Raw genomic sequence first — 144,179 nt, forward strand, 5'->3', positions numbered from 1 at the left:
GCTTGTGAATCCTCCCACTGTCATCAGACATGCAAATACAAGCCTTAGGGCTTATTGGATATCACTCTATTTATGTGATGTGATGGTCTCTGTTAAACTCTACAGAACAGAGAGGATTCAGTACAAACAACACACACCATGTTCTCTACATCTCTACTGCTCCTGCTGGCAGCTGCTTCCAGTGAGTCATTTATCAAATTCATTATTTTACTACAATAATATTAAATGTGCTGCATATATTGCCTGAGATATCACAGTATGTTTTCCTCCACAGGTGTCTACAGTGAGGAACTGACTCAGCCTGCTGCCATGACAGTCCAGCCAGGCCAGAGTCTCTCCATCACCTGCAAGGTTTCATATTCAGTTACGAGCTATTATACAGGTTGGATCCGACAACCTGCAGGAAAAGCTCTGGAGTGGATTGGACATATAATTGGTGGGAGTGCAGCTTACAGCGACAAACTGAAAAATAAGTTCAGCATGTCAACAGACACTTCTACTAACACAATAACACTTCGAGGACAGAATCTGCAAACTGAAGACACAGCTGTGTATTACTGCGCAAGACACACAGTGACACAGAACAGTGGATTCCCCTTACAAAAACTTAATAACATGTGAAAGAAACATCCTCTCAATACAATGTATGAACATCTAAAACAAACTTTAACTGTCATCCACTGGAATGAATATTTATGGCTTGTGTCACTGAGAATAAGCAAACTGTAATATTGATTAAGGAATTGCATTGAAATTATATTTCGAGCTACTTTATGTGGTTCCTAATTTTACAGCATATGTAATGAACAGCAAGAAAAGATGTTTAATCAGGGAATTCAGTAACAAAACAGCATGTGTCCAACAGTGTGCTGTGTTTAACACATAGTCTGTTCTCTCACAGTGACAGCTAATAACAACAACAACAACAAAAATAGTAGGAGGCAAATAACTTGGAAGAGAATATGCCCAAAGTCGTAAGAATTGTTTTTAAAGTAATTTTTTTTGTCAATGAGAAAAAAAACTACTACAGTATCATAATAATATTATTATGTTAAATATTATGAATAAGGATCAGATGTGTCCTCTAGACAACTGCACAAACAAAATGAGTGAAGAATGAGTGATATTCTTTTTCTACCATTCTGAAGATTAATGTGAACATAATCTGAAGCTCTTCATCTATGTCAGGCGTAACTCAGTAGTCAAATCATTGGACTATACTGTAGTTTGGAAGGTTCTAGGTTCCAACCAAGTTACCACTTTTGGGACCTTGAGCAAGGAACTAAATCCTCAATTGCTCAGATTTGTAATGAAATAAAATGTACGTCACTCTGGATAAGGACGTCTGTCCAATGCCTAAATGTATATGTACAGTATGATTTTATTGCATTGTGTTAATGCTGCAAGAATAAATAATCAGATAACTGTATAAATAAGCAAGTGCTTAAAATAGACTCAACCATCATAACAAGTAATGATTACCTTTATTTATGTATTTCTGTACATATAAAAATATATTTAATTATTTAATGATAAACATAATATTAGTAATAATGACATAATAAATAAATAAAAACATTAAACCGATGGCAAGTAGAGAACTGTCACATGACAGATTCACAGAACACAGCTTTTCTGTAATATTTATGCAAATCTCCATCTTCTCCTGTGATAATATAATATACAGTATGATAAAATCTACTAGAGATTATTTTGCAGCTTTTATTTGTATTTAACAAGTGAGTGATAATTTACAGTATTAAATCTTGTTCAGTTTAGACATTTAATTAATAATTAGTTAAAAGCATTAAAAGCATTAGGATTGTAATTATTAAAACCGGAAAAACATTAAATGCTGTTTTGGATTAATCAGCATTCAGTATGCAAATAGTCCCCATTACAGCTACATATAGAGACATATCAGCGTGTGGGCTCTGGAGAATTCAGCACTGCTTTTAGTTAAACAATGTTCCTGTCATTTTTGCTGCTGCTGGCAGCTTCATCCTGTGAGTTTCACTTCAGTAATAAACTCAGAGTGATGTTGGTGAATTATTGTACTCATAACCTACTGTACTGTACATACATGTTTAACTGAAATTGTGACTTGTTTTCAGATGTGGAATGTGCAGTAGAACTCACTCAGGTCTCCTCAGTGATGTTAAAGCCAGGAGAATCTTTAACCCTCAGCTGTAAAGTATCCGGATACTCTGTTACTGATAGCAGCTACGCCACAGCTTGGATTCGACAACCTGCAGGAAAAACTCTGGAATGGATAAACAACATTTGGGGAGGTGGAAATGCTTATCATAAAGAGTCTCTAAAAAGCAAGTTCAGTATTTCTAAAGACGACTCCAGCAGCACGGTGACTCTGAGAGGACAGAATCTGCAGACAGAAGACACAGCTGTGTATTACTGCGCACGCTACACACACTGATACTTCTACTTAGATGTCAATACAAAAACATGTGTTGTTGTCATGAACTGAGCTCACATTTTCATCATCAGTGTAGAGCATTAGATCTATTGATCCAATATCGAATTATATAGTGATGATCCAAATGCTCCTACTTTGTTACATTATGTTTTAACTCCAGATGAGCAGTGTTTTTTGAGAGCAATACTTATTACAGCTAATAATAATAATAATAATAATAATGTTTTGTGCCACAGCTGGACAGTCTGTGCAAACGCATTCATATCATTCAGTTTCTACATTTAGCCTTTCTCTCTTCTTTGGCAAACTGCTGTGACTGCATACAGCTTTGTGCCATCATTTAGACTGATCACATTACATTTAGGAACCTGTGCTTAAAAACACAGGACCAAGAGGTTCATTTGCCTACATTTATATTAAAAGGTTAACAGATAGTTCATTGGATAATTAAGGGGGCTAAATGTCTTAAATGATTCAAATTTAAAATGTCTCTGATAGTAAAGCACACTGTCAGAGAAACTCCAAATAGAATTAGGTACTGTATAAACAGCATGTTTTTGGCTGTTCTAGTTTCCAATGACCTTTGTGATAAATAACACACCCATATACTGTATCTGGGTGAAGCAGAGCTCAGATAAGAATGATTCTACAACATTGTGTTTTATTTTTCCTAATTTCATTTACGTTTGTGTCCAAAAAAACATACACAAGCATGAGCTAAAAATAATCCCTCAGCATGAAACTTCATTTCAAATGTTGCTGCAATTGATTTTAGTTAGTTCTTGTAATAAAAATGTTTCATTCAGTGAAACAGTTCAACATCACTGTTTAATACAAAGTACAGTGAAACAGTGTACAGTCTCAGTCTGTTCCCGAATGTTCTATCATGGATCTTGTATGTTATTACTAATAAGTAATATTACTTATAATAATATTAGTGATTATATAATACTGTCTTTATCTAGTGCTGTACTGTATACAGTAAAGATCAGAATGTATATTTTTATTTATTTATACTTTATTTAATTAACCATTTTTATTTAGTGTTTATGCAATTTGAAAACCCAGAAACTTCACAAACTTCACTATCCTGATAATGTCTACAAAATGCTGACACTGAGGACTCTTTCCAGAAATGTTTCATAAACATCTCCTCCAGAAAGCTTCATTATTAGCTAATTATTTGTCCCGTATTAACTTAATATTTTCAGCTTATGCAAGATTTGTACACAATGTCCTAAAATTATCCTTACCTGGGTATGTTCCTCAGACAGGGTGCTTCACTATACCTGACCATATGTGATCCAACCACCAAACCACTATGCTTAGATTTCTAAAAACAAACAGTGCTGTGAAAAAGTATTCTGCAAAGAAGAGTGTCAAAGTTCCACCACAGGCAGCACAACCAGTTATTCAGTTTAGAAGCAAATACTTTTTCACATACGGCCAGCGAGTTTTGGAGAGGTTTTTTTTTCTTTTCTACTTAATAAATGAAATCATAATTTAAAATCTGCAATTTGTATTCACTCAGGTTATCTTTGTGTAAAAATAAAAAATATATGTTTGATAATCCCAACCATTTATGTGACAACAATGCAAAAAATGAAAATTAGGTAGGTGCAAATCCTTTTTTACACAGCACTGCATTTGTATTATGATCTGCTCAGAACATACATCTGTTCATATCAGATAATGTTTTCATGTCCCTAAATTCTGTCTCCTTATACAAACCATCGCTGTAGCAGCAGCCCTACACATTATTTAATTCATTTATTTATAGCATCTATTATATGAATTACTGCGTCACGTTCGGGGTGTAACAGGCTGATGTTGTTGCCAAGGGCATGAATAGGCATTCATAGGCACAGTGGGTTTTTTTTTCAAAGAAAGAGTTTTTAATGAAATAATAAAACAAGCACACTGATGAAAACAAACCAAAACGAACAGAGAAACTTAAACACAGCTAAGGCGAGACACCGGTGCTATGACGGCACTTACAAACATAGGCTCTAGGGTGAAACACAAGCTTTAAGACATTACATACAGGACGAATACAGGCTCTAATACCTGTTACATAGATAAGCCCTATGGCGAAACACAGGCTTACGGACATAACACATAATACACACAAACTAAGCATGGAGCTGAAAACGGGGGCTAGACAAGAGAGACATGTGCAGACTAGAGACATGCGCAGACTAGAGACTGGACTAGAGACATGTGCAGACTAGAGACTGGACTAGAGACATGTGCAGACTAGAGACTGGACTAGAGACATGGCAATCAGCTAAACATGGCTATTAGCTAAACATGCTCATTAGCTAACCATGGCAGTCAACTACACATACATCTAGCTAAGCATGTCTTTACCCTAACATACAACTAGCTACACTTACTGTACCAAATAGCTACCACAACACTAGGGACTCTGGACACGGACACACAGAGGCTAGGCTAAGGGACACACAGAGGCTAGGAACACAGAGGCTAACTACTTACCTATTATCTAATACACAACACAACTTGACAACACCGAATCAGCTCCACACACACTAAAACACAATGAACATATAACATTGACCACACTACAGCCTGACCGGACGACAGAATGAACAGAACTAAAATTCAAACATAAATGAAAGTACAAAGTAACCACAAAACAAAATTCCCAAATTATGACAGTGATTTCAAACCAACAATGCTCGACCCAGTTTCCCGGACTAATCAGCTTTTTATAGAGAATTTAATGATCTGCCTCGGATCAGTTGACCTCCCGCATCACCTGACCGAGGTGCCTTCTGGGAAACTGGATCTGGACCGAGGTGCCTTCTGGGTCTGCAAACAAAAAACTACAAACGAAACAGTGACCTCTAATGGAGATCCTTTACACACTGTGTAATATGTAAAGAAACAGTATTAAACCCAACGCCTCTCTGTGAACCTTGGAGCTGAAACTGTCAGAGTCACTGGTATAAAAATGTAACTTACTCACTCTGACCACAGCACCCGCTGCTTTAGTGCGAAATGTTTGTTTTTCATGATTATCCAGCTATTTAGCATTTTCTGAAAAATGTTATGTTATGCTCTATGCTCGTTGATCGAGACATTAGTGTTTTGATTATTTCTGGTAAATTGTAATAGAATTAACTGAGCTTTAAACAGAGAGCTGCAGCTAATAAATAAGTAAACCTGAGTGTTCAAGGTCAGATAGATGATGATATATTTGATGCAAATTCCCAGTCATGTATCATACAATAAGGAGGACTGTGTGTCAGTCTAAAAAAAACATTCCTGTTCATTTACATCGCTCTGCAGTACACTTGTCCACAGGGACACTTAATACAGGTATAAATGAAATAGCAGGACTAAAACCCTCTGCATTTAAATTTTAAAGAACATTAGTATAATGTTTCATCTTTAATCAGGATTATTACTTTTTGCTGTCCTGGGATGAATATACTATTGATCCAATAAGGTTGTTGGATCTGAGCTGTGTAAAATATATGCTGATATCAGTAATGGAAACTCCACACTCACTCAGAATAAGGAGTAGAAGTTTCCTCTAAATAATAACAGCAATAAAAAAAATAATATTTTAGTTCAGACATCCTGTACAAAAATCTTCCAATCCAAATTAAATGTCTATTTTCACATATTAAATAAAAATGAAGAAAGAAACAACAGTTAAAACTAATTAATTATAGAAAATAAATTTCTTAATAATTACATGCCATCACTAAAATAAAGTAAATTGCTAAAGACTAAGAACATTGAAGGTTACTTTAAAATGTGTTTTTTTTAACAGTTTTATTTTCCTGTTTTCTAATATACCCATGATGCACCGGTTAAACTTATATAGATCATATTCTTTTCCTGTCATTCCGAATTTTAATGTGAACATAACCTGAGGCTCTTGACGTGTATCTGTATGATTTTATTGCATTATCACGTTGCCTAAATGATCAGATAACTGCATAAATGAGCAAGTGCTCCTATATTCCTATTAAAATAGACTCAACCATAATAGAAATAAATAATTACCTACTTCATGCATATGTTCATGTACTGTAGATGTATGAATAACAGATATTTAATTGTTTAACACAAAATATTAATAATATTAATTACAACATAAAACATTTATTACACACATTAAATTGAGTAGGGAAATGTCACATGTCACATCTGATTCACAGAAAACAGTTTCTCTGTAATATTTATGCAAATCTCCTTCTTCTCCTGTAATATTATCATCGTGTTTATCTGGAGATGAAGCACTTCTCATTAGTCCTCCTTCAGCACAAACATGGTCACTTCAGCTCCACTGCTGCTGCTGGCTCTCACCCCCTGTGAGTGTTTGGGTTTAAGCTTCATTACTTCATCTGATCCTTTAACATTTCAACATGTAAACCTTTTCTTTTTCTATTTTTACAGATGTGTTTTGTGCTACTGAGCTCATTCAGCCAGACTCAGTGGTTATAAAGCCAGGAGAGACTTTAACCATCACCTGTAAAGTGTCTGGAGCTTCAATCACTGATAGCAGCAGACACTATGCAACAGCTTGGATTCGACAACCTGCAGGAAAGGATTTAGAATGGATCAACATCATTTATCATAATGGGGCTATTTATAACAAGGATCCCCTTAAAAACAAGTTTGCTGTCTCTCGAGATACTTCCAGTAACAGCGTGACTTTACGGGGACAGAACATACAGACTGAAGACACAGCTGTGTATTACTGCGCTCGTGAAGAGCACACACTGACACAACAAGCTGCGGCGCTGCACAAAAACATCATCTTCTTCACAACTCAGTTTTAAATTTAAATAATAACCACATATTCATCATTTCAATCATCATTTAAGAAAATATGTTACAAAGATTTACTCCATTAATATCTATTAATAATAGTTCTGAATAATATCTATCATTTTGAAATGAAATGCATCTAAAAACCCTGTTAACATTCTTCTCGCTTTGACTTTATGCCAAATATCTGATGTTAATTCAATATACAACACCTAGAGAGGTATTAAAGGAAAAAAAAAACATTATTTCACGTTACTGTAGCAAATCCATTAACTTAAAGGTGGTAACAGAAATACCACTTCAGGTGAGGGTGCATCACATCACTCTCCCCTTAATTACTTTCCCATAACAGCATGTCTCCAGGTGTTTTATTCCTCTGCCACTGAGCCCCTCCTTACTGTAATCCCATAAAGAGCCAATGTTTTCATAAGCGGTGTATTTATCAAGGTCAAAGAACCACAAGGTTTAGATAGTCAGTAACTAAAACATTACCACTTTCCAAGTTTATTCATGCAGCATGTTGGTGAATCTTACACGAATCATGTATATATGCCATATAGTATATTATATACAACAGTTTAACACCTATTAATTTGTAATAATTACATGATACAGTATGTGATAAAGTCTTAAATATGTGACTTTCCTCTTTGCTTACAAGATGTCTGTTTGATGAGCTCCAGACAATATAAAAGTTCTTCCTACAGTAAATGATGTTTTGAACACAGCAAAACTAACCAATGGCTACTATTGAAATAGTTAAAGTGTTTGCTGAGAACAAAGAAATATTTTGTGATATATTGAGAATTATGCGCTCCCAAAACACTGCTGTTGCTGTTGATAATTCCCTCCACACTCACCACCAAGCTGAAGCACTGGCAGCTTTTAACTGGCAGACCACAGGCAGTAAGAATAGGACAACAATGAGTCGGCCTACCTGGAGAAGATTGGGAATCTGGAGAACTGGTGCCTTAATGTCAGTAAGACAAAGGAGTTGATAGTGGACTTCAGTAATATACAGGAGAGGAACTACCAAACCTTTGTGATCAGCAAGAGCCCAGTAGAGAGAGTACAGCTTCCGATAGTTCAGTGTTCACATCCCACAGGACCTGTCATGGTCCTGTCACATCAACAACGTGTTGAAAAAGGCCCGGCAGTGTCTCTACCACCTCAGGCGCTTGAGAGACTTTAGACTGCCCTCCAAGGAACTCAGGAACTTTTACCCCTGCACCATAGACAGCATCCTGATGGGAAACATCATGACCTGGTTTGGGAACAGCACCATGCAGGACAGATGAGCTCTACAGAGGGTGGTGCGATCAGCTAAGCGCATCATCCACGCTGAGCTTCCTGACCTGCACTACACAGGACTAAACCATTTCTGCATTCTTGCACATTTTACAGTTATGGACACTTTATGGACATTACTCATCTGTACACTCATGCATATTTGCACATACCTAGGGCATTCATGGACATTGTACATTTGTACATTCAAGCACACTTGCACTCACCCTGAACTTTCCATTTCACTTTGCACATCGCGGAATATGGACATTTATGGACATTGTACATCTACACATTCATACACATTTGCACACTCCCAGGACATTTCCATTTAAGTCAGGGGTAGCTCAGCGGTTAAGGCATTGGACTACGGTTCGGAAGATCCCAGGTTCAAACCCCACAACCACCAAGCCACTGTTGGGCCCTTGAGCAAGGCCCTTAACCCTCAACTGCTCAGATGTATAATGAGATAAAAAAAAATGTAAGTTGCTCTGGATAAGAGCGTCTGCCAAATGCCTAAACGTAAATGTAAATTCTATTACATTCAGTTCTGTAGAACAAAGTTTACAATTAACCTTATATATAGCTATGTTTTCTATACTTAAACGTATTTTTATTTTATTTCATAATTTATTTATTGTTGGTAATTGTTTTTTATTTTATTTTAAGGTCACGACCGATCATATAAGCAGTTTACTGCATATTGTACTGTGTATGACTGTGTATGTGACAAATTTTTTTATTTTTTTTATTTGAGCGTACTGTATGAGATTTAAGAGACCAATACAGAGTAATACAATGACGATACATATGCTCTGAATTTGCAACTTATTTTTTTAGTTTCATGTGTAAAGTGTTTATTGGGACCAACACTTATTTTAGCTAAATATTTAAATACATTTTTGTCGACTTTTTGTGTGCCACTTATAGGGCAGTCTGAGCTCACCTGGCTCGACTGCAGTATGACTGCATCTAGCATCATGACATCAGGATTACAGATTTACATTTTGAAACATGATTCATGTGAATTTAAACAAGCAAGGTGAATAAATATTTTATTTACTCATCTATTTAAAGATCATTATTATATGGGCTTCATAGACAATTGGAAGACCTTTAAGGGGCAAAGCCGGCCTGTTAGGGCAGGACGGTGTCCATCCCACTCGGGAAGGTGCTGCTCTCATTTCTTGTAATATAGCTTATAGTCTCAGAAGAGGCCTAGTCGGTGACAATCCAGAGCCCAGGCCAGGGAGCAGACAGACAGGCTAAACCAACCGTCTGCTAGCTGCATAGAGTCGTCACTCAGGGTTCAATATATTGAGACTGTGTTTGTTCCCCGAGCTAAACAAATTTAGAAAGACTCAGAATGACTGTTTTAGTAACTTAATTAACATAGATACCACAAACTCGGATCACACTGAATGCGCAGCCGGCACCTCTGATCTGAAGCTAGGACTGTTAAATATTAGATCTCTCGCATCTAAAACAGTTATTGTTAATAAAATTATCATGGATCAGGTATTTGATATTCTCTGTTTAACTGAAACCTGGATTAAACAGGACGAGTACTGTATGTTGCTTTAAATAAAGCTAGTCCTCCTGGATACTATATACACCAGCATCGGTTAACTGGAGGAGGTGTTGCAGTTATTTACAATGATACAGTAATCTGACTATCGTACAAAAACACAGACAAATTAAACTAATTTAAAGTTCTCTATATTAACATAATAGCTACAAATATAAGTCAGCTCAGTCGATCCCGATAATCGTCATTTACAGACCTCCATTCTGAATTTCTCAGTAAATTTGCAGATTTCCTCTCAAACCTAGTCGTTTCCGTTAATTGCTGGAGATTTCAATTTTGAGAATCCAGAAGACCCTCTGCGTAGAGCATTTATGTCCATACTGGACTCAGTAGGAGTGAATCAGTGTGTAATAGGACCCACTCATAAAGCAGGTCACACTTTAGATTTAATAATATTATTCGGATTAAGCATAAGAAACTTATTCACAATTCCACTGTCTAATGTTATATCAGATCACTATCTTGTCCCTATTAAAGTGTGTTATAGTGATAATGTATGCGCAGCACCACGATACCGTACTAAACGTACATTTACATCAAATACCGCACAGAGTTTTAGCAGTAATCTCCCAGAGTTAACAACTTTGATTGGATCACCGTCTGACCCCACAGAACTTGATCTGCCGACTGAATATTTAGACTTGACGTTCCATTATACCTTAGATAATGTAGGTCCAGTTAAAATAAAAATTATTAGAGATAAGAAACTCGCTCCCTGGTATAACAACCACACACGCACTTGACCGCTCAGAAATTAGAACATAAATGGCATCAAACTAAATTGTTAGTATTTCAAATAGCATGGAAGGAGAGCATATTGAACTATAGAAAAGCTCTTAGTGTAGCTAGATCAACATATCTCTCCACTCTTATAGAAAATAACAAAAATAATCCTAAATTTTTATTTAATACTGTAACCAAATTAACTAGAAATAAGACTCAATTCAGCTATACTAATAATCAACAACAGGTGTGGCTCGAAGAACCGAATTAGCCGGATCGTCATAAGCACGATGATCTCATCTTAGATGTGTCAGTTCATCTCGGATATGTCAAGCGACGTATGAAGAACGAACCCCTGGTATATCTGGATTGAGTTGTCTAGGATTATTGCGCGTTCGTGCGTTGGTTTAAACGGCGATATGCATCGACAGTAGATATGTTGCTATGACAGCAAATGCGAGAAGCGCATCGAAGAACGGAACAATCCAAGATCAGGACAAATCCACAACAATCAAATCCAGCTAACTGAGTTAGCGACGTACAGTACGAAGAACGGACCCCTGGGTGGACCCAGGCCAAAATAAACAGAAGGGTACCTGCATTTTAGTAGCTAGATTACCTCCAAAAAAAATATGAATAAATAAAGACAAAACAAACAAAAATACAGGTACCTTCCCTGACTCTATAAACCAAAAACGGTGAATAAATTCCCTCTCCTGAACATACAGTACATGGCAGCCACACCACTATTACTGGTAAGTGCACAAACAAACAGTGAAAACGTCAACAAATACACACAGAGTCAAGCAACCAAACTGAAGCGAAAAAGCAATAATTAAAGTCAATGGGAGGCAAAAAGTCAAAACCAAAATACACAATCAAATGTCAAAACACCAACAATAATCTCTCTCCAATAAAACCAAGGCCCAATCTCTCCGGATTATATATGGTCGCGCTGATTGATGACGTCACTCTCAGGGCGGAAGCGACCGTGTGGAAAGTCAGGTAGATGCCGATGTAGGAACAGTCAGAAAACCTGGAGTGGAGTCTGGAGCAGCGCGAGACCAGGACATAATACACACACGCGAGCGCAACGAAGCATTTATACAAAGCAAAATATATTTATTAATTTTCATTTCCATTAATTTTTTTACTCAGTAGCAAATATGATTTAAAATGTAGCGAAGTACAATACTTCAAACAAAATATACTTAAGTAAAATTACAGATTTTAAATTTTATTCAATTACAGTAAGGTGAGTAAATGTAATTCGTTACTTTCCACCTCTGCTGTTTTACGTTTTTTCTTTAATATACAGCATGTATTTTAAAAGCTACATAAATGAATTTACTCTAAATTGGTGACTTACAATATTTTTTCTTGAAGACAAATTCCTAGTGTTGACTTAACATTAAGTTGCAAACTTAAATATTTCTTCCAGTCAGCTTTATCTTTAATTACAGTGGGTATTCAGGGTGACATTATTTGAACAATTTTATGCATGTCATTACATTTACTTTTGTCCAGAGATGAAATTATTTTTGCCTAAGTTCTTTTGTTCATGGTGGGAGAGTCGAACTACTATGTAAATTCTTCTCCAGCACGTACTGTATAAGGACTTTCAGTGGTGATTAATGCAGTTGTTTAATCCCAATTAATGTTAAAAGTTTTTAACATATTGCTCATGTAAAAATAATTGTCCTTTTACTATCTCCTACAATAGAGTTTTTTTTTTTTACAGCGCAACTTCACCAAGCATTTACTGTAAGTGATCCAATCACTCTAATTAATTTTTTCAACACATTTTTTTTCTTCAACCACAAGTTGCTAGTTCAGCACCATCCTGTCAGGTTTCAATAATGTGTTAGACAGTCATTGTAATGCCAAAAAGCATAGAACTATACTACACTAAATTACCATTCACTTCACTTTCCCATCAGTCCCAGCATGTCAAGTACCTTAATAGTCATTTTACATCTAGCTCATTATGTCTTATTAGCACCACTATATAATGTTCAATTTTAATTCAATATTCAATATTAAAATTCAATATTTAACTGTAAACATTTGTTTTACTTGTACTGTAGCGTGTGTGTGTGTGTGTGTGTGTGTGTGTGTGTGTGTGTGTTTAATTCATTACATCGTAAATTATCTGCCCATATGCCTCTTTTACAATTTCTAAAGATTCATTGTGCTTGAATCCTCCCACTGTGAACAGGTATGCAAATACAGGCATCAGGGCTGGATGTCACTCTATTTATGCAATAAAGTGGTCCCTGTTAAACTCTGGAAACCCCAGTACTGTACAAACAACACACACCATGGTCTCTACATCTCTACTGCTCCTGCTGGCAGCTGCTTCCTGTAAGTGTTACATTAAATTCATTAATTTACTACAATTTTAATAAATGTGCAGCATACTGTACAACTGTAAGATACCAATGTGTGTTTTCCCCCACAGATGTCTATGCTGAGGAACTGACTTAGCCTGATGCCATGACAGTTCAGCCAGGCCAGAGTCTCTCCATCCCCTGCAAGGTTTCTTATTCAGTTACGAGCTGGTCCACAGCTTGGATCCGACAACCTGCCGGAAAAGCTTTGGAGTGGATAGGAATTATCTGGAGTGGTGGGAGCACAGATTACAGTGATAAACTAAAAAATAAGTTCAGCATCTCCAGAGACACTTCTACTAACACAATAACAATTCAAGGACAGAATCTGCAAAATGAAGACACAGCTGTGTATTACTGCGCAAAGTACACACAGTGACACATAACATTGGATTCCCCTTACAAAAACCTTATGTGACATGAAATTAACATCTTCTGAATGTAACTAGTGAACACCTCACACAAAAATTTACTATGAGCCATTGGAATTACAATTTTACATCAATTAACAATTAAGATAATTTAACAATTAAGTATTTACAAGGATACACCCAATAGTGGGCTGTTTTTAACAAAAAGGCTGTTCAGCTCGCAGTTTAAACCTAAAAACATTAATATAATGTTTATGCAAAAACATAAGATGTAAATATTATAGCAGAAGTATCCTTTAAATAAAAACAGCAATAACAAATTTAACATTTCAGTTCAGATGACTTAATCATGTGTATTATAAACACTTACACAGACAGGGAGTACAAAACCTCTAAGCAAATTTAAACATGCCTTTTTCACATAATGAATAAACAAAAATAATGAAAGAACAGTTTAAGGTAAAATGTAGTTAATCATTCATTATATAAAATACATAATTATGAAAGCATAAGAACTTTAACAGCTTTAATGAGTTTCTCTTTTCTAAATTACCCACCATGTCAAGTTAAAATCGTATAGATTATTATTCCACATTTTTTAAAATTTGATATGAACATGACCTGAAGCTTTGGATATTTATCTGCACACTCTCAGAAACAAGGTTTTGTATTAATGAAGGTACAAACCCTTGTCACTGGGGCAGTACCTTTCAAGGGCACAAAATGGTACCTTAATATAGAGAAGCAAATTTGTACCAATTCTGTTTGTACTATCAAGGACATTATTTGTACCATGGACAACTAAAATGTACCTTTTGCTTTATAAACTTGATGGTACATTACTGTACCTTAATCAAAGATACAAATCTTGTCTTTTAAGGTACCACCACAATGACATGCCAATTTGTACCTTAATGGTGTCTAATGTGTTCCTTTGGGAACTATAAAATATAATTTTATAAAATGTACACTTGAACACTGCCTTAGATTACAGTAAAAAAATAAATAAATAAACAAAATAAAACACTTTTATTAGCTGAAGAACCTTTTTCACAAAATACAATCACACTAAAATCGCACAGTACAAATTATAAAAAAAATCCAATTCCAAAATTTTTTACAAACTGTTCACAATACAACTTTAATTTTTTAATTCATTTTTACCTACTGTTCACAAAATACCATTGCATTTACCAAACATTCTTTTAGAGCAGAAATTATATGAAAAGCATAAACATTACTATAACGAGATGTGCACAAACCCGGTGTCTATACTGTACATCTGGAAAACTCTTAAATGACTGCAGCTGTTGCTGTTCCCAGCTAAAACTTATCATGGGCAGTAGAAAATACACGATATATTTAAAATTATAGTCATTAATTGCTTTAAATAAATTTAAATGTGTGCAAATGGCTTACATAATTAAAGGAAAAGCTAAATAAGGTGGCTGATCATTTTCACTGTCACAACTGTTTATAGAAGAAAAAGAAAAAATCATGAGCATAATAACACAATAAATTAAATGAATGTATATCATCATCATCAATCACTAATGACCATGCATAAATACAACACAAGCTTTTGTAATGTCATACAATGACATACTTTTAAAAAAATCTGAATAAGACAAAAATGTGTAAGCTACATAAAGCAACATCTGTACACTACATAAGGCAAGTGCTAAAGTGTTTGTGCTAAATAACCTTATACAGTAGTTAGCAGTGTCATAAGCTAACCAAAATCTTAACCAAACAGCTACCATAAGCTAAAGTTATCCAAAACTGAGTAAAATACATTATGAACATTTACACCACAACTGATACTGACACCCATCTGTAATCTACATAAGGAATTGGCTTAGCCATCGGGAGTAAACCTGTTTGTGCTAAGCTACATAGGGTGGAATGTTAACATGATTAGCAGTGTTATCTACATGCTAATTAAACTATGTTAGTGACATTGAAAGACAATGCTTCATATAAACTGGCCAAAGCTTGCCAAAATATGGGAAAATAAAATAAGGTTTATATTATAAGAATAAGTATTATATAAGACTTAATAACTTACCCATGGTAACAGCTTGATGGATTCTCCTCCTCTGTTCTCTGTTGGAATCTCAGTGTTGTTCTGAGGTAAAGCTAAACCCCTCCGACTGTCCAGAACATGCTGTACCCTTTATGTTAGAACACTTAAGTACCTTCAATTCAGCTGTACCTTAAAATGTAAAAAAAAAATAATAATAATTACATCATCAGAGGTCTATACCATTAAGGGTACATTTATCCAAAAGGTACAAAACTGTTTTTCAAGGAACATTATTTGTACCACCGTGTACCTTTTTTTCTGAAAGCGCAGGCCTTCACATATTACAATACCTGTTAAGCTTAACCATTAACAAATGTTTTTAATCTTCTTATTTTTTAAAGTATAAACTCAAAGAGAAATACCCAACTCTTTAAATTTCCTTACAGTTAAGGATTGTCTCTATATATAACTATATATTTAAGCAACGAAGGGCAGGAGCTTTTATTCATTGTGCTTCAACACACCATGATCTCTACATCCCTACTGCTGCTGCTGGCAGCCATACATTGTAAGTGTTTTACAATTATAGATATATAATATAAATAAAGATTATATATAAAATACACCATTACAGTATTTTCTTTAACAGGTATTTACTGTGTTGAGATGACACAGTCTACAGTAAATCCTCAGTATTAATCCCTGATCAGTCGCTGACTCTGACCTGTAAAGTGTCTGGATATTCAGTACCTGATATTACCGCAGTGGATTAGACATATATATGGTAGTGATAACTCTGACTACATTAACAAAACGAAAAGCAGATTTTCGCTTTCCATAGACACGTCCAGTAAAACAGTAATATTAACAGGACAAAACATGCAGACTGAAGACTACAGGGGCCCAGAAAGGCAAATTATCTCTCCGTTGTAAGTGTATGTTTTTTCATGTGTGTCTAAGATTTTTCCTGTGTAATGTTTTTTTTTTCTTGTGTAATTATCTTGTTTTTTCCCATGAATTTGTATGTTTTTTTCCAGAGTAATGGTATTATGGTCACATTCACAGTGAAACCTCGGATTGCGAGTAATGTCCTTTGTGAGTGTTCTGCAAGACGAGCAAAGATTTTAAATAAATTTTGACTTATGATGTATGACGCTTAGCATCACATGATCACAACTGAGCCAACAGTTTTTCTATCTCCCCGTACAATCGTCTCCCCTGCTAGGTCTTAGTGCTCGTCTGGTATAATCAACATCCGTGCATGCGTGTACTGTTTACTATAACACTGTGACCAGTGTTGTGTGTTTGTGTGCGTAAAACAAATTTTATTTTGTGTTTGAAAGTATGTGTGTACAGCGCGCGTGTACTGTTCCTTATACCATACGTGTGTACGTGCATGTAAAGCAAAAGAAAGTCTCATTAGAGGTTAAAAATCCATTTTCTTCCTCTCTGTCTATGTGTGTGCCCGCGCGTAATTTGACACAGCGCCAGTTCACACCCCCTTTTTTCTCTCTCCCCCTCTCTCGCTTTTAGTGTGTGAGTGTGTTTGTGAGTGTGTGAAGCACCCCTCTCTGCTTCACACACACACACAAACACAAACACACACACTAAAGGCGAGAGAGAGAGAGAGAGAGAGAGAGAGAAAAATAGTGTCAAATTACGCGCACACACACACATAACGCACAGAGAGAGAGAGAGTGTGTGTGAACCAGCTGGTCAAAGTATGCGCGCACACACAACAACAGGCTGAGGGGCTAAAAGTAAGAATCTTCTCTTACTTTAGCTTCACACAAAAAACCCACAGAAATACACATGTGGGTGCCTGCGCACATAAACGGAAACACTTATCTGTCAGGATTTATTTAAACTTTTTTTTTTTTAAGGTAAAGTGCAGTTTAATTTGTTTTATTTTTACTTTATATGTTGTATTAATTATTTTTATGTATTTCTTTTTTTTTGGGCTGTGGAACGAATAATTTAAGTTTCCATTATTTCTAATGGGAAAATTTGCTTTGATTTACACCCTTCCAGAACAAATTATGAAAACTATCTGATGTCGGAAACTACAAATTACACAAAAATTTTCGGAATTTTTTTCTCACTAACAACAGAAATAGCAAACTAAACATTTTAGCACACACAACCTAATCATGTACAGTATATTAAAAACACTTACTGTATATAAACAGTACCTATGAAAGAAAACTAAAACACCTATTTTTATATGCTGAATAAAAAAAAAATTAAAGGAGAGTTTAGCATGTTTACAGCAGTGTGTTGTCTTTAACACACTGTTCTCATTAATAAAACAACTCAAGGGGGCAGCAAAATAAAAAAAAAACTGCTAAAAATAATTTTAGAAAGTGCATTCTTCTGATCAGCTGATCTTAGATTTGCCTTCTGCAGGCTTTCAGCTGAATGTCCTTCCTGACACAATTTTCCACATTGTATCTGGACTTCGGATCGTCACTGAGAGCGCACTGCCTTTTTCAGCGATATGATTGGAGTTATACGTTATTACTAGGACTCTCTTATCTTTTGTCTGTCCTGAAAATGCTCACTTACAGGTTTCTTATAAGCCTTTCAATTGTTGAATGTCAAAAACGTAGACCACAAAGAAACAGCCCTGTAGGAAAAAAAAAAAAAAATCATCAACAAAACTTTAACAGGTTCAACTGATGCACAAACAATTAGAATGTAACTCATTGTCCGTTTACATATCTGATACAGATACCTTTATATTTTAACACAATCATCAGACGATGATCATTCTATGCTGTTTTACTAAAGTCAGAAAACCCATGATATGTCAATGGAGTGACACAAATAATACCAAATAATACTTGAGTTCTTGAATAATACTTAAAATGCTTACCTCTTATCTTTATTCTTTTCTTCTCGTCTTAGTCTTACTCTTCTTCACTCTGTTTGTTTGTCTGTCTTGTTCTTCTGTCCCTTTAATTCTTTTAATTGTATGGATTTCTCCTGCTACTTGACTGCTTTCTTTTTCTCCTTCCAATTCTTTTAATGCATTTTACTGTTCCTCTTATTTTGTCTTTGCATCTCTCTCCTTCTCTTTTATTGATTTTTGTTTGATTTGGATCTCTCTCTCTCTCTCTCTCTCTCTCTCTTATTCTTTTTGCTTTCTCTTCCTCAGATGTTATTTCTTTCTTTTCTCCCCTTTTGGCACATTATTTATCTAGCTTTTATTCTCTCTTACTTTTTATTTATTTATTATTATTTAATTTTTTAAAATAGCTTAGTCTTCCTTCATCAAATGAGCTTTAGTGGGTGGAAAAAAAACAGATAAATATTGGGGTGTTGGATTAGGAATAATATGGAATCCAGTTCCGAGATGTTGAGATTTTCTTTAATCTTTTTTTTTTAGATGAGCAGCGTTTCTATGCAAATATCCTTCCATCATGTATATTTAAGCAATCAACACCAAGAGCTTTTACTTATTCTACTTCAACCCACCATGACATCACTACTGCTGCTGCTGGCAGCCACACACTGTAAGTGTTTACCATTAAATATATAATACATTGATTTGGTTAATTATAGCTTTTAATGTTTACTAAATTAAAATAGCTTTTCTTTAACAGGTGTTTACTGTGTTGAGCTGATTCAGACTAGATCTACAGTAGTAACCCCTGGTCAGTCACTGACTCTGACCTGTAAAGTGTCTGGATATTCAGTAACTGATAGCAGCTACTGTACAGACTGGACACGACAGACTGCAGGAAAAACTCTGGAGTGGATCGGAGGGATAAATCATATAGGTGGCACTGCGTACAGTGATAAACTGAAAAGCAGGTTTCAGTTGTCCGTAGACACGTCCAGCAACACAGTAACATTAACAGGACAGAACATGCAGACTGAAGACACAGCTGTGTATTACTGCGTTCGTAACCCACAGTGAGACAGATCAACAACATCCCTGTACAAAAACGGACTGACTGAACAATGCTTATCATGTTTTAAAATCCCTGGTCATTTTCTATTCCAGAAAACCATTAATAAGAAACTGAACAATAACCAAACACTTACAGTACAGCACTGCACAAGCACCAGCTTCCAACATTCTCCTTAATAGAAAACAACAACAACAATAACAACGACAAAAGATTCTGATAGCAGCAAAGGAGCATCCTACACATTTGACCTTTAATATCTTATTACAAACGGAATTAGTCTTATGTTTAGTTTACAATGAAGCATATATTTTGTAATAGGGGGGTGGGGGTTGGGGGATTGAATTGGTCTCACCGGCAGTTGTGAAAATGTGTATGTGGTATGCAAATACCATACTTTTCTCTCCTTCTGAGCTTCTTCCTGGATATTCTTTGAAGCCGGGTCAGGCTGCCTCATGCGTCACTGTATTTCGTCGCAAACTGGCAGTACAGTCTCACGAGAGTTGAGCCTGGAACCACACACAGTCATCAGGGCAAATAAAACATATCATCGTACATTCACGGGTCACAGCTGCTTTCTCTTAAGACGCTTAATCCATTTAGCCCCCCCAAAAAAACAAAAAAAAACACTTTATGTGGCTGCGCTCAATGTGTAACATTCACTGTGTGAGGAAATTATACTTATAGCAAGGTTTTAGATCTCTTCTGGCAAAGTGACATATTTATTTACTGTGTCTGTTAAACTTAATCCTTACACAACATCCTTAACCAGAATACAAAGTAAATTAGAACATTAACAATAAACGAAACATAATGAAACAATAAAATTTTGTTGTACATTGTATAATGACAATAAAGGCTTCTTATTCGCCTTTGGGCTGTCGTTCTATGTCTGCCTGGACCTGGAAAACTACAAAGCTAATTCGTGCGGCTGACACTAAAAGCGTGAGGATTGGCATGCAAGAGAAGCATTGCTACGTGCCCGGGACTTCAAAGGCGTGGATGGAATAAAGTCTTTGATTGCCGCACTGAGGACAGCCATGAGCACACTGCTGGAGCTCCCGCAGCATGTGAACTCTAAGATAGAGCCAAATTCTGTGACCCTGCCACAGAAGGAGATAAGGCCGCTGTGTAATCCATGACTAGGCTTCTGGTCCCAGCTGGGAAAGCTGCCCTGGTGAGGAGTGTCCGGGAGATAGCCGTCTATAACCCTAGGTCACGTGGTAGTTGTTAATATACTTTATGCAAATCCCCAGCACTTATAATAAGGAGCTCTGCATGGCAGTCTACAAAAGCATCCCTGTTCATTATCATCTCTCTGCAGGACACTTGTCACCAGGCCAGTAGACAGTGCCTACATATGAGGAAATTTAAACATAAACATTTTTATATGCTGAATAAAAAAAGAATGAAAGGACAGTTTAAGGTAAAAAGCAGTTATTTATTAAATATATAAAATGCATTCCAGCCAAAGTCTCTCCATCTCCTGTAAGTTTTCGGATCCAACAACCTATAGGGAAAGCTCTGGAGTGGATTGGATTTATCAGAGGAGTACAGATTACAGTGACAAACTAAAATATAAGTTCAGCATCTTCAGAGACACTCCTACTAATACAATAACAATTCAAGGACAGAATCTGCAAACTGAAGACACAGCTGTGCATTACTGAGCAAGATAGTGACAGTAACACAGAACAAAAACATGATGTGTAATAAACATCCTCTCAATGCAACTAATAATGTTTGCGATTATTAGATTATTTGATCTGTCATCCACTGAAATCAAGATTGAAGAGTCTGTGTCATTAAGAATGGCATAACATTAAGAATGTTATGCAAGGGATTGCATAACAAATAATATACATAAATTTTTGAAAATACATTTCTTAACATCACAGAGTATTTAATGACCAGTGAAAGCCTAATTAGTTGAACACATAGATTTATCGGTGTTTATTTCAGATTAATTTGACGAGGTTTTAAAAAGAAAGGGCTTCAGCTAATCAATAAGCACACCTGAGTGTTCAAGGTCACATGGTATTTAATGATGTTCTTTATGTGAATCGTCCTGTTGTGTCTTTTACAATAAGGAGCTCTGTGTGTCGGTCTACAAAAAACATCCCTGTTCATTTATTTGCTGTACATTTGTCCATAGGGACGCTTGTATACATGAACTTGCAGGCCAATGCCCCCTCTGTAAGAAAAAAAATCAACATAATGTTTCATCTCTGAATTTGATTTCATTATTTTTTTTTTGTTTATCCAATATACAGTTTATCCAATAAGGTTATTGAATCTGAGCTGTGTAAAGTGGATGTTGGTATCAGTAACGTGAACTCCACACACTCAGTACAAAACACACATCTGCAGGAAAAGAAACAAAGTTTAAATGCTGTTGCACCTGCAGAGGGCAGTAGCTCACTTATACTAAAATAAAAATCATGAAACTTGCTTTTAAAGAAAACATTTTCTGATGTTTTCTCTAAATAACAGCAGCAATAACAAAGTAAACATTTCAGCTCACACAACTTTATAATGTACATTATAAACACTTTCTGTATATAGACAGTACCTACTGTATGAAAACATCTAAGCAAATTGAAACATGCCTATTTTCATATGTTAAAAAAATAATAAATTGACCCTTTAAGGTAAAAAGCTATTTCTTATTCTTTATATAAAATTAGGTTACTTGATAATTATGAACTGTCTTGAGAATGAAGTCACAAAGATCATATTCTTCATAATCAGATTCATATTCTAAAGTTTTATGTGATCCTGAAGATCTTAACGTGTTTTTATTGTCTTGCTGCCACAAGATTAAATATTTATAACTGCATAAACGAGCCAAAGTCCCTAGTGTTCCTATTAAAATGTACTTAATCATAAGAGAAATAAATAATTACCTACTTTATTTGTGTATTTATTTAGATATCCAATGTACATTTATTTATTTAACACAGAATATAAATAATATTAATAACAGCATAATTAATTTATGACACACATGAAACTGATGCCAAGAAGAAAAGTGACATGATTGTGATTTACAGAAAACAGATTCTCTGTAATATTTATGCAAATCTCCATCTCCTCCTGCAATATTATCATCATGTTTATGTAGAGATGAAGTGGTTCTCATTAGTCCTCCTTCAGCACAAACATGTTCACTTCAGCTCCACTGCTGCTGCTGGCTCTCGCCCCCTGTGAGTGTTTGGGTTTAAGCTTCATTACTTCATCTGAACCTGTCAATTTATAAATATTTTTTTGTTTCGTTTTACAGATGTGTTCTGTGCTACTGAGTTCATCCAGCCAGACTCAGTAGTTATAAAGCCAGGAGAGACTTTAACCATCACCTGTAAAGTGTCTGGAGCTTCTATCACTGATAGCAGCAGCCACTATGGAACACATTGGATTCGACAACCTGCAGGAAAAGCTTTAGAATGGATCAACACCATTTATTATAACGGAGAAATTTATAGCAAAGATTCACTTAAAAACAAGTTTGCTGTCTCTCGAGACACTTCCAGTAACAGTGTGATCTTAAAGGGACAGAACATGCAGACTGAAGACACAGCTGTGTATTACTGTGCACGCCGCCCCCACAGTGATACTTCTATGTAGATGTCAATACAAAAACATGTGCTGTAGTGAAAAACTGAGTTCTCATTTTCATCATAAGTGTGTTAGATTTAAGAGATGAATATAGAGTAAAACAGTGATGATATAAACGCTCTTATTTTGTTACTTTTTATTTAAACTCCATGTCCAATGTAAGTGTTGAGAGTTCTCAATTTGTGAATTGAGAGCAAGGTGTAAACATTTAAAACATTTTTCTTGACATTTTGTGTGCCACTGGTGGGCAGTCTGTGCAAACTCAACCATGACTGCTATAACAGCATCCAGCATCATGTCATCATTTGCAATAAACATATTTGCATTTACAGTACTGTAGGAACATATGCTGTGCTGGTTTCATGGAAATACCCATGAATTTAAACCAGCAAGGTGATCAACTATTTAATTTAATTTATCTTCTTACAGAAAGCTTCATTTTATCACTGACCATATTTAAAAAAAAATATTTTTCTCATTAGCCTTATATTATGTGGACAGGCTCTTATACAAATCCCTGTAAAAAATAAAGACTTGTGTGAGGCCTTCAAAATCCTTATAGTCACTTAATTAAATACATTGGAGAAAGTTTATTAAATATTCACTTTATTATTGAAAAAAACTATAAGACTATAAGAAGCAATACTGTGTGATATAAATCAGTAAATCAGGTGTTTACACTGCTTTACATCACAGCAATGCCGAATTTACCAATCTGTTAGCTGTACTTCATATCACATATCATTGCTATAGTAACTTTCAGAGGGACCTGTGTCATGGATACTTCAGAGGAACAGGTGAAACAGGAAACCATTTTCTATGACGGCCTGTCCACATAATATAAGTCTGAGAGAAATTCCTTAGCTAAATAAAAAATAAAAATAAATCGAGAAAGTGTACTTTAATTTTGTTAAAGCCATGAGACCTGGAAACAAAACTGTATGATTTAAATCAGTTGGTGTTTCCATTGCATTACACCAGAGCACTGCTGAATTCACCAATCTGATTAATCAGTAATTTTGGTTGTAATTCATATCAAATATCACTTCTATAGTAACTTCTGTCATGGACACTTCACAAAAACAAGTTTAAAAACATGAAATTTTTGACATGGTGAAGTTTTATTTAGCATCATTTCAAAACAATACCCAATGTCTTTGCTTTGTAACAGTCAGAGAGAAAGCTGTATCTTAAAGCTATGTTCCATTTAAAAGCCACATTGCCTCAATACTGTACCTCATGATATTTCAAAGATCTTTGTAAAATGTTAAAATAATGTTTTAACAACCTCCGCTGAATTTGAGTGTTTCACTATAACAGCAAGTAGATTAACAAAATGTATTAAAAATATGATGTGATGACTGATCTCAGTGGACACTGACACAAACAAAATGACCATCTGCTATTTTAAACCAATGTTTACATTTAATTAAGATGAAAATGAGGACGTGTGATCAGATAGATCCTTGGAAATGTAAATTTACTGGTGACATCTGGTTCAGCTGAGACTGTAGATTCATGCAGCCAGTGGAGGTGTTGTCAGGTGATTAGACAGAGTGACACACTCCCTACTGTACAACTGATCTGTGTAAAATATCGTCAGTATTTACGGAGATTAACATGACATCAGCAATCCTCTATAATACTCTCAGTTAACCTCTAGAGGGCATTCTATACCAGAATCAAAATGACAAGACTTTTTGATTACAATGTGAAATTTTGTGCTCACTTTTAGTTGCATTAATAAAAGGTTTTAGCTGCTTGCTCTTCTGAAAGCACTACTTCACTGCTTCACAATGTTTCACTGTGAGGTGGCAGGTATAAAGGCACTTATTCACAGCAGTTAAAACTTTAACATTCACACACATTGAATCTTGATAACTCCATACTGTAAATGCGAACCAGGAATTTTATAGAGAGCAAAATGAGCTACTATGATAGAGCCGTGCTAAGGATATATAGATTGTTCACTGTAGTGAAGTTTGCTGATGACACCATGTGGAACTGATATCAGAAAATGACAAGACACACTACAGAGGAGGTTTAACATCTGATTGAGTGGTGTTCGGATTTTGACCTGGCTCTGAACACCACTAAAACAAATATTTTTTTGTAATGTGAAGGTTGAAATGGTTAATGACATCAAATTCCTGGGACTGCACATCTCAAAGCATGGGCCATAAACACGTCCTACTTAGTGAAGAAAGCTCAACAGAGGCTTTTCTTTCTGAATAGGTAAAACTGCTCCAAGGATTGTGGAAACCATGCTCCCGAGTCTAGACATAGTTTATGCTAGCCATCTAGAGGTAGCCAACAAGAGATCAAAGATTCAACCCAAACTGATGCCCTGCAGTTTGTGCTTCTCCTATCAGGCAAAAGATACAGTACAATCAGGACACAAACAAAGAAACAGCCCACACACATGGGCACACACATACCTGTACACAACTGCTAAAAACCGAAGATAGCAATAAACCAAGCTCTCATCCACCCACCTCTTTTTTTTTCTTCTTCCTGAAGTTGCTGCTAATGCACTTAACAATTCTCTTTCATGCTGCTGGACTCTACAGCTACAGGCTACTCTGGAGCTACAGACTTACTGTATAAAATCCTTTTGGGATTTTAATTTGAATAATACAATTTATTTAAATCTTTATCTAATTTATTGAAAACTAATTTGTTACAGATCTATTACTGTATTTCAGTGTTTTATTCCACAGGGATGTATATTCTGCACTGTTTGATAAATTTATAAATAAACAGGAGTAGATGTTATATTCGGTAAATGTGTATATGTTTATACATTTGCAGACATTGTAGTAAACCTTGAGTCAAAACAGAAAAAAAAAATCCTAATAAAAAAATACATAAAGTATACGGTTATGTAAGTAAGTAAGTAACCATATGTCTATGTGCATGTGTGTGTGTGTGTGTGTGTGTGCTTCTTTATCATATTAACAGTTCATGTAATTGGGTCTTGTTTCAATTAAGGGTTTGTTTTGTTTATACTTTACATAGTAAATCGTTTGCATTTACCTCTTTTACAATTCTTTAACATTGACTCTGCTTGTGCATCCCAGCATCATCACCAGATATGCAAATACAAGCATGGTGGGTTTATCACTCTATTTATGTGATGGTCTCTGTTAAGCATTAAAGAACAGTGGAGAACCCAGCATAAACAACACACACCATGTTCTCTACATTTCTACTGCTCCTGCTGGTAGCTGCTTTCTGTAAGTGCTTTATCAATTTCTTTCACTTATTACAATAATAATAAATGTGCAGAATACTGTATATTGTGTGTGAAATCACCATGTGTTTTCCTCTACAGATGTGCATGGCGAGGAACTGACTCAGCCTGCTGCCATGACAGTCCAGCCAGGCCAGAGTCTCTCCATCCCCTGTAAGGTTTCATATTCAGTTACAAGCCAGCATACAGCTTGGATCCGACAACCTGCAGGGAAAGCTCTGGAGTGGATTGGATTTATCACCAATGCTGGGAGTTTATATTACAGCGACAAACTAAAACATAAGTTCAGCATCTCCAGAGACACTTCTACTAACACAATAACAATTCAAGGACAGAATCTGCAAACTGAAGACACAGCTGTGTATTACTGCGCAAGAGACACACAGTGACACAGAACAGTGGATTTCCCTTACAAAAACTTTGAGACATGTAATAAACATCCTCGCCATGCAACTAATAAACATCATATTTTACTGTCTTTATTAAGTTTTAACAGCTTACAGTATGTCACTGAGAAATGAAAATCAGTAAAAAAACAACTGAATACAAAACATTCTTTAAAATTAATTAATTAATTTATTCATTTATTTATTAATTATTTTTTACAGAATATTTATTGAACAGTAAAACAAAATGTTAGTAAATTTAAGTATAATGCAAAATGTGTCTAACAATATGCATAACAGTCTGTTTTTACAGGTTGAGGACTAACACAAAAACCTAAAAACACAAAGTGAAAAAATAAAGTGAAAATAAACTTTTCCTGGAAGTAGACACTCGACAACCTTTAGCAGCACACGTGAATTGTGACTGTAACAGTTTCTCAACAAACTAATAGCCATCCCAGTCCCAATACAGACCTACAGTCTCATCCAGATTTCTGGCCTGATTTCTATTTAATTCAATTCAACTTAATTTTATTTGTATAGCACTTTTAACAATTGTCATTCTTACCAGGCCGCTTTACAGAATCAAAAGAAAATAATAGAAATCTGTATGAAATGCTACCATGTATATGAATCAAAATTGATGAGCAAGCCAAGGTTGACGGTGGCAAAGAAAAACTCCCTGAGATGGCAATATGAAGAAACCTTGGGACGAACCAGACTCAACAGGGAACCCATCCTCATTTGTGGGATAACAGATAGCAGGAATTGTTGTGCAGTCATACTGTGTGTTAGAAAGCTGGAGGTTCAATATAACAGTTGATGTCTTTAGTTAATGTGGAGTCCAGTTTGTTATTGGAGGCTCAAGTAGACTTTCCAGTCCTTAACTAATAAGCGACTGCAGTCACAAGTCCTCAGAGAACAGCTGTCTGCATCAGTCAAGGCCAGGACCGTCTTCATGGTAAAGTGGAACCGCCCCCAGTCACCACACGCATCCCAAGCAGATCACAAACGCTTACATGCATTGAGTTTGCCAACCAGAATAATTATAGAAGTGGGATAGGTCCACAGGACAGAGGGGGTCTGGATCACTGGCAGTTTAGGAGCGGCATGTAGAGCTTGACAGAAAGACAGGGAGAGGGAAAGGAGAGAGCAGAAAATAAGGAGAGATGGCAGTAAGGTATGGTCACTGTCACACAATGTATAATGTGAATGTATATTGCGTGCAGAGTGCAAGTAGGGACTCTGGCAGGACTAACCAAAATAGCATAACTAAAAGGGAGAGCCAGAAGGAAACACAGACATGAGGGCTCCCTGAGGTGTAAAGAAACCAATCTCTTCACCATCAACAAACCTGAGTAATCACTGAGAGTGGGGAAGACAACATCTACTGTAAACATACCAGTTCACCACAATACTCCACATCCATGAGTCCCCCTAATCTGTATGTAAACCTGAGTGTTCAAGGTGACATGAGAATTGATGATGCATTTTATGCAAATCTTTTTCCTATGTCTTTAACAATGAGGACCTCTGTATCTCAGTCTCAAAAAAACAATCCTGTTCATACACAGTACATCTCTGCAGTACTATTGTCTACAGGGACACCTGACATAAGGAGGCCTAAAAAAAACCTCTGTTTTAAAAAAAATAAAACTACATCAACATAATGGTTCATCTTTGACAGCACTATTAAATTTTTTATTGTACTGAGGTGAATATACAGTTAATCTATTACGGCTCAGTTAAAAACGTCTCGGGTTACTTTGCTGTAACCCTGTTCCCTGAAAAAGCGGGAACGAGATGCTACGTGAAAACGCTATGGGAACATCTTTTTGTGTTGCCAGTTGTGAAGCATGTGTGTATCAAACACGCCAAATTTTTGGATTATAAAACCTCGGTCAGGTGATGTCATCTGATGAAGTGCACCTGCAGGTTATAAATAGGAGTGAAACAGAAACATACCGCAGATAAATTTTGTCTGAAAGGACGTCCAGTCATGCAAGTAGTGCAGCATTGGACAGCAGCATCTCGTTCCTGCTTTTTCACGGAACAGGGTTACAGCAAAGTAACTCGAGACATTCCCTTTCAAAAGCTACACTCAATGCTGCGTAAAAACGCTATGGGAACGAAAATATCAGTGCCGCCGCACTTCAAGTGTCTGGACCCCCAGTGTTGTGTTGTGTGTGCGCACAATAACCAAGGAGGTCTCAGACCTAGCTCTGGGAGGCTGACTCGAGGACCTGTGAGCCTGGAGTAGCATGAACATCCAAACTGTAAAATATAACAAATGTGTGCGGAGAGGACCAGCCTGCTGCATCACACACTTGCTGCGAGGAGACTCCTCTTGCCAGCGCAATAGATGAGGCAATCCCCCTGATCGAATGAGCCCTGATTTATAAAGGCAAAGTGTAAGACCATGCGCCTCGTAGGCTAGGGCAATAGCATCTCTCACCCAATGTGAAGTTGTTTATCTAATGACGGCCGCCCCCCGGTTGCGGCTCCCGTAGCATATGAAAAGCTGCTATGACTTACGCCACTGGCTAGTGCGGTGGATGTAAATCTGAAGAGCACATACTGGACAGGGTAAGTGAAGTCTTTTCTGCTCCGGAGCTGTAAAAGGCAGAGGACAGAAAGCTTCGATAACAACTGGGTGTATGGTTAAGAATGGAACTTTCTGAAGATAGTTCGGGTGAGAATGCAGATTAGCTTTGACTAGCCCAGGGGCAAAGTCTAGGCAGAATAGGGAGACTGACAAAGCCTGCAGATCTCCAAATCTTTTTAAGAAAGTAATGACCATAAGGAAAAAAACATCTTGAGAGTCAGAAGCCCAGCGGGCGCTGACCCTAGTGGTTCGAAAGGGGTGTCGATTAGTCCCAAGAAGGGAGCGTTGCTCTGGTGGGTGGCTTCAACCGTTTAGCTCCACGAATAAAATGGGCAACCAAACAGTGCTTTCCTACAGAAACACTGTCAGTCAGAACATGACAAGCCGAAATAGTGGCTATGTACGTTTTGTTAGAACTAGGGCATAAGCCAGAGGAGAACTTTTTTTGCAGAAACTCCAGCACTGAAACAATTTGGCAGTAGACTGGGTCTACATGTTTTGCCATGCACCAATTTTCAAATACACTCTATTTGAGGGCATAAGTTATTCTAGTGGAGGGAGCCCTAGCACTTAAAATAATTTTGAATACACTGGCTGAAAGACCAGCATCTTTTAATTGGTTTCCCTCAGGGGCCAGATGTGAAGGTTCCAGAGCTCGGGTGGGGGATGAAATATTGTCCCCTGCGCCTGAGACAGAAGATTCCTCCTCACTGGAATTACCCACGGTGAGCCGTCGAAGGAAAGATATTAGATCCGAGAACCACACTCTGGCTGCCCAACGGGGCGCTATCAGTAAGAGGCGCAAACCCTGTTGACAGACCCTCGCCAGGACTCGCGGGAGCGATGGATGGGCCATAGCGTCCAGACCCAGGGGAGCTGGAGGAGTCAGAGAGTAGTAAAGGGGACATTGTGCTGTTTCTTGCGGGGCGAAGTGGTTCACCTCTGCTACATGAAATCTCATCCAGATTTGACAGAATACTTCAGGGTGGAGTTTCCATTCCCCGTGTGTCACAGCTTGTTTGAACAGCAGATCTGCTCCCACATTCATATGCCTTGAAAGGTAAATCGCCCTGAAGGACAAGAACTTGGGTCAGAGTCAGAAACCGGGGTCTGAACAACATAGAAAGGGTACGAGGCCCCTGGCGCGTAACCCTTATTTTCCTCTGGGGATTGGCCTTCGAGTAAAATCCCCTGGTTTTTAGCCACAACTGAAACGCTTTCATGTGCAGAAGGCCCAAAGGTACAGTATCACCGTGGATGCAGCTGCCATGAGACCTAAAGATCTCTGAAAGTGATGAACAGTCACTTTATGGTCTAGCTTAATTTCCTTGAGGGTGTTGAGAATGGATGAGACACCATATGACACCCAAATATATTGTCCTCTAAACCGGAAGGAGCATGCTTTTTGTGGCACTGAGTCTCAATCCTAATGAATGAAGATGAGCGATATCCCGATGTCAAAGCGCTAGCTCCTAAAACTGGGCCAGAACCAGCCAGTCTATGTAATTCAAAATATGTATGCTCTGGAGTCGTAAAGGAGCCAGAACTGCATCCATGTATTTTGTGTATGTGGAGGGTGAGAGAGCTAGACCAAATGGAAGTACCCGATACTGGTAAGCTTAGCCCCCGAAAGCGAACCTCAGGAACTTCCTGTGTCAATTTGTCTATATAAAACTATGCGTCCTTCAGATCAATTGTCAAAAACCAATCCCTTAGTTGGATTTGAGAAACAATCAGTTTGACAGTCAAGATTTTGAGGCTGTATTCTTTTTTCAGATAGCGGTTTAGCTCGCGAAGATCTAAAATTGGACGCAACTCCCCGTTCCTCTTGGGAACCAAAAGATACCGACTGTAGTATCCTGTCTCTCTGTCTGGTAGGGCAACATGTTCTTTGGCCCCTTTTCCCAGCAACTACTGTAACTTCAGAGTCAGCAGATGCGCCATTTCCGGTTTCACAGAAGTGGAGACCACGCTATTGAAACGCGGAGGGCGATGGGAGAACTGAATCCTGTAGCCTCTCTCTACAGTGCTTAGTACCCAAGGAGATATACTTGGCAGTAGCTTCCACGCTGCCAGTTTCTCCAAAAGGGTCTTGGGCGAATAAGACTAAGGACTTCTTTTTCGTGAAGAAAACAGTACATAGGTCCGACTTTTTGAGGCGGATTGCGAAGTGCGGCGCACTGCACCCCGTCTTACGAGGGGGTGCCCGGCTCATAACACTCTCTTTCGGTGCTTCATGCCTTGCGAGAGTCAGACCCGGTCGGGACTGGGTGGCCGACAGTCCCGACTCCTGAGCACGGTGGGAAAGAAATTTCCCGAATTCTTGTTCATATAATTTCGCCTCCAGAAATCTAGTGGCGACGGAGTTAACAGCATCGCCAAACAGGCTGGAAGGCAAGATGGGGGCATCAAGGAGGAACCCACAATTCTTATCCTTGATGCCCGTAAGATTTAGCCAAAGGTGCCTCTCCGCGGAAACCATCGCAGCCATAAAACAGCCGATAGCACGGGCCGTCAGCAATGTTGCACAAAGAGACAGGTCTGTGGCTCGGCATAGTTCCAGGAACGCCCTATCATGAAGAGCCCTGCCAGTGCTCAAGTCTTTCAGCAGGTCAGCCTGGTAATCCTGCAAAAACTGCCATGGTGTGCAGTAGAGCACTAGCCGGATCAGCTGCCTGAAAGCTTTTCCCCACCAGGGAAGATGTCAGTCTACGCGGCTTGGTAGGGAGTGTATGCTTTTTCAGGGAGGATGATGTCCCAGGAGAGAGATAGCCACAAGCGTCTCTTTTATCTGGGGCATCATCATATAACCCCATGCCTTTGCATCAACGATTTTCGAATGAATCGAAGTTGATGGCACGAAAGAGACGGGATGAATATGGAAAAGATGAAAGAGTTAACTCGTCATGAAGGTCGCCAAAAAAAAGGGAGAGAGAGAGAGAGAGAAAGTATCACTGAGGCTCCTCCCCCGATCACCCGACACAAACCTGTTGATTAATTTTTTTTTTGAGCGCTTGGGGAAATTCCGCTCCCCAGCGAGCGTTATGTTATCCCTCGATCGCATACATTAGTTACCTGCAGTAACTCCTTAATGTCCGCAGAAGCGAGAGAGTAAGGCCTCTCCTGTCCATTCACAAGAAGCGCAAAGGCACGCTTGAAAAGTGGACGGAAAACTTCCTGATCCGGCGAGAGAGAAAGGGGGAATTTGTGTGGAGATCATCACACTTTTGTTTAGAGTGCTTCGCGCGCGGCTTGCATTCCTGGGGTTAAACATTGCAATCTGGCAGACGCTCCGAAAGACATCTATCACGTGGAGTTACGGATCTCCTAACAAACTCCACCATATCGGTGAATTAACACTTTTGTGTTAACTCGTTTGCACACACACACGCACGCAATGCAGTCCTGAAGACAAAAAGATCTGAGAAATGTAATCCAGTTAACTCCTATTTATAACCTGTAGGTGCACTTCATCAGATGACATCACCTGACCGAGGTGTATAGGCCAAAAATTTAGCGTGTTTGATACACACATGCTTAACAACCGGCAACAGAAAAAGATTTTCCCATAGTGTTTTCATCGAGTGTAGCTTTTGAAAGGTAACACATCTGAAGAGGAATTTTTTTGCACCTATAGGGGGCAATAGCTTACTTTTAATGAAGTAGTTTAATAAACTCATGAAATTAGTTTTTAAAGAAAACAATTTATGAATTTATTTTAAATGTTTATTTAAATAAAAACAGCAATAAAAAATTAAACAGATTTAGTTAAAAAATTATTGGCTTTATGAGTTTGTGTTACATTTTTCTGTAATGTTTCCAGTTTATAGTTTTGGTGAAGTGTATGGATTTGTCCCGAAATATCATTTTAAGTATGACATATTATGTAATTTATTTTAAATTACTGACTCAAAACATGAAATATTGATTGATTTATTAATTTATTATGCAGAAAAATGCAGAAAAAGTTACATGTATGGCAGCAGCAGTATACGTGTATGTGCATTATAAACTTCTTTTCACTTCTGTGAACCACTAAGCAAATTTTCACATCTATTTTTTACATGTTGAATAAAAAATTATGACTAGACAGTTTAGGGTAAAAAGTTATTCATTATATGAAATAGATTCTTTGATAATTAAGAAATAACTAAGACATTTGAGGCGACAGGGTGGTGTATTGGTTAGCACTATCTCACCTTCAGGATCTGGGTTCAATTCCCCGCCAGGTTTAAATCCTTTCTTTGTGTTCGCATGTTCTCCCTGTGCTTGGTGGATTGCCTCCGGGTACTCTGGTTTCCTCCCACAGTCCAAAGACCAGCTGATTAGGCTAATTGGTGTTTCCCAAATTGCCCATATTGTGAGTATGTGTGCCCTGCAATGGACTGGCACACTGCCCAGGGTGTCCCTCTCCTTGTGCTCTATCTCTAGGGATAGGCTCCATGCACCCCGCAACCCTGAATACAGGAAAAAGTGGTATAGATAATGAATGAAATTAGACCTTTTAAGGTTATTTTAACAGTTTTAATGAGTTTTCTAAATTACCCATCATTCCCCAGTTAAACTCTATTTTAACTAATTTTTCACCATTCTGAAGTTTGATGTGAACATAACCTGAGACTCTTATGTGTATTTGCATGTGTTCATAAGTATAAACTTAAACACAAATCCACATCCTATCAAATCTCCACTCAGATAAGGAGTGTCCTCTATGCAAATGTCCTTTCCTAAATATATTTAAACAATGAAGATCAAGTGCTATTAGTTATTTTGCTTTAACACACACCATGATCTCTACACCCCTACTACTGCTGCTGCTGGCAGCTGTACACTGTAAGTGTTTTACATTTGATATAATACAGTTTTGTAACATTTTTTTGAAGCAACATTAAAATATTTTCTTTATCAGGTGTTCACTGTGTTGAGCTGATCCAGCTTGCATCCTCAGTAGTAACCCCTGGTCAGTCACTGACTCTGACCTGTAAACTGTCTGGATATTCAGTAACTGATAGCAGCTACTGTAAAAATTGGATACGACAACCTGCAGGAAAAACCTTGGAGTGGATCGGAGAGATATGTAGTAGTGGTAGCACTAATTACAGTGAGAAACTAAAAAGCAGGTTTCAGATTTCCAGAGACATGTCCAGCAACACAGTAACATTAAAAGGACAACACATGCAGACTGAAGACACAGCTGTGTATTACTGCGCTCGGGAACCACAGTGAGACAGATCAACAACATCCCTGTACAAAAATTTCCAATACAGAAATATTCAAGTTCAAGTAGGCTTTATTGTGACTTCAACCATATACAGTGAGTACACAGTGAAACGAAACAACGTTCCTCCAGGACCAAGGTACTACATGCAACATAAATTTACAACATAAATCAACAGAAAAACTAAACTAGCTAACTAAGAGGCCTAGTTAGCTGGATAGCGGAGACAAGACAAATTGACCTGACAACATAAATTAACAACATAAATTAACAACATAAATTAACAAAAACTAACTAGCTATCCCAGGAAGGAAGACTATCTACGTTTTTTTTGTTATTACAGACAACATAAATTGCACATGCAAATGTGCAAACAAGAGCAACAAAGTGACAGTGCGACAAACACGACATAACATAATACTCTAGTTAGTGGAGAAACAGTAAATGTTCCTTAACGTAGCAGCAAGAATTAAGAAGTTAGTGCAAAGCTAATCCAGTAAAGTATATTGTGCAAAAGAGCATTTAGAGGTTAGTGTGTACGATAGTATGGTAGTGTAGGTCAGTGTGTTTGCGCTTGTGTTGATAAGTCAGTCCAGTAACAATGTTTTGAGGTAGTTGACATAAGCTGAGTGATAATGTTTGTGTGTGTGTGTAGTCCCTTTTTTTTGAGGGGACGGGTGGCTTGAGGAAAAAAGCTGTTGCACAGTCTGGATGTGTGTGCCCGAATGTACCTTTTTCCAGATGGCAGGAGTGTGAAGTGTGTGTGAAAGGGGTGTGTCTGATCAGCCACAATGCTGGTGGCTTTGCGGATGCAGCGTGTGGAGTAGATGTCTTCAATAGAGGCAAGAGAGACCCTGATGATCTTTTCTGCTGTCCTCTATCGGCTGTAGGGTCTTGCGGTCCAATATGGCACAATTCCCAAACCAGACAGTGATGCAGCCGCTCAGGATCCTCTCGATAGTTCCTCTATAGAACGTGGTCAGGATCGGTGGTAGAAGCTGGGCCTTCCTCAGTCTTCTCAAAAAGAAGAGACACTGTTGGGCTATCTTGTGCAGGGAGCTGGTGTTAAAGGACCAGCTGAGGTCCTTCTCCAGGTGGACACCCAGGAATTTGGTGCTTTCGACGATCTCCACAGAGGAGCCGTTGATGCTCAGTGGAGAATGGTCACTTTATGTTCTCCTAAAGTCAACAACCTTCTTTGTCTTGTCAACATTCAGAGACAGGTTGTTGTCTTTACACCAGTTTGTTAGCCTCTGCACTTTCTCTCTGTACGCTGACTCGTCGTTCTTGCTAATGAGACCCACCACAGTCGCGTCATCAGCAAACTTGATGATGTAATTCGAACTGTGTGTGTCGCTACACAGTCGTGAGTCAGCAGTGTGAACAGCAGGGGACTAAGCACACAGCCTTGTGGGGCCCCAGTGCTCAGTGTGGTGGTGCTGCAGGTGCAGTTCCCGATCCGTACTGACTGAGGCCTTCCGCTTAGAAAGTCCAGTATCCAGTTCCCGAGGGAGGTGTTCAGGCCCAGCAGGCTCAGCTTCCCGATCAGTTGTTGGGGGATGATAGTGTTGAATGCTAAGCTGAAATCTATGTACAGCATTCAAATGTATGTGTCCTTATTGTCTAAGTGTGTGAGGGCAAGATGGGGTGTAGTGTTGATGGTGTCGTCCGTTGAGCGGTTAGGACAGTACGCAAATTACAGTAGGTCCAGTGAGGGGGGCAGCAGGGTCTTGATGTGTCTTATGAAGAGCCGCTAGAAGCACTTCATGATGATGGGTGTAGTGCAACGGGACGGTAGTCATTGTGGCAGGACACAGAAGACTTCTCAGGCACGGAGACGATGGTGGTGGCCTTGAAGCACGTGATCTTGAATGACAGCGCTGTTTAGAGAGATGTTGAAAATGTCGTGAGAACATTTGCCAGCTGTTTTGCACATTCTCTAAGCACTCTGCCTGAAATGTTGTCTGAGTCAGCAGCTTTACGTAGGTTGACTGTGCGTAGAGTTTTCCTCACCTCAGCTGTAGTGAAACACAGCACCTGGTCGTTCGGAGGAGAGGTGGTCTTCCATGCCGCCACATCATTCTGCCTGTCAAACCGAGCGTAGAAGTGTTCAGTGCATCTGGGAGGGAGCCGTCACCGTTACAGGTAGGTGATGTCGTCCTGTAGTGAGTGATGGCTTGTAAGCCCTGTCACATGCGCCATGTGTCACCGCTGTCTCTGAAGTGGTTGTGAATTCTCTAAGCGTGTGTGCGCTTTGCCTCTCTGATGGCCCGAGAAAGTTTGGCCCTTGCTCTTCTAAGGGCCACCTTGTCTCCCGCTTTGAGGGGCAGAGTCTTGGGTCCTCATAAGTGCACACACGTCCGCAGTAATCCTCGGTTTATGATTGGGTCATGGGATGATGCTCTTGAAAACAGTGACGTCATTGGTGCAGTTGTTGATGTAGCTGGTCACTGATGATGTGTACTCCTCCAACACGGTGAAGTCGCCGTAAGTTGCAGCCTCCCTAAACATCTTCCAGTCAGTGTTCTCAAAACAGTCCTGAAGAGCAGAGATGGCTCCTGCTGGCCAGGTTTTCACCTGCTTCAGAACCGGTTTTAAAGAGCAAACGCCCACTACCAGACATCTGCCAGATGAAAAAGATGACGTCACATAGACGTCTCCGCGACATGTGTGTGCTATCTGGGCACCCCGACCCCCACCGAACTGATGCGATCAAACTGCAATACAGAGATGAAGATGGCGGCTTAATAGACTATTCGCGGTAAGTGGTGTTTTATTTTATAAAATTTGTTTGGGGTAATTTACAGTTTACTTCCCAGTTTAATTTTTTATTGCCCGTTTTGAAAATCACTGGCAGCACCAGCAGCAGTCAGATGTGACTTTAGATAACTTAATGATCTGTTTACCAAGTCTGGAGTTAAACATTACAGCTTACTGTCAGTGTCACAAACTTGCGTTTATTTATTCTTTGGGTAAGAGTTAATCTACATGTTATTTTTGTGAAGATAATGTGATACAGTTTATGAAGGACACAAGCTGAGGATAAATGTACAGGAGCTAGCAAGCTAAACGCTCATAACCGGGATTTTATTTATTTTTTTTTATTTATTTTTTTATATTTTGCCGTGACTTTGCATGGTAGCGCAAGCGCTTAGTTAACAAGCTGGATAAAATTTGTTAGCTAACGCTAACAAAGTTCAATGGTTAACATTGCACAGTTTATTTACATTGCAGAATTCCCCAAAACAGTATTTTACACACTTTGTTGAGGTAGCTGTTGAGGGAGCTGTTGAGGGAGCTGTAGTAAGAATGACGTCACAGTGCAACAGATTTAGAATGATGTTTGGTCAGGTCTATATTCTGAACATAGAACTGCAAAACGTCTAATACTTTGGGGGAAACAAAGACTTAAACTGTTTCATCTTTAATAGTTTTTAAAATTGATATTTTAATATAAAAGAACTAGATAGAGACTGATAAGCAGCTGGTGTTATCCGGGTATTTTAATGACCTTTAAGCAAAATACAACTTGTATTCACCTGTTTTATACAAATTACTGTTTTACCTTTGCCTAGTTTTGGAAGAATAAATTTTATTTTTAAAGTCATGTGGGCATGTTTTACAGTAATTGTTGGGGGATTGTTTGGGTATTTAAAAAAAAAATTTACTTGAACCAACTACTTCAGTGCGCAAAAAATGGGAGACAACTTTGTTTTAAATAGTCAGAGAGTTGAGCTAATCAGTAATAATATTAATAATAATAATTATTATTGTCATAGAAACAAATAAAAACAACAGTTGATCATATGTATCTGTGCTAGTTTGTGTTTGTGATTACGTGACCCATAATCATTTTTTTAAGGTATAAATGAATTTTTGGGTTTTAAGAACTCCATTAAAAGAGCAAAGACAAACTTGGGAGGAGTGGAAGGTGAGAAACCTTAGTGGAGAATACTGACTATGACATGGTGCTAACTGCTCTGTGTGTTTTTTATTTATTTATTTATTTATTTTTGGCGGGGGGGGTTCTTTAGACTTGTCTGTGCGCAAATGTGTTTGTGTCAAAGCCAACGGAGAAATGCAGGAACGCACACAGGCACCTCTCTATCCACAAATGCTTTAACTGTCGTCATGTAAATTGTTGATTAAACCTATGAACACAGCTGTTTAGCATCAGTCCTAAACACAAGGTCTGTTTTTGTCCTTAACTAAAAGACCACAATACGTTAATAATTTACACAATGATAACATTGTTTATTTTGCGGAATAGGGTAATAAGCAACATTTAAAATAAAACAAACCAGTGTATAAAGTGCTGTGTATAACCAAGTGCCCTAACAAACATAGCAACAGTGTACAGTACAGAGTGTGTGCTGGGGGGGATTGGAAGGTGAATGAGGATAATCATTTACAAGATAGTCAGAGGTGTGAATTAATGCGCATCTCCGCTTTCCTCTTCAGGGTGTGTGTGTGTGTGTGTGTTTAAGGTTCCCAGGGGTGCATTCTTAAATTCAGTCTGTCTGAATCTTTATAAACGCCAAGTTGGGAAAATCATGTTTGAGAAAACGACAACAATTAAACACTTGATCATTTGCGTCTGTGCAATTTTTGGACCCAAATAATTTTTTTCTTAGTTTTTCTTAGTTTTCTTAGAACTTCATTAAATGACAAACTTAGGAGGAGTGTAATGTGAGAATGTACTGACTTCCCCCATTACAGTGCATCTTTAATAAGCCATATTGGTTTCGAGTCAGAAGTAAAATTAATGAAAGACGGAGAAGCCCCGTAAACTTTAGCTAGGGGCTGACTTTAAAAATAATTGTTGATTTGTTTTTATATTTATGCTTTTTGCATATATTTTTTAAATGTTCAAATGAACGTTTTAAAGTATATCATTTGTTGTGTCATCTGTTTACAGTGTTGGCTGATTTGGTGATTGAGACCCATGGGTTACATTGTTTATTATTGATTGTTCAAGAAGGTACTTAAACAAGCTTCAATTAGTTCAGAATGCAGCAGCGAGAGTCCTCACTCGAACCAGAAGATACGAGCACATCACTCCTATCTTATCCACATTGCATTGGCTTTCTGTGAAATTTCGCATCGATTGTAAAATACTACTCTCATTGTATAAAGCATTAAATGGTCTCGCGCCGCGGTATCTGAGTGAACTGCTAGTGTCTTACAATCCGTTACGTCTACTTCGATCAAAGGATGCAGGCTGCTTGTCAGTACCACGTATTACTAAAACTACCGCAGGGGGCAGAGCTTTTTCTTACATAGCCCCAAAGTTTAGATGCTGTCCTCCCCACTCTCATTGATCACTCAGGTTTGTTGACTGTGAGGTGATTGGTTGCCTTTACATCTCAGGAAGCCCTCATGTCTGTGTTTCCTTCTGGCGCTCCCTTTTTAGTTATGCTGTCATAGTTAGTCTTGCCGGAGTCTCCATACCTAACTGCCATCTCTCCATCTCTTTTGCTCTTTCCGCTTCTGCTCTCTCTTCTCTCTCTCTCTCCCTCTCTCTTCTTTTTCCTCTACCTATCTCTCTGTCGAGCTATACATGTCGCTCCTGAGCTGCCAGTGATTCAGACCTCCTCTGCCCTCTGGACCTGTCTACCTCGTCCTGGAGTCCTGCTTCTGATTGGAGATCTCATCACATGGATGCCCCTTGTAGTCTGCCTGGGATGCGTTTGGTGACTGGGGATGGATCCACTTTTCCATAAACTGATGCAGACAGTTGTTCTCTGGGGACCTGTGACTTTAGTCGCTCAATAGTTCAGGACTGGAAATTATTACAGTCTACCTGAGCCTCCAGGAACAAACTGGACTTTAATCTTACACATCTCCTCTTATACTAAACTTCCAGTCTTGCATAATATTATGCACATCAATCCCTGCTATCTGTTTTCACACAGATGAGGATGGGTTCCCTGTTAAGTCTGGTTCCTCTCAACGTTTCTTCCTATTACCATCTCAGGGAGTTTTTCCTTGCCACTGTTGCCGTCGTCCTAGGCTTGCTCACCAGGGACAATCATATCATTTTATTTCATACACATTCACATTTCATACATTCTTTTGATTGTGTAAAGTTGCTTTGTGACAATGTAAATTGTTAAAGGCGCTATACAAATAAAATTGAATTGAATTGAATATTAGTGGTAAGCCAGGCTTTAGTAGCCTTGGACAAATCACAATATACGCCCTCTCTTGCGCATGCGCTCGCTCTCTTATTTACTCTCGCATGCACACATACACACACATACTGTACAGGCAAGAATCACGAAACTATGGCAAAAATATATAAGCAGTGAAAAATACAGTAGTAAACCATACAGTATGTGATCCCTGTCCTGCGATAACAGGCGCTAACCCTCTGTAACTGTTTAGTTATTTTAGTATTGTTTTCAAGTGTACATGTTTATCGGGATTCAATCCGTCTCTGCTGCCGCATCTATTCACAGTTGTTATAAATGATTAATGACCCATCAGATTTTTGATGGGGGAACATTATGCTGATTAAATGGAATTGTGGGTAATTTTTTAAATAAATTTTAACTTGAAAAATTAGTTAGTCTTGATTTACGACCACCAAGCATCATCAAGTATCATGTATGTTCTTCTCAAAACCGCGCTACGGAATTGTGGGTTATTGTCTCCCATGCTCCAACAGTAGTATTGATTAAAGAATTACGTTTAAATAATACTGTATTTTAATCTATTTTATGCAGTTTGTAATTTTACAGCATATTTATAAACAGTGAAAAAAAGTCTAATATATAAATCTAATATATGTTTATTGCACACAATATTTTATATATGTTTATTGCATATATTTTATTGAGGTAAATTGCCTGGTGGAAAAAATTGTTCTTGTTCTGACGGTCCTGGTGTTCGGTGCTCTGTAACGCAGACCGGACGACTAAAGTTCAAAGAAAAGGTGGCTTGAGTGTGAGGGGTCCAAAGCAGTGATACTCTGAATAGATAGTTGGTTCTTGAAAGGTGAGCAGGAGAGTAACTGTCTGAATCGCCCTTCGTAGTCTTCTGATGTCTGATTTTGTAGCGGAGTCAAACCTGACAGTTATTGAAGTGGTGATGCAACAACACCAAATGTTTTCCAATCACGCTTATAATTTTTTTTTTTTTTTCAACCATTTTTTTTACCCCCACTCCTTTCAGGTTATATTTATAATATAGTTTATATATTATACAGTATATGGAATATATAGTTATAATGTGTTGAATAGTTTGTAACCCAATTTCAGCCATTTCAATTTTCTTTCGTTGCTCATTTTGCTTAATGCATGACAAGAACTTGACCTCTCTGAAATCTGTATCACCACCATGCATTAGATCTCCTAACATGGTTGTTTAAGACAACAATGTTTTTCACTGTATATTTTAGAGTTTAAAGAGATGTTGCAGCTGAAACATTTTAATCTCTACTGTAAATATTAGCCTTATAAGTATTTGCTTATTTTTATCCAAATGATGACTTTTGTTTGGACTGGGCAGTGCAACTATCTTCAGCCTGTTATCAGTAACCAGTTGTATTTGTGTGTGTGTAGGGTGTGTTTGTGTGTGGACTCCCCTTACAAAAATGAAATAAAATGTGTAATGAACAGCCTCTCTATGCAACTACTGTAATAAACATTTCAGAAAAGTCTAATATTTAACAGCTCGTGTCTTTCTGCATGAATAGCATGAAATGAGATTATTTTAAGATTCACTTAGAATTATCTAAAATATGTTTTTTAATATCAAGGCATTTTTAAATATAGTTTTTTTTATTTAGTTATTTTACCAGAATAATTAACATACAGTTATACATATTACAAATATACATATTTAATCAGTCGATTATTATTTATAAATAATAAATTATGCACACAACATCCTGGATGTAAACCTTCCCATATCTTTACCATGGAGAGTGAATTGTAGCTCTGACAGTTTCAGCATGACTATCTAAATAATTATTTCATTAAAAAAAATAAAATAATAAATAAATAAATAAAATCTAATGCAATTAAACATTTGTGACTTTTATTCTTTAAAAAAATTATTTAATAAATTAAGTCATCATGTGAAATCTGCAATTTGTATTTAATCTTTTATATTTGTTTGATTATATTTGTGTAATAATAATAATAATAATAATAATAATAAATGTTTCATGATCCCAATCATTTAAGTGTGACAAATATGCAAAATAATTACAAATAATGTCCACATTATTTACAAAACAAAACTTCTTTGTAATATTTATGCAAATCTCCATCTCTTCCTGTAATATTATCACAGTGTTTATTGAGAGAGGAAGCGGTTCTCATTAGTCCTCCTTCGGCACAAACATGTTCACTTCAGCTCCACTGCTGCTGCTGGCTCTCGTCACCTGTGAGTGTTTGGGTTTTAGCTTCATTACTTCATCTAAACCTGTCAATTTATAAATATTTTCTTTTTTTTTTCTTTCTTTCACAGATGTGTTCTGTGCTACTGAGCTCATCCAGCCAGACTCAGTGGTTATAAAGCCAGGAGAGACTTTAACCATCACCTGTAAAGTGTCTGGAGCTTCTATCACTGATAGCAGCAGCCACTTTGGAACAGCTTGGATTCGACAACCTGCAGGAAAAGCTTTAGAATGGATCAACACCATTTTTTATGATGGGGATATTTATAAAAAAGATTCACTGAAAAACAAGTTTGTCATCTCTCGAGACACTTCCAGTAACAGTGTGACCTTACGGGGACAGAACATACAGACTGAAGACACAGCTGTGTATTACTGCGCTCGTCACCCACACTGACACAACAAGCTGCAGCGCTGCACAAAAACATAACTCCATTCTGTATTTAAATAGTAACTACATTTTATGGATTCAATATTCCTTACATTACACTTCTGCCAAGTCATTTGGATAATTTTATCATTTAACAAAATCTACAACAAAGATTTACCCCAATAATAGCTATAAATAATGTATATTTTAAAATTAAATGCATCTCAGTGCCCTAGCAATGTTCCTCTATTTTTGACATTATGACAAATTGCAGATGCTATTTTAATGTACAGCACCTAGAGGTATTATAGAGGTATTAGAAGAATAAAACAGTATTTCACATTACTTTAGCAAAATCAATTACTTGAAGGTGGTTACAGGAATGTCATTTTATGTGAGGGTGCATAATCTCTCTCCCCTTGGTTATATTTCTATAACAGAATGTGTTTTATTCCTTACAAAATCTGTCACTAGGTGATTTTTAGGTGAAAATCCAAATATTTATATAAATGTTATTTTATAATTTCTAATATTTAAACTGCTGTTCTGTATTTCTGGAAAAAAAAAACATATTTAGATAAATACATTCACTCAGTAATGTTAAAGCCAGGAGAATCTTTAACCCTCAGCTGTAAAGTATCCGGATACTCTGTTACTGATAGCAGCTACAGCACAGGTCGGATTCAACAACCTGCAGAGAAAAACTCTGGAATGTATAAACCACATTTGGGAAGGTGGGGGTACTTATCGTAAAGATTCTCTAAAAAGCGACTCTGAGAGGACAGAATCTGCAGACAAAAGACACCTGTGTATTACTGCACACGTGTCCCCACATTACATTAATACTTATACTTAGATGTCAGTCCAAAAAATACACGTGTGCTGTAGAAAAAAACTGAGTGCACATTTTCATCAGCAGTTTATTAGATTTAATATGAAATAATACAGTGATGATAAAAATATTCACACTTTTTTACTTTGTATTTTAACTTTATGTGAGGAGAGTTTATTGCGAGTAAGACTTATTTCAGTTAAGTATTAATAAATATATAAATTGTCTGCCACTAGAGGGCAGTCTGTGCAAAGACATATTTCAACTACTACAGCTATGACAGCATCTAGGATCATGTCACATTTACATTAAACAGATTTACATTTGCTGTGTTGGTTTCATGTAAATTCATATGAATTTAAACAAGCAATGTGATCAACTGTTTCATTTAATTTATCTTCTTATAGAAAGTTTATTATGTGGGCACTGGTGGCTCAGTGGTAGGTGTTTTGCCTGCCATGGGGAAGGCCCGGGTTCGATTTCCAGCCAGTGTCCAAACCCTAGCCACTGGATGCAGTGTCGGTCCCAAGCCCGGATAAAATTAGAGGGTTGCATCAGGTAGGGCATTTAGCGTAAAACCTGGGTATTCCGCTGTGGCGACCCCTTGCCGGGAGCAGCCGAAAGTCCAACAACAACATAGAAAGTTATAAATGGTGTAAAGGGAATAAACCAGCAATTACTGGTTTAATGTGTGTGTGCGTTATTAATTATTATATCAACAGTTCATGTTTATAGGTAATCATGACTGTTTTGTTGTGTTCATACAATCATCTGCATTTTCCACTTTTACAATTCTTAAAGACTTACTTAGCTTGTGAATCCTCCCATAATCACCAGATATGTAAATAGTCCAGCCAGGCCAGGATCTCTCCATCCCCTGCAAGGTTTTATATACTGTATGCAGGATATGCTACAGCTTGTATCCGACAATCTGCAGGAAAATCTCTGGAGTGGATTGGATATATCTATTATGATGGGAGTATATATATTACAGTAATCCAGACGCTGTATTCTGGTGTCATCTTGGTGCCAAACTGGGCTCCATGTTAACTTAGTTATTTTCTGTTATATTAAACTTAACTTAAAGCCTACAGTAACACACAGCGTGTCAGCATTAAATTCCTGCTATTTGTTATCATTGTTTCTTCCTATTGCCATCTCAGTGAGTTTTTTTCTTGCCACCATCACCGGTGTTGAATAACAGAGGGACTCTTTTCACAGTAGAGCTTTATATATCAAGCACCGCTTCTGCTCTGTGTGTTGGTCATTTTTCAGCCTAGACATAATTTCCCTCTTTAACACTAGATGGCAGCAGTGTGTGTGTGTGTATACTGTTTATAAATATCCAGAATAATACTTTAATATTTTCCAAAAGATTGTCTATTTAATCCTATCATTTTAAATTAATATCCCCCACCCCATCACAGCATCCTTAACTCCTTTTATTTTGTCTTCTACTGGTGAAAATGGACTTCCATACCCTTAGCAGTTATGAGTGGGTAAATTTATAGATATTATATTGCCTACTTTTATATGTTAGCTGTTTCTGAAGAAATCTTAATGCACATGCTTCAAAAGGAGCTCATATTTGGGTTACCTTTGACCCATTTTGGGTAAATGAAGATACATGTAAATATTTAAATGTATGTTTCAGTCTAATCCATATTTATATATCACTTACTGTAGATTTAAATAATATTGTTGTTACTCATGATGGTTATTCTGCTTGTGTAACTTATGTTATGTTTGTTATGGACTTTTTACTCTGACAAAATACTTATATTTTTATGTATTTTCTGACTATTAAACCAACTGAAAACAAGACAAAGTTCTTTTTTTAAACACAATTAAATCCTTTAAAATACATTAGGAGGTTCTCTCTTATGGAATAAAGGGGAAATTGGACCTCAGATAAGGGGTGTCTCTATGCAAATATCCTTTCCTTTTATATATTTAAGGAACAAAGACCAAAAGCTTTTACTTATTTTGCTTAACACACACCATGATCTTTGCATCTTTTTCGCTGCTGCTGCTCGCAGCCGTACACTGTAAGTGTTTCCATTTAACATTTACATACAATTTTGATTACTTATAGCTTTTTGCATTTCCAACATTAAAATAATTCTTCTTTAACAGGTGTTCACTGTGTTGAGCTGACCCAGCCTGGATCCACTATAGTAACCCCTGGTCAGTCACTGACTCTGACCTGTAAAGTGTCTGGATATTCATTTAGCAGCTACAACACAGCCTGGATACGACAACCTGCAGGAAAAGCGCTAGAGTGGATCGGATATATATGTTGTGGCAGTAGCACTGCTTACAGTGAGAAACTGAAAAGCAGGTTTCAGATGTCCATAGACACGTCCAGCAGCACAGTAACATTAACAGGACAGAACATGCAGACTGAAGACACAGCTGTGTATTACTGCGCTCGTCAACCACAGTGAGACAGAACAACAACATCCCTGTACAAAAACACCTCATACAGTATACATACAGGACACATCACTTGGCCATCCAAATCGAACCAAAAAATAGGAGCTTCAACTTATTAGTGTTTTGTTGTGTTTTTTAGTGTAGATTTTAAACCAATAATCCTGGAACAACATTATAGACTGATAATTGTTGTTTTTACTTTAGTCGGTAAATCTAACCTTTTCCTTAGCTATTTTAAATGAAGAAATAATCACAGCTACTAAAGCAGGCAATTAAACTTAAGGTATCCTTCCGTGTGTTAACAACAACTATATAACTAACGTGCGTGATAGACATGCAGCTACACAACTGTGGGATGATGTCACAGAACAACTTATGAAATGATGTCACAATACAACTTACAAGTATAATACTAAATGCTTAAACTAATAAACTCAATGGACTTAATGTATAATGCTTAACTAACAGACTTAATGCTTAATGCTTAACCAGTAAATTGAAATGAAATAAACACAACAACAAATCACAAGAATGAAATATGGCCCTTACACCTATTAATAACAGCATACTGTACTGTATCACTAATGTAAACTGTGTGATTAAGACTGTGAAATTATTAAATGTATTTGACAGGGTAGCCTGAAGACTGAAGACACAAATGTGTATGACTTTAGAGTACCTGAGTGAACTTGTCAGTACCATGTATTATGAAAACTACAGAAGGGACAGAGCTTTTTTATTCAATAATATTCTTATGTTTCAGATATTGGAAGAGACGGAATCTGTCTTTATGTTTGTATGTCTGTCTGTATGTCTGTCCAGATTTTGTCACATAATCACGCAAAACTGGATAGACAGAATTTATTAAAAAATTTGGCAGTCCTTCAGATTTTTATGTTTATGGTTACCTTCGGATCGAATTACCCAGCATACACTGCACAGCAGCCATGTTGATATTATAAACAAAACAGTGTACAGTAAACCTTGGAAAATAAAAAAAAAGAATAACCTGAGAAAAGAATAATTTCTGTTTGCGCACGCTTATAAACACAAAATAAAATATGTTTTACACACACACACACACGTGGTCACAGTGTTATAATAAACACTACACGTGTGCACGGATGTTGATTATACCAGTGAAAGACGTGCACTAAGACCCAGCAGGGAAGACGATTACCTACAATTCCGCAGCGCAAGAGAAAGAAAAACCATTGGCTCAGTTGTGATCATGTGGCGCTTGGCGTCAAAACAAGAAGCACATGCGTGTTGCATGATACACGGTACTCGTAAACCAAGACAATGCTCGTTTTTTCAAGTCAAAATTTATTTAAAATATTTGCTCCTCTTGCGGAACACTCATAAACCGTGTTACTTATAGTCCGAGGTTCAACTGTACCAGTTGATGTCTGAGTGTTAGCTACATCACATGCTATTTAACTAAAAGACATTCAAGCTAATTTAATTAGAGTTGCTTATGAGTCACCTAACTATAAATAAATGTATGTTGACACATTGATACTTATACTTAGATGTCAGTCCAAAAAATACACGTGTGCTGTAGAAAAAAACTGAGAGCACATTTTTATCATCAGTGTACAGTGGAACCTCGGATTACGAGCATAACTCGTTTCGGAAGTGGGCTCGTATTCCAAAACACTCGTAAACCAAATTAAATTTTCCCATAGGAAATAATGGAAACTTAAATTATTTGTTTTACAGCCCAAAAAAATAAATACATAAAAATAATTAAAACTAAATATAAAATAAAAATAAAACAAATTAACCTTCACTTTACTTTTAAAAGACGTAAAAATAAATCACGACAGATAAGTGTTTCCGTTTGTGCACGCCAGTGTTGCCAACTTAGCGACTTTGTCGCTATATTTAGCGACTTTTCAAATCCCTCTAGCGACATTTTTTTTTAAAAGCGACTAGCGACAAATCTGGCGACTTTTTCTTGTGTTACTGGAGACTTTTGGAGACTCTGATGTGTCTGTACTGACTCTTCTCAACTTGCCACAGCAGCTGCCGCCGACGGCCCCTCCCCCGTCCCAAAGCACTCACAGACAGGCCTGTCCTCTCGCAGGAGTCCCCCCCCAGCAGTTACAGCAGGAGATGCTCACTCCTACGAGTCTCGACTGCAAATGAATTGCCCATGCGCGAATCCGCCGGTAAGTGATCCCGCCCTGGCTTGTAAGCGGGATGTAAATTTAAAATATCATGTTCCGATGCATATTAAAAAATGTTCTTTGTCTAAAATAAATAGCTGCACAAGAATAAATCGCTGCATTTGACTTAAACAGCCTCATTACTTACCTCATCCACTGTGTGTGTACTTCTCTGTGACTTTAGCATAAACATATAGCTCGCTAGTTCATAATGTCTCAGTCAAAACTATACTCTCAGAAATTCAGAAAGGAGTGGGAATCAAATCCTGAATTCAACGGATGGTTGAAGCCTTTTATTGGAGATAATACACGGGCATACTGCCTGTATTGCAAGACTGATTTTTATGCCAAACTTTGCTATATAAAAAAACACGTCAACTCAGAAACATACACAAAAGACAAAGCCTTACAATAGTTTCACAAAAACAAACTGCCATTTATGGTAAAAAAAAAAAAAAAAAAAGACTCTTCAAAAAAAGCTGAAGCCACCATGGCATTAGTTATCGCTGAACACTGTTCTATGCTGGCATGTGATCACATTGGAGAGGCAGGTAAAGCTGCTTTTTCACACTGTGCAGCGTGCATTATGCAAATTACGTGATGACGTCATCTAGCGACTTCTAGCAACTTCTACGACAGCCAATAGCTACTTTCCTTACTGACGAGTTGGCAACACTGGTGCACGCAGGCACTGTGCACATTAACGGAGAGACCATTTTTAAAACCATTTAAAAATTAGCTAGAAACACACACTCGTGTGAGCGCATACTAAAGGAATCACTGCTGTAAAGTAAAATAACAACAAAAAACAAATTAATCAGCTCCTCACCTGTGTGATGGTCTTTTGTCAGCCTGGACAGAATTTCTAGACGGCAGCAGTAAGCAGCAGATTGTGGGGCATTTGGTTCATGGATATACAGTGAAACCTCGGATTGCGAGTAACGAGCTTAGCGAGTGTTCTGCAAAATGAGCAAAGATTTTTTTATCATGAATCAAACATCATTTTTATAATTTATATTATCAAGTGTCATGTATCACGCATGCGCTTCTTGTTTTGACGCCGAGCATCATGTGATCACAACTGAGCCTACGTTTTTTTTCTCTCTTGCGCTATGAAATTGTGGGTAATCGTCTCTCCTGCTGGATCTTAGTGTGCATATTTTATTTTGTGTTTGAAAGCGCGTGTGTACAGCGGGCGTGTACTGTTTCTTATAACACACGTGTGTGCGAACGTGTAAAGCAAAAGAAAGTCTCATTAGAGGTTAAAAATCCATGTTCTCCCTCTTTGATTCAGCCTGTCGTTATGTGTGCACACGCGTATGTTGACACCGTGCTGGTTCGCAGTCTCTTTCTCTTTCTCTTGCCTTCAGTGTGTGTGTTTATGTGTGTGCGAAGCACCCCCTCTCTGCTTTTCACACACAGAAACACACACACACACACTCTGCTTTACACTGAAACTCTACTCTGTCATGATTCTTTTTAAAGGTAAAGTGCAGGTTAATTTGTTAGTTTGTTTTTCTTTACAGCAGTGATTCTGTTAGTATGCGCTCACACGAGTGTCACGAGTGCTCACTTCTTCGGCCTGTTAGCAGTAACCAGTGTGTGTAAGGGAGGGGTGGGGGGAGTTATCTATACTTTACATAGTAAATTATATGCCTCTTGTACAATTTCTAAAGATTTACTGTGCTTGTGAATTCTCCCATCACCAGATATGCAAATACAAGCATGAGGGTGGAATATTACTCTATATATGCAGTGCAATATTCTCTGTTGGACCTGTAAAACAGTGGAGACCGCAGTACAAACAGCACACACCATGTTTTTTACAATCGCTCCTGCTCCTGCTAGCAGCTGCTTCCTGTGAGTGTTTTATCAAAGTAATTTATTTACTACAATAATAATAAATGTGCAACTCACCTTATATTGTACAAGAGATCACCATATGTGTTCATCCACAGATGTTCACTGTTAAAAACTGACTCAGCCTGCTGCCATGACAGTCCAGCCAGGCAGAGTCTCTCCATCCCCCGGCAAGGTTTCATATTCAGTTACTAGCTCTGGTACAGGTTGGATCTGACAACCTGCAGAAAAAACTCTGGAGTAGATTGGAATCATCTGGAGTTGTGTAGGTAAAGATTACAGTGACTAATTAAAAAATAAGTTCTGCATCTCCAGAGACACTTCTACTAACACAATAACAATTCAAGGACAGAATCTACAAACTGAAGACACAGCTGTGTATTGCTGCACAAAAGACGCACAGTGACACAGAACAGTGGATTTCTTACAAAAACTAAATAAAATGTGTAATGAACAGCCTCTCTATGCAACTATTCTAATAAACATCTCAGAAAAGTCTAATATTTAACAGCTCGTGTCTTGCTGTACTGTATAAATAGCATGAAATGAAATTATTTTAAGATTCTAAAATCTAAAAAAGATTTTAATCTAAAATATTTATTTTAATATCAAGGCATTTTAAAATATTGCTTTTTATTTATTTATTTTACCAGAATAATTAACAAACAGTAAATATACATATTTAATCAGTCGATTATTATTTATAAATAATAAATGATGCACACAACATCCTGGATGTAAACATTCCCATATCTTTACCATGAAGAGTGAATTCTAGCTCTGACAGTTCCAGCATGACTACCTAAATAATTATTTAATTGAATGAATGAATAAATAAATAAATAAATAAAATAAAATAGAAAAAAGTTTGTGACTTTCATTGTTCAAACACCTGATTTAATAAACTAAATCATTATGTGAAATAATAATAATAATAATAATAATAATAATAATAATGTTTCATGATCCCAATTATTTAAGTGTGAAAAATATGCAAAGTTATTACAAAAAATGTCCACATCATTTACAGAACAAAACTTCTTTGTAATATTTATGCAAATCTCCATCTCATCCTGTAATATTATCACTGTGTTTATTGAGAGAGGAAACACTTCTCATTAGTCCTCCTTCGGCACAAACATGTTCACTTCAGCTCCACTGCTGCTGCTGGCTTTCGCCACCTGTGAGTGTTTGGGTTTAAACTTTATTACTTCATCTGAACCTGTCAATTTATAAATATTTTATTATTTTTTCTTTCTTTTACAGATGTGTTCTGTGCTACTGAGCTCATCCAGCCAGATTCAGTGGTTATAAAGCCAGGAGAGACTTTAACCATCACCTGTAAAGTGTCTGGAGCTTCTATCACTGATAGCAGCAGCCACTATGGAACAGCTTGGATTCGACATCCTGCAGGAAAAACTTTAGAATGGATCAACACCATTTATTATGATGGGGATATTTATAAAAAAGATTCACTGAAAAACAAGTTTGTTGTCTCTCGAGACACTTCCAGTAACAGTGTGACCTTACGGGGACAGAACATACAGACTGAAGACACAGCTGTGTATTACTGTGCTCGTGAAGCACACTGACACAACAAGCTGCAGCGCTGCACAAAAACATAACAACTCAATTCTGTATTTAAATGGTAACCACATTTTATGGATTCAATAAATCTCACATTACACTTCTGCCAAGGCATTTGGATAATTGTATCGTTTAACAAAATCTATTACAAAGGTTTACTCCATTAATAACTATAAATAATGTAGATTTTAGCATTTTAAAATTAAATGCATCTCAATGCCTTGTTAATGTTTCTCTATTTTTGACTTTATGACAAACTGCTGATGTTAAATCAATATACAGCACCTAGCTGTATTACAGAGGTATTAGAGGAATAAAACAGTATTTCATGTTACCGTAGCAAATCAATTAACTTGACGGTGGTTACAGGAATGTCATTTTATGTGAGGGTGCACCATCCCTCTCCCCTTTTATTATTTTCCTATAACAGCATGCCCCAGGTGTTTTATACCTTACGAAATCTGTCACTAAGCCCCTCTGCTTTTGTGTTATTTAGGTAAAAATCCAAATATTTATCTAAATATGTTATTATATAATTTCTAATATTTAAACTGCTGTTCTGCATTTCTGAAAAAAGATAGTTACTGTAGATAAATAGGCTACTTGGATTTTCACTCAACGATGTTAAAGCCAAGAGAATCTTTAACCCTCAGCTGTAAAGTATCCGGATACTCTGTTACTGATAACAGCTACGCCACAGCTTGGATTCGACAACCTGCAGGAAAAACTCTGGAATGGATAAACCACATTTGGGGAGGTGGGGGTTCTTATCGTAAAGATTCTCTAAAAAGTTCAAACAGCTTCAGCAGCACGGTGACTGAATCTACAGACAAAGGCATAACTGTGTATTACTTCACACGTGTCCCCACATTAATGCTTATACTTAGATGTCAGTCCAAAAAATACACCTGTACTGTAGAAAAAAAAAAAAAAAACTGAGTGCACATTTGCATCATCAGTGTATTAGATTTAATATGCAATAATACAGATATGATACAAATGCTCCTATTTTGTTACTTTGTATTTTAACTCTGTGTGAGGAGTTTATTGCGAGAAAGACATATTTCAGTTAAGTATTAAAAAATATATAAATTGTCTGCCACTAGAGGGCAGTATGTGCACAAACATATTTCAACTACTACAGTATGACTTCATCCAGGATCATGTCACATTTACATTAAACAGATTTACATTTGCTGTGTTGGTTTCATGTAAATTCATATGAATTTAAACAATCAAAGTGTTCAACTGTTTCATTTAATTTATCTTCTTACAGAAAGCTTCATTATATTACCATATTTTATAATCTTTTTCTCCTTAGCCATATATTATGTGTACAGGCACTCATACAAATCTCTGTGTAGTCCCTTAATTAAATAAAAACATTTGAGAATGTTTATTTTATTTTTTTTCGTAAGAATATCGAGACCAAACAAAACTGTGTGATTTAAATCAGTTGGTGTTTACACTGCATTACTCCACATCACTACTGAATTCACTAATCTGATTAGACAGTAGTTTTGGGGCTGTAATTCATATCACATATCATTTCCATAGTAACTTTCAGAGGGATCTGTGTCATGGACACAGAATTAATCTATTAAACATTATTATTAAGACACACTTGTACACTTGTGTTTAGCTCTGTCGTACCTTTGTGAATGACTAAATACTGTCATGTCTTATTCCCTATATACTGTACTGTATTTGTGGTGTTTTTAGATTCGGATAGCACAGCAGTTTGGCTCACAATGCAATGATTTATATATTTAAAAAAATAAACATAATATGTTTTATTCTTATGTTTATTTTTATGCATAAGCATATTGGAAATGCAGAAATTTGTAAAACTATCATTTTAATTTAGGAAAGTTCTCAGGGTGGAGGGATAAGGGTTTAAAGGGAATAAACCAGCAATTACTGATTTGATGTGCGTGTGTGTGTGTGTGTGTGTGTGTGTGTGTGTGTGTGCATTATTCATTATTATATCAACAGTTTGTTTATAGGTAATCATGACTGAATAATCATGGGCTGCATGTTAACTTAGTTATCTTCTGTTATATTAAACTTAACTTAAAGCCTAACACACAGCGTGTCAGCATTAAAATTCCTGCTATCTGTTATCAATGTTTCTTCCTATTGCCATTTCAGGGAGTTTTTTCTTGCCACCATCACCGGTGTTGAATAACAGAGGGACCCGTTCCACAGTAGAGCTTTATATATCAAGCACCGCTTCTGCTCTGTGTGTTGGTCATTTTTCAGCCTAGACACAATTTCCCTTTTTAACACTAGATGGCAGCTGTGTGTGTGTGTGTGTGTGTGTGTGTGTGTGTGGTGTATATAAATATGTCTTTGTAGATACTTGGCTTTATATATAACTATTTCAGTAAAGTTGTGAACATTACATGCAACTGTACATACTGAGAGAAGATGGAGCTCATTGTATATTGAGGAGATAATTTTGGGTAAATTGTAAATTTCATTTTCTTCATGAAAAATCCTCTCAATTTACAAAAATTCCACTCCCCCCATATTCTTTAATATTTTCCAATAGGTTGACTATTTAATCTTATCATTTTAAATTAATATCTCCCACCTCATCATAGCATTCTTAACTTCTTTTATTTTGTCTTCTACTAGTGAAAATGGACTTCGATACCCTTAGCAGTTATGAGTGGGTAAATTTATAGACATTATATTGCCTACTTTTATATCTTAGCTGTTTTTGAAGAAATCTGAATGCACATGCTTTAAAGGAGCTCAGATTTGGGTTACTTTCGACCCATTTTGGGTAAATGAAGAGAAATATAAACATTTAAATGTAAATTAAAAAAAGACTTTATCCTTATCTAGTTATACTATCAAATTTATATATATATATATATATAATAAAAAAAACGTCTTGTGGGAGCTTAAAAATCTCTCCTGCATTATAATTGGTTACAATTGTTAAATGTTTGTTTCAGTCTAATCTATATTTATATATCACTTACTGTAAATTTAAATAATATTGTTGGTACTTATGATGGTTATTCTGCTTGTGTAACTTATTTATGTTTAAGTTAAGTTATGTTTCTTATGGACTTTTTACTCTGACAAAATACTCGTATTGTTATGCATATATAACTATTAAACCAACTGAAATCAAGACCAAGTCCTTATTTTTAAACACAATTAAATCCTTTAAAATACATTAGGAGGTTCTCTCTTATGGAATAAAGGGGAAATTGTACCTCAGATAAGGGGTGTCTCTATGCAAATATCCTTCCCTTTTATATATTTAAGGAATGAAGACCAAAAGCTTTTACTTATTTTGCTTAACACACACCATGATCTCTGCATCTTTTTCACTGCTGCTGCTCGCAGCCGTACACTGTAAGTGTTTTCATATAACATATACATACAGTTTTGATTACTTACAGCTTTTTGCATTTCCAACATTGAAATAATTCTTCTTTAACAGGTGTTCACTGTGTTGAGCTGACCCAGCCTGGATCCACTATAGTAACCCCTGGTCAGTCACTGACTCTGACCTGTAAAGTGTCTGGATATTCATTAAGCAGCTACTGGACGGGCTGGATACGACAACCTGCAGGAAAAGCTCTGGAGTGGATCGGAAGTATATATGGTGGTAGTGGTGGCACTTACTACAGTGAGAAACTGAAAAGCAGGTTTCAGATGTCCGTAGACACGTCCAGCAGCACAGTAACATTAACAGGACAGAACATGCAGACTGAAGACACAGCTGTGTATTACTGCGCTCGACAACCACAGTGAGACAGATCAACAACATCCCTGTACAAAAACACCTCATACAGTGTACATACAAGACACATCACTTGCTTATCCAAATCCAACAAAAAAAAAATAAGAGCTTCAACTCATTAGTGTTTTGTAGTGTAGATTTTAAACCAATAATCTTATTGAAATGAGATTATGACAGATAATTGTTGTTTTTAGTTTAGTTCGTAAATCTAACCTTTTCCTTAATTATTTTAAATGAAGAAATAATCACAGCTACTAAAGCAGGCAATGTAACTCAAGGTTAAAGCCTATTATAGTGAATATGTACAGTAATATGAAACAAAATATAAATAATATTTAATTTAGTGTATATATACTGAAAGACCATGATGGACATACCACACAATTCTAGAAACATTCATTAGAACATTTGTTTAAACTCAATTTTTTGTTATCTTTTGTATAGTTGCAAAGTGTTTGGTTCAAATAAATGAAGTTTAGTGTGTGTGTGTGTGTGTGTGTGTGTGCATGCATTATTCATTATTATATCAATAACTCGGGCAGTTGTTGTGGCCATCCTGTACCTGTCATGCAGGTGTGATATTCGGATGTACCGATCCTGTGCAGGTGTTGTTACACGTGGTCTTCCACTGCGAGGATGATCAGCTGTCCTTTCTATCTCCCTGTAGTGGTGTCTTAGGCGTCTCACAGTGCGGACATGGCGATTTATCGCCCTAGCCACATCAGCAGTCCTCATGCCTCCCTGCAGCATGCCTAATGCACATTCATGCAGATGAGCAGGGACCCTGGGCATCTTTCTTTGGGTGTTTTTCACAGTCGGTAGACAAGTCTCTTTAGTGTCCTGCCTTTTTAGAACTGTGACCTTAAATGCCTACTTTCTGTAAGCTGTTAAGGTCTTAACGACCATTCCACAGGTGCATGTTAATTAATTGATTATGGTTAATTGAACATGCATGGAAAACATTGTTTAAACCCTTTACAATGAAGATCTGTAAAGTTATTTGGATTTTTACAACATTATTGTTGAAATACACAGTCCTGAAAAAGGGACGTTTCTTTTTTTTTGCTAAGTATATATCAGTAGATAGTAGATAGTTCAGGACTGGAATTTCCTTAAGTCTACCTGAGTTTCCAATAACTACCTGGACTCCATATTAACACAAATTAACATCAACTGTTATAGCTGAACTGGCTAACACACCTAACACACAGCATGAATGCAGATCATTTCCTGCTCTCTGTTTCACCCAAATGAGGATGGGTTCCCTGTTGAGTCTGGTTCCTCTCAAGGTTTCTTCCTATTGCTATCTCAGGGAGTTTTTCCTTGCCACTGTCACCCTCGGCTTCCTCATCAGGGACTATCTGACCATTTCGGTTTATGCACACTTACATTCCATAAACAGTTAAATAATTCTTTTAATTGTGTAAAGCTGCTTTGTGTCAATGACAATTGTTAAAAGCGCTATACAAATAAAATTTAATTGAATTTAATTGAATATCAAGCAATGCTTCTGTTCTGTGTGTTGGTCATTTTTCAGCCTAGACAAAATTTTCCTTTTTAATGGCTTGTGTGTGTGTGTGTGTGTGTGTGTACTGTATATAAATATGTCAGTCTTTGTAGATACTTGGCTTTATATATAACTATTTCAGTGAAGAATCGTAAGGATTGTATTTTCCAGCATACACTGCACAGTTGATATCATAAACAAAACAGAGTACAGTGAAACCTTGGATTACAAGCATAATTCGTTCCAAAAGCGGGCTCGTGTTCCAAAACACTCGTAAACCAAATTTTACAAAATATAAAGTAAAAATAAAACAAATTAACCTGCACTTTACCTCTAAAAAAGTAAAAATAAATGCCGACAGATAAGTGTTTGTGCATTGTGTGTGTGTGTGTGTGTGTGTGTGTTTAATGTGCGTGCACACACACACACATTAACAGAGAGAATGTTTCATTGGAAAAATTAGCAAGGAACATCGCTAGCCCTGGACGCCCTCTCTGGTGGCACCGTGTTCACAATGTTGGACCTCCAGAGCGCCTACAACTTGGTGCGTATCAGAGAGGGCAATTAGTGGAAGACGGCTTTCATCACTGCCACCGGACATTATGAGAGCCTGGTCATTCCATTTGGACTCTGTAACACACCCTCTGCCTTTTAACAATTCATCAATGACGTCTCGAGAGACATGCTAGGCCGATGGGTGTTTGTCCACTTAGACAACATTTTTATATACTGTACACTGAGAAATGTGCTTTTCACAAGCACTCCACCACATTCCTGGGTTTTGTGATCTCGCCCCAAGGTGTGGCCATGGACCCGCAGAAACTGGAAGCTGTTTGTCATTGGCCCCTACCCAGGACTCTCAAACAGCTTCAACAGTTTCTCAGGTTTGCGAACTTCATTCGTCACTTTATCCGGGGCTACAGTACAGTTGCAGCACCACTGACCAGTCTGACCAGGTGCTACTCTCACCCCTTCCAACTCACTCCCGCTGCCATTTATGCTTTTCAAGAACTTTGCCATCACCACCGCCCCTATTCTTCTTTACCCAGATGCCAACCAACCGTTCGTTGTGGAGATGGACGCGTCGGATGTGGGCGCCGGCGCTGTTCTCTCCCAGCGAGGCCCAGACCAGAAGCTACACCCCTGTGGCCTCTTCTCCAAGAAATTTGACCCCACTCAGCAGCGATACGGGGTAGGGGACCGCAAGCTGTTGGGCATAAAGTGGGCCTTGAAGGAATGGCGTCACTGGCTCCAGGGCATCTGAACGGATCACCAGAACCTCATCACCATCAGAAGTCTCAAACAACTTAACCCACGGCAGGAACGGTGGGCATTATTTTTCGAACAATTCAACTTCCATTTGTCATACCGCCCAGGGTTCAATAACACCAAGGCCAACGCCCTATCCCGACAACAAGAGGAAGACGTCCCCCCGGCGGACCCCGTGCTTGTCATACCCACCTAACGTATCATTGCACCTCTCCAATGCCACTTAGAGACGAGGGTCCACCAGGATCAGCCTGCGGAGGTTGTACCGGCAGGTGCGCTGCCTGGACGACTCTACATGCCTCAGCCCTTAAGATCGGAGGTCCTCCAGTGGGGGCACTCCTCGCCGGACACCCTGGAAACCAAAGAACCTTTTCATTCGTGAAACGGGCGTTCTGGTGGCCCTCTATGAAGAAGGACAACGAGGAGTTTGTTCAGGCGTGCCCAGTGTGCGCCAGGGCCAAGGACACCAACCTACCCACCCCCGAAAAGCTCCAACCTCTTCCCGTTCCTCGACGGCCCTGGACGCACATCGCCCTGGACTTCATCACGGCCTGCCGGTTTTTGAAGGGAAAAATACTATCCTCACTATAGTTGACCGGTTCTCCGAAGCAGAACACCTGGTGGACCTCACCGGTCACACGTCAGCCGAAGACACCGCCGAGCTGATATTGGAACACGTAGTCCACCTGCATGGGTTCCCCAAAGACATTGTCTCGGACAGGGGGCCCCAGTTCACCGCCCGGTTCTGGAAGGCCTTCTGCTGTCTGATTGATTTCACCAGCAGTCTGTCATCTGGCTACAACCCTCAGACTAACGGTCAGACGGAACGGACCAACCAACAGCTGGAGCACTACCTGAGGTGTTTTGTTTCCGATCGCCAGTGCTCCTGGGCCCACTACCTCACATGGGCATAGCTATCTCACAATCACCACTACTTCCACTTTGAGGTTTGCTATGGATTCCAACCTCCGATGTTCAACCATCAAGAACTGCTGTACCATCGGCCCAACAGTTGGTGCATGGGTGTCGTCAGATATGGAATCAAACAAACATCGCTATTCAACGTGCCAACACCAGCTACGTTGCCCAGCATCGCTGCCGACACCCTCCGGGACGGTTGTACAAAGTAGGTGACAAGGTATGGCTTTCTACAAAAAAACCTACATCTACACACGGACTCACAGAATTATCAGACCATACCACATCACCCTATGGATTAACCCTGTCACCTACCGGCTCCAGCTGCCTGCGGTGCTCCAGATCCACCCAATATTCCATAAATCACAACTAAAACAATTTATCACTTCACCCATGATTCCACCCACCCCCCGTGCTCCTTCTCCCCGAATCATTGACGGTGGTCCCGCCTACACCGTGTGACGGATTCTCGACTCGGATCCACTTCGGATTTGTTTGCCGATTCGTGAGTACACATTTTCTTGGGTTTGCTTTCAGATTGGGTGTGTGTTTATTGGACGCGGGTTAGATTGTGTCTTTCCCTTGCTCCCTATTTGTGAGAGTCTTTAGACTAAATAGTGTGATTATCCTGCCTGATTTTACCATTCACGCAACAAAGGTTTTTACCATTCACGCAACAAAGGGCTAACTGCTAAAGCTACGTCTTCTGGTCACCCAAGGTTAGTACTTGACAGATATGCAAATGTGCCACAAGATGGCAGTGTGTGTGTGTTTCATAAATATTTCAGTCTTTGTAGATACTTGGCTTTATATATAACTATTTCAGTGAAGTTGTGGACATTGCATGCAACTGTGCAGTACATACTGACAAAAGATGAAGCTCATTGCATATTGAGGGGATAATTTAAGATGAGCATAAGCAATTTATTTTAAATTAAATTTTCCTCATGAAAAATTCTCTCAATTTACAAAACTTTCAGAAATACTTTTTCCCCATATTGTTTAATATTTTTAAAAAATTTGACTTTTTAAACTTATCATTTTAAATTAATATCCCCCACCCCATCATAGCATCCTTAACTCCATTTATTTTGTCTTCTACTAGTGAAAGTGGAATTATTTTATATGTTAGCTGTTTCTGAAGAAATCTGAATGCACATGCGTTAAAAGGAGCTTATATTTGGGTTACTTTTGACCAATTTTGGGTAAATGAAGATAAGAAGATCCCTATCTAGACATACTATGAAATTTAATAATAAATATATTAATAATAAAAAAAAAAAACATATTGTGGGAGCTTAAAAATCTCTCCTGCATTATAATGTCTTACAATTGTTAAATGTTTGTTTCGGTCTAATCTATATTTATATATCACTTACTGTATATTTAAATAATATTGTTGTAATATTGTACTTATGATGGTTATTCTTCTTGTGTGACTAACTGTATGTTATGTTTGTTATGGACTTTTAACTCTGACAAAATACTTATATTGTTATGTATTTTCTGACTATTAAACCAATTAAACCAAGTTCTTATTTTTAAACACAGGTAATTTTTTTTTAAATACATTAGGAGGTTCTCTCTTATGGAATAAAAGGGAAATTGTACCTCAGATAAGGGGTGTCTCCATGCAAATGTTCTTATCTTTTATATATTTAAGGAATGAAGACCAAACACTTTTACTTACTTTGTTTAACACACACCATGATCTCTGCAGCTTTTTCGCTGCTGCTGCTCGCAGCCGTACACTGTAAGTGTTTCCATTTAACATATACATACAGTTTTGATTACTTATAGCTTTTTGCATTCCCAACATTAAAATATTTTTTTAACAGGTGTTCACTGTGTTGAGCTGACCCAGCCTGGATCCAGTATAGTAACCCCTGGTCAGTCACTGACTCTGACCTGTAAAGTGTCTGGATATTCATTTAGCAGCTACTACACAGCCTGGATACGACAACCTGCAGGAAAACCTCTAGAGTGGATCGGAAGAATTTGTTGTAGTGGTAGCACTGACTACAGTGAGAAACTGAAAAGCAGGTTTCAGCTTTCCATAGACACGTCCAGCAGCACAGTAACATTAACAGGACAGAACATGCAGACTGAAGACACAGCTGTGTATTACTGCGCTCGAGACCCCACAGTGAGACAGATTAACAACATCCCTGTACGAAAACACCTCATACAGTGTACATACAAGACACATTACTTGCTTATCCAAATCCAACAAAGAATAAGAGCTTCAACTTATTAATGTTTTGTCGTGTTTTGTAGTGTAGATATTAAACCAATAATCTTACCGCAACGACATTATGACAGATTGTTGTTATTTACTTTAGTTGCTAAATTTAACCTTCTCCTTAGCTATTTTAAATGAAAAAATAATCACAGCTACTAAAACAGCCAATTCTACTAAAGGCTATAGCCTATTATAGTGAATATGTAAAATAAAACAAAATATAAATAATATGACTCAATTTGCCATGTTGGACATACCACACAATTCTAGGACACAAACATTTATACTGTATGTTTAAACTCAATTTCCTGTTCTTTTGTATAGTTGCAAAGTGTTTGGTTTGTATAAATGCAGTTTAACCAGTTTTACCATCACTCTTACAGAGCCACCCATGGACCACCCATGTTAATGGGCAGGAAAAAATATCTAACTGCCGTAACCAAAAATCATTTACTGTTTTATGTTGACATCAGTGATCATAACCTATAAATAGGTTTAATCTTTGCTCCTCTTGCGGAACTTTTGCGGAACACTCGTAAACCTTATTTGTAATCCGAGGTTCGACTGTACCAGTCCTGTCTGAGTGTTAGCTACATCACATGCTATTTAACTAAAAGATATTCAAGCTAATTTAATTAGACTTGCTTATGAGTCGCGTAACTATAAATAAATGTATGTTGACACATTGATACTTATACTTAGATGTCAGTCCAAAAAATACACGTGTGTTGTAGAAAAACACTGAGTGCACATTTTCATCAGTATGTATATATAATCCGAGTATATATAGTATGATCGGAGTATATATGTGTGTGTGCGCACACACACACACACACACACACACACACACACACACTGCTACCATCTAATGTTAAAAGGGGAAATGTGTTTAGGCTGAAAAAATGACCAACACACAGAGAAGAAGCGGTGTTTGATATATAAAGCTCTACTTCATCAGGATACAGCGTCTGGATCACTGTAATATATACTCTGATCATAATGGATATATCCAATCCACTCCAAAGTTTTTCCTGCAGATTATCAGAGACAAGCTGTAGCATATCCTGCAAATATGAAACCTTGCAGCGGATGGAGAGATACTGGCCTGGCTGGACTGTCATGGACAGTTCCTGACTGTGCACATCTGTAGTGGAAAATGCAAGGTTATATCACAGACAGTATACAGTATGCTCCGTAATTATTTTTATTGTAATAAATGAATTAATTTATTAATTTGATAAAACACCCACAGGAAGCAGCTGCCAACAGGAGCAGTAGAGACGTAGTGAACATTTTTTATTTATTTATTTATTTTTGTTCTCAGGTGTGCTCGGTTCTCCAAAGTTTAACAGAGACTATGACATCAAATAAATACAGAGATATCCATCCTTGATTCTTGTATTTGCATAACACATCAAACCAGTAATCCCTGGTCTATTCTATTTACACCATTTATAACCATATTTTAACCAGTATCCCTCCACCCAGAGAGTTTTCCAATATCAGGAAAATTAAAATGACAGTTTGACAAAATAATATAATATAATAATAAAATAAACATAAGAATAAAACATTTTATGTTCAATTTTTAAATATATAAATCATTGCAATGTGAGCCAAACTGCTGCGCTATCAGAGTCTAAAAACACCACAAATACAGTACAGTATATAGGGAATTTGACAGAACAATACGATAGAGCTAAACACATACTACATTTTCTGCAAATACACAAACATGTACAAGTGTGTCTTAATAATTATGTTTAATATATTACTTTTTGAAATATAGATAGGTATTGAGGAAATGTGTATTTTAAGTGGAACACAAGTTTAAGGTACAAGTTTATATCTGACTGTTACAAAGCAATGACTTTGGAGATTGTTTTAAAATAATGCTAATTAAAACTTCACCATATCAATTATACTTTTTTTTTAAAACCTTTTTTTGTTTTTTTTTAAACCTTTTTTCAAGTGTCCATGACATCAATCCCTCTGAAAGTTACTTCAGAAATTATATGTGATATTAATTACAGCCCCCAAAACTACCGTGGGTAGTAATGCAGTGTGATCACAAAGTGATTTAAATCACACAGTTTTGTTTGGTCTCGATATTTTCACAAAAAGAAAATAAGCATTCTCAAATGTCTTTATTTAATTAAGGGACTACACAGAGATTTGTATGAGTACCTGTCCACATAATATATGGCTAATGAGAAAAAAAAATATATATATATGGTCAGTGATATAATGAAGCTTTCTGTAAGAATAATAACTGTAAAGTTATTTTTACTTTACAGCAGTGATTTCATTAGTATGCGTTCCCGCAAGTGTGACTAGCGATGTTCCTTGCTAATTTTTCCGATGAAACAGTCTCTCTGTTAATGTGTGTGTTGGTCATTTTTCAGCCTAGACACATTTCCCCTTTTAACACTAGATGGTAGCAGTGTACTTGCCTATCTATCTAAGAGGGGACCTTGGTGTCGTTACACACTCACGAACAGGGGACCGGTGAACCGGCAGTGTGTTTGTGTGCGTGTGTGCGCACACACACATATATACCCCGATCATAGTATATATACTCCGATCATATACAGTTGTGTGAAAAACTATTTGCCCCCTTCCTGATTTCTTATTCTTTTGCATGTTTGTCACACTTAAATGTTTCTGCTCATCAAAAACCGTTAACTATTAGTCAAAGATAACATAATTGAACACAAAATGCAGTTTTTAAATGAAGGTTTACGTTATTAAGGGAGAAAAAAAACTCCAAATCTACATGGCCCTGTGTGAAAAAGTGATTGCCCCCCTTGTTAAAAAATAACTTAACTGTGGTTTATCACACCTGAGTTCAATTTCTGTAGTCACCCCCAGGCCTGATTACTGCGACACCTGTTTCAATCAAGAAATCACTTAAATAGGAGCTACCTGACACAGAGAAGTAGACCAAAAGCACCTCAAAAGCTAGACATCATGCCAAGATCCAAAGAAATTCAGGAACAAATGAGAACAAAAGTAATTGAGATCTATCAGTCTGGTAAAGGTTATAAAGCCATTTCTAAAGCTTTGGGACTCCAGCGAACCACAGTGAGAGCCATTATGCACAAATGGCAAAAACATGGAACAGTGGTGAACCTTCCCAGGAGTGGCCGGCCGACCAAAATTACCCCAAGAGCGCAGAGACAACTCATCCGAGAGGCCACAAAAGACCCCAGGACAACATCTAAAGAACTGCAGGCCTCACTTGCCTCAATTAAGGTCAGTGTTCAGGACTCCACCATAAGAAAGAGACTGGGCAAAAACGGCCTGCATGGCGGATTTCCAAGGCGCAAACCACTTTTAAGCAAAAAGAACATTAAGGCTCGTCTCAATTTTGCTAAAAAACATCTCAATGATTGCCAAGACTTTTGGGAAAATACCTTGTGGACCGACGAGACAAAAGTTGGACTTTTTGGAAGGTGCGTGTCCCGTTACATCCGGCGTAAAAGTAACACAGCATTTCAGAAAAAGAACATCATACCAACAGTAAAATATGGTGGTGGTAGTGTGATGGTCTGGAGTTGTTTTGCAGCTTCAGGACCTGGAAAGCTTGCTGTGATAGATGGAACCATGAATTCTACTGTCTACCAAAAAATCCTGAAGGAGAATGTCCGGCCATCTGTTCGTCAACTCAAGCTGAAGCGATCTTGGGTGCTGCAGCAGGACAATGACCCAAAAAACACCAGCAAATTCACCTCTGAATGGCTAAAGAAAAACAAAATGAAGACTTTGGAGTGGCCTAGTCAAAGTCCTGACCTGACACCTATTGAGATGTTGTGGCATGACCTTAAAAAGGCAGTTCATGCTAGAAAACCCTTAAATAAAGCTGAATTACAACAATTCTGCAAAGATGAGTGGGCCAAAATTCCTCCAGAGCGCTGTAAAAGACTCGTTGCAAGTTATCGCAAACGCTTGATTGCAGTTATTGCTGCTAAGGGTGGCCCAACCAGTTATTAGGTTCAGGGGGCAATTACTTTTTCACACAGGGCCATGTAGGTTTGGATTTTTTTTCTCCCTAAATAATAAAAACCATCATTTAAAACCTGCATTTTGTGTTTACTTGTGTTATCTTTGACTAATAGTTAAATGTGTTTGATGATCAGAAACATTTTGTGTGACAAACATGCAAAAGAATAAGAAATCAGGAAGGGGCAAATAGTTTTTCACACCACTGTATGTATATATATATATATATATATATATATATATGTCTTTGTAGATATTTGGCTTTATATATAACTATTTCAGTAAAGTTGTGAACATTGCATGCAACTGAGAAAAGATGAAGCTCATTGCATAAAATTTTGGGTAAATTGAGATAAACTTAAGCAATTCATTTTAAATAAATTTTTCCCCATATTCTTTAATGTTTTCCAAAAGTTTGACTTTTTAATTTTATCATTTTGAATTAATAGCCCCCACCCCATCATAGCATCCTTATCTCCTTTTATTTTGTCTTCTACTGGTGTAAATGGACTTCCATTTAGGGGAAATTGTTCTAAGGGGAGTCTCTATGCAAATATCCTTCCCTTTTATATATTTAAGGAACAAAGACCAAAAGCTTTAACTTATTTTGCTTAACACACACCATGATCTCTGCATCGTTTTCGCTGCTGCTGCTCGCAGCCGTACACTGTAAGTGTTTCCATTTAACATATACATACAGTTTTGATTACTTATAGCTTTTTGCATTTCCAACATTAAAATAATTTTTGTTAAACAGGTGTTCACAGTGTTGAGCTGACCCAGCCTGGATCCACTATAGTAACCCCTGGTCAGTCACTGACTCTGACCTGTAAAGTGTCTGGATATTCAGTAACTGATAGCAGCTACTACACAGCCTGGATACGACAACCTGCAGGAAAAACTCTAGAGTGGATCGGAATGATTTGTTGTGGCAGTAGCACTTACTACAGTGAGAAACTGAAAAGCAGGTTTCAGATGTCCATGGACACGTCCAGCAGCACAGTAACATTAACAGGACAGAACATGCAGACTGAAGACACAGCTGTGTATTACTGCGCTCGTTACCCACAGTGAGACAGATCAACAACATCCCTGTACAAAAACACCTCATACAGTGTACATACAAGACACATTACTTGCTTATCCAAATCCAAGAAAAAAATAAGAGCTTCAACTTTTTAGTGTTTTGTAGTGTTTTGTTGTGTAGATTTTAATCCAAATAATCTTACCGCAATGACATTATAATCGTTGTTTATACTTTAGTTGTAAATCTAACTTTTTCTTAGCTATTTTAAATGAAGAAATAATCACAGCTACTAAAGCAGGCAATTCAACTCAAGGCTATATCTTATTATAATGTATATGTACAGTAATATAAAACAAAATATAAATAATACTTAATTAAGTGTATATACACTGAAAGACCATGATGGACACCACACAATTCTAGGACACAAACATTTATCAGAACGTATCTTTACACTCAATTTTCTGTTATCTTTTGTAAAGTGTTTGGTTTATATGAATGCAGTTCAACCAGTTTTACCATCACTCCTACAGAGCCACCCATGGACCACCTGTGTTAATGGGCAGGAAAAAATATCTAACTGCTGTATACATTTGCATTAACAATATTAAATACCTGGCAACCAAAAATCATTTACTGTTTTATGTTGACATCAGTGATCATTACCTATCAATAACAGCATACTGTACTGTATCACTACTGTAAACTGTGTGATTAAGACTGTGAAATGAGTAAATGTATTTAACAGGGGAGATTGTCAGCCTGAAGACCAAAGACACAAATGTGTATTACTTTAGAGTCCCTGAGTGCACCTGTCAGTACTGTGTATTATAAAACTACAGCAGGGGCAGAGGTTTCTCATTTAATGATATTCTTTGGAAGAGACAAAATCAATTTAACAAAAAATCTGTCTGCATGTTTGTATGTCTGTCTTTATGTCTGTCCAGATTTTGTCACATACAGTAATTGCGCAAAACTGGATGGACAGAATTTAATAAATCTTTGTCAGTATTTGCCTGAAGTTAAACCTGCACCATAAATGAACTCAAGTATCTAGCAGTTTTCTGGACAAATATAGTATTTCCTCCCTTGAGGTACTCATAGGCTATACACATCACTCAACAGAGCCAATCAATGTTTACTTTGTATACACTGATCATGAGGGAGACACAGAAATTACTGTAATGTATCTACAAGGTGCCCAAATCCTGACAAAACAAGAATGAAACCATGACACAACGAAGGCAAGTCTCATTAGAGAGGTTGAAGAGCCATTTTCTAGTGTCACTAGATTTCATTAGTGTGTGTGTGTGTGTGTGTCTGTGTCATTAGACACTGTCTCCTCCCCTCACCTTCACACACACACACTCACACTCAGACACACTGCTCTGTTTTTTCCAAGGTAAAGTTCAGGTTAATTTAATTTATTTTTACTTTACAGCAGTGATTCCGTTAGTGTGCGCTCACTTTTGAGTGTCATTAGAGAGGTTTCTTGTTAAGTTTCCTGATGAAGCATTCTTTTCCTTAGTGTGTGTGAAAGGTGTCCCACACAGTAGCCCCCTCAAATAAGAGAAGAGGAAGAGCAAGAAGGGAGGTAGGGGTGTAAGAAGATAGGAGTGAGGGGGGAGGATTCACACATAGCGCGTTTGTGCACACAAACACAAACATCTGTCAAGATTTATTTTGACTTTTTTAAAGTTAAATTTAAGGTTAATTTGTTTTAATTTTCACTTTATATTTTGTATTACTTATTTTTCTATATTTATTCTTTTGGGTTGTGGAATGAATAACCTGAGTTTTCAATATTTCTTATGGAGAAATTTACTTTAATTTATGTTTGTTTTGATACATGAACAGAATTCTGGAACAAATTATGCTCGTAATCCAAGGTTCCACTGTATATAAGAAAGATTCACTTACATAAAAAACAAGTTTGTAGTCCCTTGTATCTGCACATGAGCAGAAGACAGAATACACTGTTATGTATTACTGTGCCAGAGAAACACAATTGAACCTGAGTTTGTAGAGCTATACACAAATCTCTTCATTATATGGAAGCATGTTTTTTTTTAGGAAAGCCTTTTTCCAAATTCCTAAAGTAGAAATAAACTCCACATGGCAGCTTTCTATAGTGGTAGTAATCATTTTGAAGCAAGCTGAAAATAATAAACAACTGGGGGGAGTTATACAATGTTGTTTCCTCTTACTGGAGTTTTTGAATGTTCCTGTAACTTTCTGGATCTTCGTATGTTTTTCCCCTGTTTTTGAGCTGTTTTTTGACTTTAAGGACTTTTTGTTGATGGTTACCTCAGGATCGCATCCCCCAGCATACACTGCACAGCAGCCATGTTGTTATTGTAAACAAAACAGAGTACCAGCCCTTGAGTGTTAGCTACATCACATGCTATTTAACTTAGTGACATTTAAGCAAATTTAATTAGAGTTGTTTACGATATGAGTCACCTAAATGTATGTTGTGACAAAGAAAATATTAAGTGTTAAAATGTCAGTAAAGATACATTAAATGCTATAGACGTGTTTTGCTTTAATCCACTTCAGGTTTTTATTCTAACTGTGGTGACATTTTGGCATTTTACTATTATTATTATTATTATTTTTTTACAGATCTGCTCACACTTATAATTAGTACTGGAAATACAGTATTTAGACTAATTGAAAGTGTGTTTTAATATTTTTTATGGCCTGTGAGGGGCGCTCATTCTCTATTTAAAAAAACATCAATCCAACATGTTGATGCTGACTTAACCAAAAGTATTAGCATTTTAAAGGATTTTAAAGTCACATGCTTTTACTGCAATATTATTACAAAACTGAGAAATTGCATACTGTTTTTTATGAGTATAACCCTGTTACACACATATAAACTTGCAACAACCGGTATTTATGTTTGTAAAATACAAAAATACTGTATACTGTATTATACTTCCAGTGAATTATAGTTAGGACATTACCGGAAGACCTACATATATTTCCAAAAAAATGTTAATCTAAATATTTTATCTGGTTATTAGCAGGGTTTCTAATAGGAAAAGTATTTTTTCCAATAAAACATATTTAAACACTAACTCCTCCCATCATCACCAGATGTGCAAATACAAGGAAATCAGTCAATTTATGTAAGGTGATGTTCTCTGTTTAACTTTGAAAAACAGAGAAGAAAAACAACACACACCATGTTCTCTACATCTCTACTGCTCCTGCTAACAGCTGCTTCCTGTGAGTGATTTATATAACATCATATGTTTATTTAATATGATAATAATAAATGTGCAGCATACTTCATAGTGTGTGAGATATCACACTTTTCTTCCCCTACAGATGTCCATGGTTATGAACTGATTCAGCCTGCTGCCATGACAGTCCAACCAGGCCAGTGTCTCTCCATCACCTGTAAGGTTTCATATTCAGTTACGAGCTATGGTACAGGTTGGATCCGACAATCTGCAGGAAAAGCGCTGGAGTGGATTGGACGTATCTGGGGTAATGGGAGTACAGTTTACAGTGACAAACTTAAAAATAAGTTCAGCATCTCCAGAGACACTTCTACTAACACAATAACAATTCAAGGACAGAATCTGCAAACTGAAGACACAGCTGTGTATTACTGCGCAATAGAGGCACAGTGACACAGAACAGTGGATTCCCCTTACAAAAAATGTACAGTATAAGACGTGTAAAAAACATCCTCCCAGTGGAACTAAAAAACATGTCAGTTAAATATTTACAGTAGAATTGTTTATCGGAATGAGGATTTAACAGCTTGTGTCACTGAGAATGCACTTTTTGTGTAAACATATCACAACATAAATGTGTTTGTGAAAATGTAGTTATAGAATAAAGCTATTGGGCATGTCTAATATAATGAAGGATTCTGTACTTGATAAAATAAGTCTACAGTGTAATTGGAGAATAATTTGGATTAAATCCCAAGTTTGATTTATTAACTTGATTTATTAAATCTGTTATTTGAATGATTATTTGCTGTGTTGTTCATGTGTTCCCTCTCTTGTTTTTCTAAACATCTGTGCAAAAACTATACTGTGAATAGTATTGTTTTTAAATAAAAATGAATAAAAGGTCACCAATAGTTGTACAAGCACATGTACTGCCCTTCTCTTATTTCCTCTTTTCAGTAACACTGCCTCAGTTTAAAGAGTTCATTACATCCTGCCAGATTTACATCAACTAAGCACCTGTAATGTCTTAATAATAATAATAATAATAATAATAATAATAATAATAATATTTAATCTTCTTAGTAACATTGCCCCAGTTGGAAAACATCACTGTCCCTCTCACCCATATGACCGAAACTATAAAATATCAATGTAATGGAAGAGGGTCACTTTGGTATGTGTGCTACTACCATGGAACATTGATCAAAATGTAACAGGCACGAAAATCTTAGAACCGTCAGGCAATCAGCCTAAACAAGCCGCACATGGCGTTGTTTTTATTTAAGGGGCCTGATACCACGACACTTCGTGTGGTAATTTAGGTAGCACCGGTAAGGTCAGGGCTTAAGAAAGGACAAAGAAAGAAAGAAAGAAAGAAAGAAAAGTGGAAGCGCACAGAAAAAAAAGATAAACAAAGGTAAAGATCCAGCACCTGTCTTCATAGACACCGGTGAACAAGAGAGAAAGAGGGCGAAACAGATTAGTTAAGCGTGCGCTCGTGGTTTGCCACATACTGTAACAACAGAACCATTCCTATGGAGGAAAAATAAGTTATGAAAAGCTACATTTAGTTAAATAAGTTTCTGAGGGTTTCCTAAAAGGAATATTAACATGATTTAATACTTGAAGCCCTTTCTAATAATTAAACAGTCTGTTGTAGTGTTTTGCATGGAACATTATAATCATTAAAAGTATCATCTATACACTGAGATGTCTGTGGTTGTGGGTTTAATACATCCACAGTGCTCATGAACACTCCAAATTCAAATAGAGTGAGATAAAAACATATTCTTGGCTTTTTTAGTTTCCAGTGAGCTCTGTCATAAATAACGCTTACATACACTTTAAATCTGATTGAAGCAAACTTTGGAGAAGGATAATTTTAAGATATTGCATTTTATTTTTACACATTTTGTGTATGTTTTAAAAGTTTTCATTAGAAAAAAATAATCATTCTGCTTTTATAAACCAATAACATCACTTATACTTATGTTCTTCTTTTCCAGAATCTTATGGACAGTCCCTAATCTCCTCTGCTTCTGTGTCGAAGATACCTGGAGAGGCAGCCACTCTGTCCTGTACTGTCTCTGGATTCTTAAAAAGTGGCTACTATATGCACTGGATCCATCAGAAATCGGGAGAAGCACTAGAGTGGATCAGATTAATTGATGGTGGCACCAGCACATTTGCTCAGTCTCTGCAGGGCCAGTTCTCCATTATTAAAGACACCAACAAAAACATGCTGTACCTAGAAGTGATAGTCTGAAGACACGGCTGCTTATTACTGTGGACAAGACTGTGACACAACAGACTCCAAAACTATACAAAAACTTACACAAGCACATCTGAGATGTAATTATTCCCTCAGTAGGAAACTAAACATCAAAAACATTTATTATAAACATCACCCATTCACACTCAGCATGAAGATTATAGGTTTTCATTTCAAATACATCTGCAATGGCCTCAATTAATCTTTCACTGAATTCTGCAACTTTTTTTTTTTAACTGCAACAAAGGTATCAAACCCAATGTATACTTAAACAGATGTGTTTAGTAGCAGAAACACTGCTACTAACACAATAACAATTCAAGGACAGAATCACCACATGATCAACAGATCACTGGATTCCCTTTACAAAAACTGGATAAGACATAGAATAAAATCTAATAAACATCTCAGTCAAACTTTAATTCTTATCTATTCCAATAAAGATTTAATAGCTTTTGTCACAGAGACTGCACATACATACAGTATGGTTTGATTAAATAATTGCATGACGATAATATTCTTTTTTTTTTTTTTTTTAGTTCTTAATTTAACAGCGCATTAAATGAGGTGAAAAGAGTATCAGATAGGGTGATGATAAAGCTGGAAACTTGGGTGGGATGTTACATAACATGACATAAAAGAATAGATGTTAATTAACTTCCTCCTGTTTAAACCTGATAAGATAGCAATTCTAGTCATAGGATCACAAGCAGCAAGAATCAAGCTTTTTGTTCACACTGTATTTAAATTGCCTTTCTTTTCCATCAAGTGAAACAGTAAAAGACCTTCGTGTGATTATAGATTCCAGCCTTTCATTTGAAGCTTATGTAGATAATATTACTGTACAGTACCAGGATAGCATTCTTTCACCTCAGAAATATTGCCAAGTTAAGTAATATATTGTCACTAAATTATGCAGTAAAACTAGATGCTTTGGTCACCTCTTGGACTTTTGTAACGCCCTACTGTCTGATTGTTTAACTAGGTGCATAAACAAGCTTTAGTTAGTCCAGAATGAAGCAGTGAGAGTCCTCAGTAGAAGCAGAAGATACATGCACATAAACCCCTATCTTATCTTCACTTCATTGGCTCCCTGTGAAATAACGCATAGATTTTAAAATACTACTTTTGAATTAGCATTAAATGGTCTCGAAACCACAGTATCTAAGTGAACTGCTAGTGTCTTATGATTCATCACACCTACTTCAATCAAAGGATGCAGGCTGCTTGTCAGTATCATATACAGTGTAACCTCGGATTGCGGAAGATTTTTCGCTTCTTGTTTTGATGCAGAGCGTCACATGGTCACAACTGAGCCAATGGTTTTTTCTCTTGCGCTGCGGAATTGTAGTTAATCGTCTTCCCTGCGTCTCTCACGGGTATAATCAACATTCATGCACGTGTGTAATGTTTAAACATCAAATCATCTTTAATGTGCATACAGTGCACGTGTACTGTTTATTATAACACACGTGTGTGTGCGCGCGTGTAATGGAAAAAAAGTCTCGTTAGATAGGTTAAAGATCCATTTTCTCTCTATATATATCAGCCTGCACGCACGCACACACACACACACACACACACACACACACACAGATATATATATATATATATATATATATATATATATATATATATACACACACAGCGCCTGCGCGCATAAACGCAAACACTTATCTGTTGGGAATTATTTTTCCTTTTTTTAAAGGTAAAGTGCAGGTTAATTTTGTTATTTTTTCTTTATATTTTATATTAATTGTTTTTATGTATTTATTTTTTGGGGGGCTGTGGAATGAATAATTTGAGTTTCCATTATTTCCTATGGGAAAATTTACTTTGATTTACAAGCGTTTTGAAATACAAGCCCGCTTCCGAAACGAATAATATTCATAGAGCTTTTTCTTACAAAGCCCCAAAGTTAACAGGAACTTAAAGAAACAGTCTTCCAATTAATGTGTTGGGACTTTGACACAGTCTCAGTGTTTAAGTCTAGGCTAAAAATCTATTTATTTAGCCAAGCATTTTTGCAAATAGATTTGCCTTAGATATAGGTGCAGATCTGGGGGACTCATGGCCATAAAGTTTTATGGTGAACAGATGGAAGAATGAAAAGGAAACTTGGTGGTAGAATGATGAAGTCCAGGAGTGTATGCAGAGGAAGAGGTTAGCTGAGAAGAAGTGGGGCAAAGAGACGACTGAAGAGAGTAGACAGGATTACAGGGAGATGCACCCTAAGGTAAAGATAGAGAGCATAGAGCATATGAGGACTTACAGTATATCTGTACAGGTTGGTGAGACAGAGAGATAGAGATGGGAAGGATGTGTAGCAGGTTAGAGTGATTGAAGATGGAGATGGAAATGTACTAACAGGTGGCAGGAGGATGGTGGGAAGATGGAAGAAGTATTTTAAAGAGTGAGGAAAATGACTGTAGTGGAGCAGGAAGTAGCAAAAATCAGTAAGTGTGAGTTGAGAAGGATGTTGGAGAGGATGAAAAGTGGAAAGGCAGTTGGTCTTGATGACATACCTGTGGAGGTGTAAAAGTGCTTAATGGAGGTGGCACTAGAGTTTCTGTCTAGCCTGTTTAACAAGACCATGGAGAGTGAGTGGGTCCTGGAGAGATGTGGGGGTGTGCAGAGCTGTGGCAACTAAAAAGGAATAAAGCTGATGAGAAATACAACGAAGCTGTGGGAAAGAGTAGTGGAAGCTAGGATAAGGGCAGAGGCGATCATTTGTAAGCAGCAAAATGGTTTCAAGCCTAGAAAGAGTGAACTTATAGTAGTGTCTATAAGTGTCACGTGACAAAATAATGAATGATTCTGACCAGAAGATATGAGAGGTGAGGCAGAGGTTAGCTGCACTGTAATAATTTTCATTACTGAAACTATAAGAAAGATTTGTGTATGTAGACGTGTTGCAGGTCTAAAAAATTACATTTTATTTCTGATCAAAAAAAGAAATTAAATAATGACTAAAAATAAGAAAATATTCATTCATTTTGATGAATGAGATTTAAAGAACCAAGTCACAAAAATGATCCAAACTTCCCATTACTAACACACAGCCCATTCCAAAACACACAACTCCAGGAGGATTAACAAAATGTAAATGTTTTATTTCACTTATAGGGGGCAGTAAGTCACTTCTATAGAAGTAAAACTCATAAAAATAGTTTTTAAAGGAAACCATTTAGTAAATGAGAACAGATCAAAAACTATATCAGAATATGGAGCAGAAGCGTGCTTTAAATAAAAACAGCAATAAAAAGCATTTCAGTTCAGATAACTTAATCATGTATATTATAAACACTTACTGTATACAGACAGTGGCTACAAAACCTCTAAACTAATTTTAACGTCTATTTTTACATGTTGAACAAAAGAAATATCAAAAGACTATTTCAAGTAAGCAAAGTATATACTTATTCATTATATAAAATACATTTCTTGACAATTGAGAACTGTCTCTAGAGTGAACAAAGTAACTAAAGCAGAAGAACTTTACCAGCTTTAATGAGATTTTTTCCCCCCTGTTTTCTAAATTACTCACAATGCCATGGTTAAATCACAGAGATCATATAATTTTTCCACCATTCTAAAAGTTTGATGTGAGCATAACCTGAAGATCTTGATGTGTATTTGTATGTGTTCACCTAAAATAATATTTCAACACTTTTTTTGTCTAATTGTCCATTGTTGTTATTTATTAAAGTATAAACTCAAATAGAAATCCCCAACCCAATAAATTTCCACTCAGATAAGGAGTGTCTCTATGCAAATGTCATTCCCTGTTATATATTTAAGCAACAAAACGCAAGTCCTTAATTTTGCTTCAACACACACCATGATCTCTACATCCCTACTGCTGCTGCTGCTTGCAGCCGTACACTGTAAGTGTTTTACATTTGGTTATAAAATACAGATTTTGTAATTTTTTTACTGATACATCATTACACTATTTTCTTTAACAGGTGTTCACTGTGTTGAGCTGACCCAGCCTGCATCCTCAGTAGTAACCCCTGGTCAGTCACTGACTCTGACCTGTAAACTGTCTGGATATTCAGTAACTGATACCAGCTACTGTACAGCCTGGATACGACAACCTGCAGGAAAAACTCTAGAGTACATTGGAGAGATATGTGGTGATGGTAACACTTACTACAGTGAGAAACTGAAAAGCAGGGTTCAGGTTTCCAGAGACACGTCCAGCAACACAGTAACATTAACAGGACAGAACATGCAGACTGAAGACACAGCTGTGTATTACTGCGCCCGGGAACCCACAGTGAGACAGATCAACAACATCCCTGTACAAAAACTTCTAGTACAAAAATCTACTAACATTAAAAAGTTTTATTTTGTTGTGTGTTGTGTCATGATATTCCATGAAGATTTTTCCAAAATTTTTTCTTCCACATTTATCTACTAATAGGGCGAGCACTTTATCACTGCGCCACACAGGGACCGTGTTATTTTCTTAAAAAAAAAAAAAAAAAAACATGACTAAAAAACTTGATATGCAAACATGTACAGTATAGTTCAGTACTTGTACCGCACAAGTGCCAGCTTTCAACAAGCTCTTTAATTAAAACAAAAACAAGATTCTGACAGCAGCACAGGAGTATTCAAGACATTTTGACTTTAGATATCTGATTACAAACTAAATTAATTAGTCTAATGTTCAGGTAATTATGATGCACAGATATCAATGTGTAACATTTTCTGTGTAAGGAAATCATGCTTATTATACTTATATACACTCATTGGTGATTTTAACTATGTTTAAACTGTTAATTTTAACTGAGAGCTCACGCATGTCAGATGACATGCTGCTCTCTCTCTTGCTGAACGTTGGCAGGTTTTTGTCTTCGTCTTTACATTAAATTTTCTTTATTTCTTCCTTTTTGCTTTCTTTCTTTCCTCATTTACAAAAAAGTTTTTTTTTTTTTTTTGTATATGTTATACTTCATCTGCACCCACATTAGAAATGAATGAACATTTTGCTTTTGTTATATCTTTAAGAGCTGTGGGGGCACTATTTCACTATTCACACAAGATCAACCCAACATTATAAGGTTTAAAAATCCTCACTGTTTAATGAAATAGTAGGGAAATACCGTAAAACCTTGGATTACAAATAACTTGATCTATTTTTTTCAGGACAAGCAATTTTTTAAAACTAAATTTAACTTGATAAACGAGTGCGGTCTTGCAGTATGCTTTGTCTGCCGAGCGTCACGTGGTTACAACTAAGCCAATGGTTTTTCTCTCTCTCACGCGTGTGCACTGCGGGTTTGTTGGTAATAACATGCTCAGTCTCAGTGCCTCACTCATATAGTCAACATCTGTGCGTATGCATATTGTTTACTATAACATTGTGACCAAGAATGTGTGCACATAAAGCATTTTTTAAATGGTGTCCAAGTATAGTGACTGTTTTTTTAGTAACTATACTGCAACAATGGCGTTCATAAAGAAAAAGGTTTAAAAGGCTGTGTGTGTGTATGTGAAAGCCGTCCAGCCGTCCGCAATAACCCTCCCCCTCCTCTTCTTCCCCTTTCGTCTCTTTATTTTGTCTTACATATTTATGTCTCACATCCCTTTTTTAGAAACCATTAAAAATATCTGAATTGTAGCTGTTGTATAGTCCCTGCTGCTATTTGTGACAGAAGCTGCAGAGCACCAAGCGGAATCATTACTTCAAACACTTCTTCAAACCATCTGTAGGGGGCAGCAGGTTGCTTCTTTTGAAAATGTTTCATGAAACTATGAAATCTGTTAGTTGAAGAGTGTTTTATGCAAATTCATACTGTTTTAAAAATCAGCTTTGTATTCCCAAAAGCTTGTGTGACACAATTGAATCAAAACGCTTGATTATGGATCTGAGGGTCACTTAGTACTACAGCTTACTTCTGCTGCTATCAACTGCATTCTGATGGGTGAATCTGTTTAAAAGTAATGCCTCATTGTAAAAAAATATTTGAAGACATTTAATTATGTTTTATTGCTTTTATTCAAAAGTGTTGTTGGTGGTGTGGCACTCACTTAGTCAGCCTCTGTGATTGTGAAACCTGGAATCGTTCTCCATCCCTTGTGTCGAGCTATTGTATACACTGAATACGACAACCTGCTGGGAAAGCACGGGAATGGCTCGGATATCTGTGTAATAATAAACACTTGCTCTCGAGCAGCGGCGGATGAAGAGCAAGCGCGCTGTCCCCGCCCGCGAGCAGAGGTGCTGGTACGGTGTCCTCGAAGCCTGGCGGCAGCGGAAAAAGCGCAACGTCCTTGACGTCGAGGAGCACCATGGATGCAGCTGCCATGAGGCCTACACATTTTTGAAAGTGATGTACAGTCACTCTCTGGTCTAGCTTGATCTCCTCCAGGGCATTGAGAATGGATTCGATACGACCAGTGCGACCTGTGCCCGCATAATGAATAACTCCGATGTGACACCCAAGTATGTTGTCCTCTGAACCGGAAAGAGAACGCTTTTCGTAGCGTTGAGTTCTAATCCTAAAGAATGGAGATGAGCTAGGACGACATCCAGATGTCGAAGCGCTAGCTCCTGAGACTGGGCCAGAATCAGTCAAAAGTCTATGTAATTTAAAATACGTATGCCCTGGAGTCACAAGGGAGCCAGGACTGCATCCATACACTTTGTATATGTGCGGGGTGATAGAGCTAGACCAAATGGAAGGATCCGATACTGGTAAGCTTTGCCCCCGAAAGCGAACCTCAGGAACTTTCTGTGTTGTGGCAAAATTTCTATGTGAAAATATGCGTCCTTCAGATTTATTGTCACAAACCAATCCCCTGGTTGGATTTGTGAAACAATGATTTTGACAGTCAACATTTTGAATCTGTTCTTCTTGAGATAGCGGTTCGGCATCCTGAGACACAGAAGGATATGACCGAAGGACTAACGTGCTGTTGGAGACCGGTGTTGTCACACTAATGGCGGCGGAACCTGAACACTGACCCCCTGGGGGTGCCATCCCCCACGGTCCTGGGCGCATAAGCTTCAGGACTTCTTCTTCGAGAAGAAGACAGTGCGGCGGTTCGATTTCTTTGTGGCGGCTTGTGAAGGGCGGCGAGCCGTACCCCAATCCTTACGAGGGGGTGCCCGGCTGCTGACCCTTTCCTTCTGTGTCTTCCGCCTGGCGAGAATCAGATCTGGTCGAGACTAGGTGGTCGACAGTCCCGACTCTTAAGCATGGCGTGGGAGAAATTTCCCAAAAGTCTGTTCATATAGCCTGGCTTCCCGAAACCTAGTGGCGACAGAATTAACGGAACAGGCAAGAAGGTAAGACAGGGGCATCAAGGAGGAATGTTCTATCCTTATCCTTGATGCCTGTCAAGTTTAGTCTGCGGACACCAGGGAAGCCATAGAACGGCCGATAGCACCAGCTTGTCTGCTTAGTCGCGCACAGAGACAAGTCTGTACCCTGGCGTAATTCTGTGAATGCCTTATCATCCACAGTGCCGCTTGTGCTCAAATCTTTTAGCAGATACGCCTGCAAGCCCACCATGGTGTGCAATGAAGCGCCGGCCTGACCTGCTGCTTGAAAAGCCTTTTCTACCAGGGTAGAAGAAAGTCTACACGGCTTGCAGGGAAGTGTTGGCTTCTTTAGGGAGGATGATTTCCCGGGAGAAAGATACCCCGCAAGCGTCTCTTCTATCTGGGGCATCATCATATAACCCTGTGCTTTCGCATCAACGATATTCGCATAGAACGAAGTCGATGGTACAAAAATAAGGGATATGTAGGGCTTACTCCAAGAACGAGTTAATTCGTTGTGGAGGTTCTCAAAAAAGGGGAGAGAGCGGGTTTGTGGCTCCATTTCCTGGCCATCAGGAATCTGTCGTCTAATTTAGAATGTTTGGGGAAGGCTTGTTCCTGCGGCCAATCAATGTGCAGCCGCTCGACTGCACGCGTTATAACTTCAAGCAGCTCCTCATACTCTCTATCCTCCTTGGAGGAGCGTTCTGAGGTAGCTACTTCCATTTCCACACAAGCAAGGGAACGAGTCTCTTCTACACACTCACAAGAAGCAACGGGGCACGCTTGTGAAGTGGAAGGAGAGACTTCCCGATCAGATAAGAGGGCAAGAGAAAAGAGGGGGGAGTCTATGGAATAAGATCACTGTCAAAAATCTGGGCGTAAAAAAAAGATTTGTGTGTAATTCTGTCTTTTGTCTAAGTTGGATTCCAAAATCTACGGCCACGACAGCTTACAGATACGAGTTTTTGTGTGTTTGTTACAATACAACTCTGAAATATACGACTCTGACCGTTTACAGTCATGAGTCTGTTCTCAGCATTTGTGGTCCGATAATTGAAACAATTCAAGGGGGCAACAGAGTTCAACAAATAAACTGCTTAAAATGACTCGAAGAAAGTGCATTATTCTGATCAGCCATTTTATCTGGGTTTTGGACTGGCACTGAAAGCAAACTGACTTTTTCACCCATGTGATGGGAGTTATATATTACCCCTAGGACACCTCTTGTCTTTTGTCTCTCCGGAAATCCTACTCAAGAAAATAATTAGGCAAGTAATCTTGCTTACAAGTTATTATATTGTTTTTTATTTGTCTTTTACAGTCAAATTCACACAAAGGACCAAAAAGGAAAAAAACAAAAAAACATGCATGGTATGATATGCAATGAAATGCTTACACACTGACCTGGTTGATGCATTGGACTATGGTTTTGAAGGTACCAGGTTCAAATCTCACGATCACCAAGTTGTCCCTGTTGGGCCCTTGAGCAAGGCCCTAAACTCTCAACTCCTCAGCTGTATAAAGAGATTAAAATGTAAGTCTCTCTGGATAATGGTGTCAAAAAGAAAAGATGAGATATATAAAAAAAAAAGATAAGAAGACATTAATGCCACTAGAAAAAAAAGTTAAATAAAATCTTCGATTATGCAATAAATGGTTACAATAAAAATAAAAAAAATATATATATAGTCAGTTTGGGTCAATTTTAATATTTTAATCATTTATGATATGTTGGTTATCTAGATTTAATCCAGGTACAGTACATAGCCCTTTAAATACCAAAACAATTATACAATGGTGGACAAAAGTATTAAGACAGCATACGCCATGTGTTATAGTTGTCCTTGTGTACAAGACAGGTGAACAGGTCACTAATTAGTTGAAGTTTATATGCCTGAAGAGTTGTGCTAATTAGAATCACCTAGTTAAGGTAGTGGATGGAACAAATCCTGTATGTGGCAGGACCTTTATTTTCTAAAGCTGGGGTTCCTCTGCACTAAAATGGCACGAAAAGTGAATGTATGTGTAAATTATGCTTTAGGAAGCAACCAAGCAGTCATGGATTAAACAAGTGAAACTAGAGGTCTGATGTCCGACAGATGTCTTTTTGACACTGTGCCCAGCCGAATCCAGCAGGTGTTGAAGAATAAGGGACTTCGTACTTAATATATTTTTTTTGTTGTTAATGTGAACAATTTTATATAGAATAAAAATTATAAATTTAGTAAGTCATAAATTCACTAAATTTCACTTTGTCCCAATACTTTGGGTGACAACAGAAATTATTAAATTTCTGCTAGTTTCGAGCGTTTCACTCATTAAATATTTTATTTTATTTAGCAGGTGTCTAATGTACACTATTTATATTTTGTGTTCATGTGAAAAAACTGAATATTAAGACTATCACATACAGTTAAATTTCCATATAGAGGACAAAAGAAGATGATAAATAATAGCATCATTTATCTTATAGGATTAATATTTGCAGAAGGCTTTCTAAAAATGGGGGGGAGGGGTGTTTTCTCAGTAACTTTGAGAGAGAGACAGAGCCAGAGAGAGATTATACAATGTTTTTTTTTTATCTGATGAATTGCCAAATTATTGTACTAGCATAAGCAGAATAGCAAAGACATAAAGGTGTAAGATAAATCACATAGGTGTAATGAATGCTTAACAAATGTTCTCAATCTTTTTATTTATTAAAGTATGAACCTAAACAAAAGACATCAAAATTCCTCTTAAATAAGGCGTGTCTTTATGCAAATGTCCTTTCCTGTTATATATTTAAGCAATGAAAAGCAAAAGCTTTTATTTATTTTGTTTCAACACACACCATGATCTCTACATCCTTACTGCTGCTGCTGGCAGCCGTACACTGTAAGTGTTTTATGTTTTATTATATATGAAATAAAGTCTTTACAACTTTTTGCTGTTACAGCATTACAATATTTTCTTTAACAGGTGTTTACAGTGTTGAGCTGACCCAGCCTGCATCCTCAGTAGTAACCCCTGGTCAGTCACTGACTCTGACCTGTAAAGTGTCTGGATATTCAGTAACTGATAGCAGCTACTGTACAGGCTGGATACGACAACCTGCAGGAAAAACTCTGGAGTGGATCGGAATTATATGTGGTAATGGTGCCACTGCCTACAGTGAAAAACTGAAAAGCAGGTTTCAGATTTCCAGAGACACGTCCAGCAACACAGTAACATTAACAGGACAGAACATGCAGACTGAAGACACAGCTGTGTATTACTGCGCTCGTCGACCACAGTGAGACAGATCAACAACATCCCTGTACAAAAACTCCAAGTACAGAAACCTCAGTGCAGTGAAACAGTGTACAGTCTCAGTATTGTCACTGACACTGTTATATCTACTGTATATTGTATATTATTACAATTTTCCCCAAATGCTTAACCATATTTCCAGAAAAAAAATGTCACTGTTTTTCAGCACTCTAAACACCAAATTTTGTCCAAACTCTACTAATCTCTTGCACAATGAAACGCAGCACTTAAAACCATGTTCTTTCTTTTCACAAAACAATACACACAGCAATCAAATGTTGATAACTTACAGAGGATCAAATAAACACTGATGTGATAAATTACAAACACTGCCATCAAAAGTCTTTACTGTATGTATTTTTTGTCTTCATGAGGCCATGTCACATTTTTAAATGCATCCAAGTTTGTGGAAATAAGTTTCCTGTTTTTAGTTTTATTGAAGTGTAGAATTTTGTCCTGAAATATAATTTACAGAACTATGTTTTATACTTTATACATATGACTGACTCAAATCATGCCTTGTGCAATGTCTCCTAAAATAGGCCCCAGGCCCCTGTGACCCTGTACACAACAATTGCTATGAATGAATGTGTGAACTGAATATAAGAGCCCTAGTAGAGATTTATATATCTGGCAATGACCCTGCTAAGTGTAGTGGTCACAATTTCAACTTTTTACACTAGATGGCAGCAGTAAGCAATGGATTGTGGGGCATTTGGTTTATATGTACATATATATATATATATGATTTTTAGGGTCAAATTTTTTATGTTTTTCTAATAATTTTAATTTTTATCTCAGAATTTTGATTCGTCATTGTTATTACTTGTTTTGATCTTGACAACCTTCCTTCCCTTTTTTCCCTCTACTGGTGGACCTTCATAACTTTACCAGTTACAGTATAACTTAATTCAATTAATTATACTTACTGTATATCACACACCTTTAACAGTTTCTGACATGATGAAGAGATTATCTAAATATACAAGCAGTATAAGGATGGAGCTAATTTTGGGGTTATTTCGACCTATTTAGGGTAAATTAAGATAATATAAGAAATAAATTGTAAATTAAACAGTTTTATCCTTGTTTTATTTTATAGTGTAAACAAACTAAGATAATAGAGAATAATGAGTTCTCAACTTTAACATGCGATTCACTGCTTTATCTGTATGTATATGTATTAACTTGATTAATTGAATATTTTAATTAATAATAATATCTCCTTTAGCAAGTGTGAAATCTTGAAGTCAAGTCATTACAAACAACAGTGCAGAAGAATCCTATAGAAACTCTGAGTCTCTCCCGCAGAGGATCTGAATTTAATTTTGGAAGCTACAACAGGCACAGGATCAGACAACAGGTGAACAAACCAGTGGTGTAGAGGAAGATATCAATAATAGTGACCGTGTTATTTTACGTTTAAAATATATTTTTTACAGAAAGAGATGTTCTTATGTTCTTATTTTCTAATGTAAAATAGCTCAATAAATTTTCTTTTAGATTGGGAGTGTCTCTATGCAAATGTCCTTCCATCTTGTATATTTAAACAATGAAGGCCAAGAGCTTTTACTTATTCTGCTTCAACACATCATGATCTCTACATCAATACTGCTGCTGCTGCTGGCAGCCGTACACTGTAAGTGTTTTAAATTTAATATATAATACATTTTTTGGTTAATTATAGCTTTTTATTTTTATTGAATTAAAATAATGTTTCTTTAACAGGTGTTCACTGTGTTGAGCTGACCCAGCCTGCATCCTCAGTAGTAACCCCTGGTCAGTCACTGTCTCTGACCTGTAAAGTCTCTGGATATTCATTAACTTCTAGCAGCTACCGTACAGCCTGGATACGACAACCTGCAGGAAAAACTCTGGAGTGGATCGGAGAGATAAATTATAGTGGTAACACTTACTACAGTGAGAAACTAAAAAGCAGGTTTCAGGTTTCTAGAGACACGTCCAGCAGCACAGTAACATTAACAGGACAGAACATGCAGACTGAAGACACAGCTGTGTATTACTGCGCTCGGGAACCCACAGTGAGACCGATCAACAACATCCCTGTACAAAAACACCCTATTACAGAAAACTACTTACATCAAAATTAAAGTTTTATGTTATTGAAGTTCATGTTATTCCATGAACAGTGGATAAAGCCCTGACTGAACAGTACTTTTCATGTTTTAAAATTACTGGTTATTTTTTTTTTTCTAGAAAAACATGAATAAAAAACTGAACAATATCCAAACACATACAGTACATCACTTGTACCACACAAGCACCTGCATCCAACATGCTAAAAAAAAAAAAAAACCAACAGCAACAAATATTCTCATGTTCAGTTCACTAGGATGCATCTCTGTGTAACATTTACTCTTTGAGGAAATCATACTTATAGCAAGGTTTTAGATCTCTTTAGGCAAATTGATTGACATATTTACCCACTGTGTCTGTTGAACTGGATCCTTACACAACATTCTCACCCACAAATTAAAAAGTTTATATGTGGATTTAAACACGGTTTGTAATATGTTTATTTTCATGAAAAACTCAATTTAGATCAAAACACAATTCAACTACTACATTCTATACTCTAATTCATAATGAAACAGTACAAAAATGTACATTTTATAATGACAATAAAGGCTTCTTCTTATTTTTTCAATTAAACAATTAGCTAAAACTATTTTGCTTTAACATTTGCACTAATTATTTATTTATTCATTTGCATGTATTTTAGTTATTACCTTAACCTTTGGCCTCACAGTGTATGCTGTGTATTTCACCATCACCCACATTAGAAATGTAATCAACATTATGCTTTTGTTTTAACTTTAAGGCTTTACACAAAATTTACACAAGATCAACCCATCACTTTTAAGTAGCTAAGGCATTACAGATTTATTATATCACTAAACCAGGCTGCATAATCCCCACTGTTTAATGAAATGGTATAGTAGCAAAGCTTGTTCTTACTTTTTTCTTTCTTTGTTTTTTTTCTTTCTTTGTTTTTTTTTCTTTCTTTGTTTTTTTCTTTCTTTTTTTCTTTCTATTGTGTTTTTTTTACTTTTAAAGATGAAGTTGTGATGAAGTATAGAGCTAGAGTTGTTAAGTTTTTGTTCCATTCTAATTTTGTTGTGTGTTCAACAAACAAATTGTAAGGGACTGCCCCTAGAGGGCACTGTGATTATTGCCATGATTATTTTTTAGACTCGTCAGGTGATGACGAAGCTCACCTGAGCCGAGGTAGCTCATTAGAGATGGTATAAAGCTGTTAGTTCTGGGAAACTGAGTCGAGTATTAAAACTGTCTAGTGGGCATTTGTTTTGTTTGAAGAGAGTTTTGTGTTTAACTGGCTCTGAAGGCTTGGGCTCTGTTATTAGTAGATAAGTGGATTTCATCTGTCCTTATCCTCCTGGACCTGTCAGCTGCATTTGACACCGTGAACCACAAGATTCTATTATCTATTCTTACAAGCCTTGGAATTTGTGGAACAGCGTGGCAATGGTTTGCTTCTTACCTAAAAGATAGGTCATATGAGGTAACATGGAGGGGATCTACATCTGCCCCACGTAGACTCTCTACTGGTGTCCCGCAGGGCTCAGTACTTGGTCCTCTTTTGTTCTCCCTCTATACCCGGTCTCTTGGTGAGGTCATATCATCGCATGGATTCTCATACCACTGTTATGCAGACGACACCCAACTTGTTCTCTCCTTTCCTCCCTCTGACACTCAGGTTTCCACCCGGATCTCAGCATGTCTGGCAGACATCTCATTTTGGATGGCTGCTCATCAGCTAAAGCTCAATCTCAGTAAAACCGAACTGTTGTTTATCCCTTGTGACTCATCTCCAGGTCAAGACCTTGTGATATCCATGGACAACAACCAAATCACTCCCTCAACCACTGCCTGCAATCTTGGGGTAACCGTGGACAATCATCTGTCATTTTCCCCACACATCGCTAACCTTACTCGCTCTTGTCGATTTCTTCTTTACAATATCAGAAGAATTCGCCCATTTCTTTCTTCACAGGCTACTCAGGTGCTTGTTCAGTCCCTTGTTATTTCAAGACTGGACTACTGCAACTCACTCCTGGCAGGCCTGCCTTTGTCCACGATTCGTCCCCTGCAACTGATCCAGAATGCAGCAGCACGACTCGTTTTTAACCTTCCCAAGTTCTCCCACACCACCCCACTCCTCCGCTCCCTGCACTGGCTTCCTGTAGCTGCCCGCATCAAATTCAAAACACTGATGCTTGCCTACAAAGCTAAAAATGGCCCAGCACCCACTTACCTCTCTGCGCTAATTACACCACGCACTGCACCACGTTCCCTCCGATCCTCCAGCACTGCTCGCCTCATCCCACCATCTCTCAGGGATCGAGGGCGGCATTCATCCAGGCTCTTTTCTGTTCTGGCACCTAGGTGGTGGAATGAACTTCCTCTAGATGTCCGTACATCAGAGACTTTGACTATCTTTAAACGACGACTCAAGACGCATCTGTTTCTCCAGTACTTGGACTAACCCCCCCCCCCCAAAAAAAAAAATAAAAATCTTCTCAGATGTGTTGGACTAATGGTACTTAGTTATTAACCTAGTTAACCCAGTGTAAGTATGTATCCAATGTTGTAAACATTAAAGCACTTTTTGTAAGTCGCTCTGGATAAGAGCGTCTGCCAAATGCCTAAATGTAAATGTAAATTTAGTTTAACTTGTGTATGATGTGAGTACTGTTTATTGTGTCTTTAGTCCTCTAGTTTCTAGGTTTTCCCTTTGTTTTTAGTGTCTCTAGTGTCGCTCCCTGTCTTTAGTTTAGACTTTAAGTTTGTGTATGTTCTAAGCCTGGGTGTGCTCGAGAGGGGTGTCTCGCTCATAGGAGTGCGAATGCGTGGTATGTCGCTTGTAGGAACGCAGGTGCTGCGCTGTCTTAGGCGTCTTACAGTGCAGACATGGCAATTTATTGCCCTAGCCACATCAGCAGTCCTCATGCCTCCCTGCAGCATGCCTAATGCATGTTCACGCAGATGAGCAGGGACCCTGGGCATCTTTCTTTGGGTGTTTTTCACAGTCGGTAGACAAGATTCTTTAGTGTCCTGCGTTTTTAGAACTGTGACCTTATACTTTCTGTAAGCTGTTAAGGTCTTAACGTCCATTCCACAGGTGCATGTTAATTAATTGATTATGGTTAATTGAACATGCATGGAAAACATTGTTTAAACCCTTTACAATGAAGATCTGTAAAGTTATTTGGATTTTTACAACATTATTGTTGAAATACACAGTCCTAAAAAAGGGATGTTTTTTTTTTGCTGAGTATAGGTACTGAAAACTAGGGGGGAAAAATGAAATCATAGGAAAATTTTAAACTACTAATTTTTACAATAACTGCATTTTAAAAATCTAAATCTCAACACAAACATGAAATTAAAATTTAATTGACCAGACCAGATCTTAAATTTTGTGTTAGTACTCCTGGTCTATTGTCATAAATATTTAAAAGCTTGTGTCACTGGGAAAACACATACAGTACTTTCAAACAAACAATTAGAATAAAATAACATTCTTTTAATGTTTAATTAAAAGTTATTTTAAATCCCAGGGTTTTTTTAATCTTACTTTATTTATAAAGTGTAGTGAATAATTTATGAACAATGGAAAAAATGTTTAATTAGTGAATTATTACAGGATAAATACAGGATGCACCTCACAGTGTGTTTAACAGTCTGTTTTTACTGATTACAGTCTAATAACCTTAAAACCCAATAGGAGGCAACAGAGCTAAACTAATAAAGTGAAAACGAAGAAAGAAAGAAACAAACTTCCTGGAGGTAGAAATACCAATTTCCTTAGTTTGGTGTGTAAATTGTAGTTCTGACAGTTTCAGCATAAAAGCCTGAATTATTATTTACCAATAAATAAATATATTCTGTAAAAGTTTACCTAAATGTTTAACAATTTTTTTTTGCTGTTTGTAATTCCATGTGTTTTCATGTCAAGATAATACCACCTGCTTCACATGTTTAAAACCTGTTTTTTTCTTTATACAGTATGTATTTCAAAAGTTACACAAATATATTTACTGTCAACTGGTGAGTCAAAATATTTTTGATTTTTGATTCATACTGTTGTTAATCTCAATAATCAGTTTTTGACATATTGTTTGGGTGAAAATACTTGCACTTTTAATAATAAAAATACATGTGATCCCCTGCCATAGACATTTTATGATGCAAATTCATCATGTCTTTAATTGATCTCCAATCACAGTCATTCATGATTTCATAGTTTCATTGTGCTTGTGAATCCTCCCACTGTCATCAGACATGCAAATACAAGCTTATTGTATATAACTCTATTTAAGTGATGTGATGGTCTCTGTTAAACTAGAGAACAGAGAGGATCCAGTACAAACAACACACACCATGTTCTCTACATCTCTACTGCTCCTGCTGGCAGCTGCTTCCAGTGAGTGATTTAGTAAATTATTTTATTTACTACAATAATAATAAATTGCAGAATTCCGTATATTGTGTCAAACATCACCATTTCTTTTCCTCCACAGGTGTCCACAGTCAGGAATTGACTCAGCCTGCAGCCATGACAGTCCAGCCAGGCCAGAGTCTCTCCATCACCTGTAAAGTTTCATATTCAGTTTCGAGCCATTATACAGGTTGGATCCGACAACCTTCAGGAAAAACTCTGGAGTGGATTGGATATGCAATCAGTGGTGGCACCACATATTACAGTGACAAACTGAAACATAAGTTCAGCATGTCAACAGACACTGCTACTAACACAGTTACAATTCAAGGACAGAATCTGCAAACTGAAGACACAGCTGTGTATTACTGTGCAAAGTACACACGGTGACACAGAACAGTGGATTCCTCTTACAAAAACTCAATGACACTATGTTAACTATTATAAATAAGGAGCAGAAGTGTCCTCCAAATAAAAATTGCACAAACTAAATGAGTGAAGAAAATGACTAAAGTATACAAATTTTAAAGGTTAATTTACAGTGTGGCTTTAACAGGTTTACTGAGTTTTATTTTCCTAATTGTTTTTTAAACTACCCACCATTCCTCTTTTAAAGTCAAAGAGATCATATCCCTTTTTTTCTGCCATTCTGAAGTTAGATGTAAACATTACCTGAAGCTCTTCATGTGTATATGTATGATTTTATTTAATTGTTTTTCCATTATAGCCATCAAATAACCAGATAACTGTATAAATAAGCAAGTGCTTCTAGTGTTCCTATTAAAATAGACTCAACCATTATAACAATAAACAATTATCTTTATTTTATGTATTTCTATGTAATTATTCATTGCTGAACATATTAGTAATAATGCCATAATTAAATAAATACAAACATTAAAGTGATGCCAAGTAGAAAAATGTCATATGAGAAATATCACCCTGGTTCACAGAACACAGCTTCTCTTGTAATACAGTAGTATAATATATAATAAAATTTCCTAGGGATTTTTTTTTTTTTTTTTAATTTTATTTGTTTTTGACAACTGAATGATCATTTACAGTATTAAATATAAAACTAATTGTTTGGTTGTTTAATTAATAAATATATCTCATTTTGTTGCAATATAAACACTTAGGTTCTTTCTCCTTTGTCAAACTGCTTGACTGCATCCAGCATTGTGCCATCATTTACACTGATCAGACCTGTGCTGTGCTTTTTTCATGAAAATATAAAAAAAAATATATGAATTTAAACATGCATGCTGATAAAGTATTTTATTTTATACAATAGTCTTGTAAGCATTAGTCTTATATTCCCACTGGTTAAGTGATAAAGAAGCCTAAAAAAACTTTGAGTCTTTCCTGTAAAGGATCTGAGTTTACCCTGAGTTTACAGCATGTGAAGCTATTGCCATGCACTGGATCAGAAGACAAGATGAAAAAGCACTAGAAAGGTTTGAGCTTATGATGCCAGTAAAACAGTATATGCCAAATGCACTAAGGGACATTTGGAAATCACCAGAGACAGCTCCAAAACCATGGCATATCTGCATCTGACTGGCTTGACTGCACAAGACTATGCTGTGTATTATTGTGCTGCACCACAGAGATACAAACAAGTAAATAATCTGTATGAAATTGACTGACATCAGTTTACATGCCAATTTCACAAGACCTGCAGGTGGCGCTACAGCATAACAAATCAATTTAAACATTGACAGACACTTTCTTTAAAGTAGTCATACTCAAAGTACAACATAATGTATCCACAGGTATGGCTAGATATTGCATTTTTTTTCATAATGTGGTTATGTAAGACACCAAACACTAAGCTTTTCCTTATAATCAAATTTACACAAACAACAAAAGAGAAATAACACCAATACTACTTCTACTAATACTACTACTAATAATAATAGCAACAACAACAACAACAACAATAATAATAATAATAATAATAATAATACCATTGATAAAACTACTGTATTTCTGCATTTAATCAATGATTATTAATTACATGCCGTATCACAATATTGGAAAGCAATAACACTTAAATTTTTCTTACATTGGAAAGTTCTCAGAGATTAACTTTTGCTTTCGGTGTGTCTCCTGTTCGGTGTGTTTCCAATGCCTGTGTGTCTCCATGCCATTGTGTTACCTGGCATGTGTGTCTCCTGGTCAGTGTGTCTCTAGTATGTTTAGCTTCAAGTTGTTTAGCCTTTAGTGTGTTTAGCCTCTTGTATGTTCAGATACTAACCCATTTGGCTACTAACCCGATAAGATAATAACCAGTTTAGATAACAACCCACTTAGCTACTGTACAAACCCATTTAGATACTAACCCGCTCATTTACAGTACTAACCTGATTAGCCACCAGTCTGTCTCGTCCCAGTCTGTCCCGTCCCAGTCTGTCTCGTTCCAGTCCCCGAGCCTGTGTGTAAGCTCTGAGTCTGCGTTTAAGCGCAGAACCTGTTCGGGTTCTTTATCTGTTTAAGTTCTTTGTTTGATTAAGTTCCTAGCATGTACAGGCTCTTATTTTTGTTATAGGCGTAGGGCTATTTTCTTTGCTCTTGTTTTGTGTTCTGATTAAAAGATCCATGAGTACTCCCCTCTGCGTCTATGCCTAACCTCAATCTCACAGCCAACACGTACTTGACAGTGATCTCCAATCAGGTTCTTTAAAAAAATTAATAAATTCAAACCATTTTTTTTTTCAAACGAAGTTGCTGATGCATCCTTTCAGGTTATAAATATATCAGGTCATAATGTTTTGGACAGTTATTTCAATAGCTATCTCCTTAGGTGCTCACCTTGCTTAATGCAGGACAATAATTGACCACTTGTCAGGCTTCCTCAATCGGTGTATGTGCGGTCGTGGCATATTTGCAGGAGGCGAGCTGGCGTTTCAACACAGGTTTTTATTATTAAAGAACACATAAAACAAACACCGACATAAAGCATATAAATGGCAACAAAAGCTAGACGCCTGACTCTATTTAAGTGATGTGATGGTCTCTGTTAAACTAGAGAACAGAGAGGATCCAGTACAAACAACACACACCATGTTCTCTACATCTCTACTGCTCCTGCTGGCAGCTGCTTCCAGTGAGTGATTTAGTAAATTATTTTATTTACTACAATAATAATAAATTGCAGAATTCCGTATATTGTGTCAAACATCACCATTTCTTTTCCTCCACAGGTGTCCACAGTCAGGAATTGACTCAGCCTGCAGCCATGACAGTCCAGCCAGGCCAGAGTCTCTCCATCACCTGTAAAGTTTCATATTCAGTTTCGAGCCATTATACAGGTTGGATCCGACAACCTTCAGGAAAAACTCTGGAGTGGATTGGATATGCAATCAGTGGTGGCACCACATATTACAGTGACAAACTGAAACATAAGTTCAGCATGTCAACAGACACTGCTACTAACACAGTTACAATTCAAGGACAGAATCTGCAAACTGAAGACACAGCTGTGTATTACTGTGCAAAGTACACACGGTGACACAGAACAGTGGATTCCTCTTACAAAAACTCAATGACACTATGTTAACTATTATAAATAAGGAGCAGAAGTGTCCTCCAAATAAAAATTGCACAAACTAAATGAGTGAAGAAAATGACTAAAGTATACAAATTTTAAAGGTTAATTTACAGTGTGGCTTTAACAGGTTTACTGAGTTTTATTTTCCTAATTGTTTTTTAAACTACCCACCATTCCTCTTTTAAAGTCAAAGAGATCATATCCCTTTTTTTCTGCCATTCTGAAGTTAGATGTAAACATTACCTGAAGCTCTTCATGTGTATATGTATGATTTTATTTAATTGTTTTTCCATTATAGCCATCAAATAACCAGATAACTGTATAAATAAGCAAGTGCTTCTAGTGTTCCTATTAAAATAGACTCAACCATTATAACAATAAACAATTATCTTTATTTTATGTATTTCTATGTAATTATTCATTGCTGAACATATTAGTAATAATGCCATAATTAAATAAATACAAACATTAAAGTGATGCCAAGTAGAAAAATGTCATATGAGAAATATCACCCTGGTTCACAGAACACAGCTTCTCTTGTAATACAGTAGTATAATATATAATAAAATTTCCTAGGGATTTTTTTTTTTTTTTTTAATTTTATTTGTTTTTGACAACTGAATGATCATTTACAGTATTAAATATAAAACTAATTGTTTGGTTGTTTAATTAATAAATATATCTCATTTTGTTGCAATATAAACACTTAGGTTCTTTCTCCTTTGTCAAACTGCTTGACTGCATCCAGCATTGTGCCATCATTTACACTGATCAGACCTGTGCTGTGCTTTTTTCATGAAAATATAAAAAAAAATATATGAATTTAAACATGCATGCTGATAAAGTATTTTATTTTATACAATAGTCTTGTAAGCATTAGTCTTATATTCCCACTGGTTAAGTGATAAAGAAGCCTAAAAAAACTTTGAGTCTTTCCTGTAAAGGATCTGAGTTTACCCTGAGTTTACAGCATGTGAAGCTATTGCCATGCACTGGATCAGAAGACAAGATGAAAAAGCACTAGAAAGGTTTGAGCTTATGATGCCAGTAAAACAGTATATGCCAAATGCACTAAGGGACATTTGGAAATCACCAGAGACAGCTCCAAAACCATGGCATATCTGCATCTGACTGGCTTGACTGCACAAGACTATGCTGTGTATTATTGTGCTGCACCACAGAGATACAAACAAGTAAATAATCTGTATGAAATTGACTGACATCAGTTTACATGCCAATTTCACAAGACCTGCAGGTGGCGCTACAGCATAACAAATCAATTTAAACATTGACAGACACTTTCTTTAAAGTAGTCATACTCAAAGTACAACATAATGTATCCACAGGTATGGCTAGATATTGCATTTTTTTTCATAATGTGGTTATGTAAGACACCAAACACTAAGCTTTTCCTTATAATCAAATTTACACAAACAACAAAAGAGAAATAACACCAATACTACTTCTACTAATACTACTACTAATAATAATAGCAACAACAACAACAACAACAATAATAATAATAATAATAATAATAATACCATTGATAAAACTACTGTATTTCTGCATTTAATCAATGATTATTAATTACATGCCGTATCACAATATTGGAAAGCAATAACACTTAAATTTTTCTTACATTGGAAAGTTCTCAGAGATTAACTTTTGCTTTCGGTGTGTCTCCTGTTCGGTGTGTTTCCAATGCCTGTGTGTCTCCATGCCATTGTGTTACCTGGCATGTGTGTCTCCTGGTCAGTGTGTCTCTAGTATGTTTAGCTTCAAGTTGTTTAGCCTTTAGTGTGTTTAGCCTCTTGTATGTTCAGATACTAACCCATTTGGCTACTAACCCGATAAGATAATAACCAGTTTAGATAACAACCCACTTAGCTACTGTACAAACCCATTTAGATACTAACCCGCTCATTTACAGTACTAACCTGATTAGCCACCAGTCTGTCTCGTCCCAGTCTGTCCCGTCCCAGTCTGTCTCGTTCCAGTCCCCGAGCCTGTGTGTAAGCTCTGAGTCTGCGTTTAAGCGCAGAACCTGTTCGGGTTCTTTATCTGTTTAAGTTCTTTGTTTGATTAAGTTCCTAGCATGTACAGGCTCTTATTTTTGTTATAGGCGTAGGGCTATTTTCTTTGCTCTTGTTTTGTGTTCTGATTAAAAGATCCATGAGTACTCCCCTCTGCGTCTATGCCTAACCTCAATCTCACAGCCAACACGTACTTGACAGTGATCTCCAATCAGGTTCTTTAAAAAAATTAATAAATTCAAACCATTTTTTTTTTCAAACGAAGTTGCTGATGCATCCTTTCAGGTTATAAATATATCAGGTCATAATGTTTTGGACAGTTATTTCAATAGCTATCTCCTTAGGTGCTCACCTTGCTTAATGCAGGACAATAATTGACCACTTGTCAGGCTTCCTCAATCGGTGTATGTGCGGTCGTGGCATATTTGCAGGAGGCGAGCTGGCGTTTCAACACAGGTTTTTATTATTAAAGAACACATAAAACAAACACCGACATAAAGCATATAAATGGCAACAAAAGCTAGACGCCTGACTGAACTTCAGTCAGGCTCTTTATAATCAACTTAATTAACTTACCTCGGTTCAGGTGAATCCTTATGTCACCTGACCGAGGTGCAGTCTGGGACATGCAGTCCAACTAAAACACAAACTTTAACAAAAAACAAACAAACCCAGGCGCTTGGGCGCCCTCTAGGGGTTAACCGTTACAGTACCCCCCCCCTAAAAAACGCTCCTCCGGAGCGTTACCGGAGGACCCGGACTCCCTCCCCAGCGGTCCCAGTCTGGACCCCCAACACCGAGGCGGTCGATCCCCTTTCGCAAGCAGGGTTGGCAAGCCTGCGTAATCCATGCCCGCATGCAAGGCTTAAGAGCTGGAGCGACGCTCGGCGGCGGCTGAGGAGCTGGAGCGACGCTCGGCGGCGGCTGAGGAGCTGGAGCGACGCTCGGCGGCGGCTGAGGAGCTGGAGCGACACTTGGCGGCGGCTGAGGAGCTGGAGCGACGCTCGGCGGCGGCTGAGGAGCTGGAGTGACGCTCGCTGAGCTGGCCGGCGGCGGAGCTGGAGCGACGCTCGCTGAGCTGGAGCGACGCTCGCTGAGCTGGAGCGACGCTCGCTGAGCTGGGCGGCGACGGCGGCGAAGCTGGAGCGACGCTCACTGAGCTGGGCGGCGACGGCGGCGGAGCTGGAGCGACGCTCGCTGAGCTGGGCGGCGACGGCGGCGGAGCTGGAGCGACGCTCGCTGAGCTGGGCGGCGACGGGGGCGGAGCTGGAGCGACGCTCGCTGAGCTGGGCGGCGACGGGGGCGGAGCTGGAGCGACGCTCGCTGAGCTGGGCGGCGGCGGAGCTGGAGCGACGCTCGCTGAGCTGGGCGGCGGTGGCGGCGGAGCTGGAGCGACGTCCTCAAAGCCGGGCGGCGGAGGAAGCAGCAGGCCGGACTGGAAGTCTAGCCGAGGAGCCGGAGCGTCGTTCGCTGTCTCCATCGGCGGCTGCTGAGCTGGTGCGATGTCCTCAAAGCCGGGAGGCGGAGGAAGCAGCGTGCCGTCCTCGCAGCCAGGCTGAGGAGCTGGAGCGACGTCCTCAAAGCCGGGAGGTGGAGGAAGAAGCGTGCCGTCCTCGCAGCCAGGCTGAGGAGCTGGAGCGACGTCCCCCATGTCGGGCAGAGGCGGCGGCGGTGGAGGAAACGTGTCCTCGTCGCCGTGCAGCCGCGGCGCGTAGACATCCGCGTCAACCACAGGCGGGGGCGGGAGAGGGAGCGCGTCTTCCAGATTAGGGAGAGGGAGAACCTCCGGGACTACTGCGTGGCTCTCCCGAACCTGGATGAGCAGCATCTGGAGCTGCGCTACCTGCTCCCGCAGGTCTGAAATGCGCTCCCTATTTTGCTGCGCCACAACCGCGTAGTCATTTCCCGGTTGATCCTCGCCACCGTCCTGCCAGACCTCCTCGGCCCGTGCCTCTTGGTTGGTGCTTTGGACCATGTAGCTCCCCGCTGCCTCACCCTTGAACGGGGTCCGCCGAATGGCGAGTCTGCAGCCTTCCCAGCTCTGTCACGCCCTTGTCTCTCTCTGTTCTCCGCTGACTTGCAGCCAGTCCGCCGGTTCGGCGAGCCTGCAGCTTTCCCAGCTTTGATAGAGCTCCCTCTCCTCTTCCTCCTCGCTGCCGTCCAGCCATTCCGCCAGCTCGGGCGAGATGGTAATAGCGCCCCCCCAAAAAACATCTGGGGGAGCGACCTCCGCTATGCCACTTTTACGGTCTAGCTTTCTGTCAGGCTTTCTCAATCGGTGTATGTGCGGTCGTGGCATATTTGCAGGAGGCGAGCTGGCGTTTCAACACAGGTTTTTATTATTAAAGAACACATAAAACAAACACCGACATAAAGCATATAAATGGCAACAAAAGCTAGACGCCTGACTGAACTTCAGTCAAGCTTTTTATAATCAACTTAATTAACTTACCTCGGTTCAGGTGAATCCTTATGTCACCTGACCGAGGTGCAGTCTGGGACATGCAGTCCAACTAAAACACAAACTTTAACAAAAAACAAACAAATCCAGGCGCTTGGGCGCCCTCTAGGGGTTAACCGTTACACCACTCTGAAAGTACATCTCCCAGTATGGTTGTTTAAGAAATTAGAAGACCCCTTACTGTATCAGTTAGAGTTAGAAGTGTCGATGCTAAAACCTTTTAATCATTGCATTAATAAACCAATGAAAGGTGCATGTGAAATTGCTTATTTACTTATTTATCCAAATGGTGACTTTTTTTGGACTGGAAAGTGTAACTATCTTCAGGGTGTTAGCAGTAACGTCATATGAAGTACACACTACTCTACCCTACTCTTTCATACCCTACACGACACTACACATATTACTGTCCGTGTCACGTGTGTGTGTGTGTGGGTGTTCATTATTCATACTTTACAGACTTTATATCTGCACTATCTGCACCTCTTTTACAGTACCTTTCCCAAAGATTACTGTGCTTGTGAATCCTCCCATCATCACCGGATATGCAAATACAAACATCCGGGCTGGATATCACATTATTTATGCAATGGAATAGTCTCTGCTAAACCTGTAAAACAGAGGAGACTCCAGTACAAAAAACACACACCATGTTCTCTACATTTCTACTTCTCCTGCTGGCAGCTGCTTCCTGTGAGTGCTTTATATATTATAATGTGTTTATTTATTACAATGATAATACATGTGCAACATACTGTATATTGTGTGAGATATCACCAGGTGTTTTTATGAACTTACTCAACCGGCTTCCATGACAGTCCGGCCAGGCCAGAGTCTGTCCATTCCCTGTAAGGTTTCATATTTAGTTACGAGTAACTTCACAGCTTGGATCCGACAAACTGCAGGAAAATCTCTGGAGTGGATTGGAATCATCTGGACCGGTCGGAGTACAACTTACAATGACAAGTTAAAAAATAAGTTCAGCATCTCCTGACACACTTCTACTAACACAATAACAATTCAAGAACAGAATCTACAAACTGAAGACACAGCTGTGTATTACTGCGCAAAAGAGGCACAGTGAGACAGAACAGTGGGTTCCCCTTAAAAAAAAAAAAAAAAAACCTTGAGGCATTTAATCATCCTCTCAATGTAACTAATAAACCATCTTAGTGAAACTTTAACATTTTATTTATTGGAATTAAGTTTTAATAGGTAGTTTTTATCATTTTTAAATCTACTAAATGATTCACAATTTGCCGCCTTTATTTGTTTATTTTGCAGATAAGTTACCCAACATTTGTTAAAGAAAAAAGGCAAACAAGAAACAGCAACAAAGTATTCATTTCATTTACAGAATACTTACAAAAAAACTAACAATTGTAATGAAAAAAAAAACAATAATCATTAGATTTATGAATAACATGGCTTTTTTAAATATAATTAACACATCTGTTCTCACTATTGCTAGGCAATAATAAAAATGTAGAGCTCAACAAATCCAAAGCTAAAAATACATTTTACAAACTGCATCCTCATGAGACTCATTCAGTATTGCTCATTATCAGACAACCTATGTATATTTACTTCAGGTACTGTACGTAGCCATTTAAATGCAATATATGAGAAAAATATACACAGTGATTGCCAAAAGTATTAGGGCAGCATATACCATGTGTTATAGTTTCTACCTGTGCACAAAACAGGTGATGTCATTAATTAATCTCAACCCATCTGGTTAACCATATACTGTATGTATGTTGCAGGACTTTTACTTTCTAAACTTACACTTGCCCAAAAATGAATAAATTTGCCCAGAAGGGCAAAGCATCTTTTTTTTCTTTTTTTTTTGTTTGCAGTGTTCTATTCCCGTGTGTGACAAGGATGAGTTGGAAACGAAATCAAACATGCAAAGCACTACTGTATATGGGATTGCGGCTGACAAATAGGAAATGTGCCAGGAAAATGCAACAGGTTAAGAAATTATGAGCGAAGTTACAGTGTTTAATACAATAATTTTCACCAAATTTGTGACTAAATACACAGGTAATGTTAAATATTTTTTTCATTATTTGGAAGAAACTGTTTCATGCACCTATGAGCCAAATGTAAATGGCAGTCAGTAAAAGGACTATAAAGCTTGTTGCTTGAAAAAACATGAAAAAACACCCTGTTCATTCACATCCCTCTGCAATACACGTGTCCCCAAGAACACCTGGTAATAAATGTACTAGCAGGATAAAAAACCCTCTGTATTTTAAATATAAAAAGCCATTAACATAATATTTCATCTTTGACATCGGGACTGAATTATGTGTTGTCCTGAGGTGAATATACAGTTAATCCATTAAAGTTTTTGAATCTGAGTTGTGTAAAGTGGATGTTGGTATCAGTAATGGAAAATCCACACACTCAGCGAGTTGGTTAAGCAAGTTTACACATTTTCTGTTAAACTAATAAAATCTGCAAAGTATACAAATTTCACAATTAAGGATATAGTTTTAATACTGTATAAGCATTTTTTACAACTGTCCTAACTGTTTATATATTTATATGCACATATCTGTCATTGTGAAAAATTGTCTCTAAAATTTGCAAAACCATAAATCAGGACAGCCCATGTATTTATGTATCACAGAGTTATACTTAGCTAGTTAGTTTTTGTTAACTTATGTTGTAATTTATGTTAGGTCTTTCTGTCCTGTCTCTGCTAGCCAGCTAACTAGGCCTCTTAGTTAGCTAGTTTAGTGTTTCTGTTAATTTATGTTGTAAATTTATGTTGCATGTAGCACCTTGGTCCTGGAGGAACGTTGTTTCGTTTCACTGTGTACGGTTGTATATGGTTGTAATGACAATAAAGCCTACTTGAACTTAAACTTAAACTTGAACTAATTAAGACAGCACGAGTATTAGGTAATGAAGACAAAAAATAACAGTTAATGACCCAGGAGTGTAAAAATTACACTAAGCTGATTCTTTATATGGCTATTCCTCTGTGAATCTTTGTACATCTCTAGTGGGTGTGTCATGCAAATAAACCCTGTGTTTGAACCATTTATGCTGAAACATTCAGCTCAACAACATACCAGCAGTTTGTATTCATTTACAGCAACAGTAATCATTTTAATTCTTTAAGATGGGACTCGACAGAGTTTTGACTTTCTTTGCTCTAACAATGTTCATTCAATGTCAGTATAAATTTTTATTATATATTAAACTAAATGTTACTCTCTTCATTTTCTTTAACACCTATCATTGTATATTCTTGTATTTCAGATTGCTGCAGTCAGACACTGATTGAGTCTGATCCAGTGATCATTAAACCTGGTCAGTCTCATACACTGACCTGCACAGCATCTGGATTTAACTTTGGTGGCTACTGGATGGGTTGGAACAGACAGGCTCCTGGAAAAGGACTGGAATTTGTTGCAACTATGTATGATAATAATAACAACAAGTATTACTCTAGCGCAGTTAATGGTCGCTTTACCGCCTCCAGAGACAACAGTAAGATGCAGGTGTATCTGCACATGAGCAGCGTGAGGACAGAAGACACTGCAGTGTATTACTGCGCCAGACACACACAGTGATACTTCTGCTTAGACACCAGTACAAAAACACATGCCTTCTTCACCTGCACCTGCTAGGCAGAATATATTTAAGATCTATCTAAGATATATTTGAGAAATTAAGCAGATAGTAAATGATGAAGAGGTGGAAGTTTTAAGGCATGGGCAAGAAAAAACAAAGAAATTAAATCAAATCTACTGTCTGATGTACTGTAATTAAAGAAAAACGTTTTCAAAGTGCACAAACACATTAAACCCTTCCCTAATCCATTATCTTACCATCTATAGGGTCTGTTTTCCTATATACAGCACCTAGGGGTATTACAGAGGTATTAGAGGAATAAAACAGTATTTCACATTACTGTAGCAAATCAGTTAACTTGAAGGTGGTTAAAGGAATCCTTACAAAAACTGTCACTAAGCCCCTCTGCTTTTGTGTTATTTAGGTAAAAATTCAAGTACTGTATTTATCTAAATATGTTATTATATAATTTCTAATATTTAAACTACTGTTCTGCATTTATAAAAAAAACAAAAACATATTTAACATATTTATATATAGATAAAAACCTGGATTTTCACTCAGAGATCTTCACTCATACTCTGTTACTGATAACAGCTACGCCACAGCTTGGATTCGACAACCTGCAGGAAAAACTCTGGAATGGATAAATGACATTTGGGGAGGTGGGGGTAAAGATTCTCTAAAAAGTTCAATACTTCTAAAAACAGCTCCAGCAGCACAGTAACTCTGAGAGGACAGAATCTGCAAACAAAAGACACAACTCTGTATTACATCACACGTGTCCCCACATTGATACTTATATACTTAGATGTCAGTCCAAAAACAAACTGAGTGCACATTTGCATCATCAGTGTATTAGATTTAATATGCAATAACAGTGATGATACAAATGCTCCTACTTTGTTACTTTGTATTTTAGCTCCACGTGAGGAGTGTTTATTGCGAGGGTAGCTCAGTGGTTAAGGCATTGGACTACGGTTCGGAAGATCCCAGGTTCAAATCCTACAACCACCAAGTTGCCACTGTTGGGCCCTTGAGCAAGGCCCTTAACCCTCAACTGCTCAGATGTGTAATGAGATAAAAATGTAAGTTGCTCTGGATAAGAGTGTTATAAAAAATGTAAACAAAAATATATATATAAATAAAAAATTATAATATTTGCCACTAGATGGCAGTCAGTGCAAACACATATTTCAGCTATGACTGCATCCAGGATCATTTTACATTAAACAGATTTACATTTGCTGTGTTGGTTTCATGTAAATTACCGTACCTTTGTGAATGACTAAACACTGTCATGTCTTATTCCCTTTATACTGTACTGTATTTGTGGTGTTTTTAGACTCCCATCTAGATTGGCTCACAATGCAATGATTTATATATTTTTAAATGAAACATATGTTTTATTCTTATGTTTATTTTTATGCATCAGGGTATTGAAAATGCAGTATTTTGTAAAACTATCATTTTAATTTCCCTGATATTGGAAAGTTCTCAGGGTGGAGGGATAATGTTTAAATATGGTTATAAATGGTGTAAATGGAATAAACCAGTGATTACTGGTTTAACGTGCAGGAATGAATGCACATGCTTTAAAAGGAGCTCAGATTTGGGTTACTTTTGACCCATTTTGGGTAATTGAAGATACATGTAAACATTTAAATGTAAAAAACATTTTATCCCTATCTAGACATGTAAAAATGAATATATTGAATAAAAAAAAAAAACATCTTGTGGGAGCTTAAAAATCTCTCCTGCATTATAATTGGTTACAATTGTTAAATGTTTGTTTCAGTCTAATCTATATTTATATATCACTTACTGTAGATTTAAATAATATTGTATTACTTATGATATATTTGTTATGGACTTTTTACTCTAAAAACAAGACCAAGTTATTATTTTTAAACACAATTAAATCCTGTAAAATACATTAGGAGGTTCTCTCTTATGGAATAAAGGGGAAATTGGACCTCAGATAAGGGGAGTCTCTATGCAAATATTTTTTCCTTTTATATATTTAAGGAACAAAGACCAAAAGCTTTTACTTATTTTGCTCAACCCCCACCATGATCTCTGCATCGTTTTCGCTGCTGCTGCTCGCAGCCGTACACTGTAAGTGTTTCCATTTTACATATACATACAGTTTTGATTACTTACAGCTTTTTGCATTTCCAACATTAAAAAAATTTTTCTTTAACAGGTGTTCACAGTGTTGAGCTGACCCAGCCTGGATCCACTATAGTAACCCCTGGTCAGTCACTGACTCTGACCTGTAAATTGTCTGGATATTCAGTAACTGATAGCTACTGGACGGGCTGGATACGACAACCTGCAGGAAAACCTCTAGAGTGGATCGGAAGTATATATGGTGGTGATGGTGACACTTACTACAGTGAGAAACTGAAAAGCAGGTTTCAGGTTTCCAGAGACACGGCCAGCAACACAATAACATTAAGAGGACAAAACATGCAGACTGAAGACACAGCTGTGTATTACTGCGCTCGAGACCCACAGTGAGACAGATCAACAACATCCCTGTACAAAAACACCTCATACAGTGTACATACAAGACACATCACTTGCTTATCCAAATCCAACAAAAAATGAGAGCTTTAACTCGTTGAAGTACTGTACAGTGAAAACAGTGATTTTTTAGTGTTTTGTAGCGTACATTTTAAACCAATACTCTTACCGCAACAATAATATACACAGATAATTGTTGTTTTTACTTTAGTTGGTAAATCTAACCTTTTCCTTAGCCATTTTGAATAAAGAAATAATCACAGCTACTAAAGCAGGCAATTTAGCCTATTATAGTGTATATGTAAAATAAAACAAAATATACACTACAGTTTGGGGTCACTTTCTAACTCCATGATCGTTCCTGATTTTTTATTTTTTTCTACATTGTAAAGGAATGCTAAAGGCGTCCGAAAAGTGCATTAATCTCCTTTGAACAGTTAATGGTGAGATGTTTCTGCTACTTCTGCTCTGTAAAGACTTCATAACGCCTCTAATCTGAGGTGCTGTTAATTGGTCATTTTTCAGGCTGATAACTCTAAATGAACTTCTCGTCTGCAGCAGAGGTAGGTTTTGGTCTCGCCCTCCTGGGATGGCCTTCATGAGAGGCAGTTTCATTATGGTGCTTGACGGTAATAATGCCCAATTTAGTGTATATACACTGAAAGACCATGATGGACATCACACAATTCTAGGACACAAACATTTATCAGAACGTACAGTATGGTAAAACTCAATTTCCTGTTCTTCTGTATATTTGCAAAGTGTTTGGTTTATATGAATGCAGTTTAACCAGTTTTACCATCACTCCTACAGAGCCACCCATGGACCACCTGTGTTAATGGGCAGAAAAAAATATCTAAATGTTGTATACTTTTGCATCAACAATATTAAATAACTGGCAACCAAAAATAATTTACTGTTTTATGTTGACATCAGTGATCATAACCTATTAATAACAGGATTATTACAAGCTACATTGATTCCATTCATTTGTGTTTACGCGTGTCAGTTGGATACCCTGCCACTAGTCTTCTCCTCTCACCACCAAGAAAAGAGGAAGAGCAAGAAGGGAGGGAAGGGGTGTAAGACGATAGGAGTGAGAGGGGAGGGAGTCATTCCTCCTCTCGCCTTACTTCAGCTTCACACACACGCACACATAGCACGTGCGCACACAAACACATACACAGCGCATGCGCGCACAAATATGTACACATCTGTCGAGATTTATTTCAATTTTTTTCAAAGTTAAGGTTAATTTGTTTTATTTTTACTTTATATTTTGCATTACTTATTTTTATATATTTATTTTGTTGGGTTGTGGAATGAATAATATGAGTTTTTATTATTTTTTCATAGGGAAATTCACTTTAATTTACGAGTGTTTTGATGTATGAACACACTGCATCACAAAATGTAATAATGTTTATAAGAGCCCTTATGCAGGACTTCTGGGAGGTCAGTAAAATAGGAGTATGTGAGAGTGCTTGCGACACGCAGGGCAAGACCTTTATTAATTGGTTTATTATTAACTAATGACTGGAGTGACATGCTCACTGATATGAAACTGTTAATGTTCTTTTTCTATAGACTGGGAATAACAGCATATATAGTAGAGATCTATATCTTAACATAAACATGAAAGTCATTTGTCACAGTAAATTATTATGAAGGAATAATACAGGATGCTCCCAATAGTGTGCTGTGTTTAACAGTCTGTTCTTACAGCTCACAGTCCAAAGTCTTAAAATACAGTAGGAGGCAGCAGAGCGCAATTAATACAGTGGGAAAAAAAAAAATCTTCCTGGTGGTAGAACTTCCAATACCCTTAGCATGGTGTGTCAATTGTAGCTCTGACAGTTTCAGCATAAAAGCCTAGATCATTATGTTTCATTAAATAAAAAAATACAGTAACAATCTGTTAAAGTTTACTCAAATCATGCTTTTTAAACTATATCTTTTTAGCTGTTTGTAATGCAACATGTGTGCATGTCAGGCTGACATACCACCTGCTTTACACTCCCTGTAACACTGGCATATATGTCATATGTAATCTCATGTATAGTATGTATCACCATCTGTGTTTTCAGGATATAACTTTAGAGTTTTTGTTGTAGATGTTTTGCAGATTGCATGTATGTGTGAGTAAGCATGTGTGTCCTGCTTCTTTATCATATCCACAGGTTATATAATGAGTTGATTTTGTCCATACATTACATAGTAACTTATCTTCATTTGCATATTTTGTATTATTTTACATATTTTACAAAGTTTAATTCTGCTTGTGAATCCTCCCACTGTCAACAGACATGCAAATACAAGCATCCGGGCTGGATATCACTCTATTTATGTAATGGATGTGAGAGGATCCAGTACAAACAACACACACCATGTTCTCTACATCTCTACTGCTCCTGCTGGCAGCTGCTTCTCGTGAGTGTTTCATCAAATTAATTTATTTACTACAATAACACTATATGTGCAGCATACTGTATATTGTGAGACATCACCATGTGTTTTCCTTTACAGATGTTCATAGTGAGGAACTGACTCAGCCTGCTGCCATGACAGTCCAGCCAGGCCAGAGTCTCTCCATCACCTGCAAGGTTTCATATTCAGTTACAAGTGTGGCTACAGCTTGGATCCGACAACCTGCAGGAAAAGCTCTGGAGTGGATTGGAGAAATCTATAGTGGTGGAAGTTTTTACAATGATAAACTGAAAAATAAGTTCAGCATGTCAGTAGACACTTCTACTAACACAGTAACAATACGAGGACAGAATCTGCAAACTGAAGACACAGCTGTGTATTACTGCGCAAGAGACACACAGTGACACAGAACAGTGGATTCCCCTTACAAAAACTCAGTGCCATGTGAAAGAAACATCCTCTCAATGCAATTAATAAACATCTGAGTCGAACTTTAACTGTCATCTATTAAAATAATTATGTAACCGCTTGTGTCACTGAGAATGCATGAACAATAGTATTAATAATATTGCATAAAATAATATTCTTTCAAACTACTTTATGTAGTTGTTAATTTTACAGCATACAGTATGTAATGAACAGCAAAAAATTATGTTAAATCAGCAAATTCAGTAATACATCCATAATACATAATACATGTCCAACAAAGTGTTGTGTTTAACCCACATTTTGTTTTTAAGGTTTCTACGGTTTGCTTTCTAAAGGTTAATAATTAAACAAAGAAAAAATAGTAGGATGGTAATAAAATGGAAGAAAATTAACTTTTCATAGAGATAGAAATTGCAATCCCCTCATCATGGTGTGTGAATTGTGGCTTTAACAGTTCCTAAACCAACTATTAAGCATCCCAGTCCCAATACACACCCTTAGTCTCAATCAGATTTCTGGGTAGATTTCGAAAAACAAACCCATTTGTATTAGTATCTATTAAGAACACATGATCTGTTAATTACCAGAAATAACAAACTGGACTTCATATTATCTTAAACACATCATCTGTTATAGTAAATGTTTAGCTGCCTAACACACAGTATGGCTGTAAAACAATCCCTGCTATCTGATATCACCCAAATCAGGATGCGTTCCCTGTTGAGTCTGGTTTCTCTCAAGGTTTCTTCCTATTGCCAATTCAGGGTTTTTTTCTCCACACACTCACACAGCTCAGTACAACACACAACTGCAGGAAGAGAAACCAAAAAAATTTGAAGTATATTTATTTTTTCACCTGCAGGGGGCAGTAGCTCACTTCCATACATAGTCTTTCATACAAGTAAAACTCTTCAAACATTTCTTTATTATAATTATTTTTTTTTTTGGGAAACTATTTTAGAATTGAAAAAAAAATCCTCTGAGAATAAGAAGCAAAAGTTTCCTTTAAATAACAATAATAACAAACTAAACATTTCAGTTCCGGCAACTTAATCATGTACTGTATGTAAACACTTATATTTCAGCTTATAGAGCCCACAAAAAAAAAAAAAAACATTGAAACAAACTGAAACATGTCTTTTGTCAAATGATAAATAAAAAATTAAGGGAAGGAAGAAGAAATTAAGGTAAAAAAAATCATTATCTAAAATACATAATAATAGTGACATAATGCAGAGTAGAGAAATTACGTGACTGGTAACAGATGTTATTGGTTAAGCTATTAAATATTATAATATCACATACAGTACATTGACTAAAGTATTCTCTTGTCTGTCTTTACATGCATATGAGCTTGAGTAACTGTAAGGGTTAACCCCTAGAGGGCGCCAAAGCGCCCTTTTTTGTTATGTTTGTAGTTTTGTTTGTTTGAGTAGGAACTGCGTGTCCCAGGTTGCACCTCGGTCAGGTGACGTAGGCATTCACCTGAACCGAGGGAAGTAATTAAGTTTAGTATAAATAGCCTGACTGAACTTCAGTCTAGCTTTTGTTACAGTTATTGTTACATGATTTATGTCGGTGTTGATTATTGTGTTCTTTAATAAAAGTCGATATTAAACCGCCAGCTTGCCTCCGCCATTATGCCCACCCACAGACGCCGATTTAGGAATCGTGACAGAAAGCTAGACCGTAAAAATGGCATAGCAGAGGTCGCTCCCCCAGATGTTTTTTGGTGGGGGCGCTATTACCATCTCGCCCGAGCTGGCGGAATGGCTGGACGGCAGCGAGGAGGAAGGAGAGAGAGAGCTGTGGCAGAGCTGAGAAGGCTGCAGGCTTGCCGAACCAGCGGACTGGCTGGTAGACAACGAGGAGCAGAGAGAGAAGAGGGCGCAACAAAGTTGGGAAGGCTGCAGGCTTGCAATTCGGCGGACGCCGTTTAAAGGTGAGGCAGCGGGGAGATACAAGGTCCCAAGCACCGGCCAAGAGGCTCAGGCCGAGGAGGTCTGGCAGGATGGTGGCGAGGATCTAACGGAGAAGGACTACACGTTTTTGGCGCAGCAAAATAGGGAGCACATTTCAGACCTGCGGGAGCAGGTGGCGCAGCTCCAAATGCTGCTCATCCAGGTTCGAGAGAGCCACGCTGTAGCCCCGGATATTCTCCCTCTCTCTAATCTGGACGACGCGCTCCCCTCCCGCTCCCGCCTGTGGTCGACACGGAGGACTACGCGCCGCGGCTGCACGGCGACGAGGATACGTTTCCTCCACCGCCGCCGCCTCTACCCGACATGGGGGATGTCGCTCCCGCTCCACAGCCGCCCTGTGTAGCGCACGTCGCGCCAGCTCCTCAGCCGCCGAGCTTCATGTACGGCGCTTCAGATCTGCCGCCTCCAAGCTGCGCGGACTTCGTGCCAGCTCCTCCGCCCGGCTTCGAGGACGGCACGCTTCTTCCGCCGCCTCCCGGCTTCGAGGACATCATGCCACGTCCTCAACCTGGCCTCGGGGACGTCACGCTTCTTCCTCCGCCTCCTGGCTTTGAGGACGTCGCTCCAGCTCCGCCGCCGCCCAGCTCAGCGGACGTCGCTCCAGCTCCTCCGCCGCCGCCCAGCTCAGCGGACGTCGCTCCAGCTCCTCCGCCGCCGCCCAGCTCAGCGGACGTCGCTCCAGCTCCGCCGCCGCCCCCCAGCTCAGCGGACGTCGCTCCAGCTCCGCCGCCGCCGCCCAGCTCAACGGACGTCGCTCCAGCTCCGCCGCCGCCCAGCTCAGCGGACATCGCTCCAGCTCCGCCGCCGCCGCCCAGCTCAGCGAGCGTCGCTCTAGCTCCTCAGCTGCCGCCGAGCATCGCTCCAGCTCCTCAGCCGCCGCCAGGCGCCGCCCCAGCTCCTTATCCTCCGAGAGCGGCGGACGGCGCAGCAGCACCTCAGCCGCGCATTGGGGCTTGGATTACGCAGGCTTTGCGGTCCTGCTCGCGAGAGAACATTGACCGTGTTGGGGGTCCATATTGGGACCGCTGGGGTGGGAGTCCGGGTCCTCCGGTCCTCCGGTAACGCTTTAATAAAAGCCGATATTAAACTGCCAGCTTGCCTCCGCCATTATGCCCACCCACAGACGCCGATTTAGGAATCGTGACAGTAACATCCAATTTTTAATCCATAGGGTTTAATAAGATTTTGGCCCACCCTTTGCAGCTGTAATAGGTTAAACTGTTGTTTGGTGAAAAATGATTAGCGCAAACATGAACGCATTTAGGTAGGGGACGTTAGCTTCAAAACAAAATTCAGCCACTGCGTCCTCAGCGGCTCAGATGTCAGTAGTAAATGACGACTGCTGTGTTCGCTATTACTGTACACCCAACAACTGTACAACACACTTGCTTAGGCGGCATTTTGCTCCAGCGGCGAAAAACAATGGCCGACAGCTTCTTCTCACTCGGGGCGAGTCTTTGCTAAAACACCAGTGTCAATCAACTAGTGTAGGAGCGGCCTCTTGTGGTGTGGCGTCACAGTGACAGGCATTTGCGATTGGCCTGATTTTAGAAGGGGCATGTTATTGTAATAAATGAAAAGAAAACCACTGGGCGGCTCTTTATCATCGTAGAGTGGTTGTGTACGCACTCTCCTAACACACAGTTCAGTCCAAACAGCTTAAAAAAGTGCATGTAGGCCTGTATGACCCCTTTAACAGAAATCGAGACTCATCAGACCAGGCAACATTTTTCCAGTCTTTAACTGTCCAATTTTGGTGAGCTCGTGCAAATTGTAGCCTCTTTTTCCTATTTGTAGTGGAGATGAGTGGTACCCGGTGGGGTCTTCTGCTGTTGTAGCCCATCCGCCTCAAGGTTGTGCGTGTTGTGGCTTGACAAATGCTTTGCTGCATACCTCTGTTGTAACGAGTGGTTAGCTCAGTCAAAGTTGCTCTTCTATAAGCTTGAATCAGTCGGCCCATTCTCCTCTGACCTCTAGCATCAACAAGGCATTTTCGCCCACAGGATGTTACTGGACATACTGAATGTTTTTCCCTTTTCACCCCATTCTTTGTAAACCCTAGAAATGGTTGTGCGTAAAAATCCCAGTAACTGAGCAGATTGTGAAATACTCAGACCGCCCCGTCTGGCACCAACAACTATGTCATGCTCAAAATTGCTTAAATCACCTTTCTTTTCCATTCTGACATTCAGTTTGGAGCTCAGGGGATTGTCTTGACTAGGACCACACCCCTAAATGCATTGAAGCAACTGTCATGTGATTGATTGATTAGATAATTGCATTAATGAGAAATTGAACAGGTGTTCCTAATAATAATAATAAGAAAAAAAATATTTAATTATTTGGCACATGTAGTTTACAGCACAGCGAAATGTCTTCTTCGCATATGCCAATTAGGAAACTGGGGTCAGAGCGCAGGCTCAGCCAGCTTACAGCGCCCCTGGAGCATATAGGGGGCCTTGCTCAAGGGCTCAACAGTGGCAACTTGGCGATGCTGTGGCTCTAACCCCCGACCAGTAACCCAGTAACCCACAGCCTTAACCGACTGAGCCACCACTGCCCCACCTAATAATCCTTTAGGCGAGTGTATATATAATATATAATAATATGACTCAATTTGACTTTGTGTGATTATGTAAGACTGGGAAATTATGAAATATATTTGACAGGTTTAGGATGCCAGACACTAATTTTAAACCTGGGGAACCTTATCAAGCAGACATAGCCTGGATAAGACAAGCTCAGTGAAAAGGCCTTGAGTGGATCTCATTTATGCCTACATCAAGTGGTGATACTAACCATCTCCACAACACATACTGTATTGTTCATGTGGAAACACTGGTGCTTTTTAGCATCTCTATATACCTTTTACTTTTTCAGTATCTAACAGTTTTTCTTCTACAGTAATTCTTTAGTAGTTTTATATAAAGTTGGAGAGAGAGAGAGAGAGAGAACAGAGATAATTCAGTACAAACAACACTCTGAATGATCTCTACATTTCTACTGCTGCTTCCTGTACAGTAAGTGATTTATCAAATTATTCATTTATAAAAATAGTAATAAATGTGCAGCATACTGTGTGTAATATCCCAGTGTTTCCTCTATAAATGTGCGTGGTGAGGCCATGACAGTCCACAAGTAATTAAAAGCTATATCTGACAACCTGCAGGAAAAGCTCTGGAGTAGATTTGACGTATTTGGAGTGGTGGGAGTATAGCTTACAGTGATAATCTGAAAAATAATGCAGCATCTACAGACACTTTTATTAACACAATAACAATTCAAGGGCAGAATCTGCAAACTGAAGAATGTGCTTTTTATGCCTGATATATTGTACTGAAGTGCTCTGTACTTCCCCCATCACACCCGACCCTCAGCATGGGGAAGTTTTCCGAACAGAGGGATTCATATTTTACTATTTCTTAAAGGAACAAGTGGTTTTATTGATTCACTTATTTTGTAAATTAAATATACACTACCGTTCAAAAGTTTTAGAACACTTGCAAATTTCTTTGTTTTTGTTTAGTGATGTATTTTCCACATTTTACAACAATACTGGAGATTTCAAAACTATAAAATAACACATATGGAATTAGGTCATTACATAACAACAAGAAAAACAACAGTTAGTTGTTATTTTAAGACACAGAGGTCAGCCTTTCTGTAATAGTTCTTGCAAGAACAGTATTGTCAAGTGCATTTGCAAAATCTGTCAAGCACCATAATGAAACTGGCTCTCATGAAGACCATCCCAGGAGGGTGAGACCAAAACCTACCTCTGCCGCAGACGAGAAGTTCATTTAGAGTCATCAGCCTAAAAAATGACCAATTAACAGCACCTCAGATTAGAAGCATTATGAAGTCTTTACAAAGCATAAGTAGCAGAAACATCTCAATATCAACTGTTCAAAGGAGATTAATGCATTAATGCATTTGGATGCCTTCAGCATTCCTTTACAATGTAGAAAGAAATAAAAATCAGGAACCATCATGGAGTTAGAAAGTGTTCTAAAACTTTTGAACGGTAGTGTACTGTAACTATAAATGAAAAACTAAAGACAAATGGTTAGTGTTGATAAGTTAACACTTCTCACCATTATATTTGTAAATTATGTGCACCAACAATCAGTTCTCAATGAGGACCTTATTACTGTTTTTATAGTCACTATATAAAGAACAATTAATATAGGGGAAAATTTTAAAGTAAAATATTTAGTAAAATGAGTTCCTAAAGGTTTCCTAAAAGATCTATTTATATCATGCTTTAAGACTTGAAGCCCTTTCTAATAATTACTCATTCTGTTGTAGGGTTCTGCATGGAATATTATAATTATGGAGTTAATTATGTGCCAAAATTTAACAAACAAACACAATCTGCTTTGCAAAGAAAAATTCGACTTTCTCACAAATGCACCCAACGTATTTTCTCACAAATGCAAGGGAGCAACTTCCTCTTCCAAAACAGTTTTGCCTTGGGCGCATTTGTGAGAAAGTCGATTTTTTTTCTTTGCAGATTGTGTTTGTTTGTTACATTTTGGCACATAATTAACTCCATATTTATAATCATCCACTTGTTTATACTTTGAGCAGTCTTTGGTTGTGGATTTAATACATATAGAGCTCATGGACACTCCCTATTTAAATAGAGTCAGGTATAAACATATTCTTGGCTGTTCTAGTTTCCAGTGAGCTCTGTGATAGATAACACTCCCATACACTTTAAATCTGGGTGAAGCAGAACTCAGAGAATGATGCTTTTACGATATCGCATTTTATTTTTACTCATTTCATGTATCTTTGCCATTTTCATTAATATTAAAAATGGTTTTGCCTTTATAAACATTAAAACATCACTTACATATACAGTACTTACGTTCTTCTTTTACAGATTCCTATGGACAGTCCCTGATCTCCTCTGCTTCTGTTGTGAAGAGACCTGGAGAGTCAGTTACTTTGTCCTGTACTGCATCTGGATTTTCTTTGAGCAGCTCCTGGATGCACCTCTCAAGTTGCCAAACAAACACACAAACTCTTCTCTGTTGCGATTGTTTTCAAAAGTGAAGAGCTGTTTAATTTTTTTTGTTGTTGTTGTTGTTTTAATCTACAGTAGTGATCCCGTTAGTATGCACTCACGCGAGTGTAACTAGCGATGTTCCTTGCTAATTTTTTAATGGTTTTAAAAACGGTCTCTCCGTTAATGTGTTTGTGTATGTGTGCATGCACATTACACGCACACACAGCGCGTGTGTGTGTATTCACCCAGCAGGAGAAACGATTACCTACAATTCCGCTGCAAGAGAGAGAAAAACCGTTGGCTCACTTGTGATCACGTGACGCTCAGTGTCAAAACAAGAAGCGCATGCGTGAAACATGATACTCGGTGCTCGTAAACTAAGACAATGCTCGTTTTTCAAGTCAAAATTTATTAAAATTTGTTGCTTGTCAACAATCGTAAACCATGTTACTCGTAATCCGAGGTTCCACTGTATATGGTTAAAATGACAATAAAAACCTACTTGACATGACTTGACTATTACTTTATTTCAGTCAATGGCCACTTAACCATTTCCGAAGTCAATAGTAAGATCCAGGTGTATCTGCAAATGAACATGTGTATAAAAAGACACTGCAGTGTTTTACTGCACCATACACACACAGTGATATGTCTTTGTGCATACTGTTTTAAAGGGGTCATACGGGTCTACATGCAGTTTTTCAAGCTGTTTGGACTGAAATGTGTGTTAGGAGAGTGTGTACACAACCACTCTACAATGATAAAGAGCTGCGCAGTGATTTTCTTTTTATTTATTAAAATAACATGCCGCATCAGGCCAATCGCAAATGCCTGGCAATGTGACGCCTCACCAAAAGAGGCCGCTCCTACTATAGTTGATTGACACTGGTGTTTTAGGAAAGACCCGTCCCGAGTAAGAAGAAGCTGTCGGCCATTGTTTTTCTTAATTAATTTTTTTTTTTTTTAAAGTATATTACAAACTTTTCATTACGACCCTAAAGAATCATATTAACATTTAATGAAAAATGGGATGTGTGGGACCTTTAAAAGGAAAAAGAAGAGCACAAAGACACTATGCATGACAGCTGTATCTAAAATATTAATCAAATGTGCTGAGAATAATTAACAACACGATGTGGTTTCTAAAACACTGCTGAGTTCATCTTTTTAAGGTTGGAGATTTTCCTTTAACTACTGGCGCTACACCGACAGCAGACAGCAGAGGATGGGAGATACACAGAATTCTTTAGGCTGATAAATCTGAATTGATAACAGAGCTTCCGCACTCATATGTACTGTAGAAAGATGTCCAATACAGTAAGTCAATGCATTGTCTAAGCTAAGATGAAAAAAATAATCAGAAGACAAGAAATAAAAAGAAAAAAAGAAATGCAGAAGGATAGTGAAAAAAGAGTGGACACAAGATTTTTAAGGCATGGCAAAGAAAAGAGGCAGAAACTACAGTAAGACAAAGATAAAACAAGCAAACAATAAAAAACATGTTTTACAAAGTGCACAAACACACCAAACAAGGCTTGTGGGTATTCTTGCAGAAAATTCTTGCAAACAATTTGCAGGAATTAGAAATTTCCCCACTGAAGGGGGGTATATCTAGTATACCGACTAAAGGTATATCTTATATCCTATCTTATTTTCACTTCCCAACTGAGCATTTATGATTCTGTTTATTTTTTTCTTTATGCTTCACATTTAGAAATATTTAAATTAAACATCAACAAAACAAGCTGCTCCTATCAATCACTTACATTATAGCAAAACCAACAGCCTTCACCTGCCTCGCTCACTTTCTCCTTTTTCATTAAGTTGCAGCTTGTGTTACTGATTCATGTTACTGAAAATTATTTAGAGATTATTTTGACTAAAACAAATACTAAAATCTACCAAAGTCACTTTTTTAAGACAAGTTATTTTTTTAAACAGAAACTAACATATATAATAAATAACAACTTTTGTGTTCCTGGTCAAAACTGACAGGTATGATGTATTTATTGAAAACAAAAGCCCAAATGTACACAGGGAAAACTTAACTATATTATAAGTATAATGCTTGACCCATACACTGTATGAACATTATTACAATTTTAGGACCCCTACCACCTAAAACTGATAAGATGCTCATCAACAGTAATGTCAGGACCTGGTTTGTATAGTAAATGAGTGGCTGGTGCTCCACTCACTTCTGCCCAACTTCCCAGCTTGTCTCGGTGACTTTGGGCTGCCCTTGTCATTGCCAGGCCACAGTTGTAAATAAGAAACCTGTTCTTAATCTGTCTTGCCTGGTTAAATAAAGGTAAGAAAAAAAAAATGTGTGGTGGTCATGAAAATGAATCTTAGAGGTCTGCAAAGACATTATAGCAGGAAAAATGCCTGACCAGGGTCCGGATCCCATAAGCTGGATGCAGATTTATTCTGGAATCTGTAAACACCACACAAAATCAACACACCAACGTAGGCTTCAATATTCACTCAGTCCGCAACTTTTCTGTTTTTTTTCCCTAAACTCTTCTCCCCTCACAATGGAGTCTGTGAGGAAACGTTGAAAACAGGACCTGATGTCATCCACTCAGAATATAGAAAATCAGGTTAGGGTTTGGTTCCATTTTTGAATGAAAAAACAACAACTTCAGCTGGATCTTCTTCTTCATCAGTGTCAGAGTCTTCCTCCTCCAGGTTATACTGTACACTGTAACAAATTGCTGTATTTTTTACAGCAAAATTGTACAGAAACTTACTGTTTTGCCATTTTACAATTCATTGCTGTAATTTGCAATGCATTATGGGTTATACAGGGTTTTACAAGTGTTAAGACACAGCTGTGTATTACTGCGCTCGGGAACCATAGTGAGGCAAATCAACAACATCCTTGTACAAAAACCTCCAGTACAGAAACCTCAGTTTAGTGAAACAATGTACAGTCTCAGTATTGTCACTGACACTGTTATATCTATAGTGTATATTATTACACTTTTCCCCAAATGCTTAACCATATTTCCAGAAAAAAATGTGTCGCTGATTTTCAAAACTATAAAACACCAAATGAAGAGTGAAATATTTATCCAAACTCTGGCAATGCCCCTGCTATATGTGGTGGTGACAATTTCATCTTTTTACACTAGATGGCAGCAGTAAGCAACAGATTGTGGGGCATTTGGTTCATACGTACAGTACAGTACTGTATTCTTAAATACTGGGCTTAATGTTTCAGTCTTTTAATAAAGTTAGAAAATTGCATGCAAATGTTTGTCACGCTTAGTTAATGAATAAATAGATTACTAAATAAAAAAAATCTATTTCACAATGGCAGAAAGGCATGTTAAAAACATGTTAGTTATGTTTTATAATTTTAACTTTTTCATCTTATCATTTTGATTCATTCATGTTATTACTTGTTTTTATCATGACATCCTCACTTCCCTTTTTTTTTTCTCTACTGGTGGACTTCCATAACTTTACCAGTTACAGTATAACTGGATAAATTTATATTACTTATACCACACTCCTGTTACTTATATTCTTATTACTTATATTACTTATATGCTCCCATGTTAGCTTTCTGTTACCATATATGTTAATGGGTCGGTTTTGACCCGTGTCTTTAACAGCCATATTACCAAAAAAAATATATATATATTATTTATTATCGATTTTTTTTCCCTTACTTCTTGGTTACTTGTTATGCTTCCTTGTCCATTAAAATAATGTTTTTAATATTTTTGCTGTGACCTCATGAGCTTTTACTTTAACAGCATACCTCTCGTTTTCAAATTAAAAAAATTAAAATGATTAAATAAGCCTCAAGAGAATTATTTAAATGAATAAAAGGTTATGTTACCTGATGATTACTGAGAGGTATTAAAACACATCTATAAATAAAACACATTATCTAATATATATATATATATAAAGGGAAAAAAGTATTTTGAAAAATAACTTTAATATAAATAGAAAGCTAAACAAGTAAATCTCAAAATGTGGATTTGCAAGGTCAAACAAACAACGAACAATCAAGCAAATCAAACCAATAGAAATGAGGCAATAGTTCCAAAAAACATCTTTATGTGCATTTAGATGCATGTGTGGCAAAAAGTGACACTTTTAGTGTGTTCTTTGCAAATATATTTTTTGCAGTAGAAGCAGAGTATGTTTGTCTTTCTGTCGTTATTGCTAGGGCAGACCTGACACCTCTTTCTTTTAGAATCAGGTGGCCTTGGTGGGGTTGTGGCTCTGGCCGAAGAGGATGCTGGCACTGATGCTCTATGTGCTGCTGATGATGTGGAAGGAGTGCTACGTGAGCTGATCAAGGCTGCAGCAGCTGGGTCCCAGGGCACCCGCTCCCTTCACTCAATGCTTTGACAAGGGAACTTTGTAACTCCTCAAGAAACATTCTCCGCTTGTTTTTTCTGGGTGAGTTCCACCCTAGGTGAATGTGGGTCCACAACACAAATGCATTGTATGCAGACACTTCTACTGTAGAATGTTATAAAACACAACCATTGGCCATCTCCTTGTCATTCTCTGTGGCATACTGTAAGTGGCAGTCAGCTTGTCCAGGTTGTCCACACACACTTACATACACACACACACACACACACACACACACAGCTAAAGTTGTGGTCTCCTTTCGGCCCCCCAAAAAATCTTTCTGATTGCCATCCCCTGCTGCTGCATTGGTAAGAGACACGCAAGCAACAGCAGCAACATTCATGTCAACCAAAGAAGGACACAGATGTGGTTTATATAGTTGCCAAAGACATGCAACTACTTCAGTATGTTACCCAACATGCTCATGAGAGGACTAAACTGAGGAATATTGGGATATAGTCTTTTTAGAGCCACATGAGAAAATTGTAAATGTGTTCATTCAGTGTTTATTTTAAGCATTACTTTTGTAATATATTTAGAAAATATAAAAGTTTTCACTTATATGTATATGTGAGCTTTTTTTTTTCAATTAATAAATCCCACTGGTCAGCTTTGCCTGGGAACACAAAAGATGTAATTTTGTGCCAAAATCTCTTAAATTTAACTGATAAGAAATATATATAATTTTGGGAAACATTTCAGTGAAGTACTCTGTAATAAATATCACAATAGGTTTCATCTTAGTGTCTTTATAGTCAAAATAATATCTGTATTATGTTATTTCTTCTAAAATAAGTGGTATAAGCTCAGTTATAAGACCTGCAGGGCACACACAGCAAATACAAGCTCAAAACTTGTAAGGTTTACAAGAGCTGAATTTAATTTATAATATAATAAAATTATCCAGGTCAAAAGTGATTGGGAAGATTGAGTGTGAGCCACAAACGACTTCTACTGTAAATTTATTACAATATCAATTCACCAAGACTTTAAGTAATCTCTGATCACTCTCATTAATTTTTTTTTCTGCACAAGTTAAAATTTTATTATTATCATTTCAGGTTATAATAAATTGTTGAACAGTTCATAACATAATTTCAGTTATTTGAGCAATCTCCTCACATGTTACGTCTCCCAATATGGGTGTTTAAGAAATGGGAAACTCCTCACTGTATCACTTCAGGTTAAAATAATTATTGCATCTGAAACATATTATTCACTGCAGTAAATATCCAACCAAAGGCTCTTAAGTATTTGCTTATTTACAGTAAATCCAAATGGTGACTTTTGTTTGGGCCGGGCAGAGCAATTATTTTAGGTTGGTAACAATACTGTAACTTCATGTCACTGTAGTGCTAAAGAAAAAAGAGCTACATTACTCTACACTACATTACACTACTCATAAGCCCCAGCATGTATAATATTATTATTAATATTATAATAATAATAATAATAATAATTTTCAACTTTGGCTCATTATGCATTATTAACACAAGTACTACTACAAGTCGTAGTTTTTCAGTATCTAACCTATTTTACAATTCCTAAAGATTTACTGCGCTTCTGAATCTGCCCATCAACACCAGATATGCAAAAGCAGAAATTAGGGCTGGATTTCACTCTATTTATATGATGTAATGTTCTCTTTAGAGAACAGAGGAGACCCCAGTACTAACAACACACGCCATGTTCTCTATATCTCTACTGCTCCTACTGGCAGCTGCTTCCTGTGAGTGTTTTATCAAATTCAGTCATTTACTTTACTAACAATAAATGTGGCAGCATATATCATCTGAGATATCTGATGATACCAATTGTTTTCCTCCACAGATGTGCACGGTGAGGAACTGACTCAGCCTGCAGCCATGACAGTCCAGCCAGGTCAGAGTCTCTCCATCACCTGTAAGGTTTCATATTCAGTTACAAGCTACGGTACAGCTTGGATCCGACAACCTGCAGGAAAAGCTTTGGAGTGGATTGGAAGCATCTGGAGCAGTGGGAGTTTATATTATAATGACAAACTGAAAAACAAGTTCAGCATCTCCAGAGACACTTCTACTAACACAATAACAATTCGAGGACAGAATCTGCAAACTGAAGACACAGCTGTGTATTACTGCGCCAGAGAGTCACAGTGACACAGAACAGTGGATTCCCCTTACAAAAACCTTATGAGACATAAAATAAACATCATCAATGCAAATAATAAACAGTCAAATATTTACTATATGATAAGAGGAACTTTATCCCGAGGGAAATTCTTTTGTCACAAACATGCTTAATGCAGCCAAGGAATAATAAAAAATAAAAATATACAGTAAATAATAATAATAATAATAATAATAATAATAATAATAATAATAATAATAATAGCAGTATACATAAGAGTAAATAGTAATAACAACAGTAGAATAGCGTGTAGAAATTCCTGAGCACCCTGGAGGGCAGTCTAAAGTCTCTCAAGCGTCTGAGGTGGTAGAGGCGCTGCCCGGGCCTTTTTCACCACGGTGTTGATGTGACAGGACCATGCCAGGTCCTGCGTGATGTGAACACCAAGGTATCGTAAGCTGTCCACTTTCTCCACTGGGCTCCTGTTGATGACGGGGGTCTGGTAGTTCCTCTACTACTTTGTACTAAAGTCCACTATCAGCACCTTTGTCTTACTGGTGCTCAGGAGGAGATTTTTCCTCTGGCACCAGTTCTCCAGATTTCCAATCTCCTCTAGGTAGGCCGTCTCATCATTGTTCGTGATCAGGCCCACCATGAAAGTGTCGTCGGCAAACTTGATGATGGAGGTGGAGTTAGTAGTGGCCAGGCAGTCATACGTGTACAATGAGTACAGCAGGGGGCTCAGAACATAGCCCTGGGGGGCTCCGGTACTAAGAGTGAGGGAGGTTAAGACATGTCCGCCCATCCTTACTGCCTGTGGTCTGCCAAGTAGGAAGTTGGAGATCCACTGACACATAGATGAGCTGAGTCCCAGGTGCTCCAGCTTGGTGGTGAGTGTGGAGAGAATTATGGTATTAAATGCTGAGCTGAAGAGCATTTTAACATAATTCCCTTTCCGAGTGTCCAGGCGAGTGAGTGATGTGTGGAGGAGATGAGAGATGGCATCATATGTAGAGCGGTTCGGGCGGTATGCAAACTGAAAGGGGTTCAGTGTGTTCAGTAATGAATAAATGATAAAGTCTCTGACCAGCCGTTCAAAGCACTTCTTTACTACTGAGGTGAGGGCTACAGGGTGATAACCGTTGAAGGAAGCAGGTTTCTTCAAGACAGGAACAATGATGGACTTCTTGAAGCATGTGGGGTCCATTGACTAAGATAAAGAGAGGTTGAATATCTCTGTGAACACAGGTGCTAGCTGGTATGCGCAGGCTATGAGGACTCAACCTGAGATGCCATCTGGTCCTGCTGCTTTTCTCTCATGCATGTCATGTCATGATGCTGAGATCCCTACAATCTATCACATCCGATTTTATAACATTATAAAATATTCAATAGTTATGGACAAGTTGATTGACAAATTAAGTCAATTTAACCAACATTTGGGCAGAAGTGCAAAGTAATGTATATTTTCTATAGAAAGTCAGATCTACTTACATTTATAACATGTCCTCTGTTTTATTACGCTTTATGGCCTTTAAGGGGCGTTTATTCTCTTTTGTAGCCACTAAAAGTTAATTTTCTGTAAATTAGTGCTTGAGCATTGTGAGAAGACATCTAAAAATAATATTATTCTAAGTATGTTATCTTATTTCTGTAGTGTAGTTTCTAATATAAAAGAAATTTAAATCAATAATAAAAAAAAATTATGTTCTACCTAACTCCTCCCATCATCACCAGATATGCAAATACATGCATCAGGGCTGGATATCACTCAATTTATGTGATGTGTTGGTCTCTGTTAAACTTTGGAGAACAGAGAAGACGAACAACACACACCATGTTCTTTACATCTTTACTGCTCCTGTTGGCAGCTGCTTCCTGTGAGTGTTTTATATAATATTTTAATTTACTACAATAATGCTAAATGTGCAGCATACCGGATATTGTGTAAGATATGACAGTGTGTTTTTCTCCACAGATGTCCACAGTTATGAACTGACTCAGCCTGCTGCCATGACAGTCCAGCCAGGCCAGAGTCTCTCCATCCCCTGTAAGGTTTCTTATTCAGTTACAAGTGAGGCTACAGCTTGGATTCGACAACCTGCGGGAAAAGCTCTAGAGTGGATTGGAAGCATCTATTATAATGGAAATACAGATTACAGTGACAAACTGAAAAATAGGTTTAGTGTCTCCAGAGACACTTCTACTAACACAATAACAATTCGAGGACAGAATCTGCAAACTGAAGACACAGCTGTGTATTACTGCGCCAGAGAGTCACAGTGATACAGAACAGTGGATTCCCCTTACAAAAACCTTGAGGCATTTTAGAAACATACTCTCAATGCAAATAATAAAGTCTTTTTATTATTTCAGACTTTTACATTTTATTCAATTGAATTAAGTTTTAACAGTCGGTTTGTGTCATTGTGTCATTCTTAATTAACAATTGTAATGAAAATAACAATAATCAGTAGATTTATAAATAATATGGCGTTTTTATAACTTTTTCATATTCCACACATCCGTTCTCACTATTACTAAACAAAAATAAAAAAAAGTAGAGCTCAACAAATCCAAAGCTAAAAATAAATTTACAAACTGCATCCTTATTAGACTCATGAGAGTCAGTATTGCTCGTTATCAAACAAGTTACCTAAATTTACTCCAGATATGTAGCCATTTAAATGCAATTTACGCGAAAAATATACACAGTGGTGGCCAAAAAAGTATTAGGGCAGCATATACCATGTGTTATAGTTCTACCTGTGCGAAAAACAGGTGATGTCATTAATCCATCTCAACCCATCTGGTTGAACTAATATGTGGCAGGACTTTTACTTTCTGGACTCACACTGGCCCAAAAATAAATAATATAGGATAAAAAAATTAACACTTAGTAATTCTCAACTAGTGATTTGTGAACGTCTGTGGCACATTTCTCTACCTGATATTCAGGAAACAATCAATCAGACATGGGTTGAGTGAGTGACACAGGAGTACTGCAGATGGATTTATGATTCTATGCCCAGCAGGATGCAGTAGGTTTTGATGAATAAACATTTTTATACTAAATACTGGTTGTTGTGGAACAAATTAATTGCACGAAATAATAAATTACTCATATTATATTGACTGTAATTATTTTAAAATTATGAGTCATAAAAAAACTCTGAATTTCACTTTTATCTTAATATGTTTGCCCACCTTTGGACATTATATCCTATTTATTCTGTTATCATCTGAAATCTCTGCTGGATTTGAATGTGTGATTAACCTATATTAAAATATTTTAATATATTTTTTCAGAAAATGTTAAAAGTGCACCAGTGTATATGTAGTAAATTAAATGCTAAGACAGCCACTAACAATTATTTATTACTATTACTATGTTGCCACTGAAAGCTGTAAAACCCAAGTTTTGAATTATAGCTTGGGAGTTATGGGAAGACATACAAAAATGAATAAATGAATAAATATTGAATAAATAAATAAATAAAAAATAAATACTGTCTTTTATCATAAATGTGGATCAAACAAAAGTGGATTCTGAATACATGGTCAAGATATGTACGTGCATGATATTCACAAGTTCTGACGCGTGTCCCTTTTGTTACACAGTGTCACTCACGACTTAAGACGTTTCGTTGATTTCCTTGTCTCTTGTTTATTTTCAACATCAAAGTACAACGGTTGTTACAGTTACATAAATCCACTGTAGTCACGACAAGTCGCTTGCTGTGTTCTGTAGCTTCGATAGATTACAGTTACAACAACTCATTTTACTGTATTCCTTTTAGCTTACAATCTCACGGTCAAAAGCTTGTGTGCTCCACACCTTTCTGTATCCTTCATGTGCAGTATATCTCTTGCCCATCGCGCTGCTAAAGACTGGACTGTGAGTAAAGCCTTAAAAAAGCTTTATATACCAGAACTGCAAAAAAATTGTGTGATTGTCGACAATGTTGCAGTTTGTATGCTTAAAGAAATGTGCGTAAATAAATGTTTTATACACTAATTGTAGTTCATTTCCAATTAACAGTCATTTACACCATGAGTGTATAAAAGTACCATAAAACACAAATTTTTATACAAATATTTAAAATTAATTTCATGTGTTAAAATGCCATGTGCGAACAAAGTCATTGAACCCCATAAGAAATAGATAAAATTCACTCCACTTTTTATTAAGAAAAGATGTGAATCAGAAGTCAGATTTGACCAGAACATGAGAACATGGGATTTGAAAACTCAGTAGTTACAGATCTATTATTTCAGTGTTTCATTATATTGTGGTGTATATTCCCAATGTAATGAAATTCCCAAAATGCAGTTAAATGAATGTGTAATTAAACAGAAGTAGATGTTATATTCTGTGAATGTGTACATGATACTTCTAAAGGAAACGTAGAATGATTGTGAATGACTAAACACGTCATGTGAATCAACTCTCTATAAAATATCTGTTTTATTTTTCTGATAGCACTGCACTTTGACTAACATTGTAATTATTTATATATTTAAAAATAAATCATCAAATATTTTATTCTCATGTTTATTTTTATGCATTGAGATAATGGAAATGCAACATTTTGCTATCACTTTTTTAAATCACTTAATATTTTTGACATTGATAAAAGGGCTTCACTCTTTGCAGTTTCTTTTTGGATTAAACATTGAGTCCTAAGGAAAAAATAATCCTAATTAAAAATATATACATAAATGGGAAAAAGTAGCCATGTGTGTATGTGCACGTGTGTGCAAGGTTCTTTATCATGTCAACAGTTTTTGTCAATGGGTCTTGTTTTCATGATTGATTTTTGTTTATATTTTACATACTACAGTCCATCCCAGTACACACACATACACACACTCACATTCACACACTATAAGCAATTTGGGAGTGGCAATTGTATCAGATGCTTCACATTGCCTAATACATGTCTTTGACATGTGGAAGGAGAACCAGCATTGGAAGAACATGCAAACACCCCACACACAAACTCGATGCGGGAATCAAACCCAGGACATGGAGGTGCAAAGCAATATTGCTAACCACTAAGCTGTAAAAAATACATTTTGTGAAAAATTTATGTCCTGTCTACTTTAAATATGTTTTTAATATCAACCCCTCCCATCATCACCAGATATGCAAATACAAGCATGAGGACTGGATATCACTCAGTTTATGAGATGTGATGGTCTTTGTTAAACTTTAGAGAACAGAGAAGACAAACAACACACACCATGTTCTCTACATCTCTACTGCTCCTGCTGGCAGCTGCTTCCTGTAAGAAATTTATATAAACTAATATGTTAATTTAATACAAGAACAATAAATGTGCAGCATACTGTATATTGTGTAAGATATCAAAATTTTTTTACTTCTACAGATGTTCATAGTTATGAACTGATTCAGCCTGGCGCCATGGCAGTCCAGCCTGGCCAGAGTCTCTCCATCCCCTGTAAGGTTTCATATACAGTTACAAGCTATGGTACAACTTGGATCCGACAACCTGCAGGAAAAGCTCTGGAGTGGATTGGGTATATCAGTAGTAGTGGGGGAACAGGTTACAGTGACAAACTGAAAAATAAATTCAGCATCTCCAGAGACACTTCTACTAACACAATAACAATTCAAGGACAGAATCTGCAAACTGAAGACACAGCTGTGTATTACTGCACAAAAGGTCTCACAGTGACGCAAAACTGTGGATTTCCCTTACAAAAACCTTGAGGCATTTTAGAAACATATGCACAGTGCAACTGATAAACCATCTGAATAAAATGTAAAACAATGGCGATGGTTTATCAGTTGCATTGTTGTTTTTAAAAGGTTTTTGTAAGGGGAATAATATTAATACAGTACTAGCTCTTACACAAGGCTTCTGGGGGGCGTCAACAAAATAGGAGTTTGGTAGAGTGCTTATGATATGCATGGCAAGACCTTCCCGTCGGGAGGTTAGAGCCTGGAATTAATTAGAAACTAAACAGGAAACAAAATAAAACTGTTTACTTAAAAAAAAAAAAAAAAAAAAAAAAGATACGCCATCTCCTTGAGCTCTGAAAAATGTAAAATAAAACTTTAGCAACTTGCAAATCTGCCCGTTCTGAACAGTGTGCCATATTTCTTGCAGTTCTGTCCCTTATGAGACCTGCGTCATTTTATATTAAAAAACAGTTTATTCTCATAGTTTACTATACCATTATTTAGAAATGCAAAAGGATCCGAAAAATAAAGCTCAACAGATAAAGTGATACAAACAAGTTCAAGTTCAAGTAGGCTTTATTGTCACTTCAACCATATACAGTTAGTACACAGTGAAACGAAACTGTCAGTCCAGTCTCAATGTTTTAATGTAGTTGAGTTAGGCTGAGTGATAATGTTTATGTGTATGTGTGTGTGTGTGTGTGTATCTAACAGTGAGTACTTTACAAACATTCCAAATACTCCTGACATTGTACAGTAATTTTTAATGAGGTTATGAAATCTGTATGTATTGTTGAGGTAGGCTGCTGTTTTGATCTGTATATGAATATTTGCTATTATTCTAAACTATTGAAATATCAACCCCTGGTAGATCTCATCCTCCGACATGGATATAACTGTAGATTAATAATTCTGGTATTTGGAAGTTTGGGTCATGTCCATAAGAGTGTGATTGCACATTGGGATGCAGTTAGGGGGGTTACAAAAAAAGAAGGCAAAAAGGCTTGCAAAATTCTGCTCAATTTCAGCCATTATAGGTAGCATGCAAATATGGAGACAGAGATGTTTTCTTTATCCCTAAGTGTCATAAATGGAAGGACTTGTACAAGTATGTGAGCCATGAATTGTAGATCTGTCACCATGTCAAAGACTCTTTTCAGAGTATTTGGATCTAATTTCCTTTGTAATGTCCTTCAGATCCAAATAAAAGTATTCATGTGTGTGTGTGTGTGTGTGTGTGTGTGTGTGTGTGTGTGTGTGTGTGTGTGTGTTCATTAGTTCAGTCCCTTTTTGTTGAGGAGACGGATGGCTTGTGGAAAAATGTAGATGAAAAAAAAGCAGATGTGATTCGAACTGGGATGTTGTCCGGTCCGGCAGCTTTACGTGGGTTGACTCTGCGTAGAGTTTTCCTCACATCAGCTGTAGTGAGACACAGCACCTGGTCGTTCAAATCCACAAATTGCATCCTCCTGGGACCTGTTCAGGATTGCTCATTAACAGACAAATATCTAAAAAAGTTAAAGACACGTTTTCAGTATTTGCATTTTTATATACCTCCAGACTTTATCTGGCCTTTTTGCAGTGCATAGAGAGCTTCATGGAATGGGTTTCCATAGCAGAGCAGCTGCCATCAAGCCTTACATCACCAGGTGCAATATAAAGCATCTGATACAGTGTTATAAAGCACACCATCACTGGACTCTACAGCAATGGAGAGCTTCTCTGAAGTGATGAATCATACTGTCTGGCAATCTGAAGACTGATAATTGTCTGCTTGCACTGTGACAAGTGCCAAAGTCTGGTGGAGGGGGCATTATATGGGGTTGTTTTTCAGGAGTTGGACTCAATACCTTAGTTCCAGTGAAAGGAACTTTTAATGCTTCAGCATACCAAGACATTTTGGGCAATTTCATGCTCTCAGCCTTGTGGGAACAGCTTGGTGATGACTCCTTTCTGTTCCAACATGATTGCACACAAGTGCACAAATAAAAAGGTCCATAAAGACATGGATGACCTTAACCCCATAGAACACCTTTGTGAAAAAAGAGTGGAGACTGTGAGCCAAGCCTTCTTGTGCAACATCAGTGTCTGACCTGACAAATGAGCTACTGGAAGAATGATAATTAAAAAAAAAAAAAAAATCCCATAACACACCCATAAACCTTGTGGAAAGTCTTCCCATGTCCTTTTGTTATTAAAGGAATAATCTGAAATGTATTATCTAAATTTCTTTAGCATGTGTCAAATGCAGATAAACAAAAATAATATAATACATAAATAAATACGTTTAAAAAAAAAAAAATATAATAATAATAATAATAATAATAATAATAATAATAATATAAAAATAAATAATACGATTTTTCAGTATTATTGTTGTCTGCTGAAAACTTTAAATAAATTATTATTATTTAATTTTGTTTTCTGACATGGAGGCATGGTAGCTTATTGGTTAGCGCTGACACTTTGCACCTCCAGGTTCGATTCCCGTCTCTGTGTGCATGGAGTTTGCATGTTCTCCTTATGCGTGGTGGGTTTCCTCCAGGTGCTTCAGTTTTCTCCCACAGTCCAGAGACATGTAGATTAAACTAATTGGTGTTCACAATTTGCCCGTAGTGTGTTAAAGATGATATGGATTGGCACCCAGTCCAAGTTGTACTCCGCCCCATGCCCTAAGTGGATAGGCTCCAGGCCCCCCATGACCCTGGATGCAGGATTAAGCGGTATAGACAATGAGTGAGTGGATGAGTGTTCAGAATTAAATAATTTTTCAATAATAGGGCATCTCAAAATGCATTTAAAAACAATGAGAATAAATCCATGAAGCGCATTATTTTCATACAGTAGCATTCTGTAATTCTGTATTTTTAAGATTCTGTAATTTCTTTGCTGAAATAACCCTTTAAAAATGTTAAAGAGCTTGGACCAGATCAACCTGATCTTCTAATTAAGCAGCAGTCAAGTGATCAAGTTTACAGTCGGTGCTTTTCCAGCACTTCTTTGGCCTATTTACAGGTGATTATTATAAGTTTAATTTAAATTTTGTTTGCACCACCACCCAAAATATTTTTGCCCCAGCCGCCACTGTGTATGTCACACACACACATAAACACAACAAACTCCTAAAACATAAAACAGAAAGCTGAAACCCAGGGGGATATATACAAACAACATGCATTAATTTTAGTTCTCAGTTTTACTTATTATTTTTTCTTACTGCATAAACATTCAAAATTACTTTATCGCTCTCAGTTTTTATTACTTTTTGTATATATATATTTTATTACTTTTTGTATATATTCTTAAAAGAAACAGCTGTACTATAAAAAAGACTGCCATAATAACTATAAGGGCAAAAAATGAAAATACATAACACACATTGTATTCAAATCTTATTAAATTCAGACAGATACGTATGAATACCCTATATACGCAGCAGTCCCTGTGTTTGGTCGACTACAGCAGGGGAATCATGAGCTGGTTTCTTCTGATATCCTCTGTGCCCTGTGAGTTAACACATATCCCCACACCTCACACCTATTTATTTATATGTTATTACAGTCTAAAATGTAAGTGAAGTGTGTTTAATAGCTGTATGTTTTACCACTCTGCTCTTCTCAGATGTTCATGGTATCAGTCTGACCTCGTCTCCTGCTGAGGTTAAATCTTCCGGAGCCTCAGTGAAATTGTCTAGTCAGATTTCTGACTGTGGCCCTCAGTAGCTATGGCACAGGTTGGATCACAGCTGTACACCTCAGTGACTGTACAAAAGCTAAACCTCATATGTCCATACAGTATGTGCAATGTTTATATTGAGTTAAAACTTACAATTTGTAAATAGGTACAATTTGTATGAAGTTCTTTACATATTTTATAAATAAATAAACACTATTAATGATGGATACATGAAAAATCTGCTTGGAACAAGTTCACCTGGTGTTTATTATTATTATAATATGAGATGAGTTAGGTTGCGCTAGGAGGGTCATGTAACAAGACTCCAAGAGATTTTATATTTAAATGCCGCTAGTAGAACATTACACCTTTTGTGACACTGTGACTTCTCTTATAAGGCCGAAGAAGAAAAACATGGAACATACAGTACAGTATAAAACTACAAAAACAAAGCATATTCTTTCTTAACTAGAAATGCAGACTTACTGTAGGCTGATGATCGTCTTGAGTGGTAAGATACAAGCATCAGATGATGACCGACTTCATCCCTTACAGTTTTTGTCAACTGAAAGTATTTTACTGAAAAATAAAAAAAGTAAGTCTAGAAATATTCACACCTTTTAAATAAATGTCTTGTGAGAACCTAAATTAAGATTTAATTTATAATGATCATTATGTGGAAATAACATTTACCAGGCAAAAATACCTGGGATAAATAAATAAAGATGCATATTAGAGAGATAAAGGACTAGAGGACTTTAGGGCTATAACAAATCTATTTAAGGCTTTTCCAGACAGAAGCAGAGATATTAAATGAAAATTGTTTATGAAGTTTTTTTTTTTAGCCTCTCTCAAAACCAGTAATTAGAAAAAAAAAAAAAAAAAACAGGTCTGAATAATTAAAACAATTCAAGGGGGCAACAGAGTTCAACAAGTAAACTGCTAAAATCTTCAGGTTTATGCTGAATGTCCTTCCTGACACAACCCTCCACATTTTATCTGGGTTTTGGACCGGCACTGAGAGTGAACTGACTTTTTCACCCATGTGATGGGAGTCATATATTACCACTAGGACACCTCTTGTCTTTTGTCTCTCCAGAAATCCTTCTCAAGAAAGTAATAAGGCAAGTAATCTTGTTTACAAGTAATTATATTGTAGGTGTTTATTTGTCTCTTACAGTCAAATTCACACAAAGGACCAAAAAGGGAAATAAAGGGAAAAAAACACTCATAGTATGATATGCAATGAAATGCTTACACAACTGTTTGTGAGGTCAGAGGTAATTAGATTGTTAGTGTTTATGAAAGTATGGCACCTGTTATAAGTTGTTTCCTAATAATAAGTATGTATTTCATATTTACTGCCTCTGGAGTTGTCTTAAAGGGTCACTAAAGCATGGGAAAATAGGGCTGCTATTCATTATGGTATAACATCTAGTTGTAGTATGACTAAAGGGGGTTCATTGAACTCGATATAAACATATAGGATTAACATCAAGGAATCAATTTTGTATAGCATGAATAGTTGAACAAATAGCATTTAGTTCAACAAATAAAATTAGGTTAAATAGAAATATTTAAATAATGTTCAATCAAAGTTAGCTGTTCATATTAAATGAACACAAATATTTGAAGTTGGTTTAACATCATCCAATTATGTTAAGATAATGTAATTACGACTACCAAGTTGTCCCTGTTTGCCACTTGAGCAAGGCCCTTAACCCTCAACTGCTCAGCTGTAAAAAGAGATTAAAGTCGCTCTGGATAATGGCGTCTGCCAAAAAGAAAAGATGAGATAGAATAATAAAGATAAGAAGAAGCAAATGCCACTAGAAAAAAAAGTAAAATAAAATCTACAATTATGCAATAAATAGTTACAATAAAATGAAGTAAAATTAACATTAAAATAGAGATAAATAAAAATGTACACATAAAAGTATAAACTAATGTGCAATATGCAAACAGCAGCAGTATGTGTCGCCATGGAGTTTGAAATGAGATGATGTGTGTGTGTGTGTGTGTGTGTGTGTGTGTGTGTGTGTGTGTGTGTGTGACAGCAGTGGTATTCTCCATGTTTTGAAATGCATCGTCACCCCTCATTATCTAGAGGACTTGATGTTATAAGTAAATAATCTTGAGTATATTAAAAATAATTCCACTTTGCATTAGTAAGTCACACCATTCTACCTTTTAAGTAATTATAATTTTCTTCAACAATACTCACCTGGTAAAATGTTGATACTGTGAAGATCCATCCAGCAAAGATAAACAAAGCAAACAACTGTACAAGCAACAATAGTAGCTAATAAAGAAATCTTTTCGTTTTTGTTTTTTTATTTGTGCAATAAAAAACATCCTCAAATTCCATATATAAACAAATTTTTTTTTACATAATTTAAATATATTTTCTTCTCATCATCATCATCATCATTATCATCATCATCAGATTACAAGCATCAGTGCTGGATATCACTCTATTTATATGATGTAATGTTCTCATTTAAAGTTTGAAGGACAGAGGAGACCCCAGTACAAACAACACACTAAATCATCTTCCTCTAAATCTCTACTGCTCCTGCTGGCAGCTGCATTCTGTGATTGCTTCATCAAATTCACTTATTTATTGCAATACTATTAAATTGGAGCACATTTTACAATGTTTTCTTCCTCTACAGATGTACATGGTGAAGAACTGACTCAGCCTGCTGCCATGACAGTCCTTCCATTCAGGAGTCTTTCCATCCACTGCACGGATACATATTCACCCATATTCAGTTTATGCTACAGTATTGCTTGGATCCAACAGCCTGCAGAAAAAAAATAAATGAATTGGGAACATCTATAGTAGCGGGAGTACGTGTTACAGTATAATCTAAGTTTAGCATCCCATCCAGAAACATTTCTACTAATACGATAACAATTCAAGGACAGAATCTGCAAACTGAAGAGATAGCTTTGTATTGCACAAAATTGTGTACTGCTCAAAATACCCTCAGTGGATTCCACTTACAAAAAAAGGCATTTTTATAAACATGCTCTCTAAGTTGAAGTTTGAATTCGAATGAAGTTTTAATAGTCAGTTTGGGTCAATTTTAAATGTCCATTTTTAATATTTTAATCAGTTATGGTATTTTGCTTACCTAGATTTACTCCAGGTACATAGCCATTTAATACCAGAACAACTATACAATGGTGGACAAAAGTATCAAGACAGCATGTGCCATGTTGTCCTTGTGCACAAAACAGGTGAACGGATCACTAATTAGTTGAAGTCTATATGCCTGAAGAGTTGTGCTAATTAGTGGATGGAACAAATCCTGTATGTGGCAGGACCTTTATATTCTAAAGCTGGGGTTCCTCTGCACTAAAATGGCTTAACAAACAGTGAACCTTTGTGGAAATGATGCTTCAGGAAGCAACCAAGCAGTCATGGATTAAACAAGTGAAACTAGAGGTCTGATGTCTGACAGATGTCTTTTTGATGCTGTGCCCAGCCGAATCCAGCAGGTGTTAAAGAATAAGGGACTTCATACTAAATATTTTTTGTGTTATTAATGTAAACAATTTGAAATAGAATAAATTCATAAATTAAGTAAATCATAAATTCACTGAATTTCACTTTGTCTCAATACTTTGGGTGACAACAGTACATTATAAAATTTTTGCTAGATTTGAGTGTTTCATTCATTAAATACTTATTTCTTTAGCAGGTGTTTAATGTACACTATGTATATTTTGTGTTTATGTAAGAAACTGAATATTAAGACTATCACATACAGTTAAATTTTCATATGGAGGACAAAAGAAGATGATGAATAATAGCATCGTTTATATTACAGGATTAATGTTGGCAGAAGACTTTCTAGTAATTGGGGGGGGGGGGGGGGGGTTTGTAACTTTAAGAGAGAGAGAGACAGTGAGAGACAGAGGGAGATTATATTGTACAATTTATCTGATGAATTGCCAAATTATTGTAGTTGCATAAGCAGAATAGAAAAGATATGAAGGTGTAAGATAAATCACATAGGTATATTGAAAGCTCCATCACACACCAACACACACTTTCTAATTTCCCCTATTTAATACTACAACAACTGTTTGTCTATAAGCTCAACCATTAACACCTGTTCTCAATCTTTTTATTTATTAAAGTATGAACCTAAACAAAAGTCATAAAAATTTCCCTAAAATAAGGAGTGTCTCTATGCAAATGTCCTTTTCTGTTATATATTTAAACAATGAAAAGCAAGAGCTGCAACTTATTTTGTTTCAACACACACCATGATCTCTACATCCTTACTGCTGCTGCTGGCAGCCGTACACTGTAAGTGTTTTATGTTTGATTATATATAAAATAAAGTCTTTCTAACTTATTGCTGTTACAACATTACACTATTTTCTTTAACAGGTGTTCACAGTGTTGAGCTGACCCAGCCTGCATCCTCAGTAGTAACCCCTGGTCAGTCACTGACTCTGACCTGTAAATTGTCTGGATATTCAGTAACTGCTAGCTACTGCACACACTGGATACGACAACCTGCAGGAAAAACTCTGGAGTGGATCGGAGAGATATGTGGTGATGGTAACACTTACTACAGTGAAAAACTGAAAAGCAGGTTTCAGGTTTCCAGAGACACGTCCAGCAGCACAGTAACATTAACAGGACAGAACATGCAGACTGAAGACACAGCTGTGTATTACTGCGCTCGGGAACCCACAGTGAGACAGATCAACAACATCCCTGTACAAAAACCCCCAGTACAGAAACCTCAGTGCAGTGAAACAGTATTGTCACTGACACTGTTATATCTATAGTGTGAATTATTACAGTTTTCCCCAAATGCTTAACCATTTCAAAACTCTAAACACCAAAATGAAAAGTGAACTATTTTGTTCACACTCTACTAATCTCTTGCACACTGAAACACAGCATTTAAAACCATGTTCTAACTTTTCACAAAACAATACACACAGAGATCAAATGATGATAACTTACAGAGGATCAAATAAACACTGATGTGATAAATTACAAACACTGCCATCAAAAGTCTTTATGTATTTTTTGTCTTCATGAGGCCATGTCACATTTTTAAATGCATCGAAATTTGTTGAAATAAGTTTCTCGTTTATAGTTTTATTGAAGTGTAGAATTTTGTCCTGAAATATCATTTACAGAACTATGTTTTATACTTTATATATATCACTGACTCAAATCATGCCTTGTGCAATGTCTCCTGGAATAGGCCTCAGGCCCCTGCGACCCTGTACACAACAGTTGCTAGAAATGAATGTGTGAACTGAATAACAGAGGCCCTGTGCCCTATAGAGATTTATAAATCTGGCAATGACCCTGCTATATGTGGTGGTCACAATTTCATCTTTTTACACTAGATGGCAGCAGTAAGCAACGGATTGTGGGGCATTCGGTTCATGTATACATAGTACTGTATTCGTAAATACTGGGCTTAATTTTTCAGTCTTTTAATAAAGTTTGAAAGTTGCATGCAAAGGTTTGTTAAGCTTAGTTAATAAATAAATAGATAAATAAATAAAAGTAAAAAAAATCTATTTCATAATGGCAGAAAGGCATATTTTTTCGATATTCTTTAATTGTCATATTCTTTTTTTTTATGTGGACTTCCATAACTTGCCAAGTTACAGTATAACTGGATGAATATATTTCAGTTATATAAAAGAATTATATCACATACGTTTAACTGTTTCTGACATAATGAAGAAATTATCTAAATACTGTATACATGCAGTATAAGGATGGAGCTAATGTAGGGTAAATTAAGATAATGAAGGGAATTAAATTGTAAATTAAACAGTTTTATACTTATTTTATCTTGTTTTATGTTCACAGTGTAAACACACAATAAGATAATAGAGGATAATGAGTTCTTAACTGTAACATGTGATTCACCTCTTTTATCTGTATGCATCTGTATTAACTTGATTAAATGTATATTTTACATCCTACAGTAAGTGTGAAATCTCAAAGTCTCAAGTCATTACAAACAACAGTACAAAAGAATCCTGTAGAAACTCCTGCAGAGGAACGGGATTTAATTTTGGAAGCTACAACAGGCACAGGATCAGACAACAGGTGAACAAACCAGTGGTGTGGATGGTGATATCAATACTGATGCCAGTGACAGTGTTATTGTACATTTATAATAATTTTTTTACAGAATTCAGAGATGTGAAGATTTTCTTATGCAAACTAGTTCATTACATTTTTCTTTTAGATAAGGAGTGTCTCTATGCAAATGTGCTTCTTGTATATTTAAGCAATGAAGGCCAAGAGCTTTTACTTATTCTGCTTCAACACACCATGATCTCTACATCGATACTGCTGCTGCTGCTGGCAGCCGTACACTGTAAGTGTTTTATATTTAATATATAATACAGTTTAATTATAGCTTTATATTTTTAACTAAATTAAAATAATGTTTCTTTGACAGGTGTTCACAGTGTTGAGCTGACCCAGCCTGCATCCTCAGTAGTAACCCCTGGTCAGTCACTGACTCTGACCTGTAAAGTCTCTGGATATTCATTAACTGATGGCAGCTACCGTACAGCCTGGATACGACAAACTGCAGGAAAAACTCTGGAGTGGATTGGAGAGATACTTTATAATGGTAACACTTTCTACAGTGAGAAACTGAAAAGCAGGTTTCAGGTTTCCAGAGACACGTCCAGCAGCACAGTAACATTAACAGGACAGAACATGCAGACTGAAGACACAGCTGTGTATTATTGTGCTCGAAAGTACCACAGTAAGACAGAAAAACAACATCCCTGTACAAAAACCTCCAGTACAGAAAACTACTTACATCAGAATGAAAGTTTTATGTTATTAAAGCTGTGTGTTATTACATGAACAGTGGATAAAGCCCTGACACATGAACAGTGTCAGTTCAAGCCATGAACAGTGGCTTTTCATGTTTTAAAATTTCTGGTTATTTTCTTTTCTAGAAAAACAAAAATAAAAAATTCAGCACTTTTACAGAGCAAGCACCAGCATCCATCATAATACTTAAGAACAAACAACAATAGCTAAAAATATTCTAAGAGGAGCACAGGAGCATTCCAGACATTTTGACCTTTAGTATTTGATTACGAATAGAATTAACCAATCTTATGTTCAGTTCACTTTGATGCATAGATATCTATGTGTAACATTTACTGTTTGAGGAAATTATACTGTACTTATAGCAAAATTTTAGATTTCTTTAGGCAAACTGACATATTTACCCATTGTGTCTGTTAGACTTGATCCTTACACAACATTCTCACCCATAGATTACAAAGTACCGTGGAACATTGGTTTACGAGCATAATTCGTTTCGGAAGCATGCTTGTAATGCAAAATGCTCTTAAACCAAAGCAGATTTTCCCATAGGAAATAATGCAAAACTCAGATAATTTTTTCCACAACCAAAAAAAATATTTATTATAAAGTTATCTAACATATACAAAATTTAGAGAAATAATTAAACAAAGTAACCTGCACTTTAAAAATAAATAAATAAATAAACTGAACTTTTAATGTAAAAATTAAATACTGTACATATATAGATTTAAAGACGGTTTGTAATACATTTATTTTTTATAAAAAAACTCTATTTAGATCAAAACTCAATTCAACTACATTGTATACACTAATTTATAATAAAACAATACAAAAATTTACACTGTATAATGACAATAAAGGCTTCTTCTTCCTTTTTAATTAAAAAAATGTTTTGCTTTAACATTTGCACTAATTACTTTATTCATTTATTCATTCATTTTTTTGCAAATAGTTTATTTTACCTTCACCCACATTAGAAATGTAAACAACATTATGCTTTTGTTTTAAGGCTTCACTCAAAATTCACACAAGATCTACCCAACATGTCAAGGTGTAAACGACAGAGAGAGAGTAATAATGTCTTTCTTTCTTTGTTTCTTTTTTTTCTTTCTTTCTATTGTATTTTTTATTTTTAAAGATGAAGTTGTGAGTGAAGTATAAGCTAGAGGTGTTAAGTTTTTGATCTATTCTAATTTCGTTGTGTGTTTAACAAACAAATAAACCAAGAAAATAAAACATATACTCCATGAGACAATTTTTTTCCTTCAAATATTATATATATATATTGTAAATACATTATCCACCCATCATCAACAGATATGCAAATACAAGCATAAGGGTTGGACATCATTCTATTTATGTGTTATGGTTATTTTTTTCATCTACAAACAAAACACAGTGTTTTTATGCTAGCTATTATATGAAGGAATATTTACAGCATATACTGTAGCATCTGAGATATCAACATATATTTTTATCCATAGATGTCGACAATTATGAACTGACTCACCTTGCTGCGATGCAGGTTTCTTACTCAGTCACAAGTATACTGGTTAGATCTGACAACCTGCAGTGAAAGCACTGGAGTGGATTGGACACATCTGTAGTACTGGGAGCACAACTTACAAACTGACAAACTGAAAAATAAGTTCAGCATCTTCAGAGACATGTAAAATGCCAGAGAGTCAGATATGAAAGAGCAACCAGAGTCCTTTCACATTTATTTACAGCCCTTTCTCCTTTGTCAAACTGCTGTGATTGCATCTAGCATTGTGCCATCATTTAGACTGATCGGATCTGTGCTGTGCTTGTTTCATGAACATATTTAAAAAAATAATAATTTAAACATGCGTTCTGATAAAATATTTTATTTTATACAATAGTCTTGTAGAACATTACCCCTTCTAACACTTTGCTTAAGCTTACTGTACTTGCATTGAAAATGCTTGTTTTATCAATAATGCAGTGTATAAAATATATATTTTGCTGAGGTTCACTTGGCTGCATTTATATGAAAATGGTTCATTAACATTCATTAAACATAGTTCATTTGATAATTAAGGGGTCTGAATGCCTTAAGTGGATCAAATTCAAAATGTTCCTGATAGTGAAGCTCATACAAATTATGAATTATGAAATTATCTATTAAATATATATATATAAATAATTTGGATGATTTATGATGGTGTTCCTCCTTACATCTAACATAAATTCAGTGCTGATGTGTCCCTCTGTCATCAGCAGAATTTTATGAAACTTTATAAATTGCAACTTGATGCAAATCCAGAATGCTCTGTATCTCTAAAGTATTTATGTGCAGCTGGAGTAATCAAGTATCATCAACACCATGAAGATCCCACTCTCCTCATTCCTGCTACTAATCAACCTCAGTAATTAGTTCTCATCCTCAATATCAAATATATTTTAAAATCTGTAATTTTCAGAGTCAAAGTCTTGAGTCTATTCCCACTGGTTAAGTGATAAAGAAGCCTAAAAAAACTTTGAGTCTTTCCTGTAAAGGATCGGAGTTTACCTTTGGTAGCTATGTCATGCACTGGATCAAGATTAAAAAGCACTGGAATGGTTTGAGCTTATCTGGTATGATGCCAGTAAAACAGTATATGCCAATTGCACTGAGGGACATTTGGAAATCACCAGAGACAGCTCCAAAACCATGGCATATCTGCATCTGACTGGCTTGACTGCACAAGACTCTGCTGCACCACAGAGATACAAACAAGTGAATCATCTTTATGAAATGTACTTAAAGAAAAGTGGCTTAAATTTGCGTGCCAATTTCACAAGATCTGCAGGTGGCGCCACAGCATAACAAATTTGTTTTTTAAAAATGAATCTCCACTTTAATGAGCCAGTGTATTATGATGTGGGATGTGGTGGGCTGCTGGATCCAGCCTCACTGTCCCTGACTGTAATGTTAGAGCCGTCAGAGCAGAACTGTAATTTTCCTTCACACCAAAGGCAAAATCTGTTCATTTGAAGCATTTCACAGCATTTACCTTAAAAGCTGTTTTTATTTTCATGTAACTTTCAGCTCCACCTTTTCTTCTTCCTTCTTTTCATTCATTGAAATTATTATTAATTTATTCAAAGAAATTCACTGCATCAAGAAAGGATCAATATTGTAGCGTTTTGCCGCTGGAAAGGATCTTGGAGAGACGAGTGAGCTTAATTGCTGCCCAATGCAATGGCTGGAAGTACTTTATTTTGCACAGCACTGTATAGCATGGGTAGCACATTAACACGAAAACCAGACCCAATTCAGCCTTAGCATGAACCGGAGCACATTCAACAGGTCACACACACACTTAACTCACACAACATGGCCGAGGCCACTAACCCAATTACCCTTCCCCAACAGGGTGAACACATTGACAACCCCGGCGCAAAGCATGACGGCTGCCCCGCTCACGGCATGTGTCCACGCCCATACGCTCCATGCCCCCACCCGAAAGTCCTGCAGCGGTTCTCGCGAGCGCTGGGTGGGGCCCTGCTTTGCCGTGCAGAGGTCGCATCGGTAAACAAAGAGTTAAAAAAACAAAAAAAAATAAGACAGATTAGGTCGTCAAAATGACGTCAAAACGACGTCCAAGTTGGGTCATGGTTGGACGTCCAAATAGTGGACCTAGTTTGGACGTCGAATAGATGTCCAGAACTGGTCATAGACCGACGGACCCAATATAGACGTGATCTGCACGTCTATCCGACATCCAATGTTTAGTGGGTGCTCAGTAACAGATTATGTTCCAGGGTAAATTTGTTCCAGAAGGTTATTCAGCATAGCGCGCACTTTTAATGATGATCCCGTGGACGTGGAGGCACAAATTATACAAAGTTTTTTCATTTAATATCTATGGAGTTTTCATTCAATTCTCTGAATATTTCCCTAAACGGCTTGCCATAATATGTATGTATGTATATATGTATGTATATATGTATTATAAATATAAATATAAAATTGTCTGCCACTAGAGGGCAGTCTGTGCAAACACATATTTCAACTACTACAGCTATGACTTCATCCAGGATCATGTCACATTTACATTAAACAGATTTACATTTGCTGTGTTTGTTTCATGTAAATTCATATGAATTTTAACAAGCAAGTTGATAAACTGTTTCATTTAATTTATCTTCTTACAGAAAGCTTCATTATATTACCATATTTTATAATCTTTTTCTCCTTAGCCATATATTATGTGGACAGGCACTCATACAAATCTCTGTGTAGTCCCTTAATTAAATAAAGACATTTGAGAATGTTTATTTTATTTTTTTTCGTAAAAATATCGAGACCAAACAAAACTGTGTGATTTAAATCAGTTGGTGTTTACACTGCATTACTCCACATCACTACTGAATTCACTAATCTGATTAGACAGTAGTTTTGGGGCTGTAATTCATATCACATATCATTTCTATAGTAACTTTCAGAGGGATCTGTGTCATGGACACTCAAAAAAAAAAACAGGTTTGAAAAAGTATAATTAATAAGTGAAGTTTTATTTAGCATTATTATAAAACAATCTGCCATGTCATTGCTTTGTAACAGTCAGATAGAAACTTATACCTTAAACTTGTACACTTAAAATACACATTTCCTCAATACCTATCAAAAATGTATATATTAAACATAATTATTAAGACAAACTTGTACATGTTTATACATTTGCAGAAAGTGTAGTGTGTGTTTAGCTCTGTCATACCTTTGTGAATGACTAAACACTGTCATGTCTTATTCCCAATATACTGTACTGTATTTGTGGTGTTTTAGACTCTGATAGCACAGCAGTTTGGCTTACATTTATATATTAAAAAAATAAACACAATATGTTTTATTCTTATGTTTATTTTTCTGCATCAGGATATTGGAAATGCAGTATTTTGTAAAACTGTCATTTTAATTTCCATGATATTGGAAAATTCTCAGGGTGGAGGGATATGGTGTGTGTGTGTGTGTGTGTGTGTATACTGTATATAAATATGTCTGTCTTTGTAGATACTTGGTTTTGTATATAACTATTTCAGTAAAGTTGTGAACATTGCTTGCAACAGTACATACTGAGAGAAGATGGAGCTCATTGTATATTGAGGAGTTAATTTTGGGTAAACTGAGATAAATGTAAGCACTTCATTTTAAATAAAATTTTCTTCATGAAAAATCCTCTCAATTTACAAAACTTCCAGAAATACCTTTTACCCCATATTCTTTAATATTTTCCAAAAGTTTGACTTTTTAATTTTCCTTAAGCATCCTTAACTCCTTTTATTTTGTCTTTTACTGGTACAAATGGACTTCATACCTTTACCAGTTATGAGTGGGTAAATTTATATATATTTTATTGCCTACTTTTATATGTTAGCTGTTTCTGAAAAAATCTGAATGCACGTGCTTTAAAAGGAGCTCATATTTGGGTTACTTTTGACAATTTAATAATTGAAATTTAATAATACATATTGTAAATAAATAAAAAAAAATCTTGTGGGAGCTTAAAAATCTTTCCTGCATTATAATTGGTTACAATTGGTAAATGTTTGTTTCAGTCTAATCTATATTTATATATCACTTACTGTAGATTTAAATAATATTGTTGTTACTTATGATGGTTATTCTGCTTGTGTAACTTATGTTATGTTTGTTATGGACTTTTTACTCTGACAAAATACTTATATTTTTATCTATTTTCTGACTATTAAACCAACTGAAAACAAGACCAAGTTCTTATTTTTAAACACAATTAAATCCTTTAAAATACATTAGGAGGTTCTCTCTTATGGAATAAAGGGGAATTGTACCTCAGATAAGGGGTGTCTCTATGCAAATATCATTCCCTTTTATATATTTAAGGAATGAAGACCAAAAGCCTTTACTTATTTTGCTTAACACACACCATGATCTCTGCAGCTTTTTCACTGCTGCTGCTCGCAGCCGTACACTGTAAGTGTTTCCATTTAACATATACATACAGTTTTGATTACTTACAGCTTTTTGCATTTCCAACACTAAAATAATTCTTCTTTAACAGGTGTTCACTGTGTTGAGCTGACCCAGCCTGGATCCACTATAGTAACCCCTGGTCAGTCACTGACTCTGACCTGTAAAGTGTCTGGATATTCATTAAGCAGCTACTGGACGGGCTGGATACGACAACCTGCAGGAAAAGCTCTGGAGTGGATCGGAAGTATACATGGGGGTGGTAGCACTTACTACAGTGAAAAACTGAAAAGCAGGTTTCAGATGTCCGTAGACACGTCCAGCAACACAGTAACATTAACGGGACAGAACATGCAGACTGAAGACACAGCTGTGTATTACTGCGCTGGTAGACCACAGTGAGACAGATCAACAACATCCCTGTACAAAAACAGCTACTAAAGCAGGCAATTCAACTCAAGGCTATAGCCTATTATAGTGTATATGTAAAATAAAACAAAATATACACCACCGTTCAAAAGTTTTGGGTCACTTTCTAACTCCATGATTGTTCCTGATTTTTTATTTCTTTCTACATTGTAAAGGAATGCTAAAGGCATCCAAAAAATGCATTAATCTCCTTTGAACAGTTGATATTGAGATGTTTCTGCTACTTCTGCTCTGTAAAGACTTCATAACGCCTCTAATCTAAGATGCTGTTAATTGGTCATTTTTCAGGCTGATAACTCTAAATGAACTTCTCGTCTGCAGGAGAGGTAGGTTGTGGTCTCGTCCTCCTGGGATGGCCTTCATGAGAGCCAGTTTCATTATGGTGCTTGACGGATTTTGCAAATGCACTTGACAATACTGTTCTTGCAAGAACTATTACAGAAAGGCTGACCTCTGTGTCTTAAAATAACAACTAACTGTTGTCTTTGTTGTTGTTACGTAATAACCTTATTTCATATGTGTTATTTTATAGTTTTGAAATCCCCAGTATTGTTGTAGAATGTAGAAAATAAATCATTAAACAAAAACGAAGAAATTTGCAAGTGACCCCAAACATAGTAGTGTAAATAATACTCAATTTAGTGTACAGTATTTACCATGATGGACACCACACAATTCTAGGACACAAACATTTATCAGAACATATGTTTAAACTCAATTTCCTGTTATCTTCTGTATATTTGCAAAGTGTTTGGTTTATATGAATGCAGTTTATCCAGTTTTATCATCACTCCTACAAAGCCACCCATGGACCACCTGTGTTAATGGGCAGGAAAAAATATCTAACTGCTGTTTACTTTTGCATCAACAATATTAAATAACTGGCAACCAAAAATCATTTACTGTTTTATGTTGACATCAGTGATCATAACCTATTAATAACAGGATTATTGTAATCATACAGACTACAGTTGGATACCCTGCCATTTGTCTCCTTCTCTCATCTTCACACACACACACACACACACACACACACACACACACATATACACACACTCTAATGGACACACTGCTCTGTCGTGATTTTTTTCAAAGGTAAAGTTCAGGTTAATTTAATTTATTTTTACTTTACAGCAGTGATTCCGTTAGTGTGCGCTCACTCTTGAGTGTCATTAGAGAGGTTTTTTGTTAAGTTTCCTGATGAAGCAGTGTTTCCGTTAGTGTGTGCGTGAAATGTGTCCCACACAGTAGCCCCCTCAAATAAGAGAAGAGGAAGAGCAAGAAGGAAGGGAAGGGGTGTAAGACAATAGGAGTGAGGGGGGAGGGAGTCATTCCTCCTCTCGCCTTACTTCAGCTTCACACACACGCACACATAGCACGAGCATGCACAAACACATACACAGCGCATGCACGCACAAACACAATCTGTCGAGATTTATTTCAAATTGTTTTAAAGTTAAGGTTAATTTGTTTTACTTTTACTTTATATTTTGTATTACTTAT

General features: G+C 37.2%; 1 protein-coding gene and 14 gene segments (V, D, J or C); all 15 read left to right on the forward strand.

Annotated features, from left to right (window-relative positions):
* The first annotated feature begins 1,911 nt into the window (after nt 1-1,911).
* LOC128544256 (Ig heavy chain V region 914-like) lies at nt 1,912-2,434 on the forward strand. The segment is given in 2 exon segments: nt 1,912-2,006; nt 2,115-2,434. Coding segments are annotated over 2 exon segments (360 nt in total).
* Nucleotides 2,435-6,729: 4,295 nt separating this feature from the next.
* Nucleotides 6,730-7,254, forward strand: LOC128544257 (immunoglobulin heavy variable 4-30-2-like). The segment is given in 2 exon segments: nt 6,730-6,783; nt 6,869-7,254. Coding segments are annotated over 2 exon segments (429 nt in total).
* Nucleotides 7,255-22,688: 15,434 nt separating this feature from the next.
* LOC128544258 (immunoglobulin heavy variable 4-39-like) lies at nt 22,689-23,166 on the forward strand. The segment is given in 2 exon segments: nt 22,689-22,748; nt 22,826-23,166. Coding segments are annotated over 2 exon segments (384 nt in total).
* A 19,786-nt stretch (nt 23,167-42,952) lies between these two features.
* LOC128544260 (immunoglobulin heavy variable 4-39-like) lies at nt 42,953-43,423 on the forward strand. The segment is given in 2 exon segments: nt 42,953-43,013; nt 43,098-43,423. Coding segments are annotated over 2 exon segments (369 nt in total).
* A 2,807-nt stretch (nt 43,424-46,230) lies between these two features.
* LOC128544261 (Ig heavy chain V region 23-like) lies at nt 46,231-56,059 on the forward strand. The segment is given in 2 exon segments: nt 46,231-46,276; nt 55,746-56,059. Coding segments are annotated over 2 exon segments (360 nt in total).
* A 5,390-nt stretch (nt 56,060-61,449) lies between these two features.
* Nucleotides 61,450-62,031, forward strand: LOC128544262 (immunoglobulin heavy variable 4-59-like). The segment is given in 3 exon segments: nt 61,450-61,495; nt 61,581-61,912; nt 62,020-62,031. Coding segments are annotated over 3 exon segments (390 nt in total).
* A 4,578-nt stretch (nt 62,032-66,609) lies between these two features.
* On the forward strand, nt 66,610-67,060 carry LOC128544263 (Ig heavy chain V region 914-like). The segment is given in 2 exon segments: nt 66,610-66,655; nt 66,744-67,060. Coding segments are annotated over 2 exon segments (363 nt in total).
* A 9,263-nt stretch (nt 67,061-76,323) lies between these two features.
* LOC128544264 (immunoglobulin heavy variable 2-70-like) lies at nt 76,324-78,955 on the forward strand. The segment is given in 4 exon segments: nt 76,324-76,369; nt 76,451-76,788; nt 78,529-78,720; nt 78,851-78,955. Coding segments are annotated over 4 exon segments (681 nt in total).
* Nucleotides 78,956-82,598: 3,643 nt separating this feature from the next.
* LOC128544714 (Ig heavy chain V region 914-like) lies at nt 82,599-83,042 on the forward strand. The segment is given in 2 exon segments: nt 82,599-82,641; nt 82,726-83,042. Coding segments are annotated over 2 exon segments (360 nt in total).
* A 20,201-nt stretch (nt 83,043-103,243) lies between these two features.
* On the forward strand, nt 103,244-103,700 carry LOC128544265 (immunoglobulin heavy variable 4-38-2-like). The segment is given in 2 exon segments: nt 103,244-103,295; nt 103,384-103,700. Coding segments are annotated over 2 exon segments (363 nt in total).
* Nucleotides 103,701-119,627: 15,927 nt separating this feature from the next.
* On the forward strand, nt 119,628-120,079 carry LOC128544716 (Ig heavy chain V region PJ14-like). The segment is given in 2 exon segments: nt 119,628-119,670; nt 119,772-120,079. Coding segments are annotated over 2 exon segments (351 nt in total).
* A 1,712-nt stretch (nt 120,080-121,791) lies between these two features.
* LOC128544692 (Ig heavy chain V region 5A-like) lies at nt 121,792-122,407 on the forward strand. The segment is given in 2 exon segments: nt 121,792-121,930; nt 122,029-122,407. Coding segments are annotated over 2 exon segments (405 nt in total).
* Nucleotides 122,408-125,296: 2,889 nt separating this feature from the next.
* On the forward strand, nt 125,297-125,827 carry LOC128544694 (Ig heavy chain V region 914-like). The segment is given in 2 exon segments: nt 125,297-125,340; nt 125,444-125,827. Coding segments are annotated over 2 exon segments (387 nt in total).
* Nucleotides 125,828-133,716: 7,889 nt separating this feature from the next.
* LOC128544266 (immunoglobulin alpha-2 heavy chain-like) lies at nt 133,717-136,369 on the forward strand. The gene is made up of 4 exons (XM_053514308.1): nt 133,717-133,759; nt 133,844-134,212; nt 135,903-136,217; nt 136,326-136,369. Exons 1-4 carry the CDS (start codon nt 133,717-133,719, stop codon nt 136,367-136,369), a joined length of 771 nt encoding a protein of 256 aa, XP_053370283.1.
* Nucleotides 136,370-142,201: 5,832 nt separating this feature from the next.
* LOC128544267 (Ig heavy chain V region 914-like) lies at nt 142,202-142,649 on the forward strand. The segment is given in 2 exon segments: nt 142,202-142,250; nt 142,339-142,649. Coding segments are annotated over 2 exon segments (357 nt in total).
* Nucleotides 142,650-144,179: the final 1,530 nt, after the last annotated feature.

The sequence above is a fragment of the Clarias gariepinus genome, chromosome 16, assembly GCF_024256425.1.
Source record: "Clarias gariepinus isolate MV-2021 ecotype Netherlands chromosome 16, CGAR_prim_01v2, whole genome shotgun sequence".
NCBI lineage: Eukaryota > Metazoa > Chordata > Actinopteri > Siluriformes > Clariidae > Clarias > Clarias gariepinus.

Excerpts from the sequence above, each read along its gene's own strand:
- LOC128544266 (XM_053514308.1), top strand. The coding sequence starts at position 133,717 with ATGATCTCTACATCCTTACTGCTGCTGCTGGCAGCCGTACACT. Across the intron at positions 133,760-133,843 it reads GCTGCTGGCAGCCGTACACT|GTGTTCACAGTGTTGAGCTG; the intron begins GTAAGTGTTTTA and ends TTTCTTTAACAG. Across the intron at positions 134,213-135,902 it reads AGTACAGAAACCTCAGTGCA|GTGTTCACAGTGTTGAGCTG; the intron begins GTGAAACAGTAT and ends TTTCTTTGACAG.